The sequence below is a fragment of the Candoia aspera genome, chromosome 2 (assembly GCF_035149785.1).
Source record: "Candoia aspera isolate rCanAsp1 chromosome 2, rCanAsp1.hap2, whole genome shotgun sequence".
In the NCBI taxonomy this organism is placed as follows: domain Eukaryota; kingdom Metazoa; phylum Chordata; class Lepidosauria; order Squamata; family Boidae; genus Candoia; species Candoia aspera.
Genome location: NC_086154.1, coordinates 124,244,141 through 124,366,036, shown reverse-complemented (window position 1 = coordinate 124,366,036; position 121,896 = coordinate 124,244,141). Strand labels below are relative to the sequence as shown.

Below are 121,896 nucleotides of genomic sequence, written 5' to 3'. Positions count from 1 at the left end.
CAGACAAATTGGAAATAACAGTCTTTAGGAGGGACTATTGGATCTATAGCAAATCTTCCTGTCTGGGAGGCTAGCTCTGTTACTTAGAAAAGATGACTTGTGGGTGGAAATGGATTGCATCCCCTGAACCTTTCTCTACAAGCGGAAGAAAAGAATAATTTTTACAGTACTGTATGGGAAAAAAAAATCTGTGCCCTCTACTTGGAGCAAGATTTAGGAAGCTGCCTGTAGGGATATAAAATTAAATCTTGGAAGAGTTATATACTATTTAAATTCTAGAGCTTTTTATGCTCTGGCTCAAATAACCCCTACAGAATCTTGAACAATTTTGGCTTAGAGGAGGATTGACTCCAGGTGCCATGAGGCGTGATATATTTTGCCTGATTACTCCCACAGAAGATACACCTTTGTGAGTACTGGAAATAAGGGCCTCCTGAAATGTTCAAAAGAATTGTAAGGAACTTGCATCCAGTTTGGTAATTTTTCACTATTTCAACCCCACTAAACTATGTGTTATACTCCTGGATATGCATCCCTACCCCCCCCCCCAGCCCCCCAAATATCAAAACAGATTTTTGATATGGGATAAGTTTATTTCAGAAAACAAAGCAAGCCCACTGTAGTAACCCACATAATCTGATTACAAAGTGCAGTGAATTCACTTGTGCTGGACCTGGATAATTGTTTACATATTTGTGCATTTAGTATTTTGACTTACTGCACGGGGGGAAAAAGAGCTGTGAATAAGACATGCAGATTTAAGGGGAAGGCAGATGCTTTCATTGTGATGAGAAGAATAGTACACAAAATGGAATGGTCCCAGAGTTGAGGTAACAAAATAGTTGTCCAAATAATATGGATGTGTCCATATATTAAATGCTAGATTTTAAATATGTTTCAGGCAAGGTGCTTGTAAAAAAACTTCAGTCAGCTTCATTTAGAGATGGCAAATCATGAGAAATTTTGTACGCAGTAACCTAACACAACATACAAAAAAGGTTTTAAAAACATGTAAAGCATAGTACACTATCAAAGAGTGAACTCCATAGCTCACCTGCTTTCTTTGTAAACTAACATCCTTTCAACATAAGTAGTTGGCAATACTGAGTATCAAGATACTCATTGCTTATGTAGTGTTCAGAAGAGTTAGATTCAGAATATGTGTTCAGTCCATACAGAAAAGGAACAGCAAGGCAGTGTTCTCTTGGCCATTCTCACTCATAGTGCTTTGTAGTTGTCAGGAACACCAAGCCAGCCTAGAAGATGCTTCAGCTATGTTGACAAAAATGAGCTGTAATCAGGATTTGCACCTCCTTAAATGGTTAAACAAGAGGATCCACTACACAGTTGGGAACAAAAACAGAACTGTGGACATTTGGTTGGTGAAGGTGAATGGCTCCTTCCATGCAATCATTTCTAATGAGTACATGCATGGTATTGGGCATTTCCATGTGTAGTCATCTCTGATAACATTAATCACAATTACTGTGATTGTAGTACACTAACTAGAAGGCTTACTGTAGTTTGGTCTCATGGCTTTGTCTAATTTGTTTCTTTTCTAAAGAATCACAAGATCCCTTAACAAGAGCAATTCTGTATGTTTGCATGTTTTATATGGCTACTCATTTCCAAGAAACTCAATTTCATATGAAAAAAATAAGTTACTATGTATATTCTACATGAAGTGATTCACAATATCACCTATACATCCAATGTACATTCTTAGCTCCAGAAAAGATTTCAAAATTGCTTGACACAAGCTATTGGGATTGCAGGAGTGAAAAACATGCCACTTCCATTTATATCTCCAGCTGCTTGAGAGGAGAAAGTCTTCCAGTCAGACACATTTGTTCCTTACTGAAAACAGGTTTCACATGGCTGGATGAGACAAACCATCAGTGTTCAGGGTCAGTCCTGAATTACTGCACCTCCATAAAGAACTCCATTTGGATCAAAGCTGTTGGATCAATTGCTGCTAGTTGGAATTTTTTCTAGTTTACTGCAGAATAGTGCACATTAACTACTAGGTTTAAAGCCTAGCAGAAATGGAACTAATGCTCTAAGTCAATAGAGAGCAATAACTGGAGCAATTATTGGCATAAGCAATCTTATTTTTAAAAAATAAAACATGGCACAAGGACAAAAATCGGCTAGACAGTTTCATTTGAAAGAACATGAACATGACATTGTTAATACTGTAAACTGCAGTCTTCACACGTCATGGCTGCTTGCAGTTTCTATATCAGGATCTTTCAAAGGGCACAAAGATGAGCGAGGGTCCATGGCTGAGTGCATTAGAGGAATATAAACATCGTCCATGTTTGGCATGACAAAAATTTTCTGCAAGGCATAACAATGAGTTAGAATACAATTCGAAGGTACAGTCAAGTGAACTCAAATACACTGACCTCATATTTTGGATTTTCTCATCAGGCCAAGTGGAATCCTTAACAGGTTTATTTGAATCAAGCGATGTCATGGGTCACTAGTAAACTATCTACTTTAAGCATAGATTTGGAACAGTCATGGTATTAAAGCAATTTTGCTTTTCAGGGGTTACAAAATCTTACATTCCACTACATTTCAGCAAACTTCACTGATAACGTTTTTAAAAACAGTTGACTCCTATCTGCTGTAGCCCCTTGTCCCCATCATCCCAAATTTTTAAAGGCAATGGCTAGAAATTTGAACAGATATTTCTGTATAATATTTCAGTAAATTCATGATGAACACAACGCTAGAAATACAGTCCATAGAACAGTATGAGCAATAATTTATTCAAATCATTTATTTGTCTCAGGCCAAAATCAGCCTTTCTTTATGAGATTATCCACAATAATATTCCTTCAAATTCTTTGGTATCACTTGAAGGAAACTAAAATCAGGCACTATCTCCCTACTTTAAAAATCTGGGCATGCGAGGTATTTTTTAGTGTGGATATGGCACACTTCAGGTCCAAAGTCAAGTGTTTCAGGGTACCAGTGGGCTCACTTGGTGCTTCCTTAAATCAAGTGCATCTTTTTCTGGGATTATGTAGTGCCTGTTGAGCCCAGAAAAAGATACAGCTTCTCAGAGGAAGCACTAACAGGTGTACAGTGTGTCCCTACACCTATTTTGAAGTACCTCTATGGCTTTGGATCCAAAATGCAGTATGTACCTATGTGTAGTATCAAAATAAGAACCTGAAATTCCCAGAAGTAATGATTGGCGTTAAAACCAATGTCCAGCCAATCAGTGTGTATGGGTGCTTTTTCATCTTAGATAGATGCTACCATCAGCAAGCTTATGGATGGGCTAGCTAATGACATACATACATACATACATACATACATTTATTTATTTATTTATCCACCCACCCACCCACCCACCCACATTAATATTATAAATAACTCAAGGTGGCAAACATACCTCATACTCCTTCCTCCTCCTATTTTCCCCACAAAAGCAACCCTGTGACTCTCCTCTTATTTATTTATTTATTTATTTATTTATTATCCCACCTTTATTAATATTATAAATAACTCAAGGTGGCAAACATACCTCATACTCCTTCCTCCTCCTATTTTCCCCACAAAAGCAACCCTGTGACTCTCCTCTTTTCCCCACAACAGCAACCCTGTGAGGTGAGTTGGGCTGAGAGAGAGTGACTGGCCCAAGGTCACCCAGCCAGCTTTCATGCCTAAGGCCGGACTAGAACTCTCAGACTCCTGGTTGCTAGCCCAGCACCTTAACCACTAGACCAAACTGACATTCTTTTAACACAGTTAATGTTAATGATATTTGAACTACCTGAAATTCTTGTTCCAGTTTCTTCTCTATCCACTCAGTCACGTGAACCAAAGTCACTTCTCTTTCACCAAGCTTTGGCCGAGCTTTTAGCTCCAAAAAAGGTGGTCTTCGGAAACCGTACCTGGAGATAAAGAAAATAATGAAGGTTTGTTTCTATCCCAGATTTGTATCCCATATTCTCTCCAAGGCCTATGGGAGAATATATAATCCATGTTCAGCTGAGACGTGTTTATCCTAAGCCATCCTGGGATATTCATGGATGAACAGAAATTTTAATTTCTGTCTTCTTAAACCAAATCCAGCAATGCAACCACTACACAATGCTCCCCAAACCCATTCATGCTGGCTATGGATTCTGGGACTTGTAGTCCCAGATATCTGAAGGATTCTAGGTCAGGGAAGGCTACAGTACCTCATATAGCCTAATCTTGGGCATTTACTTTTTCAAAGACATGCATCTTCAAGGATTTTGTTGGAGGAGGATTGGAGGCGCTAAACCAGGCCTGCACAATGCGTAGAGGGGAAAGGGTCACATTGATAAATTAAAAATAATCATGGGCCGCAAGGGAATACCTGGCGCCCAGTCAGCTATTTGGCAGCTAGCAGAGTGGCAGCGGAACTGAAGCTGGGGCAGCGGTGAGGCTTGGGGGTGCTTAGCAATGCATCTTTTGGAGCAACAGTGAATGTGTTACTTTTAAAAAAACGCCAGAGCACAAGGTTGCTTGGCAGGCCACATGCAGCCTGCAGGCCGTATACCGTGCAGGACCGAACTAAACTATGTTAAACTAAACAAAATATTTATTCCAAGTGAGTACATATTTCAACATAAAAAAATAGTCTCATTTTTCCCTCCAGTTCAAGAGTATAGTTTTGTTTCTTCTATGTGCCCTGTAAACAAATGTGCCCAGGTTCACAATGTCATTTTGAGATCAGATACTTATTAACAATTAGTATAATTGCTGAATTCTAGTACTAGTTGCTGAAGAACTTTATGTCTGAAAGATTTTATGTATCTTGACTGAAATTAAGTCCTAATGATATAGCAGTGGGTACCATGTTGTCTCAAGGATGACCACAGTGAGAAATCAAGTCAGCACCTACTTATATTCTTGTCATTAACCCTTTTCCCAATACAATTTAAAATAACTGTATTGTTGGACTGAGACAATGTTTTCTGTACTGAACTACACTGTGCTCCTCCCAGAAGTTAATTTCCTCAGGTTTAATTGAGGATCAAGTTCTTGTGAAATATTTTCACTTGAAGAAAATGGAATCCCATCTTGATTAAGGCAGCCAGTGGTGAAGATGTTGGACTGAGGAGGCCCAAGTTCAAATCCTCATTGAACATGGATCTCCCTGAGTTGTTCTGAGAATAAAATTAGGGGAAACAGCCATGCAAACTGCCTTGAGCCTCCCAGACAAAAAAAGGCAAGATACAAATGTTCAGTGAAACACTCCTGGATAAATGAAAACAGAACTTCAGTCTCAACTTCATTCCATATTTCTTCAAAATAAAAAGGAGCACTGAAATTGTTCTTCTCTTTTGGTAATATTTTCAATTATGAGATAACACTGGCAGAAGCGTCAACATTGACCTTTTAATTAATACCTCTGTAGATCCTCATATAATTCAATATGCTGTTTTACCCAGCAAGCTTCTGTATTATTCTGTATTAAAGGGAGAGGTGGGAAGGGGAAATGAAAGAGCAAGCAGTAATCTTCTTTTTTGACCTGATTTCTGGTGCTGTAGCTTTATTCATGGATGATAAAATTGCTAGGCTTTGTTAGCTTTTCAATTTCTGGAAGTTTACAAAATGCATAATGAGAAATGGAACTGTACATTTTTACAATAGATCTCTTTTTGGATAGAAGAATAATTCAATCACATGAGCAACTTAAAATAACACCCGGTTCTATTATCTTTGCCAGTAACTGTTCATAGGAATTAATGGCAAAATCCCACACATTTCTTCTCAGAATTAACTCGTTTAACCCTGTATAAATGATACATGACAGACTGTTCCTTATGACTCACACATTGGTGCTGCAATTTTCTAAAAAGGATCCTTACTAAGGATCATGTGAATGCTTGTCAAACTCAGAATGATCACACACTGCAGACCAACTTTCACTTTATAAGCATGTTCTCTTGTGTGACTTCAAACTACATTTTTGCTGCAAATTTTTTTATAGTTCATTAGTCAAACGGTGCAGCTTTTTTTCTTTTATGTGTCTGAGAAAAATAGGAAATAGGGGAACTGAAGAATAAAATATGTTTTAGTGACATCCTTTCACAGCACGCATAAAAATAAGAAATGTTTTGATACTTTCATAAATTCAAGTGACACATTATACACGATGGATTCCAAAGTCACAAGTCTTCTGAAATACACTTACCATATACGATCAGTAGGTGGGGGCGGAATGTTAATTGCTAACATCCCTTTACACTCTTGTACCTCAACAGTGAGCAGGAGTGGTGTATTCGAGACTTCCTCAATCTTTTTTTTAATGAATTCTGTCTCAGTTGCCTTCTGGAAATACTTTGACTTGGTAATTTTATCCACAAATCTCATTATTTTACTTGTTCGGTGCCCTACTCCATACCTTTAAGGGAGAAAATAAGAGGAATTCATCTAAGTGAGCGTCAGCTGTCCCTTAAAAAACAACTGTTAATGCTTTGTGGTATTCTGCAGCTGAAAATACAACATGTTAAGGGCATAGAGTGCCAGTCTGCTACTGCAGATTGTGAAGTGTTGTTGTGTAAATGCACAGACAGCAAAGACTTATAGTCCTCATGAAAAAAAATGGAAAGATCCATAGACCTGGCTATGACATCTGCCTGCACTGTAAATCAGAACTAAAATAAAATTCACAAGGAGAGTCAAGCAATAATTACACACACATTAAGGATTTTGGTAAAGAGTTGTTGGCCCCAAAAGTTCACTATTATTCTTGGACAGTCCAACATTTTGGCTAGGATTTCTCCCAAACGTTTGAGAGCTCTGGTCCAGCAGGCTGCTTACCTAACTGTGATGGACCTTGCAACCCCAAACTGCAAATTCAAGGATTTAGCAAGAGGATGTACAAATTAACAAATTCTGGATTTTTCCTTATAGCATTATCGTTCTCAACTTTTTATATTATGGTTTTGCTGCACTTTTATGTTTGATTATTAGTTGGTGTGGATCCCAGTAGATTAGAAATGTGGGATATAAATGTTAGATAAAAGAAAATAAAGATAGACTGTAATTAAAAGAAAAACCTGATTTTTTCTAAAAATAAGTAAGCTGTGCCTTACTTATTTGACAATGCTGCTAAGCATAATCTATATAGCACAAAGGTAAGTATTAGACAGCTTAAGGTCTATTGATTAATTGCTGGATGATCAGCAGTAGATTGGCAAGAACGACAGCCACCTAGTTATTAAACAACAGTAGTAGCAAGTCCTCTCTGCTGAAATGAAAAAAAATTAGGATAATCTGTTCTGCAACAGATAAAGCAGAATGATCTCTCTCTCTCAAGACCTTTAAAAACAGCTACAGCAAAATAATTATTTCTGCAACTTCGATCATCTTACAGTTACTAAATTATTTATAGTTTTGCTAAGAGGCTGCATTGATCTATATGCTAGTCCAAACAAACATTTAGATTTCTGTTATCTAAATGGTTGTTTGGACTAGCATACAGATGTCTTCTGACATTCAGCTAACCAGCAATTCACAAAAACCCATGATAAATTCCTTTCTGCTAAAAGAACTATATTTCATTCAACCCAGATTATTCTCCTTTCTTGGTAGCACTTGAAATATACAAGTTGGACGATTTTAAGTACTTAATTTGTTTACTGTAAAATGATCTTCCATGTAAATAAAAATGCTATCATTATCATAATTTGTTCTTGCACCTATTTCATTCTAAATTTTTAATACAGTAACAGCAGAAAACAGCCATCTGCAAAACCAGACAATAATCTTCATGGATGACTTGTAAATTAATAAATACCAAAGATGGAAAAAACAGGGCTAACTCTTATCCCCATTACTTTTTTTCTACTGATTAGCAAATATAATTAGGATCACCCATTGAGATAAGGCCATTCGGATTACTGTAACAACAAAAAGTACCTAATTATTTCCAGATTATATGGCCTTACCAATTAGCATTTTGAAAACTGAATCACTGAAAGCATTAAAATGATAAATACCATAGACTGGAAGCACTGAAACATTTATAGAGTAAACTTTGAGTTTAAATATTCAATATAGATCAAATTTAATTTGAGACATTGTGTAATGCTTTCAAGGCAAAAGCTGCTTCAGGGCACGTGAAGCAAGCACATAACACATTCCCTCAACTCCCTATACCAAACATGTTGCTATTATTGACTGACTTCCCAGTTTTTGTAAACTATTCTAATGTGAAGCCTCTGGGTGGTCTGTACCAGATTTAAAATACAAAACAAAAACAAAAAGACCTGCAATCAATAGAAATCCCCCAGATGGCCCCCAGAAACCTTCCATCCTGGTGCAAAGCACAGGGACATAATATTGTTTTAGCAGCTTCACAAAGTGTCAGGAGGGAGGGTGCTGCTCAAACCTTCAGAGGGGAGTTCCAAAGTGTGGGGCCACATCCAAGAAGGCCCTGCTGTCTACCCCATGTTCTCCTCACCTCAAATAGAGTAGGACCTCTATGGAGCCTTCTTGTGATGTTTTTATTGGATGGGCAGATTCAACCCTAGCAATCAGCAGTCCCCGATGTCTTTTCCTAGGATGGCACAGCAGCTGTGGAGGACAATTGCGCAATCCCAGGAAAAATGCAATTGCTTTGAGGAGTTGTAGACAGGAGCTATGTGAGCCCTTTTGCATGTTCTGAAGCACCTTTTGCCTTTGATTCCAAGTGCTACACCACCCTACAATGCGATAATATAACCACTAATATAACCATTTTGTGTGGATTTTTTATTGTTACAGAAAGACAGAGAACATAGCTTTGGTGGAATGCACCACTGTTGATAATGCAAGCAGTGGGCAGGGCACAAACTGAACCAGCAGCTGTCTGAAGGCGAAGACTCACCCTTCTGCTCCTGATACTAAACTCTTTTCACCTCCTGTGGCTTCTGGAGCATCATCTTCCTCTGAGGATCCTGCACTAGAAGATTCTTCATCACTGTCTGCAAGGCAATATGCCCTTGGCCTGAAACTGAAAGGAGGGACACATGTCAAGACAGAAGCAGTGCTTCATTAACACTGGTCAGGCCAGCTTTTTCATTCCTTAGGCAATTAGAGACTCTTTCCACCATTCATCTCCGTCTCCCCAGTTTGTTTTTAAGTGCACTGGAGGTCAGACAAAGGGTAGAAATGAAGTTGTACATCATTTTGCTTTCCCTGAACACAATGGTGCCAAACTTCGCTTCAAATGAAAGGAAGCTGGTTTGGGCATCCTACATGCAGTCAAACAAATGTCAAATAAATTAAAGACATATCAGGATGCATCTCTTTCATACCTAACTTCCCAATACAATGGAATACAATGCTGGCAATTATAATATTAAGATGATGAAGGTGAGAAACTTGGCATGTTTTTTCATTTTTTAAACTTAATGGGATATGCTTCTGAGGTCCAGATGAATTGCTATATGAAAAGTCAGAATTGATTTTGTAAGTGCTGCATGCTTCCAGAAGAATATACAGTACATTCCTTCCACTGTCTGTTTCACACATACACCACTAGCCTATTACCCCATACCCACAGCTGAGTCCTAGCTGCCCCCCACTCTAGGCTGCTAACAACACTGAAATTAGAAATATTATAAACAAGGTATTTGGTAAATAAATGCAAAATACAGTTATAGTATTTTAGGTTAACGGGCCTAAAATGATTCAGAACAAAGGAACAGTTTCCATAAGGCTAGAGACTTCTTTGCAGGATTTCTTGAATTTAAAGTTGTCTTTAAAAAGAAACACACAGTTGATTGTATATGATGCCTAGAGCAGATATTTCCTTTTGGACTTCTTTAAAGGGGAGACTTATAGAATGCATACATAATGCTCAGCACCTCTATATTTCATCAGCAGCTTTTCCTGGGAGTGAAATCTATTCATAATCAGTTCTTCAGAGAATGTTCTTTAAACCTTGATTAAGTAAATGGCAAAGTTAGAAAGATGGACAATGCCTTCAGCCAAATTTGATTTGGCAGCAACCACAGGATTCTTCCCAGCTGAGAATGGACTTCTTATTTTCCTTGTGCAAAAGAGAGAAAGTGCTTTTGCAATATCTATGAAACTGCCTATCTATTAGCTGACTACATAATGCACCCCCTAAGTATCTGACAAACTTTTTTTAAAAACAGTAACAACAACACTGCTCTATAAGAATTCAATCACTACAGAGTAAAGATTGTTCAACAGGGGCTGTTAGACTCTTTTTTTTGCCAAGAATCTCTTTTGTCTCCCATAATTCCCCAAATAGTTTTCATTTGGGTTGGATTTGGAACCTTTCTGGAGAAAAGTAGTAAGGAGGACAATTTGGAATAGATAACACTGAAGAATAAGTTTAAGAATCTACCCCCCCCCCTCAAATGATCCCTCCTGAAACAACTTTTCTGTTTTATTTAAAACAGAAAAGTACTGCAGCTTGGTATGTATTGTACATAACATGTATTTAGCCCCTTACACAAGCCCCTGGGAATACATGGATACTTTTAGCTTGTGGAAGGCTTCATGCTTCAGTGTTTTGAACAGAGAATCTCCCTTTCTTTCTCTCTCCACACACACAAACACACATCAATAACAATTTATAATTCTTTATCAAGGTGTAGCACAGATCAAAAGAAAAACAGAATAGTTAGAAAATTCCATCCAGTAAAATTAGTTCAAAGCTTAACCAAATATTTAAAATTAAATCAAATGCAACAACCATATATATTTAAGAAACATCCTCAATACAGCAGAGTGCACCTCCATCCATAATTAATGTAAAACAATTAATAGCCTGATCTTAATGAGAGTAGAGTAAAATAATAAGGCCCTGTATTAGCCCACTCGTCAAATGCAAAGGTCTTTAACCCCCCCTTTAAAAGCTGCCAAGCTTTCACAGAGACAAAGGGAAAGTGGGAACTGATTCCTTAAAGCCCAGAGACTGGAGACTGTGACCCTGGAAGGGGAAATGGGAAGGCAGCCCTGATAAGCACAGGTATTTGGGGAGGTCAGACTGTCGCCAGATCCTACAAATACTCATCAAAGGAAAATTTGCAATCCTCACTGTAAGGAAACTATAACCCTAACCCTAACCATCTGGAAGCCCCAGAGAAACGAGAGACCGAAAGATCGATTTCTCCATAACCTACCATTTCTCCATCACTTCTGTGCCAATCTGATAAGCAAGTTTCACACAAAAATTATATGATCAAAAGCTCATATCCTTCAGTGATGTCCACAGCAAACCACGCTAACATGAAAATGGTAACACAGACATGGTGACCATCACACGAATGCTACCATTAAGTATTTGCATCCTGATGTCTGATTTGTCACAGCACAAGTGTGATGATACAGTCTCACATGTGTTATTATTAGCCTCCCCTGCCTTAGAAATTAGCTCTGAGTTTTGTATCTCACCACAGTTTGACAACTGTTCCTATAACTGCCTGGAAAAACCAATAATCTATTCCAGCCTGTCAAATTTTATTGACTGCTATGAATACTTCTTTCCCACTCTCCAGCTTTACCTGCTGCTCCAGAATGATTTACATGGGAGACGCTAGCAATTTTCAACTAGGGCAGTAACATTCTGTCCATTTTCCAATCCATCCAGAGCACAGCTGTTGGTCATTTTTCAAGGATTCCAAATTTTTCTGTGCACTAGGCTAGATTTAATAGAAAGTAGTAACCACTGCAGATAGTAACTGTAGTTTGGACTTTCAGAAACTGTTTCTGTAGGTTCTTCTGAAACTATGATAATCTTACAGTCTTTGCTATAAGACAGTAGGAAATCTACCATATTCTAACCAATTTATTTTTCCCTTGTCATGTCTATTTGGTTATCTGTGCTATCATCTTGTGTTTTAAGCCAAGGATAAAATGAACACATTAACCTTCAATTCTGTGCTTCAAAGAGCTAGGTTCAAATCCCCATTCAGCCACAGAGATCAGTGGTCGTTCTTTTCCAGCTCCATCTACTTCACAGGGTTATTGTTATCCAGAATATAATTAAAAAAGGATCCCATATACGCTGCTTTGAGCTTCCAAGGAAAAGGCAAGGAATAAATACAATACTGTAAATAAATATCCCTGTTACCTTTTAATTCATTATGATGAGGTCTACAATAGCAAGAAAAAAATACTTCAGAATGTTAAAAGCTTTCTTATATATGTTCAGAATAGCACTGAAAGCTGCATTATTATTTGCACTTTGGCACCCTCAAGATTTAGCACATGATTTTATTTGCAGACTTCAGAAGGCTAGCTCTGAAAGGTCTTTTAAAAAATATTCAAAAGTTAGGAGCATTCATATATATCATTCTTCCCATGGTTCAATCTTTCCTGACTTACTGCTTTACATTGCAAATGGGAATAAGCTAGATATTTAGACACTCTAGACCAGTGTTTCTCAACCTCTGCAAGTTTACGACGTGTGGACTTCAACTCCCAGAATTCTGCAGCCAGCATGCTGGCTGGGGGATTCTGGGAGTTGAAGTCCACACATCTTAAATTGTAGAGGTTGAGAAACACTGCTCTAGACAAACTAGAGCAGCGTTTCTCAACCTTGGTGAGGAACTAGAGTGATGGACCTGCACCTTCTTCAAGCAGTACCCATAGTACTAGAGAAGTACTACTTGTAATGAGTGGTGTTTGCCTCCAAATATAAGGAGTGCATATTCCTCTGTCCCTCATCACCTCCACAGACAGACAGACAGACATTTATTTTATTGTTCAAATTTCTATTACCGCCCATCTCCCCACAAGGAGGGGGACTCAGACATACTTCAGACATTCCAAGAACCATGGAAGGAAAAGGTATCTATTTAAGGCTCCCCTTCCTCTATTACTTCAGGAGGTGTTGCATGATTCCAGCTAGAACTAGAATCTAGCACATGCAAATTTGAAGTGTGGAGATCATATAGCTTTGATCAAGCATTTAAGAAGGCACTATAAGTGCATTAAAGCTAATTATCAAGAAATACTGGTTCCAATGAACTGACCTCTCCACACCCAGACTGTGTAGCAAATACACTGTACAGTAGTTTCAGCAATGGGAAAACTAAAAACCCTTCAGATTCAACCGATTTATTTAAGAAAACCTTCTGAATGTTTCAGCACTAACAGAATCAACACTCTACAAGGAATGGGATGATGTGACACATACCACTCACCAGAAAAAATCCACAGATTGACGAATCCAAATATTATTAAAAAGAAAAGAAAATGAAGGGGAAATAAAAACAAATGTAAGTTAGAGAAGAAACAGTATAGAGAAATTTCTGGCTAATCTCAAGACATTTTATTCGGCCAGCATGAAGTAAACAGAATTAGCTGACTTTTTAAAAAAGTGCATTTTGTTAGGTCACACAGGTATAATCTGGACTATTATTAAAAGTATCATATACACTGATTGTGAAAACATAAATGAAAATATATAGCTGCCAAGATCTTAATTCTTTAAAATGTATATGGAAAGTCAACCTTTTTTGGGCAAAAAATATACACCACTGCAGAGTTATGTGAAAGGTAGATTCAGCCACATGTAGTGTCAACATAGACAGGAGAAGCTAGCCAGCTAAAATATAAGGATATGAAATTAACAGGGAAGGATCAAATAGCAAAGTCATTTAAAAATTAGTCACAATTCATCCATGAATATGACCTGTTTATTTCAGTTTTTATTAAATCACAATGTACGTATGTTTGTTGATTGTTGTATGCTTGCATGTCTTCAGTTATTCAGCCATATGTTGTAGCAATACTGTCCTTCCTAAAAGCTTTGGAACTGTGCCAATAGCAAAATATGTTTTTTCCTCTATTTAATGCAGGGTGTGTGTATGTCTGCTTTACTGCAGTTTGCCCATCCTCCTGCAAAACAAGTAAGTAGGACTTCCAGCATGAAAACAGAAAAAAGCATAACAGGAGAACCAAATCCATAAATTCACATCTGAGAATTTAAAATCACATCCAAACCTTAAGCAAAGGCCAGAACACGAGATGAGGAAGAAATGGGGAGAAGGAAGAAAGCAGAGAAAAATGCTGCCTTGTTGCGTTTTGTAGCTAGCCAAAATTTAAATTGGCCTGAATATATATTGCACTGCCCAATATGCACAGATATTTATATTTCAGAGCCAGTTTGGTGGGATGGTTAAGGCAGAGGTCTTAAACATGTACGGTAGCCCAGGAAACTCTTTTCTACAGCCCACAGTGGCTCAAAAAGGTGCTGCTGGAACCCATACCCAATACTCCTTCCCCCTCCTATTTTCCCACAACAACCACCCTGTGAGGAAAGTTGGGCTGAGAGTGACTGGCCCAAAGTCACCCAACCGGATTTCATGCCTAAGGCGGGACTAGAACTCTCAGCCTCCCGCTTTCTAGTCCAGCACCTTTGCCATGACACCACACTGGCTCTCGGTCTTTCTGCTTTGCCTCATGTGCAGGCACTGCGCTGGCATGTGATGGTTGTGTGGGTTTGCAAAGCGAGCACTGCTGGTGACATTGCCATTTGTTTGTACTAGTTGATCCAGGGTGGGATGCAGAATAACACAACGGTGAGGTGTGGAACAACAGACAGCTCAGAGACTGCAGACATGTGATACAATATTTTGTTTTATAGCAGGCAACACGTTTTTGCCTTTATTAGCATAAAACTGCCATTTTAATTTAATTTTATAATTATAATAATTATAATAATTATTAATTATAAATATAATACATTATTTCAATTTAATAAAATTAATACTTAGTGGACATTCATATTTAATCTTGGTTGCATTTTTGCATGTGTATGAGTGTGCCCACTGAACAGTGCATTCTATGAAATGTGGCCCCCATATTTGAGACCTGGGTTAAGGTCCTGGACTAGTGACTGGGAGATGGTGAGTTCTAGTCCTCCCTTAAGCATGGAAAGGGGCTGGGTGACGTTGGACTAGTCATTCTCTCTCAACCCAATATCTCACAGGGTGATTGTCGCAGGGAAAATAGGAGGGGGGAGCATTATATACACCACACTGAACTGTATGCAATAAAGAATATATTGCATAAACATCTAATAAATATAAAAACATATATTTATATTTTATAACGTTTTTAATTGATATGAATTGTTATTTTAATGTATTGTAAGCCACCCAGAGTCATGTTTGAGATGGGTGGTGGAAAAATGTGCTAAATAAATAAATAATAAATCCAATAAGTATATTTATATAACTGTAAATAATATAAATCTAATATAAATAAATAAAATTAAAAGGTTTGCTTATTTTATCCATTTCATTTATTGCTTATCAGAAGACTGTTGTATGGTACTTCCTTGCTTTGTTCAAGCTCAGCTTGAGGAGAGTAATTACTCAGCTAATTAATATTTGTTCAGTACATTGTTATTAATACTTGGATTAATTGAGCTCTAATGCAACAATACTAATTATGAAGTTGGTATTTATTGTTTGTCCACAGGAAGCCCCAAGGCCGAACAACTAGCACATGCCAGAGGGGTGACTTTGGGCCAATCACTCTCTCTCAACCCAACCCAACCCACCTCACAGGGTTGTTGTGAGGAAAATAGGAGGCCCAAGCATTAGGTATGTTCGCCGCCTTGAGTTATATATTTAAAAAGCAGGATAAAACAACAACAACAACAATATGCAAAAGGCTTATCAACAGATTTTGAGCTTGGGGGCATCCAACTACATACAATAGCTTCCACATAAACTATTACTACATTCATATATCTTTTCTGCTTTTTCTATAAGGGAAAGGAGCAATTGCATTAGTGATTTGTATGTGTGGTAATAGAAGCATTTATAGAAATAATGTGATCTTGGTTTGATATAGAGTAAGGGATTGAATATGGAAATTGCTGTATATTCTTGCTGTTGAAAGTTGGAAGTCACTTTATCTGATATTCAAAAATCTTTCTTCTTGTGTTTTCAACTCTTTTTAGTTTTTTTCTTTTTGTAGGGTTTTTTTTTGTAGTTTTTATCTTCCTTTCGAACTTAATAAAATTCTTATAAAAAAACTATTACTACATTCACTACATTCACTTGGTGAATGTACATTCATTACTACATTCACTTGGTGTTGGAGGAAAATTCTGAGAGTGCCTTGGACTGCAAGAAGATCAAACCAGTCCATCCTCCAGGAAATAAAGCCAGACTGCTCACTTGAGGGAATGATATTAAAGGCAAAACTGAAATACTCTGGCCACATAATGAGAAGACAGGACACCCTGGAGAAGATGCTGATGCTAGGGAGAGTGGAAGGCAAAAGGAAGAGGGGCCGACCAAGGGCAAGATGGATGGATGATATTCTAGAGGTGACGGACTTGTCCCTGGGGGAGCTGGGGGTGTCGACGACCGACAGGAAGCTCTGGTGTGGGCTGGTCCATGAAGTCACGAAGAGTCGGAAGCGACTGAACAAATAAACAACAACATTCACTATAAGGAATTCATTGGGTTCTTTCATGGGTAAAAGTGGAAAGTAGCTCATGCCAATTTCTTTCTGAACAAAAATTTAACTAATAACAATATTCCTTACCCTTCTTTACCAAATTCTCCAGTTTTTAATGCTTCACCCAGAGGTTCTTTCCCAAGTTTGGTCAAATTCATCTTTGTCTCAAGAGTCATCAGAAAAGATCCACTGTAGGATATTTCCAAGTCAATCCAAAGCCCTAGAATTGTTGGGAGAACATCATTTTAAGTATAAGCAACAAATATTGGGAAAAATTTGTCACGGGGTACAAATACACATGTGTAACCAGACTGTTTCCACTTCTTCTTCAGAAGTCAAGGCTATTATTATAAATGTAAACAGCAATTTGATCAGTAAAGGCAAGCTTGATGTGGGGGCTGCATTATATAAGTCAGCAGATTTCAAAATGTTAGCACATTAATTGGTATAGTGCTACACTGATCTTGGAATTAGGTTATGTTTCAAAATCCTAAGAGTTTCTAGAAAATAAGAGAATGCTTCTCAAAAAGAAACTTGCTACAGAGGGTTCACTTTTACTTTTTTTATCTTAAAAAAATCTGATGACCAATTTTTATCCTATGATACGCTATTGTTCAAATCATAAAATTCATAGATTGCTAGCTTCTGACAGTGGAGCCTCCAAAGTGACACAGGCAAAAGAATTTTATGACGCACTCAGACAGTAGCAAAACAGAATGTGAACTCCGCTAAGGCATACATGCACTCAACCTTACATTCATTCGTTCTTGTACTATTGGATATCTGCATTTCAGTGTGGATTAGAGGCAAATCTATTCAGAAGGATGGAAGTGGAATATTTTCTACACTGCACACTGGAGTAGCACTACTTGCATTATATGGAGGATCTTTGCATAAAAAGTAGGCCACCTCAGATTTAAGTCTAATACTATTTTTTTCCCCTTCTACAGCAGAGATGATCAACTTTTTTCCTCTTTGGGCTGCAAGGGAATATGGTTGGTGATGTGATGGGTCAGTGGGGCTGCAATTTTTGGACCATTTAAAGTTACTTTGGTGGCAGTTAAATTAAAAAAATGGTAAAAAGAGTTTAAAAATTAAATCACTGAAAATTGCTATTTTGCCACCTAATTTCAGTAGCATAATCTCTGAAAGCTGTAAACCAAAAGAGATACTCTTGCTACAAAGTGCCCATCCCTGTTCTTAATACTGCACTCAACAGTTCTAGAAGCATCCAAATCTTGGCTTCCAGTTTTCTCCAAAAATGACCCCCCCACACAAGTAAGTATCCTTATGAACCCATCTTAAGTGGAAGTTAAAAAAGCCTGTAAGAAGAAACTAAACTTAGAAGTCAGCTGCAAATGAAAGCTGCCCACACCGCCTTTGAAAATGTTTCAGCATTGCAATCCGGATCCTGTCATCTGCCATTAATTCCATAGGGGGGCATTCATCTATTTGAGACAGACTAGCAATAACCTGCTTGCAACTGCTTGTAATTGTACTGGGCTGATCTGTATGTAATATCCTGCAATTATAAAGGGAAAAGCTTTAGAGAGCATCTGCGAGGCAGAGAGATAAAACAGCCCCATAGCAGACTCAAAACATTGTTCCTATCTCGCTAAAGAAGACAGGAAATGAAAAGGATCAGCATTTCAGAGCATCTGCAGCATATTATTTACAATCAATTGTGAGGAAGCTTGTATTTTTTACAGCAAACAAAACACACAAAACTGCCAAGGGAGGGGACACTTTGAAATGTGATATCCACAGCCAAATTCATCTAGTGGGGATGTGCAAAACTTACCCCTTAATTTCCATGTCATAATTTTGGCTATAAAAAAACACTATGTGGAACATTTCTAATATTCTTGTTTTAAAGAATATCAGACCTGGATGCATGAACACGTTTAGAGGGAAGCCACTGGCATAATGCTTAAGGCAGGGTTTCTCAACTTGGGCCACTTTAAGATGGATGGACTGCAACTCCCAGAATTTCCCAGCAAAGCTGGCTGGGGAATTCTGGAAGTTGTAGTCCACGCACCTTAAAGCGGCTCAGGTTGAGAAACCCTCCCTTAAGGTGTCTGTCTAGGTTCAAATGTACCTTCCAGTCTCTCAGCCCTACCTACTTTTGGCCAATCACCCACTCTCTCCACCAAGCCTATTTCCCCAGGTGGTTATTGCAGGAGTAAAATAAAGAGAAATCCCCAAGTAAGCTCCCACAAAAACCACAGGATATAACTCTAAGAAATAAATAATAAATGGGGCAGGTGTGCTCTAACAAAAACTCAGATGTGTTTGCCCCAAAATACCTCAGACAAAGATTTATCTCAACATCCTAGTAAAGCATACAGTATTAGATTGAAACACAGTGCCTGGCCCAAAGGCATCTGGTCTCCTTCTTCTAAGTCCACATTTTCTCCATTATAGTTAATTGCTTATAATATACCTACCAAAGCATTCCTAAACTGATTATGCTACCGTTTCACAATTAGGATAGCTTCTCAGCTCTAAAGGGCTAAGTAACAAGTAGCCTCTTTTCTTTCATCTAAATGCACATCTAATGGAGACAATAAGCTCTTTAATGATGTTATCATGTGATATTATATTGCTTGCCTCTGAAAATGCTGTCTAAGTTTCATTCTCTTTGGACAACCAATTCATGAGAAATGCATATATTTTTCATTCACTGGAAAGGTACCCAAATTTTTAAAAGGTGGAAAGGAATGGAGTAAAAAAAATAATAATACCCATTCAGCAGTCCTAACCAGTAATTTTTGCCTTCGGTACCAACACTTAAAATCTGCTTTCACTTCATGCCTGTAGTCTACAATGCCACATCTCAATGACAACCTAGTTACAGAGTAGTCACAAATTGCTCTACAAGGGATGGAACATTCCTATCAAGAAGAGTTAATGGGTAAGACTAGTTTCAAGATTAAGAAAAAGGTTAGATATTTGGGAGTAATTTTGTCAACTAGAAATAGTACGTTGTTTGAGAATAACTATGTTAAAATATGGAATGATGTTAGAAAAGATTTGTTAAGATGGAAAAAATTACAACTGTCTTTTATGGGGAGAATTTCTGTGATTAAGATGAATGTTTTGCCTAGCATGTTGTTTCTCTTCCAGACTATACCAATTTTGACAATGGATTTACCATTTAAACATTTCCATTGTAGAAAAAGAAAGCTCTTTATTTGAAGATTGAAGTAAGCATCCCAAGAGAAAGCTGCAACTGTTAAAACTGGTGCACAAATCCTAATTAAAACATTCCCTTCTCAGTGAGCTCATGTTCCCCCTCCCACTCCTGACTCAAGCCGTTACGATGACCTTGGTTCCCAGCACTTTGGCTCCTGTTGGAACCCCCCCACCCCATCTAGCACAAACATTCTTGACACTGTCGAGGCTTCTTGGTCCGACTGGCATTGACAGGAACCAGCAATCAAATGCACTGAGTTCGTTTGATTGTACGATCCTGACAACTTGTGAGAAGGCCAAAAAATTCTGGGACCAAATATATGTCAATATACAAAAGGTTCTTAAATTGGACTTACAAAAAAAACCCAGAACTGTTTCTCTTGGGACTGATGGAGAAACAGCATGAGCAACAACATGGGACTTTGCTTTCACATATGATTTCAGCAGCAAGACTTTCATATGCACAAAGATGGAAAGACCCACAAATCCCTGTAGTGGAGGACTGGATGATTAAACTGATGGAACTGGCCCAAACGGCCAAGTTAACAGCGCTGATAAGAGAAAATACCGTTTCTGGATTTGTTTCTACTTGGCAACCACTTTTAGACTATTTGCTTGTGACAGAAAAAAACGAAGCTTTAATCTTGGGTTTTAATGATTAAAAGGTTTGATTTTACAGAAATAATGTTGCTAAGGTTTTGTTGGTATTGTTTCTCCTTGGACTAAGCTGCAGAGCAGGTATCCATGGTAACAAATCATTTCTTAAGTGTCGGCAAGGTGAACAGGTCAAGCTTAATTGTTCCCAAGTTGGGGTGTGGAAAAGGATGACCAAATAAGCAAAAAGCTTCCTGCATGGTTGGGGAACTTGCCTGGACTTGTGCCAGTGGTTTCTGTTTCTGTTTCAGCTCAGCAGCTCTTCTGCTCAGCACACTTGGGTGTGTGCGTGTACTTGTAAATATGCTCTTTTGTATTTAAGAAGCTTTTGAGCCCTTGAGTTTCCCAGATGAAACTGTTTATGTTCTATGCGTTGTTTGAATACAATTATTTTTATTGAAATGCCTGGTGTCTTCTTTCTGATCTCTCAGGCCAAATGCTTTCTAGCACTCAGCACAAACTCCAACAGGTTTAACTAATGGTAAGAGATTATATTTGTAATTGCATTCATATCTGTATTAGAGAAAGTTGGAACTCACTTTCCTATTCTATCCTCTTCTAACTTTGCACTTTTATAGTTTCTCCTTTTTCTTTAGGTCTATACTCTGTCTTTTCTATATTCTATTTTGTATTTTAACTATGCTTTGAAAAATAATAAAGTTCTTTAAAAAAAGGGATGGAACATTCCTATTGCAGTAAATTGAATGAACCAATTCATAAATATATCACACTATTTTTTCAAAATGAAAAAAGGTATTGCTTTAAAAAACCCACTATCTTGCAATAAGAGCAGATTGAGATCTATTTCTATGGTAGGATGGAAACAAAAGGGGTCATTCAAACTACTGTTTTGCTCTTCTGAGTTCATTAATGTGTCCTCAGGTACTATTTTGATAATTTATTAATACTGTATTAATGTATTAATGTAAAGTAACAGATATGAATACAACCTATTTGATTAATATCCACCATAATAGACTCACAGGTCAAGAACCAGCAAATACATTTTTTCCTGTGATTTCAATTGGTGCAATTGTCAAATTTCTCCTGTAGCTACATATATCCTAATGTAATCAGTGAGTCAGCAAGCTCCAAGTACCAATTCTTTTTAATAATATAATGAACTTCAACAAAGATAACAATTCAAGTAAATGGCACCATGCAACAGGATCCCCCCCCCCCATTTCTTTCAAAATTCAAGGAGGGTTAGGGCCATACCTACCTTGAGGGGGGAGAATTCTATAAAGTGAGGGCTGTTACCAAAACAGGTTGCTGCCTTGTTCACACCTGATGAACCTTGCAAGGAGAGAGGAAGTCTAGCAGGACCCCTCTAAATGATGGGACCTGATAGGCAGGTTTTATTTGGGCAAGGCATTGCCTGAGATAACCCGGTATTCCACTGGGTAGACCTTTACAGGTAACCTAAGCACTTTGAATTGGGCTTGGAAGCCCACTGCTAACCAGTGCAGCACATTTAAATAGGTGCTCCTCTACACTGGTGGTATTATCCCACCAGAAAGCCCCCAGAAGCTTGTGTGTTATTTCCAAAGGCAGCCCCATGCAGAAAAACACATTATAGTAGTCTAAGAGGTATATTATTAGAACTGGAGAAAATTCATTGAGTGCATATTATGGTAGGTTACAGTATGATAGTTTTCTATTATTAATGCATCCTACAACATCAAAATGGAATGCAATACCTTTATAGTCAATGCTAGGCTTATAGGCTTGAAGGATTTTTGGCAGTGCAATTCCCATGTCCAGTTCAGTTAGTGTTAATTCATTCATGAAGTATGGCAACTAGAAGAAGAAAAAAATAGAATAAAGCAGCGTTTTCTGTCTTTTCCCAATATTCATGGTGTTTGAAAGATTGACAATGCCTGCTGCAGACATACATCCAGGGCCACATTAAGATCATGAGAGGCCCCTGGAAGCAATAATCTAGGTTATTAAAATATTCCCTGGACCTTTACTTATCAATAAATTACAGTAAGTATATACATAATAAAGTAGTAACAATATCTTAAATATATTTAATTTTAAGATATTCACATTTTTATTTTATTATTACTTTTCATTTTTTTGAAACTTAAAACACTTCCATAGCACCCCTGTCTCCCCGCAGTTTTGTAGGCCCTGGGCACTGTACCTTTTATGACCGAGGAATAATCCAGGGATTCCCCCATTCCAGTCCCTGGGCAGTGCTCTCCACAGCCATTTTCGTTAGGGCTACAAGAGAGACCAGACACCTGGAGGCACCTGCCCAAATAATGCCTAACCTGCATTTTGCAAAGCGCCATTCAGGCATTATGTGGGGTCATATACGCAGTAGTATACTGGTTTTTGAAAGGCTGCTAGAACTGTTCCTAAACACATGTTCATCAGTCTTTCAAAAGATTGGTAGACCTGTCTGTCAAAAAAAAAAATCCTGGTTGATTTAAACTAGAAGGACATACGTCACTGATTCTCCCTAGTGAGGTAGGTGTGTGTGTGTGTGTGTGTGTCAGCGTTGATTCAGACAAGTGCCTGGACATGTCCCTGCAGTTTTCTTGGCAATATTTTCCAAAGTGTTTTGCCCATGCCTGCTTCCTAGGGCTGAGAGAGTGACTGGCCCAAGGTCAACCAGCCGGCTTTGTGCCTTAGGCGGGACTGGAACTCTTGGTCTCCTGGTTTCTAGCCTGATGCCTTAACCACTACAGCAAACTGGCTCTCTTGTCCCAAATGAGTGCACTACAGGTTTTCTGATGCTTCTGCCAACAAAGGGTTTTCTGTGCTTTCTACCATTTTTTATTTCTTGAGAGGGGTGCTATTTTGCCTACTCCAATACTATTTTGCATATTCCACAGGATACTTCTGGGTTCTGTCTGCCACAGCCACTTGCTGCCAACATTACGATTCCCTTGCAGCACATATCAATTTGGACATACTGAAGCTGGAGTGAAATTAATAAGAACCTCCCTTTCTAGCTCAAGTGACAGGAAGACCATGAATCTGTTTCCAAAAATAGCCCGGTTGACAGATGAATGGGGTGACAGGACTGTCCCAATGTGACATGCAGGCTCCCTCCTGCTTCACCCAGCATACCTTCTCCACTCCATCTGTCAGCTGGTCTATTTCTTGGCACAGATCTACCAGTCTTCTGAATGACCAGTAGAGTTGTGTTCAGAAACACCCTGAGTGACCAGTGACCAGTGTGGAGCATCTCTGGGCCAGTGACAAGTCACCGGGGCAACTTGAAAGATGGCTAAATCCTCTGCATCAAACACTCACCCAGAGGCTGAAGCCCATCCTACTCCACTTTAAGGAGAACAATCAGTCCTGCCAGGTGTAGAATGGGAGGGGGAGCAAACTGAGGGGAATCACCAACTGCTTCCCTTAAATTGTCCTGAAGTGACGCCATAAGGACAGGACTTGCAAGTTTTGCTACTCAGGCAGATTGGAGCTCAGCTGTCAGGGCAATGCATACTTTGCTGCTGGAGGTATGCACATTAACACAGGAGGGGGCAGGAGGAGTCCAAAGTCAAACAAGAAACCCAGAACTGGCTCTGCATGGAGGTAGAGAAATCTCTTTCTCACTCTTCTAAAGGAATGCCATTTAAGTCACTATCAGAACCTGTGATGAAGACATGAAGGGCAGAAGACATACTTTGTTGAATTGGACTAAAGGCCCATGTGTGTGTTTTTTTTCAACAAAAGCCATCTAGAAGTTACTTCTATTTTTAACAAAAACAAAAAGGGGAGGGGGGGCAATACACTTTTACATGTATTCTAAAAATGAATGGCTATACCAAACTTGTGAACAACAGTGCCTCGGCATCCATTTCAAAATCTTCCAAGAGTGCCTCATAATCCCAAATGTGTCCATAAGTCCAAAATGAGTTGCCTGCCCCCATGTTAAGAAAAAATTAAGGATCTGTCAAAGGAAAACTGTTTTATTTTATTTCCAGGTCTTGTGGGAAAAATAGAAGTGGAAGAGAGGAGGAAGGGAGGACACATTTTACTAGATTAATGTACAGTTGAGTAATCATCAGCTAGTTAACAAAGTGCTCATCTTAAGCAATCTTCCTTGCCATGGTGTTGTCAGTATAGACAGTCTCAATGCATTTGGAGGGCATCGGATTGTGGAAGGCTGTTCTTAAGAAATGTACTATAGAAGTGTAGGGTGTCTGTTCTGATTTAGGCTAACGGCTTTCGGGTAGGTGAGTTCTACTTCTCATCGTTATTTTCCACCTCACTTTCCAACTCCACTGTTGTACAACAGAGAACGGATAAGAATGTGAGACTTGATTCTAGCACCATTTACCTAGCTTTTCTGGTGCTCAAGCTTTAAGTAGGTCCTCAGTCTTGCTAGCCACTAATGGATAATTTCTATAGCAACGTTGGACTGGATATAGCAACAAGATCATTACCAAGATGACATGAATAAGAGAGAGGGTGTGTGAATAATTAATTCAACTGACCTAGTGAACTCCACACAGATTTCCAATATCAGAACACTGTTACTTCATGTACATTTGAACAAAATGTTCCAATAGAAAGAACAATAAAAGCTTTGGCTGTGCTTGGAGGGCAAGTTTTTGTGTCCAGAATTGTATGTTTTAATTCACAGATGTATCAACGGCCACCTACGCTGGCTGCAGTTTCTTTTTTAAAGCATGCCAAATGGCCATCCCTACTAAATGTTCCAATGGGAAATTCGTTTCCATGCTAATATAGAATAATTCATGCAGAATGGCATTAGGAACACTGATCACTTATGCTGCCAACTAATTTGGATCTGATGAAAGTAAGACTTAAGTCCATTTCTTTCATTTGTGCAATCAAGACACCTACAGGAATTAACTGAATGGGACGCAGCTGAATCACAGTACTACCTTGGGTCAAACATTTTCATTTAAAACTCATTTAGAGAAACAGAGAAACAAAATCAGTGCTTGGATCATTTATTATTCAAAAGTCTGCAGATTTCATTGGGGCACAAACAACACCTATCAGAATCTCTGACACGTCGCTCCTGAAGATTAATGCTTGGTGTGGAGAAATATTTTGCTTACATGAAAAATCCTGACTGTTCACATGGTATTTAAAGCCCTCTAAAACAAATGAATTGAATATTATCACCAAAATAGTCTAGCCATATATTGAGAACTGAAATGTTTTATAGAAATAATGCTTACTTTAAATCTAACTTGGAGTAAGAGGTTGGTATTGATATTGATCTATGTATATCTTTGCTGTAGAAAGTCGGAAGTCACTCTGTAGTAGTTTTGTTTGTATTTCCACACCTTTTAGTTTTTTCTCTTTTCTTTGTAGGTCTCTTTATTTCATACTTGTTAGTTTTTATTTATACGTTGAAAAAATTTAATAAAGTTCTTTAAAAAGAAAAAAGCCCTCTGAAACAAATGAATTGAATATTATCACCGGAATAGTCTAGACATCCCAAAAACTGTAGTTGGATTGAGAGAAAACAACAGCTGGAGGATGCTAGACATCCTCTATAGGGTTCCATCACAGAGAAGAGATTATTTGAAATCATATTAACATTTTTCTGTGGGAAAGAAAGGATTACTTTCCAAACTATGTTCTGCTAGAGAGGAATCGTACCAGACATTACTAAGAAACTTTGCAGACCTAACAGGGGCATGTAGGCAAAAGAGCAACTCCCTGCTGGAGCAGGAAGGAAATGGATCATTTTGAAAGTCATAAATTATCTTTGTAAATTATCTTCCTGCCAAAGTGCAAGGGTCAGTATGTCAAATGGGTTTACTCTGCTGGACTAGATCAGCAAATTTGCAAGAATCAGACCACGCAACTTCTCCTAGCTTGTCCAGTGTTAGAGGCAAGCTGTTGCAGACCGAAGGACCTCACTGAAGCCGATGCACAAGCACTGAGTTGTGCACAACAGGTAAATGGTTGCTGGAAGAAGAAGTATTGTTCATGATGTAAAAGAAGAGGATAAAACTATGTTTATGTTAGTAAAGAAAATGAATTATTTGGGTTCTAAAGGGAAAAAAATATCAGACCTTCTGGGAGACCATCTCCATGAAGTTTTACCATTCAGTGATTTTGAGTCAAGGCAGAAAAGGGAGCAGGGCCATTCCATCAGATCTGCAAATGTTACCATCTTTTCTCTCAAAATGTTTCTGTACTTGGTTTTTTTTTTCCCCTCCCAATCCTTTTTCCTTTTATGAGATATATTTTAGGTTGTCTGTCTAAGAGCAGGACTGTTATTACTAATCTTTGTAACCTGTTCTAGGAGTTTATTTCAGCTAACAGGCGAAATTAAAAATGGTTCAAATAAGAAAATAAAACAATGATCCCTCAGGAATTAGAAAGACAGAAGTAGAAAACCTCTAGAAGGGTTTAGACTTCCAAAAGTGTCCAGAAACTGCCAAGAGTCTGAGTAACAGTTATGGCAAACATGCTAAGCAATATTATGGCTCAAGAGAAAACAGACTGGTGTAGTCCCAGCCCCGGGTGCAAGATAGCCACCAGACTGAAAATCCACAACATGCTTCTTGTTCAAGAACAGGCTCCCCAAACAGATGGTAGATACTTAGGAAAATATTCATACCTTTATTTTGCTGAGCTTCATCTGTATTTTCTTTGAGACCACATCAGACCAGTATTTCTCTCCCAAGAAATCCCAAAAGATTCTTCCCAGCAGAGCATTTATCCAGGCTTCCTGTTCCTCATCATCACTGTGGGAGGCGGCCAGCAACTGGCAAGAGATTTTTTTTTTAAATACCACTTTTAATAAGTCTCACAATGCTACTGAATATATAACATTAATAGCTAATATTAACATGTTTATTGAAATAATCAATTTTTCTACTTATCAGCAAGTTAGAAATATTTTACATGCATGAGTCTAATATATTGTCCAAAGTAGTCAGCTGTCATGTTTCAGTATGTAAATCATCAGTGCAGGAGGAACAAGACCGGGAGCTAAACAGACTGAAGAATTGGGCCTGAGAAACAGAAGCCAAACAGAGGCCTGTCCCAATTCAGCCCATGAAGACTTTGACACTGATCGAAAATCTATCATCCAGCCCAAGAGATAGCTGCTGCCTTTGGCAGACAGAGATGAGTAGCACCAGATGTGTTTCATTAAAAGCTGGCATTCCTTCCCAGTATAAAAACTTGTATGCAAGAGCAGTCAGAAGTTGGAAAATGTTTTGATCTTGTGTACTTCCATGTCTGGTCTCCAAACAGTGTCCTCCTTCCCAGGACATTCCTTTGCCAGGATCTGACAATGCTTCCTGCTTTGCCCAATGATCACAGCAGCTTTTAGTAAGGAATCTTGTGCCTTCTGAATCTTGGATCAAATTAAGTCTTTTCTTACTGATTGCACTGTGGGTGTTTCTATTCATTTTGAATTGAAGCTGTTAACAGACTTCCTAAAACCTTTGGGTCAGGGCAATATGCCTTATGTGGGAACAAGAGGACATTTTTGCAAATAGTCAAAAGTGAATGAATGGCAGAAGACCACAGCCAGGCCACCTGGAAGTTAGGGGGATGATTTGTGCATTCCCCATCATCCCTGCTAACTTCCCAGTTGCTGACAAAATGAGGGCCATTTTCCAATTGCAACTTATTGACAAAAATAGAACTCAAGATACCTGAGTAGCCTTGGGCCTTATCAATGGGACTACTATGTTTGGCACTTGGTATGAGATGGCAGAAGAGGAGGGCTAGGGTTGCTACCAAAAGGCCACAACTTTGGTGGCAAAGAATAAGCCAAAACAATTGGAGAAGTCCAAACTTGTTGCCTTACTAAGTTAGCAAAATTACAGTGATCACTGGGCTCCCAAGCAGCAAACCTAAGAGCCAGAGACTGAGCAGATAAGATCTTCTACAGGGTTCACAGAGAATGGGAAGAGGCATAAACACAGTTCAATCTCCTCAATTGTAAATAATTTACAAAGAAATGTGGATGGGGTTGCCCAAGGAATCTCAGCTGTCCTCCTCTTTGGTACAAAAACATTTTGTATCCTTATGTCATTTAGTTTAACAATAACACAAATGCCACATTAACTGCCATTTGTTGTTATTTTAACCATATGACCCTCATCCCACCTCAGGGGAACTGTAAAGGCATTCCTTATCTACACCCTTGAGGAGATTACTATTGTAAAGGCATATAGTTTGTAAATCAAATCTTAGGAAGGACATGTGCCTAAGAGAGTTGGTTTGAAATGAATAGAAAAAGCTACAACAGTTAAATCTATTGTGACTGGCCTGTATCCAACAAAGAGAGGAGAAAGGAACAAATTCAGAGGCTCAATTAATACAAGTTACTGAACTAATATTAATTTATGCATAGAAATATGAGATTATTTACACAGACTAAATTATAAAGTCACAAAAGTCTCAATACTGCCTCTGCAAAACAAATAGGGCCTGTTGGGGCTACTGTCTGGGGAAGGAGCTCATGGCAAAGCCCTGTCTGTGAGAGATGAAGTATGTGGACCTCTAGGTGTTAATTTAAATTTAAGTGCAACTATGAATCAGAAGAAGGTGCAATTCTTGTTTATTGTGTGTTTCTATTATTGAAGAAAATTGAGCATTATATTCCTAGAATAAGTGCACAGCAGCCTGGCAGGTCAGTTTGGGTTGCAGACCAAGAAAAGGTGGCTATGAATTCAGGATGGAGACAAAACAACCCTAAGAATGACTGCAGATAGGAACTGCTATAGCAATAGAGAAAGAGGAGGTTGTTAGTGGGAAGGCATGATAGTATCTATGTGCTGCCTTAACACCAAGCTCTCTGCCATCTTTGATAATATTGCTGACATGCTGTTAATAAGTACCAGACCAGTTAACAGAAAGGTATTTGCATCAATAAGCTCTTCCAAGAAGTATATCAACCTTGCTTATTTAACTGGTTGGTAGAAGGAGAATTGTATTAGTCTTTTATGGATGCACACCCTGGTCTTCAAGGGTGTGTATCAGCTGGGGCTTCCAGATAGGGGAAAGGGATGGCGTTAATCTCTAAAAAAGTCATCTGTCTGCTCATGTATCCTGGTCTGCAGGGTATACATTTCCATTGTGCTGGGAAAATGAGACAGGACTGAGATGGGGCTGGTGTACCCTCTACCTCAGTGCTTTGGGCAAACCTGGTATAGGAGAGAAAAGCTTACTCCACTCGCTATGGAAAATACACAAGCATCTACACTGGACATTGCACATGAACAAGGAGCAGAAGGAATCATAAGTCACATTTCATAAACAGTATTCAACACTGCCTCAAGTAAGACAGAAGAGACTATATGGCTTATGAGTGATTTTTATAGAATTAAAGATGGATGGGGCAAATCCAACTCACTGCTCAGTGCAAGAATCCAGAGTAAAACATCCCCACAATGGATTATTCTATTATTCTGAACACATTCAGCAAAAGGGAATTTCAGTTTTTCTGGGTAATTGGTTCCACTGTCAAGCTGCTCTTATTGATAGAACAAGACTTCCTAATATTGTGGCTGCCTTCCTGTAATTGAAATCTATTACTCTACCTCCTGCACTCTGGAATGATAGAGAACAGGTCTTTGTTATCATCTACTGATGTGATTATATCCCACCTTTATTGTGTACAACTTAAGAAAGTGTACACAATGCTTCCTCTTATTATCCCCACAACAACCAGCCCACAAGGTGGGTTATGCTGAGTGTGTGGGACCAGCCCAAAGTCACCCAGCAGGCTTTCATGCCTAGGGGAGGCCTAGAACTCCCAGATTCCCACTATCTAATTCAGCACCTTAACCACTACACAAACTGGCTCTTTATCTTCTGGGTGACATCTTTCAGCTATTTGAAAAATGTGATCACATCTCCCCTATTCCAAACCTGTCTGCTTTCTCAAGGCTAAAAATGCCCAGATCTTTGAATCTTTCTTCATGATTTCTAGTCCCCTTATCATTTTCATTGTTCTGCTCTGAATCTGTTCCAGTTTCCCTATAACATTTTTAAAGTGGGGTCCAGAAACTGGACATAATTCTTAAGTATTGTGACCCAAATAAACTGAAATCATTACCTCCTATGAATTGAGAACTATACTTCTGTTAATCAGCCTAAAATAACTGGTGTTTTAAATAAGCACTTGAGTACACATCTTTTTAGGACAGTTTAAGCCCTAGTTGTTGTTATTCTGTTCCAAAAGAACAGTTTATACAATATTTTTAATATTGCTCTCTAAGATGCAAAGTAGCTCTATTGATGGATAGTCCTAGAAGCGTAAGAACTAAATAAAATACCTACTGTTACAGAGACATTTTAAGCTGCATCAAAGTAGAAGGATGTTGAGAAAGTGAGCATATCATAGAAATGTATCAGCCCCACACTCCTTTGGGAAGAAAAAAGCAACTCCCTGTTGAGTGCAGCAGACACTACAGGGTAATCATAAGACTTCAGTCAAGAGCATTTAAAGAATATACTTCACCTTTTTCACAGCTGTGGGGCTATTTTCAGCACTGTGAATGGGACTAACTACAGGGCTTGGGTGTTCTGGTGGAATGCACCTTGCCATGTACACATTGTAGTCTAAAAGTATTTTCTGTCTCACAAGGTACCCCAGTTCCTTCTGCTTTGGCTGAGCAAGGATTTCTTCTGCACTTCCTTTACTGCTGCTACGGCTGTGAGTAAGAATCCCAGACTGGTTGTTGGATTTACTGTGTGCTGGCAAGACGCCTGAATGCAACAAAAAGGGGAAACAAGGGTTTAAGCATGAACACATAATCAAATATGGAGCATAATAAGAAAATCAGAAGTTTACCATGCTAATACTCAAGCAAAAAGCAGCTATTACAAGACTATCAATATGACAAGGTGGTAAATACACATTATGATTTAATCCAGTGTTTCTCAACCTTAGCTGCTTTAAGATGGCTGGCTGGGGAATTCTGGGAGTTGAAGTCCACATATCTTAAAGTTGCTAAGGTTGAGAAACACTGATTTAATCTATTCATTGTAGAAGTAGATACATTATTATTCCACACCAATCTATTCAAGATTACTGCGTGATCGTTTTGACTTTAATATACTTGTAAACAACTGGAGATGTTACTCTGTAGCCTTGAGCTGCTGCTGAATTCCCAGGGCCCCAGCTAACATGGACAATAGTGAAGTATGTTGGGAAGTATACTGTAGTTCAGTAACATCTGGAAGGCCACAGGTACTCCCCTGCCCTCCATTGGTCTAAGGCAGATGGTAAGTAAACTATCTGGTAGTATGTCTTTTTCAGTACAGTACCTACAGACATTGATCCTTAATTTTAAAAAAATGTTTTGGCAATTGCAAGAAACGATCTGAAAATTGTAACAAAATCATAATAAATAGAACACACAGAATTTTAGAGGAAAAAAGACAGCCAAGGATGTAAAAGACTGTCCCAAATCTGATATGCTGAAGAATTTTACTCTAGAAAAAGAACATGAATTTAAGCAGAGCTATAAATCCAAGAATCATGATTTCCAGCAAATAAATATAAACACACACACAGTACACAAACACACATACAAGTCAGCCTCAGTTCAAATGCTTAACAGGACTGAGTAGGTGGAACCACTTCCAATTATCATTCCCACTTCTGTGAAAGGGTTTATATTCTTTCATAAACTGGGTGAAGAGGAAATATTTCTGAACTACACTGCACAAAAAATAACTTTCAGCTTTTCAGAAGTTTGCTATAAGCTTGGCAACATTTATATATAAACAGTGCAAATTTTTTGCACACAGGTAACTTTAAGGTTGATTTGGAATACTGTAAAGGCAAGGACTTTGTAAATCGTATTTGAACAATTTGCATTGTGTTTAGTGAAGTACGTTTTAGTTGTTTTAAAAAGAATAAAAATGGAGATATTACTGTACCTGCCTAAACATCCTCTGTAATTATCAAGCATGTAATTATTGCCATATTACATGCTCAAATGTTCAATTATGGCCCAATTTCTGGATCCTACCAACTTTAAACAGCTTTTAAATGTTTTGGTGAGCCACAATCTTGAAAAACAATATCCGAGAAACATTGTAAAATAGAGGGTGGGGGACTTGTAGTAGGAGACAAATAAAAAAAATACATTAAACATTAATTGCTGTATGCTATTATCATACTTCAAGATTTGAGAACTGTGGCAGGAAGTCTAATATTCCTATAACTTTAAAATGTATAGAGTCATATCATTCTATATCAACAGCATGCCTTCAACTTTTCTGTTTTTCTAAATATTTTTATAGAGACGCTATACTGACATACATTACAAAATGGCATGATTACTTTTTTAAAGAAAGGAAACCACCGGAACATGCCCAAAGCATTAGTGAGGATGTAGCAGAAGTGGAACATATTTACATATGGGATGGTCTTGTGCAAAAATTCAAAGGTTCCAAAACTGAAATAAATTGAAAATTGAAATTGAAATAGGGAAAATAAGATATTGTATTAGATTCTAGATTAGCTTTATTATCAACATTTAAGGAAGCAAATAAATTACTGCATAAAGAATTGATAATACTGTATTAGTAGCTACTAGACAATTTATAATTTATGAATGGAATACTGGGAATAATCTTTCAATGTCAGTTTACATTCAACAATATTGGCAAATAATCCTAAAGCTGACCAAAAGAAAGGAGGGGGGCAGGGGAGAAAGGCTTGGTATAGCTGAGAATATTTTCAAACAGTTTGGCGTAGCTTTATTGAGCATACACAAGGAGGCATCAAGTTAGATACTCCTAATACACATAATATATGGTTAAATATTTATTAGTTTAAAAAGAACCACTATTCTTGAAGGAACCTGTGTACTATGTTTTTCTGCATTAATTTTTATCAGTACTTTTGAGATATTTGGAAGTTTTATTTTATAAGTAAAGAAGATAATTGAACTACATACTTCGTATTAATAAACTAAAAATTAAGTTCCTTCAAGAAACAACCTTTAAAATAGCAGTTTATGCCTGAAAGGTATGTGTACTATGCCTGGAAATATATTGGAGTCTCATACCATTTTAAATTATTCTGGAAAAAAAAAAGCAAAAGAAGGATTAATTCTAAGTCTCATGTTTACTCAAATCAGTGACTTACATAAGGCTGGATATTAGAATGTAGATAGTTAAAATTTATAGGATGTCTTCAGAAGGAGTTAAATTGCCGTCAGATTTCAGGCTAAGCATATCTTGATCAACACACTGAAGAGCAGAGTTCTTTCTGAATCGTGTAATTCCAATGAATCTTTAATAAGCTGATATTTTGACCTCCTTGCACAAAGTCTCAATAGAATAAGCCAACAAGTTCCTACCTGACTTGTTTCCCCAAATGATGATAGGCTTTTTTTCTTCAGATTTTGATCTGCAAGCTAGAAGGAATCTCCTAAACCATTCCTCTTTCTCTCGACCTGTCCTTCCAAACAGGTAAAGCACTTGGCTCTTCTGGGTACCAGACTTTGCTCCATCCTGAGAGGTTTTCCTGAATTCTTCACTGCTTAGGTTTAACTTTTCTGCAGAAAATTTTTCTTCTGAGGTTTCTTTATCGGTCTGGGCTTTGGCCATGAAGTCATCTTGTCTCCCAAGTTCAATGCAAATTGGGTACTTTTTATTCCAGACTCGTTTTCGAGCCAAACTTTTGGGAACCAAATAAATCTGGAAAACAAGATGTGAAGCAGTTTCACATTTCACCTCATTAGAGAAGGGAATACAGAATAGTATGCATTGCCATAATCAACTACAGAGTCAGGTCAAAACAGCGTTGGCCAAGCTGCCTGCCCAATATACAGCTGTGATAAAATATGGATTAGGAACTGTTGTTCTGAATCAAAGAATATTTGGGCTTCTTTTGTATTTTCTTTGAAAGGTTGGAAAGACCTGGTGCAGGGCAGACCTACATCAGCCCAGCATTTTTTTTTTTGCTACTACACTTCCTTCCCTACAAAAGTCAGGGAAACAAGGCTTAAGGTGTATGGTGGTCTGGACAGTAGCCATAGCAAGCGGTTATGGGCGTCTGTGCATATGTGCGCAGAATAACTGCTACCTGTAATTTCATCCTCAGTCATGAAGCATGCAATCTTACAGAATGAACTGTCCAATGTTTATTTTAAACCATTTTTCTGGGTATACAAATAATTTAAAGATCAAGACAAAAAGGGACAGAGAGGATTTCAGATAGTAATAGAAACTCCAATCATTCTTTGATGGGATTAGAAGCATGGTAAAAAGGCAACCCAATAGACCAAAATATTATCACAGATGTGGGGACTGGCATTAAAAACGGTACCAATAATTCTGGGAATAACACAAAAGGGTATTCAACTAATGAGTTTTGCCCAATAGGATAATTTCCTCCTACCCACCATTCCTCCCTTCCCCTCCTCTTTGTTGATCCACTTTAGTGTAAAAAGCAGAGAAGACAGCAGCAAGAAGATAATATTTTAAGGATTTCTAAAAGTTATAGGACAAATGGGTGGTTTGACCAAGCTGACAGATCTTATAGTTAGCAGCTTTCTGTATCATTCAAATCTACTAGTTCAGATTAAAACAATGTAGAAAAGAAATCAAATCATACAGGTAGTCCTCACTTAATGACCATTCGTTTAGCAACTGCCCGGAGTTACAATGGGGCTGAAAAACTGGCTTATGACCGTTCCTTGCACTTACGACTATCACAGCATCCCCGCAGTCACGTGATTGAGATTTGGGTGCTTGGCAACCATCACACATTTATGATGATTGCAGCGTCCTGCAATCACGTGATCACCATTTTTGACCTTCCCAGCCAGCTTCCGATAAGCAAAATCAATAGGGAACCACATGATTCACTTAAGACCCACCACAAAAATGGTCATAAAATTGGGTCTGGATTCGCTTAATGACCACATTATTTAGTGATCTAAATTCCAGTCCCAATTGTGGTAGTTAAGCAAGGACTACCTCTACTCCATTGTCAGATAGGAATTACTAATTCTGAACTCACCTTACTATCTGTAAGATCATAAATTTTCTGGCTAATGTAGGTAACTTCTGGCTTGGTTTCATTGTAAAGAGCTCTTCTGGAAATATTTTTGTTAGGTTTTGAAAGTCTCAGGATGCTTCCTTCAAGTCTCACAAAGACAGAGTGAGTTAGCGTAGCATGGTAGGTTTCTGGATCATAGTTATACATCTCATTCATCCAGCCCTAGAGAAATTAAAGAAAGGAGGATTTTTTTCATTCTAAGACAAAATTAATGTTGATTGCTAAAATCTTGAATCACTTTAGTCAGTTTGGTGCTTTCCACATGAGTTGAGATTACAACTTTCAAATTTCCCACATAGTAATAATCTTCAAAAATATCTAGAGGATATTTGATTAGTGAAGGCTGACCTAAGCGAATTCCCGACAGAAAAAGTTCAAACTTTCTTTTACCTCTGGAAAAATACATTGCACAATGCTAACTGCATGTGTTACAAGAGTAGCTGATCCCTGTATTGCACAGTAGGTTGAATGCACTTCTTCTATAATACTGGAAGGAGATAGATTTTTAAGTATCAGAACTGGAATGCGACAGACAGGTAAGAATGGCATGGAGTGCTTGCTTGCTTCCTCCTAGCTAGCCAGCCATGAAGCAGCCAGGGTATATAGCCTGATAGCTGCACTGGGAAGGAAGATGCCTCAATACAAGGGATTCCTGGCATCCAGGAACTGTATTTCTTGCACATACCGTTTTCATCTCCTCTGCATATGTCACAGCTTGTGCTTAACATGCTACCCAAACACCTTTGGCTTGTAAGTCCAACTTCACCCATGTTAGAGGTGGGCAGTGCTAGAGAGGCTGCTACAATTCAGCCTCCTAATCCGCTGAATGGCCACATGAGGCCACCCACTGATGCTGTGATGCCACCAGAAGAGATGTAGCTAAACTCAGTGGCTTTGGGATATGGTAGTTAAGAGTGGGAATAAGAGCAGAGATCTTATAAAAGTGAACTATTCTTACCCTTAAGACGACACCAAACCCTAAAAATGAAACAAACTTGCATTGCTGAAATTTTGCAGCACAATGTGAGGGTGCCAGGGGATGGCAGGTGTCATGCGCTGCCTACCTCTGAATAATGCTCAGACACTGGTTCGGTGGATCAGGCTCTGGTTTATTCACAGCGCAGGTACAGCGTTGGGAAAAAAGCTGAGAGTGACAGGAGCGCGCCGGTGCGGGGTTTAAATACCCCGCGCCGGTCAGCGCCCCCTCACTCGCGGTCACGTCACCCCCCTTTGTCCAATACGTTGCCCTGCCGGTGGGTGAGGGGTTGCGAGGCCCCGCTGGCGTTCCGGGATCGCCCATCATCGGGTTTTCTATTCATCCGGTGATTGCTGTCAGCTGGGCGATCTCCGTTGTATTAGCGCTGATGGCTTGGGTGTGCTCCGTGATCCGTTTAGCTATTGTTTATTGGCCGTTAGTCGTTGTGAGTTGATGGCTACTTATCTTGAGCCCCTTCTCCTGTTTCCTTGCTATTGTCATGTGTGCCATTGCGCTGATGACTTCAGCTCAACGGCACTCATGACAGCAGGTGAGCTGTGGGTGGACCATCTCTGCCTTAGGCAATACAGTATGATCCAAAGCTCAGTAGGGTTCTGTTGGTACAAACTGAAATGTACATAAAGGGATTTTCTAAAAACTGAAATACTGTGTAAATAAAGAAATGACAACTAATTACATTAGCATGCTGTTTCTTTGCTACACAAGACTTGGTGCATTTCTATACTTATGTAAAAGAAACAGTCTCTGCATGAATGAAGTAATTCTATACATCTGTATTATGTCACATAACACATAATCAATTTAAAAGGTACAGTATGTACTTTCTGAGAGCAAGAAGAAAAAATGCATAACAGTATGTAATTCTACAGGATATAAGACTAGTCCTGAGGAGTCACGTTTTTCTACATAGAGACACACCTTTTAGACATGCATCTCATTGCCTGTTTTCCATATTCCTACCTATCTTTACATTTAATTAGATAACAGAAAAACCACATGCTGCACTATTGATTTATTATCCTGTTAATGCAGATTTTCTGGATAAAATAAGATTAAGCTCCACTAGTCTAATTGCAGCAAAGGACCTTCGTCCGCTTTAAATGAATGTGTATTTTTCTCCTTCTCCAAGCTAAATACTATCTGGATTTTTCAGGAACATTGGGAAAAGCAGGATATACTTAGCTTGGATGAAAGAAAGACATGAGGACAGCTTTAAAATTCAAATGGCTGTCACCCTGATAGAACAAACTTGCTCTCTAATGCAACAGGAAAGCAATGAAATATTAAGATAACTTATTTGCCAGCAGCACAGAGGTAATGGCTTATCTGCTGCTAGAGATGTCTGTCTGTCTGTCTGTCTGTCTATCTATCTATCAAATTTGTCACCGCCCATCTCCTCCGACCGGAGGGACTCTGGGCAGTTTACAATATAGAATAAATATACAATAAAAATTCAAATAAATATATGATATATAAAGATAATTTGGCAGGGCATTTTTCAAGAGCTGCTATGGCATATTATCCAGTTTTATAGGCCTCCAAAATACTTCCCAGTTCTGATTCTAAAATAAGCATTTTCAGAAATAACTGTTTAATTATATACAAGAAACAATATTACAAACTTCCAAAATACAGTAAAATTAAATTAAAAGGGCAAAAACAAACAAATCAATCTCTGACTCAACAAAGTAAAGTCTGCCATGTTTCCTGTGCTTCTGGTGCTATGCAAAGATACTGCATATCATGGTTTTGTGATGCATGTGGTTTTTCTGTTTTCTAATTAAATGTAAATATAGGTAGGAACATGGAAAACAGGCAATGAGATGCATGTCTAAAAGGTGTCTCTATGTAGAAAAACATGACTCCTCAGAACTAGTCTTATATCCTGCAGTAGAATTACTTACAGGTAGTCCTCGTTTAACAACCATTCATTTAGTGACGTTTCAGATTTACGATAGTGCTGGAAAAAACGAACTTATGACTGGTCCTTACACTTTTGACTATTGTAGTGTCCCCAAAGTCACATGATCACAATTTGAGTGCTTGGCAACTGGTTCGCATTTATGACCGTTGCGGCATCCCAGGTCGTGTGACTGCCATTTTTGACCTTCCTGGCCAGCTTCTGGCAAGCAAAATCAGTGGGCAACCATATGATTTGTTTAATGCCCATGGTGATTCACTTAACTACCACCACAAAAGGTTGTAAGATGGGTTGGATTCACTTAATGACCGCTCCACTTAGCAACCAAAATTCTGGTCCCAATTGTGGTTGTTAAGCAAGGACTATTTATTTTATTTATTTACTTATCCAATTTGTCCCTGCCCATCTCCTCCCATCGGGGGACTCTGGACTACCTGTACTGTTATGCCCCTATACTTTTGTACCTCTTTTTTTTCCTACACTTTTCCCCCTTAGGTGTACCTGTTAACTTCTTAATTTCTTTGCAAACTTTTCCTGAAAAATGAGTGGAGGATATTATCAAAATATTTGAAATAAATAAGTTACCTCAGCCATGGCTGAGACACAGAGAAAAGTGTATCTCCCCTTGGTGAAGTCAGGCTGCAACTAAGCTATTGAGCCTGAAAGGTATTCACCACCACTGTGAATTACACCTGGAAACATATTACTGTAATTATATTATGGGGAAAGAGCCAATATGCAACAGCAGCTTTTTTTCTTTTTACAGTTTTCAAAATGGCTATTTTCTTTATAACAGGAGCCTTTATGACCTCAGATACTAACGATCAGACGATATCGCACAATTAAAACTGAACTGTATCATTTCCCCATCTGCCTCCAGATATGCTTGAGAAGCTACCATGGATGCCCACTTAGCCCCTATCAAATCTGTCACTGGCTCCACTGGGCATGTGCCCAGCACAGATTGAACAATGGAAGTCTGGTCTACCAACATCCAGGCTCCACTGCTTCCTGGATTAAGCTTCTTTCAAGGCTGTAAAACCATTCAGAGATCCATACACAAAACAATGAATCAGTTGTTTTTTCTTTAATGCCACACTTAGTGTTTGAACTGAAAACTTCCCCTACACAGTTGCACTTATCAGTACCACTCTGAATTTCAGAACCAGTTGGTGCTCTTTATAAATGTCAATGTGCCAAACAACTTATTTACACAGATATGGAACAGGACTGCTTGAGCTCTTTTCAATTATGGAGGGCTACTTGCTTGAATAGTCACACTGCAATTCTACTAGACGCAGTTAATCCTATGGATTAAACATAAAGGAACGTCTAAAGTACTAAATCATCAGTGAAGTTGGGCATCTTTTACCGTAATGTAACCTGAGTATATGTTGAGTCAAGTTCAAAAAAAAAAGGGGGGGGGGAATAAATAAATAAAAAGGCAATGGGAGAAAAGATCTGAAATTATGTTTTAATCTACTATATTCCTCTAAACTGGTCTCTTCCATGTGTGTTGGGCTACAGCTCCCAAAATTCCCAGCCAGCAGGACTGCGTACTGCCTAGCAGTAATATGAGAACGATGCGATCCTCTGAATGTGAAGGCCAAACGGTGGTCTAAAGTATGTAGGGACATGAATGCAGCAGCCCTCTGCAATTCCTTCAAACTGCATAATCCCGGGAAAAAGATGTATTCAGTTTAAAGAGTTGCACACAGATACTACATTCATGTCTGCATATCTTGAACCCCTTTTTTTGCCAAGGTGTCCAAAGTGCAGCACAACCCAAGTAAATATACCACCCATATGGAAAGGCTATTCTCCAAGGATACATGAACATATGAATCATACCAAATGACATGTGTAATCCTAATAAACCTGCTCAAGGAAACCAACTTAGAAATATTATGCAAATCCAAGCAGTCAGTGAAGGACATGGATGTGACCAAGGGTTCTCTAGCATGAAATACAACCTGGATTCCAGTTTAAGGCCACATGAGCTATGAGAGAGGCATCTATACTTATTTCCAATTCTATTCCTGCCAAGGCAGAAGGTAGCTGGCAAAATGTTATTTATTTGTTTGTTTGTTTTCTATCCCGCCTTTATTATTTTTATAAATAACTCAAGGTGGCGAACATACCTAACACTCCTTCCTCCTCCTATTTTCCCCACAACAACAACCTTGTGAAGGGAGTTGGGCTGAGTGTGTGTGACTGGCCCAAGGTCACCCAGCCGGCTTTCATGCCTTCAGCAGGACTAGAACTCACAGACTCCTGGTTTCTAGCCTGTTGCCTTCAGAAACAGGAGGAGAGCCCAACCCTCCTCCTGCCATTATTTCAGGCACTGTTCTTCTAGCAGGTCTCTTACTGCAGAAGAAGCAGGCCAGCCTGGTGAGGGGAAGAGAGGCCTCTGTACACTTCAACAACTGCTTCTTCCTATGTTTAAACTGGACAGCCCCTGTAATACAGGACAGTGGAAGACATACAAATGGCACAGAGCTTCTCCCATTACAGTTAGCTTAGCCCTCAGTGACCATTGTAGGGACAGCTCTTGTGGATATGACCAAAGGCTTATCAAATCCAGCAACCTTTTTCCCACAGTAGCCAAGCAGCTGCCTCAGGTCAGTCTGCTTGGAGGCCGGAGACCCTCTCTGCTGCTGGCAAAGGATTTCTGACCAAACTGATCGGGATCTAAAATCTGCCAAAACGGCCTGGCCCCTTCACTACCACTATGCTCACAACCCACAAATCCATAAAAAACCAAGAAAAGTGTTCAACAGTATTCTGAACTTGGTCTTGGGCTTCATGTAAGATTTGATATTATTGGAGTATGTACAGCGGAACTGTTTTCAATCACCCATTGACACAAATAAAGACTTCTGCACTCCCTTTCTCTGATACAGGGGATTCTAAACTATTACTGTTTTATTCCTACTTTTTCTCTTCTCTGTTCTCATCCCTATTCTCTTATCAGCAACCACGTTTCTAATCTGTGCAGCTATCAAGCCAAAATATTTCCCTAGTATTCCTCATGTCATATTTGGTAAACATGTTTTTTTCCCTCTTTCTGTCCTTACTAGAATATTTAGAATTCACAAAATAGTTGCACAGTAGGTGATGGAGGGCGAATTATTGTTGCCCCATCCTATTTTTTGCTTATTTGTGTATCAAGTATTATTTTAAATATTAAATAAAAATTACCAGTGTATCAAATAAGCTTATTAATTCTTAGAACTTTAATTTTCACCTAAACTAATTCTTCTCCTGTGTTTGTAGAGTATTTGCAAAGGTACTGATTTTCTACGGGACAGTAAATCTTGAACGCATTTTGAACTAATTATTCCACAGAGTCAGAAATATCAATTCCCTAAATAGTAGGCCAATTGTACATAAATCAGCTGTACGCCCACAACTCTTCAATTAAGTCATGGTGCCTGTCCTCCAGGATGAGGTTCCCCCTGAGATCCCTGACTGCATTCCAAAGGGCCTTAAAGACATGGCTCTTCCCCCAAGCATTGGGCAAAGGTGGTTGGAACCCCTTGTGGGTGTTTGTCACGTTTGTGTTGTTGTCTGTATTTGTCATCTTATTACTGTTACATGCTTGCCTTGATTGTATATTGTTGTTTGGTTTTTATACTATGAGCTGCCTAGAGTTGATTGGAGTGAAGCGATCCTGTCAAATAAAATAAATAAATAAATGATCCTTTGTATCGGCTCTTGACTGCATGTATGTGAGTTCACATAAACATGGGGAATGCAGGTCTACCAGCAGTATATCTATATACAAAAGCTGATCAGACTAATACCTACATGGTACTTTAACAGTACGATGACAGTACGATAATCTTCAGCCACTAAGGACAACAGCAAAGTTAAGAGAGCAACAGGATATGATACACAGCACATACAGAACCTGAGGGGAATACCTTGTTCTTAATGACAGACCATGGGTCCTTAGAATAACAAATGGTTAAGACACATATAGAGAAAGGAAACGTGAAGTCAAAACATGATTTTACACAAAACATGTTTTCTTTCATAAAGGTTAATAACATTTCACATCCATCAAAGAGAAACACCACCATTTTAGACATTAAGCCTCCTGGGATACTGTTAAGGAGAACACTCTTGTGGACAGAACTTTCTACTTGGCTGCCCCAGCAGATTTGCACCCCAGGCTTACCATAGAGACACGGAAAACTGAACAACACACTACATGGTGCAGTTGCCATACATATTGCATAAACCTCTTAAAAATCGAGTCATGGGCACCACTGGAACAGTTTTTGAGGAGGAGAAAAGATTCTAAGCCTTTTACTAGCATTACCCTTCAGTACACACATTAAATTCATTCCTTTGCTTGCACAAGCCTTCAGCATTTAAGAAGTGTACAGTAGTTATTATAAACCATTTTTCAAACATTCAACCACACTATGTATGTGAGCTATAATTATAGTAAATGAAGAGTGAGTAATGTGTGGCCTTCCAGATGTTTCTTATATTAGATCTTCTAGAACCTGGCGCTGCGGGTTAAACCGCTGAGCTGTCGATCGGAAGGTCGGCGGTTCGAAACCGCGCGGCGGGGTGAGCTCCCGTTGCTCGTCCCAGCTCCTGCTCACCTAGCAGTTCGAAAACATGCAAATGTGAGTAGATTAATAGGTACCGCTTCGGCGGGAAGGTAACGGCGTTCCGTGTCGTCATGCTGGCCACATGACCCGGAAGTGTCTATGACAACGCCGGCTCCATGGCTTAGAAACGGAGATGAGCACCGCCCCCTAGAGTCGGATTCGACTGGACTTTACGTCAAGGGAAACCTTTACCTTTACCTTAGAACCTCTAACTATTGGCCATGCTGGCTGCAGCTGCTGGGAATTGGAGCTCAGCAACCTCTGGAGGTCTGTAAATTGCCCATTCTTCTATAATCTATAATTTTCCTATTAATCTATATCTATCATAACAATAAAAAAGATGTGAGCTTCTACTTTCTACATTAGCTTTATGCCAGTCCCTCAAAAGAGTAATTTTATTGCTCTGGTTCCCACATCTTTACATGAATGATTTGTAACTCCCTTCCTTTTAACCAGCAGTCACCTTTTCTTCTAGATCTAGTCCACGTCAAGTTAGCATCCCATAGAATTTCCCAACATAGATATGACAACTTCTGTGTTGGCAAAATACAGATATGGTAGCAAAATTTTGCCATGTTGTTCCCATGATGTAGTCCCAAGATATGAATGTAAGCCTTTTAAAAAAAAATCCAATATGAGTAAAGGGATCAAGTTTAAATGCTGTGAAAAGCAGTATTGTTCCCAAAATAATCTCTAAAGACTGCTTATATTCCATCTGGCTGCAACTTGGAACATCCAATTATTCAATCAAAATAGTTTAACTCAGAGGTGAAAAGTAGTGATATGTAATTAATTCTGTTTCATCTGAGGTTGCAGAATGAACAGGGGGAAGGACAAGCTAACAAAAAGCCATATTTTTTGTGGGATAGTGAAGAAACAAGACAGTGAGTGCAAAGTCTCAAAACAGGATGGGGTAAATCCATAATTAAAGATTAAAAAAACATTTTGCATAAAGAGATAGATACCTTATTATAAGCATTAATTGTTACCTGGAAAAGGATTTGATTTCTAAGAAAATTGTTTGAAAGCAAAGGTCATGCACAGAGAGCAATTGATTATGAATCTTTGTACTTAAAAAAACATGGGAAAAAGCTAGATCTTCTATATATCCATCTATCATTACTCCAATATATAAGCTACTCCATTTCAGGAGACTGTGTGTGACTTACACACACTATTAATATAAGATTAAAAACAAAAATTAATATAATCAATCAGTCTGATATACCACCATGTGGGAATAGCATGATACTATTTGTATCCAAATTTCTTTTTGAAGATTCATGTTTTTATGGCTCTCCAACAACGTAGTAAGAAGAGGGGGCATCATCAAGAAGGCTCAAGCCAAGAATCCCTGGAGATGACATTCCCTCAAAAATAAGCAATAATAAACAAACACCCAGGTCTGAGGATGTTCCACCTTTAACCTTGGATGGGGTAGCACTTCCACATTCAAGAGTGATATGCAATCTGGGTGTCTTCCAGGACTCACAGCTCCTGCTTGATGAGCAGATAGCAGCTGTGGCTAGGAAGGCCTTTGCTCAACTTTATCTGGTGCATCAGTTACACCCCTTCCTGGATCAGGTGGCCCTTCAGTCACTCACTCACACCCTGGTCACCTTGCTGCTTGACTATTGCAATGTGCTCTATATGGGGCTGTCCTTGAAGACCACAAAGAAGCTTCAGCTGGTCCAGAATGCATGAGCTCAGGCAGTGATGGACATGCCTGAGTATGCCCATGTAACACCTCTGTTCCATGAGCTGCACTAGTCACCAGTTTGCTTCCTTGTGCGATTCAAGGTGCTGGTCGTTACCTATAAAGCCCTATGTGGCATAGGGCCTGGTTACTTGAGATTTTGGATGGCCTTGAAGACCCGGCTCTTTGCCAGGCTTTTGGCTAGGGTGGGTGGAGCCCCTTTTGAGGAATGGATGTGTGTTTGTTATTGCCTGGCTTTCTCATCTTTGCTTCTTCTTTTATTGAGGTCTTGTTTTTATTGTTTTATAGTTTTCATATTTTCTTGTGAACTGCCCAGAGTTGTTGGGAGTTGTGCAGTGTACAAACTGAGTCAAACAAACAAACAAACAAAGTTGAGGGCTGATTAACACATTTAAATCTGTGTTACAACATACACTACAGTAAAGCCGTCATCTGACCACCTCATTAATCTTCCAGATAGCAAACCATAGCATAATAAACATGCAAATTACTCTGAGGGAAAAAAACCTATTAATTAAATTCATCAACGTCTAACAGTTCAAGCAAGAAATCGGCATCCAATCTATGTCTTACTTCAACAGAGAGTTACTTTAATTTCAATATTGTTTGTAATACGTTCATGTTTGAACAATGTCTGCAACGACAGAAGTTTCAAGGCAAAGCAGTGACTTACCTTCAATATCTCCGGTTCCTGAATATCCAGAGTTTCTGTACTAAGCTGGCTGCTCCAAATGGTATATCGCCTGTTATATCTCACATTTGGTGTAAAAAGCCAAATTATGCAGGTAGCAATAATAAATCCAATGGCAATTCCTAAGAAAAGTCCACTGAAGTAACTAGGCAGAGGAAGTATAAGGTAAACATAGATCAGCATGGTGAGAAAGTACAGCGTCTTCATCGGAAGCCTAGCCTGTGGTGCTGGTAGTTCAATTCCACCCTCGCTACTAATTGGTGTAGATGTTTCTTCTTGTACTTCTATCTTTTGCACACTTTCCAATTGTTTGTCAGGCCTATCATCCTCTATTAAGCAGAAGTCCTCAGAATACAACTCACAGAACTCCTCATCTTCCTTACTTGCCAGGGCTGACAGGGAACACCTTTCAAGTACCAGAGAAGCCTTAGAACTGGAATCCTTTGTGCTTAACAACGGGGAGCTTCTAGGTTCAATCTCTTTTGCATGTCCTTCAGCTGCGTGGGTTTTGGTATTCTTATTTACACTGGAATTACTTCCATAAAAGTCTCCTTCTGAATCACATTCTTCTTCCTTTATGCTATAGTTATTATTGCTTTCCAAATGGCCATTCAAGCTGGAGAGACTGGACAGTTCTGAAGCACTTGAAGATAAGGCTTTGGGCCTGTGGCTACCACTCTCATCACTCATTATTTTGCTGAAGAGCTGAAAAGGCTCATAAATCACTTCTGAAAATCGCCTCTTTGTGTTCTCAATTTTGGCTTCCATTTCAGGTACTTTAAAAAAGGAGCGAGTATCTGGGGATGTCAAGGGAGATGAGGGAGCTGTTTTGGAATCACTACCTGTGCTTTGAGGCTGGGTGAACTGTTTGAAGAGGTGCAAGTTCAATTTAGAGTCAGGTGGTTTGAATGACACTGTTTCAGGCTCCTGCTTAGAAGTGTCTGTGGACAGAGACTTCACCAGAGTTTTCATTAACTGTCTGTGTCTTGTGGGTAGAGAGGGCTCTTTTGGTTCAATGTCTGTGGAAAGGGATTTAACTAAACTCATGAAAGGCTTTGAGCTAGTAACAGTTGTTGGCGTGCTAGACAAGGTAAGTGACTTGGAAGGGGAGGGCAACGGAGAAGATGAAAGGCTGGTTCTCAGTTCTGAAGGCAATGCCACACCCAGTGGGCTAGGGGCTTGGCCCAAATCTGAGGAGGGTGATGCAGCCAATGGCACCACACTAAACCCTTGGGACTCCAAGGGTTTCGCAGTTGGCAGAACTGTGGAAGATGCAGCCACAAAAAGCGAGGTAGTGGGAACAAAAGAATTCTGCTCACCATGATCAAAGCATAGGTCTTCCTTAGCTTCAAGTGCAGTTACAATGCTTTGGTCATCTGGTGTCTTCGAAGGAGACTCCTTACACTTTTCTTCTTCCTCCTCCTCCTCCTCCTCCTTCCCAAATGCCGAGAAATGAATGGTGATGGTTTCTCGGGAAACAGATCGCTGAACCTGCACTTTTGGCGCTGGCTGCTTTGAGGACATTTCACTGGTTTTCTCTGCATGGCTAATGTTCAGACTTGTCATTGCAGGTCCCAGAGATACACCAGGGTCTATGAAGAGGAAGCCAAACATAAATTAGATGGAAACTTTTTAATGTTGCACAAGATAATACATGTACAACTATAAGACTAAACCTAGCCAGCTGAAAGTATAAGCCTCTAGCACTCCACATATTCCACCTAATAGGAAAAATAATTATGGATAGCCAAAAAGTGGTCAATGACAAAAGGGACATAAATGGTTGCATTACAAAAGCTGAAGAATATCCTTTGAGCTCATTTGGATCAGTCTAAAGCCTTCTTACTAAAACTGTGAAGAAGATACAAAGAGAAGTGAAAAGAGAAAATGGCTGGCAAATTGACACATCATAACTGTATGGAAAAAAGACATTGAAAATGGATTCTCACAGATGTAAAAGTTAAACAATACAAGCCACAAAGGGTCAAGAAAGCAAGCTATCATGAGAAAAAGCACAGTTCTAAAATATCTTTTAGCTCAAAAAGAATTGTATTTATCAACTTCCCAGGGGGATCTGGATGCTAGACAACAACCCCAAACCAGGACAACCACAACTGGTAGGCAGGACCATATGATCTCTAAGAGTGCAAGTAATGTACAACCCACAATTGCAGTAGCCACTGATGGCTTTTATTACTTTATCTAATTTATTTTAAAAGGTATTCAAGATGGCTGTCATTACTATGTTTATAGTTAAGAAATGCTTAGTTTTAAATTAACAATGGTTTATGTGAACTTATTTTTATTTCTCCTGATCATCTACTATTAGACTTCAATGGATCATTCCAAGCTCTCACTTGTGCGAGTGTGTACATGACAGAATTCTCTCCTTAACCTTTCTCTAAACTATGCCTAATCTAATACACCTCAGAAAATACAGCACTTTTACTATTGTTTGCATTCCTGCAAATTTTACATTTGAAGATATCTTTATAGGTTTTATTAAGAGGAACGAGCGCAAGTGATTAGTCCTAAGTTACTTCAGGGATATGGTGGTGTAGCCCATAAAGATTCTGTGGAGGAATTTCTAATTTGAAATTAATTTAATTCGATTTAGTGATGGTCATATTCCACTGAATTTTCTTTGCCACTAGTGGGACATTAATACCACAATTATTCCCTTCACTGCTAGCAGTCTTAAAACCAGAATGCTGTGCTTTTGGTTTAATCCATAGCGTCCTATGATATGAAAGAACAATAGTACCACAGAGTGAGAATAAAGGCTCTCTGCAATGCTTTTAAAGGGGAAAAGGGGCCTGGCAGAGTTTTCAAACTGCAAAATCAGTAGCAAATAGATGGGGAAATAAGAGGTACAAAAAAGAAAAAGAAAAACCCTGCACCATTGGATAGCAGCTTATTGAGCTAGTCATGCATATTTGATACTTGTGGAAGAAGCCAGGGTCTGACAGGATGCCACAAATGCTTTACCGGCCAGATTTCTAATGGTGCAGGCAAAACCTGCACATTGCAACAGAGGTTGAGAACATACCCTAAGTCAGTCATGCTCAACCTGACATCCTTCTTATGTGTTGTGACTGCATCTCTCATAATTTCCAGCCAACACCTACTGTATTTGAGAATGTATTTGAAGGGTGCCACATTGGGGAGAGCCAACCTAGGTTATATAGTACTGAGAAAGTCTTCCTGTTACTGCCAGGCATGCAGTAGACATAGATCTATATTTTTGTAATAATGTTGACAAATTCTAGTCTCTTCATTGTAGCTCTGAGAATTTGGGCCCTCTTCTAAACAACTAGGAAACATGACAGAATGACATCTTGGGAAAATTAGAATCGAGGAAGAAGACTGAAAGCAAAGATTACTTCAAGACAATAGTTCGTCATATTAGTAAAAAAATAATATTCAGGAGCTGTGGAAGCTGCCAGAATCAAACTGTTAGACTGCATTTATCACAGTTCCTTTATTGTATCAATAATACAAAAAACTCTTTATAGAAGAGCAAGAGGTGCTGTTGATCTATAATAATGGTAACAGTCCTTTTGATACTGGCACTCATACTTCCACTATAACAGCCAGAAATCTGCCCTTTGCCAGAGTAGGACTTCGTATTTTGGCATTCTCCATTATCATATTACAAGTAAATAAATCATAACTTACTAAACCATTTAAGAAGGTATATTGGAGTTAGGTGGACTAGTTAATTAGGTTCCAGTGAATTGGGTTTGACTCCCAGTGACTCTATGGACAAATGTTTAGTAATACCTCACAGCACTTCCATGGGCATTCTAGTAAGCTCTTTGTTCCCATCTAACCACCCAATCCATTTTTCCCCATCTTCCACTTTTCTCAACCTTACAAAGCAGAGTAATTTGTTCTAGTACATCATGCACTTATAGTGTATGTCCAAAACACATGAGTTTTGGCTTGCTGGTCATTGTCACAAGGAACCACAAATCATCCTTTATTTAGCCCAGAACTGGATATTGGTTTTTCCTGAAGTGCTATCTAAGCAACCATCTCCAAATCTGTAATTCAAAGATGTCTATCTTCTTCCTCTCACTCTTTTACAATGTCCTGCTTTCACAGTCACACATTACCACTGTTTTTATCTCTTCTATTTTTTGTCACTGAAATACCCTTATCCATCAAGATTTAGTCATTGTCTTCCTCCCTAGGATTAATCTATTTCTCCAGCACAATGTTGATCTTTGTTTATTCTTGAAGGTGGGGAATAGCTAACTGCCATCTTTGCTTCTGTGTCATCAAAATTAAGTTCACTAAGCTTGTTGGTTGACATTATCTCTGGTTTCTTAACAGTTAACACTAACCTGTCTTTTTCAATTTCCATTTTTACTTTATAATCAACTCTTCTAAATTTTCTTTACTTTTGTCTGACAAAGTGTTAAGTGTCTGCATATCTCAAATTATTAGGTTTTCAACCTCCAATTTTGATTTCATCTGCCATCTTCTTCCACCCTGCCATTCTCACAATAGCTTTGTGTACAAGTTAAACAGCTGGGGGGGACAATATGGACCCTTGTCTCATTTCCTTTCATGTTCTGAAGCACTTTGCTTCTTCAGATTGTTCTTACAAGAACTTCTTTTTGAGATTCCACAGAATAACCAGATGTTCTGGCACATTCATAAGCCTGAATGTTCTAAACATCATAGTCTTCCTTTAGTCAAAGCAAAGATAAACTTTATCTTCTCTTCTCTTCTCTATTATCCATCTTATATTAGCTACTTGATTTTATGTTTTTCTGCCTTTTCTGAAATCTGCCAACTCATTTGGCATTTTTCTTTATTCTGTAGGATTAATGGATATTACCTTAAATAATCAGTATGTGCTGCATACATTTTTTTGCTGAAGCCCAAGTCATTTTACTGTTTGAAATGCTATTTTTTACATTTTTTTTTCCTTTTGGAACCCATAGCAGACAAGTCACACTACCATCTTTCCATCTAGTAAACAAAGGATGTAATTATACTAACTCAATATTAAATAAAGTAGGACAATATCCTGGAGCATAGTATGACTACATCCTGGATATTTGTGAATGGAACACATGTACATAAGGCAAAGGTTAATCTGAAAACACAAGCAGAAGTACAAATGAATCTGAGAGCATAATAATTTTATGCACAGCAATATTTACAACTTTTGTTTGTAATACAGCAACCCTGTTATTTGCTATTGTAAGGAATGTAATTCCACAATATGATCTTGAGCATATAACCACCATTTTCAAAGAGAATATTGCACTGAAGTCTGATTTTCATTGATTAGGGAATCAGAGGAACTGTGGAATAAAATCAAATAAGTTGTCAGGATGAATGTGAAAAGAGATTGCCAAAGAGCAAGAAACAGAAGAAAGCAAATTGGATTTTAGAACAAATGGTGGAAATCGCCAAGAAGAAAAGCCACCCAAAGCCAAGAAAAGACCAAGAAATCTCATGAAGTAACTTAACAAAAAATTTTCAGAGCTGTGAGAAGAGTCAAGAAGCAGTATTATAATGACATCTGTGAAAACGTCAAAGATAGAAAAACAAGGTAAGTTTTCCAAAAGATCTCTGAACTCAGGAGGTGGTTCAGGTATGCTAAAGGATGCCAATGGACAGATAGTAACTGATTCAAAGATGGAAGGAGTATACTGAAATTCTGTACAGTAGGGATACCAACTGCTTAGAAGATATTCCATATTTACAAGAATTTCTAAGTACTAGAAAATAAAGTTAGATAAGCATTCTGCTCATTACCAAGTTAGAAGCTACAGGAATTGATGGTTTATCTAGAGAAATAGGGCAAGTAACAGAAGAAGAAACATTAAAGATTTTAACCAAACTATGCCAGCAAACCCGGAGAACAACACAGTGGCTAACAGATTGGAAGAGATCAGTCTACATACCAATACCAAAGAAACTACACTTAACATAGTGTGCAAACTATCATACAGTATCTTCAATTTCACATGCTAACAAAATAACAATTAGGATCATCCAACACACTGATCTCTGTTGACACTGATTTGATGGCACATAATCAATCAAATTATGTGAAGACCCAGTTCCCTTGACAAGTCTATAATGCTGGAAAGGAGAAGAGGAAGGAGATGATTTGATAGGTGCACCACTGGAAGACCTGAAGTGTAAACTGGGAACAGATCATCCTTGAGAAGGTCTATCTATGTGATCATTAAGACTCAACAGCATGTAAACAATCAGTCAAGCAATGTGCACATTATTTGTTGGAATGGTAACACAAAATAGTTAAAATGTTCATTAAATGTTTATTTTTAATAAAGTTATAATCCTATACAAACATGGGAGTAAACCTCATTGAACACAACAGGGCTTAATTCTGAGTAAATATGCATAGGAAAATAAAACACAATTCTTCTTAATGTTCATCTTCAGTGCTCCCAAACAGCTGAAAAAGTTACTTCCTCAGATGCCACAGATGAGTTCTTCATGTTATATCTCTATGTCAGGGGCGATATGCATAATTTCTCTGATGATGTTAAATGGGTGCCTTTGATAAAACTTTGTGCTATCAATGCTTTGCTTTATTAGACCCAAATATATGCATTTTACTAACGTACTCGTTGTTTCAACCACATCTATACATACTGATTTCATCTTAAATGGGATCCCATTCAGACCAGCTGCTTTTGACTGCACATACAAATATAAATACACCTCTGGCCTAGCCATCAGCAAACAGCAGCCTTTTTCTTTTTCTTACATTCCAGAAGAGAAGTGCAACTATGTGTTTTTCCCTGGAGCATTTACTGGAAAAAAAAATGTTGCTGTGCCTCAGTCCCAGCACACAAGTGTCTTCAATGTGTCCTCCAATCATTCTTCCAGGGATGTAGTTGAGAACAACTGATACTCTTGCACACAGGATGTCATACAGCTTGGGGGAGACAGGCTGCTTGCAAAGCAGTATTTCTGCGTTAAGCAGAACAGAATACCTACACAACATGCAGTTTGCAATCCAAGCAGAAAACCTCACAGCAAATTGTGTATCTTTGCAACTTGGGCCTGACAGTGTCAAAATGCAGCTCCATTGAAAATTGGAGCAGGGAAATCAAATACTGGCTCCTTCTCTTAAAAAAAAAAAAAAAAAGAACGAACCAGGGACACCCTTTCACTGGGTATTCTTTGAGATGGACAGAAGTGAACAATAAGTTTGCCACACTGTTTTCTGAATGAGGAAAAACAAGTACTATTGTAGGAGGTCTAGATTTGTTCAACTGTGCACCCCGAGGAGTAGGCAGGTCATTCATTCTAATGGGTACGGTATATCACCGGGCATGGTTAGAGAACTCTCCCCCTACCAAAAAAGTTCATACCGTGACTCCCAGAATTCCCAGCCAGCATGGTGATAGTTAGGCAGGCTGCGAATTCTGCAGTGGCAGCCCCAAAGTATCCAGAGAGTACTAAGTTGAAAGCTGGGTTAGAGATCCTTATTTACATATAGCACTGATTGTACAAAACCGTCACAAAGAATCCTCTAAGTAACAATTCCCTCATTATAAACCTCTGAAAAAAGACAGTAAAGTTTGGACTTTAGCAGCATCTATGCAGCATGGTCTGTAATTAGACCACAAGTGGCCCTCCAGGCCTTATAAGAGTACTTTCTAGGCATTGAAGATGCTGCTTGGCACAGGGAGGGTGCTGAGCACCATGCAGATGCAGATGCTGGGCCACAGGAAGCACTCCAGGAAGAGGAATAGCCTGGGGGTGGCAGCCTCACAACTGTCCCAGCAGGTTTCCTTGCAACGGTGGGGCTTGGTCAACCAAGCAGTGCCACTCTTTGGAAACCCCCAGTTGTCCTCATCCTCTGACAGGCACTGCTTTGGGGTTCTGTGGACAGGGGCAGTGGGGAGGCAAGGTTTGGCCAGAGAGGATGGACTGGGAGACTGGGGCTGCCCAAGGAAAGGTAGAAGGAAGGGGCTGCTGAGGAGAAGGGCCAAGTCTGGCTGCCCCACTGTGAGGGTCTCTCTGCTAGACAAGGAGTAATGAGCAAGATTTCTCTGCCAGGCAAAGGAATGGAGGATGATCTCTGCCAGGCATGGAGAAAGGAATGGGAAATGAACCCAAAAGAAAGGGAAGGAGAAGAGATGAGGAGGATCTGAGCAGCTCTTCAAAGAACAGATTTTAGGTTTTATCAGACATGATTGGAACAGGATCTACATAAGGGCACTAAGGATCTGGCCAAATTGGAGGTATTCATGTTTAAACAGGATGACACTCTCAATTTCATCTGCTTAAGCCTTGCACCTTTGTGGATTGGTTAGAGCATTTTCCCCCAACCTGGGCACTCACCCTTCCAGATGTGTTTAATTCCCAGAATCTCCCAGCTAGCATAACCATTGCTGGGAATTCTGAGAATCCAAAAATCTGGAAGTTGGGAAACAAGGGCAAGAGACTTGGGAGAAGATGGCAGAATTTGCAGAAATGGCAAAATTGACTTGTTTGATCAGGGATAAAACAATAAGCACTTTTATAAAAGACTAGAAACCTTTCATGGATATTTTGCTGAAAATGGAAAAAAATGAAATGGTGATTTCTGGATTTACTGATTGAAAAAAGGGTTGAATATGGGAACCCTGTAATTTCAACGAGGGAGGAGAGATAATAAGTTTGTTTGTAACTGCTGTAAAGAAGATCAGAATTCGCTTCTTTAATTATCTTTCACTTTTTTCTTTTTCTACTTGTACTGTTTCCTGCACTTTTTCTTTCTAACTTTTCTTTATATGTTTTCATGTTTATCTTTTACTTATGTAAAAACTTTTAATAAAAATTATATTAAAAATATGATTTACTGTCTTAAAAGAAACCATGGTTTATTCACAACTCCTTGATTCAGGTTATCACACTACTGTAGATCTAAAACACACCATTATAGTTTAGTAGAATGTGTGAATCCCATCTTAAATGTTCTCATCATCCAAAAATGTCTGAAACAGCAACAGTAATTCCTAGATGAATAAAAAGGCAGCTGCCACATGCTCAGCTCCAGCAAGATCGACCACAACCAAAATACTGTGCTGCTTAAAGGTCCCAAATGCTGCTCTTATTTATAATGGCTATTAAAATGGGAAGCATAAGCCTGGTAAGTCAAATCAGGACTTTAAAAAATCCTTCACTGTTTGAAAATCCCTCCGATGTTATTTCGGAAAGAAAACCAGCATAAGGGATATTTGTGATGTACAAAGAACTGGTACAGTGGATGCTTTCAGCTGTGATCCCTTTTGAACTGCTTGTAGAATAAAGGCATCAGTGCAGAATAATGCACTTTGTTCTATTCACTATTTTGGTTCGACACCTTAATCCCTTTAGATGTACCAGAGTCAACAATTTTTCATCCCTCAGTCTTATGTCTGACATTTTTTTTACTTTCACACAATATTTTCTCTAGCAGGAAGCTTGCTGTCCTAGGCTTTTCAAATGTATAGTGTTATGTAGTTTTCACAGTTCTTTCAGTCATTAATTACTAATATATGTTGTGTTAATTACCTGAAAATAAATGAGAGTTCCTGTTAATGAATTAAATGGAAAAATATTGATGCATATTGAATTAACAGGCATTAAACAGACAAATTAAAAGGTACAAGTATGGATTTAAATGGCATCTTTTCAAAATCTCACTAATAGAAGTAGCTGAAATTTTACACTTGTTTTCAGCAGAATGCAATTACCTAACATCCTGCATATGCAACTATAGATTTGCACAAAGAAATACTGAATACCTAAATTACAGGTTTTAGAGGACATTTTTGCCATCATACATTTAAATCAAAATAATAATCATTTTTCTATTTTTCAGGAAAAACTAATTTGCTATTTTGCCAGCCCAGTAAAAATAATACCATCCCTCTGTTAACTGAAGAAAAGGTAATCTAAAATATCTTATATGTTTATATAGTGCTAGAAAAAAGTCCTAGCTATCCTCTGGTATTTCTGCTGAAAGTTCAAATACTATTTAAAAAATCCACGATTGTTCAACTTGTGAGGAAGGGGGGGGGGAATCTGCTTACAAGCCACATTTATTTGGATTTTTAAAAATGTAAAATAGAAGTGTAATATTTTATTTAATACTATTTACTCCATCATAACAACAACTCACTGTGAAATGATGCTAACCTTGTTTTAGAATCTGACTCCTCAAAGTTGTATGTTGGGTGTACGTGAAGCAAACATACATTTGGGGGCTACAGATGCTTCAAGAGCAATCATTTCTGTGTTAGAGCACTACCTGTTATGGTCATTTAAAATCCATTATCTTTCCGATTATAAAAATATTAAGTCTCTTCTGTACAACAAATGCTAAAAATCACGTTATTAGTTGTGTACTGTATTATTAGATTTAACAGTATTATTACTATTCAATCTTAACATTAATTAAGTTTTACAATTCATTTAAACCTCATACAAATTGATGCTCATATTGCCTGTGCTACGAGTTTCATTTGGAACCCAGAGAAATAGCTCTGTTTTCTAGTGAGAACGTTACAGATGTTGTCTGCCTTCACATACTTAGAAGTAACTAAAAGGCAATTTATACATGTTTTGATTTGATCTCATCCATTAACACAGAGCTATGAAGTTTTTTCTGAATAATCTCTTTGGGCTGCATCTCACACCGTGGTGAATCAAGTGGTGGCCAGAACCAAAAGTATGTATGTCACCCCCTCATCTCTCTCTGGCAGCTGCTTCTTTTTTTTTTCCATCTGACCGCACAGAAGATTGAATGGACAGTTTACTTTTGAAAGAAGTCTACATTGCTTGCAAAGGGCTTTTAAAATCAGGCTGAGCGCCACACAAATTTATTAATTTATTTGTCAAACTTGTCACCGCCCATCTCCTCCCATCAGAAATTTAAACCGAGGGCTGTATATAATCCTTTGATCTAGGGCCCTAGGCTGCTTTGGCTCCTTCAATCATACAGTCCTTGCTACCAAGCTGTACATCCAGCTGAAACATCTATACAAAAGGAAAAAACGTCAAGCTTCTGTTCACCAAAAATGTGCAACCAATGCCAGAAATTTTTTTTAACATGTTGTTGGATTGGAGATATGCCAAACTATGCTCTTCACTCATCAAAACATATTTAGGTGTGAGCCTATTTTGGCAGTCTCAAAACCTGAAGTGCAAGTAACATTTTAAGCCATCATGATTTGAAGGTGGGTATCTCCAATACATATAAAATGCTTGTGCATGCACTCCAAACCTAGTAAATATACTACAGAACTACTATTTCCTCAGTTTCGTACCTTAACTTTCCTCCTGGTTAAGGCAAGCTGTACAATAGGCAATATCAACTATATATACAATTGTACTATTATGCAATCATCTAACACATTCCGGTTTCTATGCATGATAACAACCCCAGCATTCACCATGCAGCTATGAAAGGAGATAGCAAACTCAAGTGCTTCAAACTGCATCTGTACCACTTATACACTGAGAAAAACTACTCTAAACACCTTATTTTGTTTCCTTTCTTACTAGAGTCAAGTGACATACAGTATCTTAATTCTTATCTTCTATTGAAGCGTTTCACAATGGTTAGGTTCACACGTCACAATATGTCATAATGTAGTTTCTTTTTTGTGATCCCAGACACTATGATCTGTAAACTATGGCTTACAGCTTTGTGTGCTGTGCAAATCCAGCCAATGCTAGCTTATTAAAACATGATTAAAATATGGCTTAATGTAATATAGTAAGATGCTAGATATTCATTTATATTCTGACTTACTACATCCATTTTCCTTCCTTCCCAGACAGTGTCTCCCCCAATGATAAAATTCAAATTGCAAGATCGGGGGAAGAAGCTTCCCCCATCCACACACGTTTGTGCTGATACTGGTATAAGGCCACACTCAGTAAAATACTAACCTAATCATTTTTCATACTAATTTAAACATACCTTTTCCATGTACCCCTATCATCACATGTTTCCAAAGTCTCTCAAGTACCTTACGTATGGCCTATACAATGTCTGCCACAAGTTCCATTCCTCATTTAAAATTCTTCATAATTCTTAATAATTATAAATGTGGGTTTTTATTAGGATTTGGATGTCTTCTGTGTCTTTCTGCTAGCTATCCTCTGAAGTTATTCAGCTACTTTCTTAAATCTACATGAAACTATGCTTATTTATTGACTCCCTGATTCTCCATTCTTTCCTGAAAAGCCAGCTTCCTCTGTCCCAGCTACCACCAAAAAAAAAAAAACGGTCATTCTCAACCTTTAAAGAACTTTATAGTATCAACATTCTTATTTCCTGTTAAAGGAGCATCACTGTCCTGAGTGAGGGCCATGGTGGCCATCACACGATAGTTCACCAAATTAGGAGTGAACCATTTTTTGATGGCCAGAAGCCTCACTTAATCCTTTCTGGGATGTCAGTAGTCTGTTGGAGTGGGGGTGGGGGAGGGCTACTGCAAAATGGATGGAACCCAGGTTTTTTAGCTTTGGGTTTTGCAGGAGAGTTGATTTTTAAAAATAAATTATTGGGCCTATTTCAGAACTTACATTACAGTTTTTTCCAATGTTAAAGAGGAAAAAGCTACTTTCAGCAACTGAGGTCAACAAAGGCTTCAGAGCTTGTAAGAAAGGTGTTGAGAAACCACATGCAGCCCTGTAGGGCCATGCTGCTCAACCCTGACATAAATCAATGCAATATTTCAGCTGGACAAATGTAGACTTGATATTATAAATGGCCTCTTTGAACTCTCACCCCTAATATCCTAGCAGAGATTTCAAGCTTTAGAAGGTGGGGGAGAATATATTTTAAAATTCAAATTTAATCACTCTAGAGAGATCAAAGTGAACTTAATTGGCACTGCAAAGGTCTTTGAGCTCCATCTCCACGACATAGAAACACTGGAAAAAGGTGGAATGATAATATTGTTCAGAGCATGAATATATGCTGAAGATAAATCAAAATGAAGAAAAAGGCAGCACTGGCCATAGTTTGAGACTTATTGCTCGCTCTTATCAATCAGGTCACTGCTATTATAAACACCTGCCCTTTCATCAAAGAAGAGGGTAGTAGCTGGGTTCAAACAATATGCTAATCCCAAACCAAACCAACCACATTATGGCTTAGTGTGTTCTAATTAAACCACAAGAAGCCACAGACTTAACTCAAACTTACCATCCAGTAAAATTGAGAATCACAAACAGAGTAATACTTCATCTTTTAAATGTCCAGTACAAACAAAAAGTATATCCAGAGTTAAATGACAGAATACTCATAAATTTGGTCAACAGTGGCACATATCCATTTAATGCATCTGTTCAATAAACCATCGTTTAGCAAACCACTGCATAGTGTGACATGTGAACCAGATCTATGATTGGATCCTTGTAGTGAATTGGAGGAATCTCATCCCAAGATGTCCAGACCGGTCAATCCAAATAAATGGACAGAGAAATCCAAAGTCTACACAAATCACAGTTTGAGGAACCAATCAGGAGTAGTAAGTTTCCCATTTCAGGTGGGCTTTTAAAAGAAGATGGGATCAGTTCTGTTTCCCTTTTATCTTTTTCAGTGGAGCTCTCCTCTTGGGCTGTTTGGATACCTGGTAAGAAAGAAAGTCCCAACACAGAAATCTGTCTTGCCAATTGAAGAATTATACAGCAAGCTAGTGGCTAACAAGAGTATGATGTGGTATATAATTTGGTTTCTCTTATGGACAATGAGCTGAGGACTTTATGCTGTGTGTGTGTGTTTGTGGGAAATCCTAGGCTGAGCAGGTAGCCAACTGAAATCAATTTCTTCAGCAGCAGTTGTTTATTTCTTCTCCTTTTCCCCCTTTCTCCTATTGTTTCTTTCAATTTCTTTCTAATTCTTTGACCATGAGGTACATAAGGAAGACTTGAGTTCTTAATTAATCCATTATTTTCCTTCTGGGGAAAGGGACTAGATTCAGAAGAGGTCTATCCTCCTATTAAGTTAAGCTACTGCAGGAAGAAGGAGTGCCACTTGCCTTGAGACTTCCTTTTTTTATCAAGAGATTACTTAACCAGGCAAAGAGAGACTTCTCTCTAGAGATTTCTTTGGAGTGGCTGATGGCAGCATTACTGAGTCAGCTCTTCTCAGGATTTGTGAGGAGAATTGTGGATGCAAGATTTAGAGATCTCTTGTGGGAGCTATACCCCATTACATTTCCATTCAAGCTTTCTTCTTCAAAAGCTGATGCGTTGTGGACAGCAACTTAGCCTTCTGTCTACTGAAAAAGTTCATTTGTCACTATGTTTGAAACGAGGGTTATTCTGTGTTTGTGGGAGCCAACTCTTAACAGGAATTGTTGTGCCCAACGACCCACAAAGCCTGAAGCCAGGGTTTGAAAAAAGCACCTCCAAAATAAATCTCCATATCACCTAGATGGGGTCACATGATCTACAAGCCATCACTTTGCAATATAAACACAAAAATATAATTATTTGTTATAAGACTCAGCTGTTAATGCTTGGAAACCAAGCAGTTAAAATACATATGCAAGATTCATGACAAGCAGCACCTTATTTATGTTTATCTATTTTCACAAGACCTAGATCCAAAAAGGTACCTATGTGTAAATTGGGCCAAAATACACATGGAGCTTCATCCTCAAGCCAGATTATTTAAATCACTACCCTATTAGCTCTGGAATCACAGACTTACCTCTCACTGAGTAAAGTGCTTCCCATCCATTCTTGAGTCCATAGAAAACTATCAGCACAAAATCAGTTGTCCCCACTGTTAATCCCTGTTTCAAGTCACTGCCAGCTACCTAGCTTCCCTCCAAGGCAATGAGTGACAAAGCCTAACAGATTTTACATATCTCCTGGCTGCCCTTGGAGGGTGTTGGAATATGGAGGAAAACACTACTTTAATGCTGGTACTGCTAAGGGTGACTCAAGGATGCCTCGTCCATAAGATGAAAGCAACATCTTAGGGGCATGATAGGAAAAAAGGGGCTGTCAGGGCATATTTATGCCATGGTTAGGTGCAATTGGGAAAGGCTCAAGAGTTTTTATCAATAGGTAACCTAATTAAAAGTTGAGTCTTTTATACCCTATGTTTAACACACTGCAAGAATATCTATTAGGATTAATGTGTGTTTATCAAATAGGATGTGATTGACATCCTATTAGAAGAGAGTGGAGCTTTAGTAAAAACTATCATGAGCTGCATATTACTAAAACCTGCTTTTTCGTAATTATAACTTTTTAAAATTGTTCTAAGAGGAGGAAACAAATCTTCAAGAACCACCTTAACCATCTTCTCATATTTCCTGTACTTGTTGAAAAACCAGTTTAATATATCAATTATCTAATGCAGCTTTTTTCAACCTTTGACTCTGGAGGAACCTTTGAAATATTTTTCAGACCTCAGGGAACCCCTGCACATTCAGGCTCAAATATAGGCCAGAAGTTACAAAATCATTATATTCGTTTCATGTGTAGGCCTGCATATATGCATTAACAGTGTTCTTAAACTCAAAATAAAGAATGAAACTTACCTCTTTAATGGGAAGTTGCCAGAATTTGAAATAATTTTTAAAATAAATCATGATCTCCCAGGGAATCCCTAGTGACCTTTCATGGAACCCTGGTTGAGAAATCCTGATCTAATGAATGAGTTTTTGGTTTGCTCTTTATTTATTCACTCACTTAAAGCATATTTACAGTTCTTTAACCAAATTGCACGAATAAATCCGCCTCTATCCTGTGTCTTACAATTTAAAAACATAAAAGAAAAGGTAAGAGGACTGGAAGTGAGAGAGCTGAGTAGAAAAGCAAACTTAGACACAAGTTCTTGATCACAAAATAATTTAGCAGATCACAGAGATGGATCTGAGTGCAGTAGAAAGGCTAGTTTTTATTTATAAGAGGCATGAGCCAGCCTACCACCCACCGTGGTGTGACTAAAGTTAAATACACAATGGTTCGAGTTAATTATACAATATTACTTCTTAATACAATATTATACAATAATACTGTTCCATCTTTCATACAAATTCGACTTAAGGACAGACCTTGGGAATGGAACTCATTCTATAACTCAGACTGCACTTCTTGGTCTTAACTCAAGGTTGCGGTGTCTTTCACTCCTGACACCAAAGCATGATATGCTATAGCATAGCAGCACAAAACTTAGCCCTTATCCTTGGATTTGCCATTTGCCTGAATCTATCTTAAAAACAAAACATAAGACTCCCTGAAAAAATCCACCTATCATTATTCCACTTTAAACAAACTACATTAGAGAGACCTAGTACAAAGGAAATGTAATGAGAACAATGAAAAGCAAGCCTGGTTTCTTTTTCTTTTAAAATAGTCTGCCTTTAACTTACATAACTGGCTTTGATATAGGAAAGTTGGTTCATTCCGCCTGTTACTCATTCTGCAATAACACTTGGCTTATTTTATGCAAAAGGATTTCATGCTAAGATGGCTAGAATCCACAGAAATATGACAATTAGCAACCCCTATTTAATTTGGGAGGTTTCCAAAACAGTCTTTATACTAGTATTTGGAATATTATTGCACGTTCTCACACACACACACACAAAGCTAGGCACAACAGACCCAATGCCTAAGGCCCACAAAAATGTTTTAATTTTTTTAAATCAGAAAGAATACAAAAGAAGTAGAATTTATTTATTTTCATGCCTTTTAATAAAAATCAGGTAACAAATGCATACATTTTAAACATCAAAATGATGATTTTATTTGTAACCTATAGGAGTAGCATGCATATTAACATTTAGTAACTTTGATGATATATAACAGACGTCAAGCAACAACTGATTATTATTACAAAATAATACATACATTGTTTACTAGTCCCTATTTCTCTGTAAAAATATGAAGACATTACTGAAAATCATATGAAATATAATTTTTAATACTGATATTATTATGGAGGGAGAAGCCGATGAAGGCAAAAATGCCTTTAGCCAACAAAAGTCATAATGCGGCCCTGCATCACACAGATAGACATCACATCAAGAGAAAGTCTTCTCTGTGAAAAAAGAAAAATAAAAAGACTACAAAGAAATCTACCTTATCTAATGCTTTTCCGTTGTTACTGGACAATTAGAGAAAACTATCAAGTATTAGCCAACTCTGAACATTTTCCAAAGCCACCAGCACAGTTTCCCACCAGCAGAGTTTCCTAATTTAACTTTTTGTCAGCTATGAAATCCATGCAAATAAATATCAAGAACTCTTTTCAAGCTATCAGCAATTCCTGGATTACATCTTTGTGAATCCAAGTGTTGCATCACCTCCATATTTTAGACACAGAGAGAGGGAGGAATCTTCAAGGGCACAGGACAGATAGAATCTGTTCTCCAACAATGTTATTTACATTGTTGAATTAGGTATCGAGGTGCCCATCTATCCACACCCATTTATTTGGGGACAAAGGCAAGCAATTTACCACTACAAAATAATTATGAATTAAAGATCCATTGCTGATACCTGGAGATCTACCTTTTCTCCAAACATAACGCAAATATTCAGTTCTTGAAAATATTCTCTTCAGATGTTTTGTTTCTCTAATAACATTGTCTACTTTTACATTATACCTGTCCTAAACTTTCATTAACCATTCAGATATTGATGGTATGTATGCTCTCCCTCCCCATTAAACACTTACTATTCCCAAACCTCACAACATGAGATGAACAATTAATGGCTTGAAAAGATATAGACTATTCATATCTTTGACAATGTATGTTCATCATGGTTTGTTTCACTATCCCTGAGCTACCCTGCAGACAAAGAAGCAAACTTTGCTTTGTGTTCTGTGCTTGTTTGTTCTCCCTACACTTCCTCTATTTACTTACTGCTGATAATGGCCCAAGTGTCTTCTCATAGTAGTATGAAGGTGCTTCACCTGTTTGCTTACCATTATAGAGTAAGAGGGTGTGGAAATTCCTTCAGCTCTTTCTGGCAAAACTCAGAACACCTCAAACCAAGGAAAATAAACTATCACAATCCTTCCTTACCCATCTCCTTCTGGAGGAGACAATAAGAGGACTCTTGATTGCACCATTTTTAACTCTTTCTTACCATTATGAATTATAGCAAAAAGTAGAAAAAATGCTTTAGCACCAAAACCTTTTGTAGCAATCACTACAATGTTCTGCTACTCTATTTGGAGAGCACCCTTTGGATTGGTAGTAGGAACCAGAGATATGGCTATGTGCTTTTCACCCCTACCCATCATCATTCTACTGATTTCTCTTATATTTCTTTGTTTTTTGTTTTTTGTTTTTTCTTTTGCGCAAGCTGTGTTTAGCATTGCAGGCTTCATATAGTAAAACATCTCCTTGTTTCTTTGCAAGTAATTTCTGCTGATGGCCGTTTAAGTTACTTTCATTCTATTCATTTCTGTGTTCCTGAGTAACCTTTTGCTAATTCCTAGAGTCAAGAGAACAGACAATTGCTTACTCAGGCAAGGACTGTTGATGTCTTGTTTTAAAGCTATTGGTCTTTTTCCAGCTGAGTGAAAATGTCATTTGCCCATCTTTGAGTTGAAAGACAGATGTTCATGACAGAAAGCCACACTGTCATGAACGTTTTTGTCCCTATTGCTGATCCCTATTCTGCCTCTATTGCCTCTGTTTTAAGTTCCTGCCAATCCAAGGGAGTGGGTGGTGCGAGAACAAGAGGAAAATAACACTTCATTACCAATGCAGCTAAGGACATTTTAAGCCTGGCTTGGTCATGGGCTAGGGACAAGATAAAAGCAAAGTTATAGAGACACAACAGAGAAACGTTGTCAGGACATGTCTCTGCTGTGATTAGGTATAAACAGGGAGAGGCCCTGTGTTTACTTATTTTAAGCACTTATTATTGACAAAGAAACACAAGAACGGCACATTAAATAATGGAGCTGGCAGCTGGAGCCACAACTTCAGACACACAAGTGCCAGGAACTGGTCAGCTTTAATAGAAATGTTTTAGGAAAACACAGGGTTTGCCTGCACTTTACCAGCTGCTGGGAAAAATACACTTGACTGAATGTCTACACTTTGCTGTCACCATCATCAATACACCCACCTCAGTGAGAAAACAAATACACTCTCATGTAATAGGAGGGGGAGGATGAAAATCTTGCAACAGCTGCCTGAAAGAATGCCTGGGCACCAAAAATCTGTGTATTGTGCAGAAAAAGAGAACATTCTTTTCTGCAGGCATTCACCTGGTTTAGTAATGGAGCTGCATTCTGCCCCTGGACAGCTTTTTCCCAGACTAACTGGAAAATTCTAGATGATGTGATTGCAACACATCTGAAGGGCACCCTGTTGGGGATGCTTGCCTCATGCTACCCCTCCCCTTGCACCTCTGTTTTTTCTCAGGGCCCATCCACACATCCATGGCTCAAAACATGTGCTGCTAACCATTCCTCAAGGATATGTCTTCATGATGCTGCGTTTGTCTCATCCTAGCCTATAACATTGTGCTTACATTATCTATGCTGGCCTTTTTCAACCTTTTGACCCTGGAGGAACCCTTGAAATAGTTTTCAGGCCTCGGGAACCCCTGCACATTCAAGCTCAAATATAGGCCAGAAGTTACAAACTTATTATATTTGTTTCATGCGCCGGCCTGTATATATGCGTTAACAGTCTTCTTAAACTAAAAATAAAGAAACTTACCTCTTTAAGTCGCCCGAATTTGAAATAATTTTTTAAATAAATTATAATCTCCCAGGGAACCCCTAGTGACCTCTTGCAGAACCCTAGGGTTCTATGGAACCCTGGTTGAGAAATCCTAGTCTATGCTGAAGGGGTACTTTCGATCTTCTCCCATCTTCTTTTGTGTGTGTAGGATTTCTGGCACTTTAATGGCAACCACAGTGATGATGCATTAAGGGGCTGGGTTTTTCTTCCTCTGTCTGATTACTCTGCTTAGCACTGTCATCTGTAGCCATTTTGGCTTGGATTGCAGAAGAAATCAGACACCTGGTGCCACAGGGGCAAATGCTGCATAATGCCTGACTGGTGTTTTCTGAAGGGCTTGTCAGGTGTCAAGCAGGCTCCGTTTTTTTTTAACCTGAACCAATGCTCTCTTGGTAGACCTATGGTCCTTGGATGTGCACGTGTGCCTATTCCCCCATGCAGGCTGGCTGCGGAAGGCTGCAGGTAACACTTCAGGCTGTTCCAAGCCTCAAGAGGATTTTTAAAAAAAATTAAAATTAAAATGGGACTCTTGTTCTCTTGATCAATCTGAGTGTCCCAATAAGAGAGTGCCTAATTCTCTAGACAGTAAACTCCGTAAGTCATAAGCTGCTTTTTCTTTCCTGCAGGTTCCTGGGAAGGACAAGAAAATAGAAACAGCCTGGATACCTCTCTCTCCTCCCTCGCTCAGTCCATTTTGGATTTAGTGAAACAGCCCACTGTGAAACTGATTACAACTGATTAAGTTTTAAAAATTGTCAAAAAGGTGTCTCTGGCTAAGACCCATCCATCAGATCTCAATTCAGTGGCTTTGCTTGTGCCCACGCACATCCTCCTGACTGAGTGGCAGCCAAGCCAAAAGTGGAGTGCAATACAGCATACACTACAGCTTCCACAATAAAAAGTTTATTCTGATCTTGAGCTAGCGGTGCAGGGGAGGAGATAAAGCCGCTTTCTCTTTACGTACATATGTGGGGGGTGACGCAACAGAGCCCCGGGTTTTTGGTGTGTGTTTGTTTCTAGTGTAGACTTCCACTATTTAGTGCTATTATGGAATAGGATCAAACCTGAGTCCAAAAGGAACCTAACTATCAGCTGAGAGCATTTCAGTCACATTTCTAATCTCTTAGATATATCTGGTGCCACAGTATATTTGGTGTGTATTGCATAATACGCAGAACAGACTATTTATTAACAAAGAATATCAGCTATTAGCTAATAATTGAGCTCCCTTTTAGTGCACCTGAACAACGCTGTTGTGCAAAAACAAAGCAAGTTTTGACAAGTTTTGGCTCCTCAGCCCACTCTATGGGCAGCAACTGTTGGATGTTTCTCCCATCAACTAGTGAGGTACGGAGTGGGAGGGCAAATAAAGCGGAAAATCCACCAGTTGCTTTTTTCCTTAACTTGTCCTGCATTCCAGCTATAAAGGCTTGCTGGCCTCATTACCAAATCAGAATAGACATTAGCTGTCAGAAGAGAACAAATTAGACAGCCAGCTTGGTGTAGTGGTTAAGGCATCAGGCTAGAAACTGGGAAATCTGAGTTCTAGTCCTGCGTTAGGCACAAAGCCAGCTGGGTGACCTTGGGCCAGTCAATCTCTCTCAGCCCTAGGAAGGAGGCCAGGGCAAGCCACTGGAAAAAAACTTACCAAGAAAACTGCAGGGACTTATCCTGGAAGTCACCAGGGGTTAAAAACTTACTTGAAGGCACATACACAGGGAACAAATTACATTTTGTAATTGAAGGAAAACACATTAAAGCAGCTATCTGGATAAGCCCTCGATGTTGTTCTCAAGAAATCAGAACATTATTCTGTTTCATTTATCACCCAAGAGAAAAGTATACATTTCAAAGCTATAAATGTTCCAGCAAGTAAGACTGCAAAGTGAGCAATTCTGTTCAATTTCTTTACTTTTATCAGAACCATTTCTACTTTCCTTATGTGACCATCCCAAACTAGAAATCACTTCTAAATGAAGTTTGCAGTAAGTTACTCTTCAAACTGCAATCAGCTTTCCAATGCCACATCCTCTCAAGCAGCATTAAAGTGCTCCTTTACAAACCTCTCAGACTAGGTTTCAGGACATTAGCAGCTGCACCTAGTCAAGCCCTCATGTCAAACAATAATTATATAAAACCGTTTCAATTCATTATTTCTGAAAAGCAGACACACATTTTCCACTGTAATCCTATCTGAGAGTTGGCATAAACAAGTTAGAAAGCTAGATATGGTAGGGTAAGATCATCAAAATTAGACATTTTAATTTACAAATTAAAGTGTGTTGCTGAGCAGGTGTTGGCAAACTAAAGAAACTGAATGAATTATCTCTACAAAATGCATTCCCATTTTAGGGAAAGGAATATTTCGCAACTCCATTTCATATCAGAAATTTTAATTTGGGAATTGAAATCCAACATATTATGGAAGATATCAGGTTAATGAAGACTGTGTAGTTTAGGACCAAAGTGTCATAATTAATCCCTTTTAAACCATAATTTTTTTGGAGATGATACCACTTTGATGGCTGAAAGTGAAGAGGAACTGAGGAGCCTTATGATGAAGGTGAAAGAAGAAAGTGCAAAAGCTGGCTTGCAGCTAAACCTCAAAAAAACAAAGATTATGGCAACCAGCTTGATTGATAACTGGCAAATAGAGGGAGAAAATGTAGAAGCAGTGAAAGACTTTGTATTCCTAGGTGCAAAGATTACTGCAGATGCTGACTGCAGTCAGGAAATCAGAAGACGCTTAATCCTTGGGAGAAGAGCAATGACAAATCTCGATCAAATAGTTAAGAGCAGAGACATCACACTGACAACAAAGGCCCGCATAGTTAAAGCAATGGTGTTCCCCATAGTAACATATGGCTGCGAGAGCTGGACCATAAGGAAGGCTGAGCAAAGGAAGATCGATGCTTTTGAACTGTGGTGTTGGAGGAAAATTCTGAGAGTGCCTTGGACTGCAAGAAGATCAAACCAGTCCATCCTCCAGGAAATAAAGCCAGACTGCTCACTTGAGGGAATGATATTAAAGGCAAAACTGAAATACTTTGGCCACATAATGAGAAGACAGGACACCCTGGAGAAGATGCTGATGCTAGGGAGAGTGGAAGGCAAAAGGAAGAGGGGCCGACCAAGGGCAAGGTGGATGGATGATATTCTAGAGGTGACGGACTCGTCCCTGGGGGAGCTGGGGGTGTTGACGACCGACAGGAAGCTCTGGCGTGGGCTGGTCCATGAAGTCACGAAGAGTCGGAAGCGACTAAACGAATAAACAACAACAAACCATAATTTGTGTATTTTTAACTTGTCTTTATGTTTTTATCCTCACCATAATCCCTGCATTGGAGGCTGCTCTCAAACTTTGACTGTGCTTCAGGTACCCCTTTGGCTTCTTGATGACTCAGAATGCAGAGCCTATGTAAAGCTTACCTATGGAAACCAGACTCTGTAATTAGCAAAGGCACTATTAGTTGCCTACCAATTTAAGCATTTAGGATTCATTCAACCAGCGACTAGAAGAGCTACAAATTGTAGCTTTTGGGTGCTGTTGGATATTTCAGATTTTATGAAAAGCTAATTAGTTGCTCAAAAATTGAGTTGTGTTGCTAACTTTTTTCAGCCTAGCGTTGAAGGAACAAGATTCAGCATACAAAAATATTGTTCAAGGAAACTCCTCTATGGAAGCAAACTACCCATATATAAGCTTCTGTGGGATCATGACACTGGTGCAATCAGTTGACAAATCAAGTGGAAGTGTAAATATGAGCAGCTGCTCACACAGAACTCCCCCACCCCTGCCCAAAAAGAACTCTACTAATTTATGAACATCTGCAGATAGGATTTGCTGAATGCCTGATGCTTGGAGTGAGCCAAAAACAGTGCAAGAGTGGCATTCCCCTTTTATTTATTTCAACAGCCTTTAAAGAGCAAAAAGATCAGTAAGCACAATAACCTATAATAAATTATACTTAAACTATGGTTAATCATTGCATGTGCAATTCTTGGAACCAGTGGGTTTCACATTCCCTCATGTCATCATGAAGTGATAAGCTTTCACTCTTACACTTTCATTTGCAGCTAAACATCATGCTAAATCAAAACGAACATCATATTTTAGTGCAGTCTATGAATTAGCTACTGTATTATGTCCAAACCTAAACCAAGACAACTATAACTTAGTCAATTTCACCCTTGTTCACAATCCTGGATTTTTCCTACAGCGCTGTTCAACACTGGCTGGGAATTATGAAAGCTGTAGTCCAGCACAGTTGGAAAACATCAAGTTGAGGATAGCTGCATTTAAATAAAGAACAGACCTAAGTTTAGAGCAGATAGTTGAAAACAGAACTGAAATCTTCAGATTTCCTCTTCATGATCATGTGGAAGAAAGATTGAGTATGTGAGTCTGAGATTCATCTGGGCTAATTCACACAGCACTGTCTAAACTGTAGTTTGAATTACTGAATGTCTCAGTGGTACCTCTCCACCTAAAGAATAGGAAGGAGAGATATCCACAACCATTAAACTAAGAAGTAACAAAAATCTGAATGAACAAAGGTGATCTCTGTCTGCCTCCCTCACCAAAACAAAACAAAGAAGCTCCCCCCCAAAAATTGTCTCTTTCAGTGCCATAACTGTAAAAGAAGAATTTCCTGATTGAGATCCAACTCACCTCTGATGACAGGGCTCTCAAGGCAAAGGATTCCTATTATATTAATACCTTGATAGCATTATGAGTGTAGGTAGGCATCACAGCACTTTGAATGTTGAAATCAAAAATCAAGTTTCATATTAAAGACCCTTATTGTTTTAAGATCTGTATTTTGACTTGTATTCAGGACCAGACTCAAACTGTCTACAAACTGGTCCAACATACTATCACCCTGATCCTTTCATGCTGCTCATGGGTAGGAAACATATGGCCCATAGGCCCCTCTCCCAAGAAATTCAGTGGTAAACAACCAAACAGCAATGCAATTTCCCATTCACCTTTGACAAGAAACAAAACAGGAGTGTTAAACTTGGACAATGAAAAAATACTTAGAAAACCTTTTGAAAACATTTTAAAATAAATTCCCTCAGAAAAAAGAGGACCAGAATTCCACCTTATTTATGTCATTGTATTATCACTCTGCCCACTGCAGCTCTCAATCAACACTATACATGCACAAGTGTGACCTCACCACCAGCTACTAAAAAATTGCCACCTCAATCTAGCAGCTATGTTCTTACATTACTTAAATTTCTGGATAGATTACAAACAGTATATCAACTACAAAAGCACTGGAATAATTATACCATAGTTTACCGGAGCATGGAAAAAACACAGCTAGGCTCTCTCTACATTGGTGACAGCACATACAACTCTTCACAAAGTTACAAAGAGTAAGTTCCACAACGAAGAGGTAGGTATATATGCAACCTATTCAACTAACACAGTGAGGTCCTGGAAGACCTACAAATAATTTGTCATGAGAATGAAATAAAACAAAAGTCATACTCAATCCTTCATGACTTCATGGATGCATCCATGCAATTTTCTTGACAATTCTAGAAAAGCGTTTTGCCTCTGCCTTCTTCCAGGATATGTCTTCAATTTCCCAGTATAGTCAACAATCGTAGGATTTTTTAATGATCTCTCACCCAAGCACCTTCAACCCTGCTTAGCTTTTTGAGAACAATCAAGGTTGCCTAGTTACTTGCAGGGCAGTCAGAATAAACGAATGATTCAAACCACAGAAAGCAGTATACTTAATCAACTTGGCTTCACAGGGATGATCAGGACTTTTTTTTAATAGACAGAAATGACAGAGCCTTGCAGAACACTGTTATGAACCCACAAAGGAAATAAGATTCTGCCTTAATCTTTGCCTTTTTGGTAATATATCTTCTACCCTGTGCACAATCTTAACCGATTAACACCGTGCAGAAGAATGCAGTCAAAAGAACAAAATCCATAAAGCTTTATCAAATATTTCAGCTATGTTCTGAAAACATAATATAAGCTCTGAAATATAGAGCAGATCAGAATTCAAAGCCTTACCCAATTTGGAAATTGCTTTCTGTTCACCCTGCCAGGCACAATTTAATAAGCAACCATTAGAAGCAAGGGATTAAAACGTTTTACAGCCCATCACTTTGTCCTGGAATAAAGAGATAGAAATTTGCCCAAACTGCAGAACAATTTTAAAAAATAGCACTCAAGCACATTAAAAAACAACAACAAACCTTAAACATGACCAACCTTCCATTTGAACCCATATAGATATGGATTTATCTTGATATTTTGCTGATGTCCTGTTTATCTTAAGAGAGAAAGACACATGAAGACATTGCAACAGATTATTCCAAGAAAGAAAGCTGCACACAAGTGCTTCCTAGGAATGGAAATAACACTTTAATTATCAGAAAGAAATTATATTCAAACTATAGCTCAAAATTAGTCAGCTGCCTTTAGCACTACGGAGTACTTAGTACATAGATCATGCACCCATCTGCAACTTTGGAGTCATCAGCATTATGCTGCTTTTTTGAAGCCATCACTTATTCTTGATGACATCTCAGTCAAGCAAAATTGAGGACGGACCAACTTGCTCTCTGTCGTAAACTGAAACTAAATCCCAACAAGACGGAGGCACCCCTGGTAACTGGTGTACAACCAGTTTTGAATGAGTTTAGGCTTCATCCCAAACATCATGAACAAAGCTCGGGATCACTTTTGTATCCAGCACTGCCTATACAGACCTCAATAGCTCAGAGTTCCCTCGACCAACTTTGGTTAGTTAACGGTCTTGCTTGGACTAGAACAGCCCAACTCGGTTCATCTCTAAGTTGACTTATTAAGATGAAAGTGGCTGCCAGTGAAACAAGGAAGTCCAATGTGCAGAATTCAGCAACTAAAATTCTGGTTCATGTAATATGAGTTCACCTTTTCAAACTGATCCTGAAAGAATTACAGTTTTACTTATTTGATTCTGAAGCCAATCTGTAATAACACTATTTACTTTTAAAGCCCTAGACAACCTGGAACCTCAGTATCTTAAGTAATGCCCTGTCCCATACTATCTAATCTATAGGTTAAGATTATTTGAGGAGACACTTCTCTACTAATCTTAACACATAGATTAGATAGTATGGGAAAGTATAAAAGACACATTTTTACTTGCCTGGACATTTTGATTGGCTTTTTAAAAAAGATACTGTTTTAGCTGCTGATTGCCAAGTTTATGATGAGTTCATTTCTCCCTCCCCTTTAATAAAATGGGTCTTACTGTATTTTATTGTTGTATTGGCTTTTATCTTTTGTCACTGTTCTTGAATCCACTTTGGTGGATAAATGAAAATACATACCAAAATAATCATTTCTGTCCATTAAAACATATAAATGAATTGCCTTTTCATAAACACTGTGCCAGTTAAGAAGCCCTTATCACAAAATCATGTGTGCAGCTCATAAGTAACTACATTTTTTTATTACTAACGGTGACTAATATTCAATGAAAAATTTCATCCCTGAAAAACAGCAAGAGCTGTCCATAGTAAATATCTACTTTTGTGGAACACCTTAGCCTTTACAAATGTCAAGTCTTTTCAGGTATATCAACCGTAACACCTAGGCCTCACGATGGTCTCTTTCACCAGTTACAATTTTCGGGCAAATACCAGGAGAAGGGCCTTTGCTGTGATGGCACCAACCTAACCCTCCACACACAGGCCTGCAGAATCCAGGAACTATCTACCAGAGGGGAAAAAATGTCTTATGCTTGTACAATTGGCAACTTGCACTGAGGTAGTTGTAAAGAAAGCTGAGATTTAAAAGAAATGTTGCAACTGTTTTGCAAAATGGGAAGATAGATTACAGTGGCAAGAGAGCTGGTAGAATTCTGATTACTTAATTAGATTTTATTCTGGTAAGAGATAATTCTCCATTGTGTTATTATTGTATCATTGTTTATGTTGTTATTCATTATTTTTGTTTCATTGGTTTTTACTCCTGTGTTCACTGTCCAGAGTTGTGATTGTGAGATTGGCAGCTATATCAATCAATATAATAACCAACTAACTAATTAGTTAGTTGGTTATTATATTTTTAATTATTAATTAATTACATAATTAAATTATATAATTTTAATAATTTTATAATTATCCTCTTTTGGGGGAGATGGGCGGTGGCTAAATTTGATCAATCAATCAATAAATAAATAAATATTTCTTGCATTAATTCAGTCTTTACCTATAAATGAAGAGATTGTTACAATTTGGTGAGTTTATCACAATGTTTGCTGTTGGTGCCTGGGTCTAGTGCAAAAATAAACAACCTTTTCTGAAGTCAGAGCAATCAACATATTTAAGTGTGAAAAATCCTGGAGGTGTGGTGGCGGGGAGAGATGTAGTGAAATATGCATTGGGCATCATGCCTGAACTCTTTGGATAACTTGTAGGTGTATGGAAGGCAGCAAAGAGTAAGATTATTGTAACAGTAAGTCAATTACATCAGATATTTTCTCCCTGTACCAACAAAAGAATGAGCAACTGGACCAAGAGAGTCACAAGTCTAGGACAGACTTGGCAGGGAAAAATAAAGCCATAGAAAACTCCCTGGGAGCCAAATAAATACAAGCTTTCATCCAAGATATCTTTGGTCAACAAGAACATTGATGGAAAACCATGTGTCCATTAATGGGAAATCTACAAAGGGTTTACTTTGTATATTTCCACTAAGCTATACCAACAATTAAGTCTAGTCCTGGAATAGCACAGAATATGATTTAGCACAGGCATTTTAAAGAACATATACCCATGATATCTTATAGACAATTGATTCTATGCTTCAGACATTCTATTACACACACACACAGCCTTTCTAGAGGCCAAGATGGGGTAAAATAGTAACACCCCATCTTCTCTGCCTTTATAAATGTTACATCACTATGAGGCTGAGCTGGAAAACAGAATTAAGCCCCAGCAAATATGACTAATTGGAAGGAATGCTAGGAATTGTAGTCCAGCAAAATGTGTGTGCAAATTACCGCAAAACATTTCAATTTTGAAATTGCACTTTCGGGTATTCTAAGCTTCGAAGAAAGGTGCCTGTTCCTAGAGTTTGTTTTGCCCTAGAACAAAACTTTGCTATTTCAAGAAAGATCACCCTGAATGTTCCAGTCATATGAAAATGGACATTTAAGAGTGTTCCAAGTTCAAAATACCTGTTTTCTGAGTTTTATTTTTTGGGTCAAAACAAAACAAAACACTTGAGCTGTTTTTTAATATTGATTCAACAGAACACCACTGACGGAACACCCTTGATTGGTTTTGTCCTAGGTTTCAAACAAAATGTGTTTAACGTGCCATGCATTTTATCTTTAAGTTAACAATATGTCATGAACTACAACTTCCTCACCTCACTTTAAAACAAAGTGCTAGAGCCAACTGGTAGACCATATTGCTGAGTTTTAAAAGTCCCATATTTATTATCTTCCACAAATATGAAGGGAGCATCAAAACCTGCATTACAAGGGAACTGAGTTAAAGTGACAGGAAAAGTACAAACCATGAAAAAGAGAACAACATAAGCTTTCATAGACCTACCACTACTGAAAACTGCTGTTTTTAACAGTCCTTGACTTTATTTTAGGATTTTTTTTTTGGTCCTATTTCTTTAGTGCTCTGATTTCATGTAAACCTTACTGGGAAAGTAAGGTATATATTTCTAAACAATTGTCATAATATATTATCAGATTCGAAAAGAGATTAAAGATGGCGACTGCTATTCAAATGGTATTTGGAAGTGTCACATACAGCTACTTTAAATGTACTCTGCATCCTAGTTGTACAATGCTAACAGATTCATTGAATGTAGCACTTTTGAAATAAGCTCAAGAATTTGTTCAGCTCAAGCACTTTTAATATTTTATATAAGACCTTTATATTCATACAAGATTTTTAATCCATTCCTGATCTGTTTCCTGTAATCTGTATTGTAAATTTTGTATGTTGTACCAATTTATTAAAATGTATTGTACACTACGGTGGCGCTGCGGGTTAAACCGCTGAGCTGCCGATCGGAAGGTCGGCGGTTCGAAACCGCGCGGCGGGGTCAGCTCCCGTTGCTAGTCCCAGCTCCTGCTCACCTAGCAGTTTGAAAACATGCAAATGTGAGTAGATCAATAGGTACTGCTTCGGCGGGAAAGTAACAGCGTTCCGTGTCGTCATGCTGGCCACATGACCCGGAAGTGTCTACGGACGCCGGCTCTAAGGCTTAGAAACGGAGATGAGCACCGCCCCCTAGAGTCGGACACGACTGGACTTTACGTCAAGGGAAACCTTTACCTTTACTATTGTACACTATGGCAATACATTAGTAAATAATATTCTTATATAGTAGTTTTTATACCACAAAAATAGTTCCAAAGGGAGAAGAGAATTGCTTTGTGATTGACACACAAGTCAGTCTACCATTGTCTTACAAATGGTAGGTGCTGCAAGGAGGATAGCACAGGATCCTTGATCCAGAAGAAAAGATCTTTAAGTATTCCAAAAGGCTTGTTATTTTATTTTCATAACGGATTAACTGATAAAATTATATGTTCTGGGTGTACTACTATGAAAAAATCCTGGTTTTCTTGTCCTGGTTATAGCCCCAGCTTCTTGAGCCCTTATCAAAATGTTGGCAGTGAAGCATTCTCTCTGTGTATGTAAGTGTTCCAAGAAGTGGGAATCTGACCTGAACAGAGATTAGTGACATAGGTTTTGTAACTATAACAGAAAGGAAATATATGTACAGGAAAGACATTACAGGGATAGGCAAAAGTACATCCTCTCAGAAGGAAAGCCCAAGAACAGGTGGTCTGTGACTGTGGTCTTTGCCTGGGAGCATAGGAAGAAGGAAGTGATCTCAGGTTTATGAACTTTTCAGCAAAGGACAGGCAAAGTGTTAGGCAAAGAGGGGCACCGAGTAAATCCTCAACTCTTTCTCTACAACCTGCCTCCCACTTGAGATCAGTAGGTCATGTGGTGCTGAAGAGCCAGTAGCTACTGGATTTGCACCTCCAACAAGAATATGTAAATGCTGGGCAAAACTATTCCAACTGTCCCATTCGCTAGTTTTATTGTTATAACTGCAGCAGCATTTTCTCCTCGCGCTCCTCACCCCCCTCCCCACTAATGCCTATTTCCCCTTTCACATGTACCGATCTACCTGACTGAAATTTCACTGCAAAAGGTCAATCACTACACTGCTAATGCTGGGTTCATATTTCACAGTAGGCCATAATGTGACTTTCCTGAGTTTAGATTTGTACATTGTCTGAATCACAAACCACAGTTAAAGAAGCCATGGTTTGTGTATTTGGTTGCTTTAATTATTTTAAAAGGCCAACATTTTTATGAAGAAACTTCAAAAATGAACTGAATTAATGAACTCACTCAACTACCCTAGAACAAGAAGTAGAAATCAGTGCAATCAGGGATGAATGTAAGAGATTTCTTCAGCCTCCACTGAGCCTGGCAACCTCTTAGCAGGTTGGCATGCAGAAGCACTACGGTCAAATGATGCAGGATCATGTCCCATGCAGATTTCAGCAGACCTGAAATTGCTCTCCAAAAATCCAGTCTTTTTGGCTACATAATTTTAGACAGGAAGAAAAAACAAACTTGAAAAAATACTTAGGATTGAATTAATCCAAAATGACACATTTTAAAGACAAATCTGGTCCATGAAAAATCTCAAGCCATCTTTGACAAGTACAGAGCTTTTAATCAAACAAAACTCCCAAAAGGAAAAGTAGATATGCTGGAATTCAAAAAAGTCTAGCCTTTCAAGAAATAGGTTGTATGACTAAAAAAAGGGTCACTAACAAATATTGCTCTATTAATACTGTTTTTAGACTATGCAGCAAAAAATAATAAAGATACTAAAGAATCAGCAGGACAACAATTAGAGGTAAGTCTCTTTGCCAGGTGAACAAGCAGCAGGGAAAATGTCAGGGAGAAGCAGAAGCAACAGGAGGAAGAAGCAACTGATAAAAAGATATATTCACTTCCAGCAACACCCGGTTATCTTGCAGAAAGTTTCTTGGCCCCAGGAAACCACACCTAAGATCTTCATCTCAAATAAATTACCAGAATATGTGAAGATCTGAGTTTGTTTTTATATATATGGACTGAATATTTGGGAAATACCAGACAATGATTTGAAGCCTGGAGATAGCTCCAAAATAGGTATTTGGTCTGAAATAACATCAGGCAAAGGAGGGCAAGCCCTTTTTGTAAAAACACTTCAGAAAGCACATCTATCTGATCTGAGAGAAAAATGGGAAATTTCCTCAAATAAAGCTACTTAATGGGATTATAAAGTGTAAGAAGTTTCTTGACTTAACACTAAAAACATTTCTGGATTATTACAGATCCAAAATGGAAAATGAGATGAAATTCTTACCAAAAGCAACTCAACAGTATGAGTAGGGAAAATCAATGACTGACAGTTTGCTACAGCTGCTATTTCTTTTCTAATTAGCAAGTGGGCTTCTATGAACTATACCAATTAGGTGAGAACAATGCAAACAGTCCTGTATCTAGAGCTGCCTTTGAAGAGTGGAAAATTATCTGAAAAACCATGTGGCAAATACCTAGTTAAGGAATTCAATTATCACAGTACTAAAAAAATAATAACAATCCAAGTCTCTCGATCTGAACAATTCTGTGGACAGCTTATTTCTAGACACATTTAATCTACAGCAAAAATGTTGCTTGCCTAGTTATATTGCTCACAATTCATTGGCTCCCAAGCTAATTGTTCCAAAGCAAGGGTTACCTACTCATTAGGCTCCCTTCAAAAGAGTCCAAAATCTCATGATCACGGATACATAGCAATCTCTCTAGTATCAAATTTAATGTGCCTGGTACTGGAATCAGAAGCCTCACATACAGGACAAATCTCTGAAAACTAAATCTATTGCAAGATCTAGGAAAGTGGTTAAAAATTCTAGCTACCGCTAAATATGAAATGGAAGTCCTATCTATAACAACACAAGGTTCAATTCTTGTGTCTTTTTCACCCATCTATGCAATGTAACTGGTTAAAGACTTCCCGCTTTTGTGTAGAAGAAACAATCACCTCACATCCATTGTTAGGGTAACAGATTAGTCTGGGTTTTGGTGTTTTTTTCTGACCTTTCCAGAGCTAGCTCTCACCCAAGGTTTAGCCAATTATACCTTAATCTGTTCTGGAGGAAACACAGATAATGCTTGACATACTGTTGGATATTGTCAATTTTTGCTCTAGAGTTACAGAAAGACAGACTTTCCTACATATCTAATAGCTTCTTACAAATATAAGGAAAGGCAGTTTGTTTCAGATCCAACTTACTCACTCACTTGTTCATGGCACACTTCTTAAGCGCGTAACACACATAAAATAGCAATTTTTTTACGTTACTGCTTTTCAAGGAAACCCAAAAAATAAACCAATATCCACCCTGAGAGCAACCAGATCAGCCTCAGGGACAAATTATTTTCCTCCCACACATATTGCAGAGTAACATCCATAGCAATTTAAATTTAACATAGTATTGCTTTATGCTCCATTCTCTTCATTTTCACTTCCCTTTTGGCAACTGCTTCTACTCTAGTTGCTGAATCTTTATTCAGGATTCTTTGACTACCGTCAGTCTCGGAAAATTGGACAGCAATGGCTGAGTCTCTTCAATTCACTGTACAATATTTTATCAACTCAGCAAATCAGAATTTAAAAACATGGAAGTCAAGATTCAAAATATCTATTCAGTACAGCATACAGTATATGGAAACCCAAATATACAAACTCCCAAGTTATGGCTTAAATGAAATCATACATATTTGTAGAACTATTAAACATTTGTTTTTAGCCTCATCCTCATCTAGCCAATAGTACAGCTTAATGAACATCTCTTCAAATGTAATCCCAATCAGAGTGTGCAAAATCCTCTCTTCACAGTTTATATGCAGAGGTCTACAAACAGGAGATATATTCTGAAATGCACTCTTTTTGAGATTGCATCTTTTTAAGATAGCCTTTGAATTTCAGTATTTTTTTTTTTGGTTGACCAAAAGCAAGATGGAAAATACCAATAAGTTTAAAGGCTGTGATTTCTATCTGGGAAATCTCAGTCCAGAGAAGAGACAGAAAGAGACAGAAATCTGTCTATCCTCTTCAAATTCATAAGGAAATCACAAGATGTGCTGGAAAGGGCACAGGGAATACAAAGTGCTTCTATTTCCTCATGTAGCGATTGCTCAACACTGTTTTCATAGCAATGAAGTTCCAAATGGATGCACAAGTTGCACTAATGTAGCACTGATGTAGTTAGCTCATTCATGACTCAGCCTGTTATATAGGCCCAGCTGTAGGTTATTTAATAAACAATGGTTACACAGACCATGGCTCAGTGCAATGTGAGAATCCAGACTCTCAGAACTATTCAGTGCTGAACCATTCAAATTCATCATAAAAAAACTTGGCTTAAATATATGAGTGTACACCACGATAATGCAAAGCAAAAGTCCATAGAAATTTAGCCTTAAAAAGATGCCTTGGAGAAAGAGGGGTTGTTATCCCAAACCTAACTTACCAATTGATAAAGGCCATATAAGCTACTGCGAAAGTCATTTCAACTAGTTGCCAAATTTGCCTTAATCTCTACCAGACAGGCAACAGTCACTTAATTTTAGAAGAGCTTGTTTTGCATAATTAATCAACTGGTTAGATGTTAGAATTCACCTTTATGAAACTGTATTCTGTAATTAACATCTATAATTTTCAGGCCATTACTTTTAAATGAGCTAGGTATTAAGGATCTCATGGATGCTTCTCTGGCAGAGTGCAGTCTCTGCCATTTCAAGGTGAGCACTCATTATTTCAGCTTCATCTTTTCTTCCTATCTCGATTTTTTTCAGAAAAAAACATTTCTAAGGTATATCTGAAAACACGGTAAAGGAGCTGGAAATTAAGGATTAATCAAGGGAGGGTTGAAATGGCAATTAGTCTCTTTAGTACACAAGACATCTGAAAGCACACAAATTAGGACATGAAATATTAAAGACACAATCAGATAGGGCTATCAGCAAATGCTTCCTCTGAATTTGCACCGTGAAATGTTCACAAGGACTGTTCTAAGTATATCCATGTTACAATCGTAGCAGTCAAAAGTAATTAAGAAAAATAAACAAGTTTATTTGTAACTCTTATGCTTCTGCTCATTATTATATTTTTGCTTCTTTTTTGGGTAGGTCTGTATCTTCCCTTTCCATCATGAGCTCAAAGTAGCAAAATAGCACTCCTCTCTCCAATCTTAATAGCTACCCGATGAGGTAGGCAGGCCTAAGAAAAAAGGATTAGCCCCAAGCCTCTTACCGGGTTTCCATGGCTGCAGAGCTGAACTCAAGTCTCCCTGGGCCTAGTCTATACCTTAACCTATACGAGTTGCCTAAACATCCCATGAGGTATAGCAATGTGATTTCTGAATTAAGCCAGTGAGAAAGGCTGCCCTACTTAAAAAATAAACCTTCCTACTCATTTTTTCAATCATTTTATTAAGAATTATATTAAGCAGATAAAACTAATACAAGAACCTAATACAAAAATACATAAACTCTCCTATTCAGAAGGAAATTTTCTATAACTGACGTGAATTTCATCCATGATATCTGCTTCCACATTTCTGATTACAAGACATCTTTCACCAATATCATGCTAACAAAATATAACTAGAGGCAGGATTCCTAAAGAAATGTTTTGCTGGAATGCCATAATCAGGAAAGCTACATTTTCACTGAGCAACTGGCAGTTCTGGGAAGAGATATTTTTTTCCCAGTTGGCAAAATGGGAAAAATTTCCCATGTCTGTGTTAGCATGGACATCCCAAGCCAGTTTCCTATCCATAAAACAAAACAAAACCACTGGCTGCACAGGTGAGAAGCCAGCTGTGTCTCCTTCTGGAGAATTACACAACTCAACATTCCACTGGCTCTTACAGAAGACTGAAAGTCTTAACCATGAGCTCTTATGAGTTGGGTGGCAAAGCAAATACTCTATTCTGAACTTCTTTCAGAAAAAGTTTGGGATTTAAATAAGTAAAGAACACTGTCACTGTGTTGAACACAAGAAAAACAAATATAAAACCCAAAGGCAATATGTATTTTGGAATTTTATTTACATATTTGGTTCTTCTTCACTCCAAAATACTAGACAGGATTTCCCACATCATAGTAGTTTAAATATGTTGATAGAATAGATTTGTCTAATCTTTACTTGATTATGTTTTCTTATTTCAATAGTTTTAAATGAGTTCAGCTAAGTATGTTTAATAATCTACTTCAAATTGGAGATGTAAGAGGTAAAGTCATATGCTGAATGTTGTGCTTTTACAGAGAGATAATCTATAATTCTAAGTTCCTTTTGCAAGGGCATTACTTTCAGAGAATTGAAAAACAGGTGACCAGTTACGTAATCCCTTTTGAACTCCTGTTTCTCTTTTAGGAATAATAATAATAATACAGAATAGATTTAGAAATTGTTATTAAATCAACAGCACTCCCAAAGAAAGCCATCAAATCTTCTGTTAAGAGTGGTTCTATCAGATAGGGGACACAGCAGTTAGGTTATTAATTTATTTTTGGCTCACTTTTGGAAAGCACATTGCTAAGTGCTTTGTAGAAATTATTATTCCTCAGTTGATATAAGTCCACCCACTCTTTTCATTGAACTGATTTGTAAGTGTAGCCATGCCCATGTTCATATGTATCATGAAAAGACAAACAAATCTGTACAGTATTCAAAATCTGATAGAAAGGTAATTTTCATGGAGTATCAAGCAATCATTTAAATGAGCAGATTTCATTACAGTCCATTTCAAAAAGCACTCCAAAATCTCAGGCCATTTCCAAAGTATTATTTAAATAGAATAATTCTTTGAATTTGGGTTGTAATTTGTGCAAGCAAGTATACATCCTTATCATTGCACTGTAGTCTTTCTTCTTCAGTTCAATTGTTTCAAAATACATTCCAATAGCAAAAGCTATTAGAAAGCTATATATTCCAAAAGCAAAGGAGAATAAATAGTAATTTAATGCTCAAATTCAATAGTTTAATTATTGTAATTCAGAGATGCTCCCAGTTCAAGAAATGGGAAATAATGCATTTTAGATTCCAAACCAGTCTTCCCCACTTGATGCCTTCAAATAGATTGGATCAGTATGGATCATGATCAATATGACTTTAGAAGATAATACCCAACACCAATGGAGGACAGTGGTCGGGGAAGGCTGGCTTGAACTATTTAGTGAACTACCTTCAGACAGGAGGGACACTTTAGAATTCTTGGTGGGAGGTGTATATGGGGGGATAAAAAGTAAATGTCTTATTTCCTTCTTCCATTCCCGATATATCCCTCATCCAAATAGGTATTGCATGGCACTATGAAGCATTATTTCACAAATATACATTTTTTTATTTTACATTACAGATTTGGGGAACCATAGCACAGGCATCTCTCTTTTTACATTGCTAACCCCCTCCTTTAGCATACCAATACAGGTTTTTAACATTTCTGAGAAACAATGACTGAGGGGATGTCCTGGTAGGATTTAGTGGTCAAGAGGCTGAGCTATTAAGGGTGACTAAGAAGAGTGCTAGGCACTATGTTTCACAGTCCTTTTTGAGACCTAGGCATTTAATAAAAGTCTTGAGGAGTGTGAACAGGAAGAATTTTAAACGATGTATGCTTGCGGTCAGGTAAAGGTCAGTCTTAGCTAAGCTCCGTCTGAGAGACTTAATCTCCTCATTGGTCAGAGAAAAAGCCAGTAATACTGAGGATGGATTGAAAAAAGCAGAGACTACTTGGAAACGCAGAGAGGGAAATTCAAGGCTGAAGGAAAAAGAAGGAAGAAAATACAGAGGAAGACTTGTCATTTTATAAAACCCCAAATGGCTATGAATAAAGCAAAGGAAATAAGAAGAGGCTTTTCTTCTTAGAGCAATAATAGTATAAAAGTAACAAAATTAACAGAGAAAAGATACAGGAATACAAAATCTCCATAACATCAATGTTAGTTTAAATTGTTTTTCAAAAGGGGATACATCAATGAAGGGAAGACCAAACAATAACTATTAGCTAAAATATCTACACTGAGAGTCTATGTCCAATTGCCACACATTAAGGTGGGCAAGTGAGGAGGTTGAGTTTATGCCCTGTTAATAAACTTCCTAATGTTTTGCTACCACCAGAGGCTCAACAGACATAATTTGAATCCAGTTAAAGTAGCACAAATTATTTACCAAAATATGTCTGGCAAATGCTACACTGATAAATTAAACCAGACCAGAAGAAATAGCAGATTGAACTCCCTAGATTTGTTTTCACACACACTTATCCATGGCACCACTATGCCTTGATAACCCCAATTTCCCCCTTGCCCCACAACTTATTTTGTCCATAGCTTATGGGTGAAACAGCCTAAAATCATCATTAGGTGTGCCAGGATAAAAGTGGCTGTTTTTCCCCTTCAGCCAACATTACCCCACACCAGAGCTTCAGGCTGCATAAAATCTATTAACACCCTGCCACCCATTTCCTTGGAGGCAGAATGAGATGATGTGCTGTGAGTGAAATCACAAACGTGTTTTGGAAGTGTTGGAAGGGGCAGACATGATCCCCCTTCTAGTCACTAGCCAGCTTCCATGGCAGCCATGTCTCTCCCTGAGTTTGTCTTCTCTATTAGCCCTTACCTGCCTTTCATATCTGTAACTTTCCCCCTTTCTATTTTTGACCCCACCTTCTCTTCAGACTTCCAATAAGACAAGAGGACAGGAAAGCAGAACTCCACTATTCCGTAGGGGGGGAAAGAGAGGCTTTGTTAGTGCTTTTCCACTGCAGTAATAGTCACCCAGATTTCCTCTATTCCATTTGGGGAAGAAGGAGGAGCGTTTTCCACAATTCCATCTCAATAATATTCTCAAATGTAGCTTTATTGTAGATGCAACAGTCCTGCTTTTCTTCATTGCAGTGACCAGAAATTAATAAGGGATGTTGATTTAGGCTCTCTTCCTTATTTGCCAGTTTCCCTGTATTTGTCTATTTCAGTCACTTTCAACCACTATTTCTTACCCACAAAATGAGAAAATTGTTGCCCAGTGGCTAATTAGTTGGACTTCTCCAGCAACCCAGAATCTAGCTAGTGGAACAATCATGATGTGGTCTGGTTCCCTCTTCCCTGGGCCCATTTCTGCCCTGAGATTTTCCCAAATGTTTATTTCACATAAATTTAATTGGGGAGACGCTGAAATAAGAAAGGGCAGGCATACCAGCCAAGTCCAAATCCTGAAATCCAGCCCAAATCCTGAAATCAGACTCTTCCCATTCCTGTGGCAGAGCCTTGATGGATAGATGATTTGTGCACTGGTTGGGAATATGCTGAAAAGGAATGGCAGCAAACAAGAGGAGAAAACCAATTACCTTGGCACAACTATAGTCAACACCAGTCAGCAGTGGTTCACACAAAACACAACAGAAGCAGGGCTGGGATTGGCAATACAGGCACCAAGTTTTTATGCCTGCATGGTTTTGACTCAAGGATGGAAGGTTAGCATGTATCTCCACTGCAGGGAAACATCCTTAGAATACCAGTGCAATATCACTATAGATCTCAATCCACCCTACAAAATTATACTGAAATCTATACTTTCTGAAGAACAATATATGTTCTGTAGTAAACATGTGTTCCGAGCTATTTAATATGCTATATTTGTGCATCCAATTTGTCATATAGGTCAGGCCAATCGTTTTGCAATCCAGCTTTGAGTTTTTTCCTTGATGCGCAAGAGAGCCTTTCCCCATGCATTTCTGTGTATAAAGTGGCACTTTTTGTAAAGGGCAGAAAAAATTAGAACAAGTGCAGAAACTGTATAACTTAAGCTCTGTAGTACTAAATCCTAAAAGCTATTGCACCCGGTTCTTAAGATGCTGGACAGGTTTTGTGAATAACGCATGATGAACAATTTCTCCTTTTTGACTAGCAAGATATGAAAAGGTGGAAAGCTCAACACAGAGCACACTTAAATGAGAAGCTTGCCTTATATATTCAAATCCAGAATTACTCAGAAACTAAGCACATGATGCACTTTCTACAGAGCTTTGTAACTAAAGCAACTATTAAATAACTCTCTAATGCAGAGACAAAAGGCAGCACCAGGATTTTCCAGCAGGGCATGCTTAAACTAAATGAAACATAGATTCATTAGTAATTGCTATACTGATTAGAAAGAAACTAATGTCAAAATAATTCCTAATTAAATGTGTATACTTTGCCTTGGAATAAGAAAGAATAGAAAACCTCCACAGGTTTCCACCACGAATAAGTAGTTGCATTAAAGGGAGTTAAAAATGGGTGGAATGCCATTTAGCATCTCCATTTTGAAGGCAATTTGAAGTATATGCCCACTACAGTAGATTTTGTAGTCCAGACCCTCATTTCATGGGCAAATGCATGCATACACAGACACAGAGAACTAACTGAGATTGCACCATAGCAACAGCAGCTGCCTGGCTTCTTGGGCAGCACAGCCTAATATAAAGTCAGTAGTTCACTTCAAAATAATTTCAGGCTGGCCAGGAGCTTTCAGCTCAGTTGCCCACAAACTATCATAATTTACTGAGGGCGGGGGCTGGTCATGGTTTATTTGGCCCATGGAAGGTTGCCTTCAAATATACTAAGAATTTTTAAACAGTTTGTTGAACAAGACATAATGGTTGCATTTGTACTTCTTCCTAAACCATAGTCTTTAGTTTAGTGCAATGTGTGATTTGGTAGATCAGTAGCTAATGCCCTGACCATGTAAATCAACTCCTTCCAAGGTCTCCTCAATTCTTTTCAGTCCTCCACTTGGAGCATGGACATAGGAATAATGATGTTAACGTTATTCGAAGGGAATTTTATACAAAAATCTGGCATCAAGAAGAATAATGCTTCTGTCCAAACAAGACCTCAAAGTGCCTTTTACTTCTTGATGGGATTTATCCCCAGGGGTGTTTTTTTCAGCAACTAAGGCTAACATAGGAGAGCCAGTTTGGTATAGTGCTTAAGGCATCAGGCTAGAAACCAGGAGACCATGAGTTCCAGTCCTGCCTTGGACACAAAGCCAGCTGGGTGGCCTTGGGCCTAGTCACTTTCTCTCAGCCCCAGGAAGGAGGCAAGGGCAAACCACCTCTGAAAAACGTTGCCAAGAAAACTGCAGGGACTTGTCCAGGCAGTCTCTGAGATTGAACAGATTAAAAAAAAAAGGTTAACGTAAGAAAATACCAGTGAAGGAATAGTATAAAAAGTACTACTGAGTATAGTTGACACCTCCAAATGCAGCCTTCATTTCTCCAAGTTGTGTAACAGCAATCAGCTGCCTGTACATTCTGATTTATGTATATAAAAAGAGGAGAGACTTTCAATACAGTTTAAGATTACAATGATTAAATTCACACATAGTAAACCATGATTTAAAACATACTGCAGACACAAAATCACAGGAGATCCACAAGGAAGTTAAAGTCAAAGAGATCTGTTTGGCTCCTACCCTGATGATGTCCCAGAAGCCTTTAAAAACCAGGCTGTTCTCCCAGACCTTGGGGTAGGGTGCTTGGGGAGCTGCTGTCAGTTGCGCTTTATGTTATAGAGAGTGGCCAGACACATAGGATTTCTTTTCATTGTTTTTTGGTTTTTAGTGTAAGCTGCCCAGGGTCTTCTGGAGTCGGGTGGCCTCCAAATCTCATAAATAAATATTTCAGATGTTTCCTCCAGGAGTTCTCTGCAGTCCATGACCACCTCAGTGATAAATGAATTTGTGTAACCCATCACAAATAAAACTACAGTTTAAATTGGGATTAAGGTTGAGAAATTAATAAAATATACCACTTAATTTTAATAATCAAACTAATATATAACATAGGGATTCTCAAACCTGCAGTATCCCAATTACTCTCTGGGGCTCATGTAGTGAAAGTTTAATAGCCTATCTTCCTACTCTTCCTATGCAAGGCTGATCAATTTTTGTAAAAAAATGTGAACACTCACCCTCAAGTGCTTATGAGCCCCTGGAGGATCCCAACACAAAAGTTTGAGAAATCCTGCCTTAACCCGTTAGTTCTGTTTCTGGTACTTTCAAGTTTTGTTTTGTTTTGTTTTTAAATCTCTTCAATCATGTCCAATTCTCGGAGACTCCCTGGACAAGTCCCAGCAGTTTTCTTGGCAAGGTTTTTCAGAGGTGGCTTGCCATTGCCTTCTTCCTAGGGCTGAGTGGGTGTGACTGGGCCAAGGTCACCCAGCTAGCTTTGTGCCTAAGGTGGGACAAGAACTCATGGTCTCCTGATTTCTGGCCTGATGCCTGAACCACTACACCAAACTGGCTCTCTATTTCAAGTTAGCCATCTTTTAATCTTCTGAAATGTGTATACTGTACATTATGGAGGCAATGGACTTGATTTTCTGTAAGTTGTGCTTCTTAAAAGATGGTTTCAAGTTAGCCAGTAAACACATTTTGGAAGCCAATTTCCCTGCACAATCATTTATCAAATTTATCTCCAAGTAAAAGAGTACAACACACTTTCAATATATGTCACAGCATGAATCAATGCCACTGACTTCAGATTTGTACATTTCTGGATATTTTCAAGCCATGGTGAGTGGAGCAGGAAAGAGGGAAGGGAGCGCACTCACAAAACCTTTTTCAAACTTCTAGGAAGATGAAACTTTGGTGAAAGTGAAAAATATAATAATGACTTATCAAGTCCCCACTCCCTCAAATTAGAAATAATCCATTCATTCTTAACCAACTAATTAGCATTTAGCACATAAAGTAGCACTGTGAAATAGTAAATAAAGTCTCTCTTAAGCTGTATTTGATTCTTGAAGACTTTATGGGCATGCCCATGCAGTTTTCTATATTGTTTCCATGTTCTGGAATGTTTTTCAACTAGCCAGTCTAGCTTACACCATTGTGATTTCCTGATGTCTCACATTTAGATGTTAACCAGGCCCAGGCCTCCTTAGCTTCTGACCCAACAACGTTGCTGAGGTATTTCCACATGCTGAGATGAAGCACCAATACAGTAACCATAAATACTGTACGAATAACTGTAGCTGTATATTTCTTCATCTTATGCCACATCCCCAGATTTTTTCACTAGTTAGCAAACAGTCAAAAACAACATGAATTGAATATGGAAAGCTTAGAAATGCTGTGTAGATGCTAAGGAGGTATGTTTTATATTCTAAAGTCATACTTTTGAAAAGATGAATATGATTATAGAACAACATTTAATAAAGGACCAAAACTGGTCTCTAATCAGCTGATCAAATCCACACCACTGGTTCAAGACTAGCAACAATAAAAATATAGCAGAAGAGAGGCCCCAACTTTCAAAATGCAATACTAACAATTATAACTGAACAGAGGACAAGCAACTGATACAGCATACTTCTCTTATTTTAGGTAGAGAAGAAGTAGTTGCATGGTTGCATTCTCAGGTTTTTATTTATCTTATGGAAAGTCAGTTACCAAATGATTCCTATCTTACTGTACTTTCATGCATATAAATTATGAATTATGAAATATAAATTGCTTCACTGATCCAGTTTGTACTAGACATATATTCTGTAAAGGGTTAACAAAAAAGAAACAATGAACACGTTTTATTCTTGGCTGTTAAATGAAATTTGTTTTTAAGAAGTGTTTTGATTCAATATTAACAAGAAGTCAATTTCTTAAAGAGTCTATCACACCTTCCTCTCTTTATTTAAACCCAATAAACAGAAAATCGCCTCTAAAAAACTGACTTCTTTAAGATGTACTTCGTGTAGATTAGGATGGGTGGGGAGTATTCTTCATGCGAGTACAAACCTGCAGCAAATTCCCAACATCTCAAAAGATGCCCATGTGAAATCAAACCTCTAAAGCCTTTGATGCAGATTTTATTATCTGCTCAGGTTTATTTTGTCCAGGCAGCAGAATGGCCTGTACCACTTTAGATTGCAAATGTGGAATCCCCTTTCCTTAACGAAAAATATTCCAAGGCAAGTAACCACAGAGAGGGGCCAAGCCAACAATACAGTATTTTTTGCTTTACTTATCAAGAAAGTTTTTAAAGACTGCTTCCCCTACTTCCAATCGAAAGAAGCACAGTTCAGTCTGTAACTCAGGCTTCTACGGGGCCGCAACTGGGGGGGGGGCAAGCGGGACCCGTGCCCCAGGTGCCACACGGGGGGGAGTGCCAAAATGGGCGCTGGGGGGGGCGCCAAAATGGGCGCAGAATCCATGTTTGCCCCAGGTGACACAGACCCTAGTTGCGGGCCTGGGCTTCTAGCACTTCAGTCTAACTTCAGTAATCCTAGCAAAGCTAGGCAACGTTGCTTGCTTCATCATTAAATTATACTTACTTCCTGCTGTGGAGCAATGCTTTCAGGCTTCTGCAGGAGTAAATAATGCTATAGAATGTTTAAAAAAACATGGAAGGAAGGAAAGAATTAAAGAACTCCACTGAAACTACCCAGTCTGAATAAGATCAGAGCATAACACTTTTAAAAAATTAAACCAAAAGGAGACCCTTAATGACTCATATGGACCAGGTCCTCATTTTCTTAAAGTTCACAGTTAAAAGATTGAGACCTAGATGTGTGGGTTTATATTTCACATAAACTTCTGTTCACAACCCATTCAAGAAAGGGCAACCGCATGAAGTCTAAGGACAGAGACCACACACAAGACGGTTGTACTCCAAGACTTCAAGATTACTTATTGAGAATCATCTATTTAAATTGGCACCATCCTAAAACTATAGAAACGTTTCCTGAAAAGTGCATTGCTTCTCAGATATTTGTTCTCCGCTCAGAATTCTCAACTATACAAGAAATCATTGCTGCAGCTTTCTTTCAACCTAGATACCATTTCACCATGTAACAAATTATCTATGGCAAATCTTTTTGGATTTCTAACTCTCATTAGCATTAACTAGCATGGCTAAGGTCAAAGAATTATAGAAGATGTAGCCTCAAATGTATGGATGGCAACAGGTTGCCTATCACTGATCAGCAGTTGTATAAGCACTTCAAGCATGAAGGGGGAGCTAAAGCTATTTTCACAAATAGTCTTTCTCTGAATCCCTCCTATTCCTTTTGACACTGAAAAGAGCTTCATAAAAGCTTGGGGTATCACACAGAGGTCAACTTAACAGAGGAATCAGTGATAAATCACACAGAGAGTTTCCCATTCCTTTAGGCGTACCTGAAGTACAGTTTGTTTGATCCTAAAATGTTCAAATAAGCCTTCTGTATTGTTATATTTGGGATGAGAAACAAGGAGTTGCCTGTCTGCTTCCTAAAGGAGCACTAAGATGACCACATCATGTTAATATTTAGAACACGGCATACAGAATCAACCTTTTATCCTTGAAAGCTTCTTCGGCAAGACCACATTTTGCAGTTCAATATTTTGTGCTGGATCAGCTCAGCCCGTTTCAAAATTACAGCTACAATATTTCACAAGCAAGGAAGATGATTCATCCTTAAAAGATAAATGGGGTAATATGTTCCTATGCAGAGAAACCAAATGCAGGATTAGTTGAGTTTGTAATCTCACGGAGATCCATAAAGTTTCACTAAGCAAGGCTGAGATTGCATCTGTGGAGCAGTATTATTTCATTTGAGAAGACTTCAGGAACGGAACATTTAAAGATCTGAAATAATTACACTTCCTCTCCCACTGTGACCATTTGGTATAAATTATACAGAACATGTAGTCCCATCATGTGTTGGGAGTCAGTACAGACCCCAGAAAGACACACTTCAGAAGGGCTTCCCTGTATACAAAGATCAGTAGAGTGTCAATCATTCATATATTTCTTAAAGTTCACTATGGCTGTCTTAAATGCTCCATGAGCTCCCGAGGGGCCCCATAATCTCCCACAAGTCATTTGACTTAGTACATACAACTTTATTTCATTTGTATGTACATGTACTTACTCATGAGGAAATACCCCAAACTGAGTAAGAAACAAGTCAATTCTACTCCTTTCTCTACACTACTCACTATGGTTGGGAAAAGCCAGCTCCTGTCTTTTTTTTTGCTGAAATTTTATTCAGTACTTTTTAGAGCTGAAACTAAGAGTGACCAGGTAAAGGTTTCCCTTGACATTAAGTCCAGTCGTGTCCGACTCTAGGGGGCGGTGCTCATCTCCGTTTCAAAGCCGAAGAGCCGGCATTTGTCCGAAGACACTTCCGTGGTCATGTGGCCAGCATGACTAAACAGAACGCCATTACCTGCCCGCCAAAGCGGTACCTATTAATCTACTCACATTGGCATGTTTTCAAACTGCTAGGTTGGCAGGAGCTGGGACTAGCAACGGGAGCTCACCCCGTCATGCAGATTCGAACCGCCGACCTTCCGATCAGCAAGCTCGGCAGCTCAGCAGTTTAACCCACAGCGCACAAGAGTGACTACACATCAGATTATTTACATTCCAGTTACAGCATTACATTTCCAGATATAGTCCTAAAGTGGAATTCTTATATTGTGATAACCCAGATGTACCTTCCTGAATCATGATTTTCTGAATACAGACAATAGACTGGGTTCTTACAATATGTTAAGTCAAAACCAAGTAATCACATTATAGCTTAGTGTGATGTACCAGGTACAGAAACCTTACTTAGATCTTATAACATGTTACATTGCTGATGCAAACATTGACTTCTATGGACACTAATGAGCAATCTGCATGCTTTTAGTTAATTTGTATGAAAATGCAATGACATCTGTTCAGGAGGGGAAAACCTATGGCCTTCCAGATGTTGCTGAACTACAACTTCCAAATATTGGAACCAGCACAAGTAATAGTGAGGGGTGTTAGGAATTGTGGCTCTCTAACATTCGGAGAGACACGCTTCCCACTCCTAACAACTGTAAAAGAAAGTGCACCTGAAAAAGCCATAAAGCTTAACATAATTTGGTCCACTTTCTAAAAATAAATCCAGACATATGCAGCACTTCTTTATATTTTTTCTCTTTGATCTGCTCTTCTTTTCTGTGAGAGAAGACTAAAGTGAAATTGTTGGCATTCAAACTTTATACTAATGTTTGGACATGTGGAGGAAGGAAGATAGTAAGACTATTATATCTGCTGCATATCAGACAGAAACACCAGCACATTATTTATCAGCTTTTGAAGAGTCACTTCATCCAAAAACAGATTTTAAAGTTCTCTTGAGAAAAAGAGGCACGCCAAACAGCAAACAGGAACATCTTTCCATTTCAAATGTATCTTGCCCAAACCAAGAAACCGATCATTTACTTGGAAGACGATATCAAGTGATCTTGCTTATTCTCAAATTCTGCATGTGGCGGCTATATTTAAAAGCTGCAGTAAGTTTAATCCTCAGCATGTATCAATAAATTTAAAGAGCAGGAGTCACAACAACACAAGTAGTACAATTAGCATGAGCCACTCAGTTCAGCAGGTGGCTTAGTTCCTCAAGATCTTTTCAGAATCACATCAGTATATTTGAAAGCTACGCCATCACAAAGTTAGTACTGAAGCAGAGACTGCTTCCAACCAGTTCAAACCTCTCCATCGTAACTAGGTAGAAAGCACCAAAACGTTCTACACAGTGGTTCATTTCAACAACACAGCAAAGGCATTCAGCAAGGCCATGAATTTACCACCTGTTCAATCCTAAGGCATATGTGTACTACTTATTACTATGTAAATGACAGGTGCAGGTACAATTTACATATCCTCCCACAATTCAATGCCAAGCTAATAGTAATGCATACGGAAAGATGAGGGTTACAAAATCCTGAATAAAGAACTATTCTGGAGTCAGTAAGAAACAAATATAATATTCAAAAATGAAACAGAACAGTGCCACTAAATTGCAAGAAGCATTGTTAAAGCCACTTTTTGTTGTCATTGTTATGGAGATATGCAAATATTTTGACCTTGGAACAGGGTCAAAATATTTGAATTTTGGATTTTTAAAAGGTTATTCTGACCTCACTGCAAATGTTCCAAAGACAAACAAGGACCATTTCAAGGTCAGCACTTTTGGTAAGGTCAAATAGCTGTTTCAACATTTAGCACACCTTTCATTGTTAGTTAATGAAGTCAATATTGGAGTGAATTGAGGATAAGAGTTAATATTCTGGTTCTGACAAGTCAGAATCAAAATTTAATGTCAAGATCTTTCCCCAACAATGAAAACTCGGCCTTTTGCAAGCTACTTGTTGTGTGGGGGAGGAAAGGAAGGGAGGTCCCTTTGATTGCAAGGCTCTTCTCCCTACTGCAGTAAAAAATGATCATGAAAACCCCAAGAGCTTTTTTCAGTAATGCAGATTTACATTTTCTTCTCTTGAAAAGGGGGTGGGGGTGCTATAAATTAATCTAGGAGGGAGCAGTATATATTTATATTTTCAGCCACAGCAAGCAATACTTTTGATGTGAGGAAGCTAACCAGCACAAATGTAATCAAATTAATGGAAATAATAAGGCTTCTTTTTCAGCCACTACTCCAGTCACACATCTAAAATCATCTGATAGTAAGACAATCTATGTTTTCCACTTAACTGGTCCCACAGGGAACAAAGTTTCTGATGCACATATTTTCATAATATATTGTTTAGCCCTGACAGAGCCATGGCACAAGATGTGCTACACCTGCAAATTGAAAGCAAGTCACTTCCGTTCATACTAAGCTCAGAGTTTTACACAAATATGCACCTGTTGCCAGCTTGACTTCTGCTTTTTTATTCTACTCAGGTTGTGATATTTGCCAAGAAAGTAATCTTACTCTATTATGGAAAGGTGCCCTTCCAGAAATGTTTAGGGTTGAATGGTATCTTGAGCAAAGATCACCCCTTTGTATTTTTGCTCCAAAACAAGCAGCTGATGCCCAGGAAGCACGACATAATCCAGAACTGCTGGCTGTTCTTCCTATGTCGTAAGGCCTTGCTTATTGCAGGGCTGGGCTACAGAAAAATTTTGGACAGGGGCAGCCTGGATGGCTTTGCAGGAAGTGTTCTTGATGGATGGATGTTTGTATGAAAAATGAGTCTGCAAAGGGACACAGAGAAGACTTGCTTTATCTCTCCCCCACATGCACCTTGGCAAAGAAAATTCTATTCTCGTAGGAAAGCAACCCACCCACAAAAGTCACATGGCATGGCATTCGCCTGTAAGTGCTCCCCCTCAACACAGTATTTCTCTCAGCCATAACAGCTACAGGCTTGATCTACACAAAATGCTAAGCTGAAATGTGACCAGCTAGTTTGCAGCTCAATGTGTTGTGTAAATCCAACCAGGCTGGTTAGCTTGGTTCAGTTAACCATGGGTTAATATCTTGAGCCAATACAGCTTTGTATTTTCCTTTATATATTGGATATTGTTGCAAAGATCAAATAATAGGGGAGTCCTTTTGAGAACTCTAAAAGGATAGGATTTTCCTTCAACAACTTGCAATTTAATAAACCAAGATGTACACATAAAACTATGCCATTATTTGTATTTATTTGTTACATTTACATACCGACTTTTCTCCAAATCCTCAAGATAACTTTCAAGGGCATCTTCCTTCATTTTATCTCCACTGTAACTGTTCTATAAAGTAAGTTGAGCTATTGACATCTCCGAGTTTTCACGGCAGAGATTGAACTTCAACCTGAGTTCTCCTAGTTGAAGCCCAACATCTTTACCATGACACAACATATTTCGCCGAAAGATAAACAATTCTTACAAAACACAACAAAGCACACTTTGACTCAGCACAATAAACCAATCTGGCCACCTTTAAAGTTCTTGGAAAGATCTTCCAGTGTCAGATTATTAGAATAGCACTTAGAAGCCAAAGCCCGTTCAATATAAATAATTACACAGGATTTATAAATCATCCTAAGCAATAAAATAGATGTTTACTTTTGGTTGTTGCATAAACCCAGCCACTGAGGTTTATAAATCATAGTTTATGGACCACCATGAATATGCAAACTCAGCCTGTTCTGGCCTCTTCAGTGTATCATGTTCAAATGAACCATGCCTTAGAGCAGACATTCACACACAGTGCGCTTAGCATCTTGGTAATTTTTTCACAGTGCCCCAGGCCAAAATTGTGAATTACCTTGAACTAGTCGTTTGTGTGGTGTCCAACAGATGCTGGGAATCATTGTGTTTCTCTTGAAAATTTAAAATATCCTGCAGCGCTCCTGTGAGTTCACTGAGGCACTCCAGAGCACCACAGTGCAGTTTGGGAACTGCAGCCTTAAAAGTAATGGGTGAATTCAACAACAGAGGTGAACAATTGAAATAAATGGGCCTTAATTATAATTAACTTCCCGTTGCTTCAATAGGCCTACTGTAAGTATAAACAAATCTGAATCCAGCATATACTGGAGTTCTAAGCCACAGTACAATTTGATTTGTTTTGGGGTTAATATACAGTACAGAAATAGGAGAACTTAACCTTTTGGTTTGTGCAAATCTAGCCACTTGTGATATACTAAACCATAGCTCAGTCTCAAACAGGTTCACAAAGCACTCATGCAATTTTCCTAGTTGTGATTCAGTTTGTTTTGCAAACTAAGACACTGGTTTACAAATAATGGATTACAGTTTATAGTTGGATAAACCCAGAAAACTGGTTTATTCAGTAATCCATAATTAGGCAAATCATGACATAGTATATTATGTGAACACAGCCTTAACACTGAACTTATCCCAAAAGAGAGACTTTAGCCACAATGGAGGGATGTTCATGTTCCACCAAAAACAAACCATATCACATGCTGGTTTAGCAGTGTGTAATTGCCAAAACTCCAGTCCTATGCAGAGTAATGCACATTTAAATACAGTGAAATAATTGTTTTAAACATTCCTTAAATGCTTCAGGTGAGAGCCAGTTTGGTGTAGTGGTTAAGGCACCGGGCTAGAAACCAGGACTGGAAATTCTAGTCCTACAGTAGATACAAAACCAGCTGGGCGACCTTGGGCCAGCCACTTTCTCTCAGCCCTAGGGAGGAGGCAATGGCAAACCACTTCTGAAAAACCTTGCCAAGAAAACTGCAGGGACTTGTCCAGGCAGTTGCCAGGAGTCAACACTGACGCTAAGGCACAAAAATAAATAAATAAATGCTTCAGAAGGCTCAGGTTACAAGGCTCAAGCAAATGTTACAAACTGTGCAAATCTAAATCTGATTTCTACAACATCTCTTGTAGAAAGTAGCTGAAAGTAGCTGATATTTGGGGAATTGTTCAAGAGCATACTGTCTTACTGATGTTGTGGAAAGAATTATGAAAATGTTAGTTGTGGTTTATTAACAAGTTCTGAAGATACAGTGCTTCCTGATTGCTTTGCTTGTAAAAGAATTTCAATCTGGATTTGCATATAAAATCAATTATTATAAACTGCCTGCTTGCTATAATCAGAAAGTATCACAATGCTTTATCTGAAAAGTATATTCAAAGAATAACTTGGATAAATAAACTTGCCTGATCTTCTATTTTTTTCTCATGGAAGTTAAACATCTGGCCTAACTCCAGAAAACAAAAATAAAATTTTAAGCAAACATCCAAGAAAAAAAATATCTTGCCTTCTAGCTCCTGTTATCAATTATCCTCCTCCACCAGCACTTCAAACTTGTAGCACCCCACCTTCTTCGGTAGTGTTAACATTTCAGAAAGTCAAATCCTAATCTCATTTAGAAGTCAGACTATCCTTCACGTCTAGCTCAGCTCCTGGTGCCTGCATGGACACACCCATACAGTTTTCTTGACAACGCTGTGGAAGGAGTATGCTACTGCCATCTGACATTTTTAACAGCTTTGGGATCTCCCAGTGGTCTCCTATCTAGGTCCACTGCTGCTTAACTTTTCCACAATCAACGAAAATCAGCTAGGTGCCACCTCTTGTATGACATTTAAGACAGAGTTAATCAGAAAACATTCTACTGCTGACAGAAGTTTCAAAAGCAGTCAGACTGGACAATTGCCTTAGGATCTCCACAATTCCCCACTATCTCCTTTCTGTGGTAGTGTTCACCCTCTGAACACCACTTTGGTAAAAAACAGAACGACCGCTTAGTGACAACCCAGACCAATTTAATACAGCACAAACTGTGCTGTTCTTGTAGCTGAAAGTCCCCACACTATTTGCCTGTAAATTTCAACGACAGCAAAGGCCAATATAAAAATAAAATCCTCCCCTGAGATTCTCACTATGAAAACCACTTTTCTTATCCCTAAAGATGGAGCCAGTTTGCAGGTCCCCTGCTTGGGGAGGGGGGGGGGGGAGATACATGTGGCCACTGATTCAAGTGCCAGTCTGTGCCCCAAGCCTTTCTCCTCCAACCAGCATCTGCTTAATTTCTCATCCTGAGACATTTTTGTTGTTTATTCGTTTAGTCGCTTCCGACTCTTCGTGACTTCATGGACCAGCCCACGCCAGAGCTTCCTGTCGGTCGTCAACACCCCCAGCTCCCTCAGGGACGATTCCGTCACCTCTAGAATATCATCCATCCACCTTGCCCTTGGTCGGCCCCTCTTCCTTTTGCCTTCCACTCTCCCTAGCATCAGCATCTTCTCCAGGGTGTCCTGTCTTCTCATTATGTGGCCAAAGTATTTCAGTTTGGCCTTTAATATCATTCCCTCAAGTGAGCAGTCTGGCTTTATTTCCTGGAGGATGGACTGGTTTGATCTTCTTGCAGTCCAAGGCACTCTCAGAATTTTCCTCCAACACCACAGTTCAAAAGCATCGATCTTCCTTCGCTCAGCCTTCCTTATGGTCCAGCTCTCGCAGCCATATGTTACTACGGGGAACACCATTGCTTTAACTATGCAGACCTTTGTTGTCAGTGTGATGTCTCTGCTCTTAACTATTTTATCGAGATTTGTCATTGCTCTTCTTCCAAGGATTAAGCGTCTTCTGATTTCCTGACTGCAGTCAGCATCTGCAGTAATCTTTGCACCTAGGAATACAAAGTCTTTCACTGCTTCTACATTTTCTCCCTCTATTTGCCAGTTATCAATCAAGCTGGTTGCCATAATCTTTGTTTTTTTGAGGTTTAGCTGCAAACCAGCTTTTGCACTTTCTTCTTTCACCTTCATCATAAGGCTCCTCAGTTCCTCTTCGCTTTCAGCCATCAAAGTGGTATCATCTGCATATCTGAGATTGTTAATGTTTCTTCCAGAGATTTTAACTCCAGCCTTGGATTCCTCAAGGCCAGCTTGTCGCATGATGTGTTCTGCGTACAAGTTGAATAGGTAGGGTGAGAGGATACAGCCCTGCCGTACTCCTTTCCCAATCTTAAACCAGTCCGTTGTTCCGTGGTCTGTTCTTACTGTTGCTACTTGGTCGTTATACAGATTCTTCAGGAGGCAGACAAGATGACTTGGTATCCCCATACCACTAAGAACTTGCCACAATTTGTTATGGTCCACACAGTCAAAGGCTTTAGAATAGTCAATAAAACAGAAATAGATGTTTTTCTGAAACTCCCTGGCTTTTTCCATTATCCAGTGGATATTGGCAATTTGGTCTCTAGTTCCTCTGCCTTTTCTAAACCCAGCTTGTACATCTGGCAATTCTCGCTCCATGAACTGCTGAAGTCTACCTTGCAGGATCTTGAGCATTACCTTACTGGCATGTGAAATGAGTGCCACTGTTCAATAGTTTGAACATTCTTTAGTGTTTCCCTTTTTTGGTATGGGGATATAAGTTGATTTTTTCCAGTCTGATGGCCATTCTTGTGTTTTCCAAATTTGCTGGCATATAGCATGCATTACCTTGACAGCATCATCTTGCAAGATTTTGAACAGTTCAGCTGGGATGCCGTCGTCTCCTGTTGCCTTGTTATTAGCAATGCTTCTTAAGGCCCATTCAACCTCACTCTTCAGGATGTCTGGCTCTAGCTCACTGACCACACCGTCAAAGCTATCCCCGATATTGTTATCCTTCCTATACAGGTCTTCTGTATATTCTTGCCACCTTTTCTTGATCTCTTCTTCTTCTGTTAGGTCCTTGCCATCTTTGTTTTTGATCATACCCATTTTTGCCTGGAATTTACCTCCGATGTTTCTAATTTTCTGGAAGAGGTCTCTTGTCCTTCCTATTCTATTGTCTTCTTCCACTTCCGCGCATTGCTTGTTTAAAAATAATTCCTTATCTCTTCTGGCTAACCTCTGGAATGTTGCATTTAATTGGGCATATCTCCCCCTATCACTGTTGCCTTTTGCTTTCCTTCTTTCTTGGGCTACTTCTAGTGTCTCAGCTGACAGCCATTTTGCCTTCTTCGTTTTCTCTTTCTTTGGGATGTATTTTGTTGCTGCCTCCTGAACAATGCTGCCAACTTCTGTCCAGAGTTCTTCCGGGACCCTATCTACTAAGTCCAGTCCCTTAAATCTATTCTTCACCTCCACTGCATATTCCTTAGGAATATTAGTGAGCTCATATCTAGCTGATCTGTGGGTCTTCCCTAATCTCTTTAGTCTGATCCTAAATTTTGCAAGAAGTAGTTCGTGATCTGAACTACAGTCAGCTCCAGGCCTTGTTTTTACCGACTGTACAGATGTCCGCCACCTTTGGCTGCAAAGGATGTAATCAATCTGATTTCGGTGTTGTCCATCTGGGGAAGTCCATGTATAAAGCCGTCTCTTAGGTTGTTGGAAGAGAGTGTTTGTTATGCAGAGTGAATTGTCTTGGCAAAATTCTATCAGCCTATGTCCTGCTTCATTTTGTTCTCCCAGGCCATACTTACCTGTAATTCGAGGTGTCATTTGACTGCCCACCTTAGCATTCCAGTCTCCTGTGATGAAAATAACATCTCTTTTAGGCGTGTTGTCCAGTAGGTGCTGCAGATCCTCATAGAACTGCTCTACTTCAGCTTCTTCAGCATTTGTGGTTGGGGCGTATATTTGGATCACTGTGATGTTAGATGGCTTGCCCTGAATTCGAATTGAGATCATTCTGTCGTTTTTTGGGTTGTATCCAAGCACTGCTTTAGCCACTTTACTATTAATTATGAAGGCTACTCCATTTCTTCTGTGGTCCTCTTGTCCGCAGTAGTAGATCTGGTGGTCATTTGATGTGAAGTGGCCCATTCCAGTCCATTTCAGTTCACTGACGCCCAGAATGTCTATCTTTAATCTTGACATCTCACCAATAACCACATCCAATTTGCCCTGGCTCATAGATCTTACATTCCAGGTTCCAATGGTGTGTTGATCCTTAGAACATCGGATTCGCCGTTCACCACCAGCACCGTCGGCCGCTAGCCGTCCTTTTGGCTTTGAGCTAGCTGCGTCATCACGTCTGGGGCTAGTTGAGCTCATCCTCTGTTCCTCCCCAGTAGCATTTTGACCATCTTCCGACCTGGGGGTCTCATCTTCCGATGGTATACCGACATATCTCTGGTTGTACTGATCCATTTAGTTTTCACGGCAAGAATACTGGGGTGGGTTGCCATTACCTTCCCCAGGGATCGCATTTAGTCTGACCTCTCTGTCATGACCTTCCCGTCTTGGGTGGCCCTTCACGGTTTAGCTCATGGCATCATTGAGGTGCTCAAGCTCCAGCCCCACGACAAGGTAACGATCCTTTGCTGAAGCCTGAGACATTAGTTTCACCCTAAATTTAAACTGCTGCTATCCATTGTGTTCTAGTATACAACCAACGTTACCTTACTAGGGATGGTAGGGGCTATAGCTGAGCACACCTGGGGAGCACCAGGTTAGGAAAACTGCTTTCCTAGATTTGTTAGTCAGAAAAGACGCTACCAGACTCCTGTTTTTTGCCACCCTAGACTAACACGGTCCTTTTTCTACAAAGCTTTCCCAGAAAAATTCATACCCCGACCTCTCCCCAAGGCTGCTCTGTTTAGAGATTTCCATTTATAAAGGCATCTCCTTACTCAACAACATCACAGCTGAAACCCAAATCTTCAGAGATTTCCTCCTGCGAAAGCTTTCACAACTCAACCTTCCTTACATTGGTTACTTCCCTAACACACGATGCGTGGGGGCAGCTAGGTTATTCCATACTGGGAGGCAGAGGGGCGGGAGCTGGGGAGAGAGAGAGAGAAGAAACACACAGCACGCAACCTTCTTTCTTAAGACTTCAAAAACTCAAGGGGGGAAAAGATAGTGGGGAGAAAAAAGTTCCAGGGCTAAAACAGGGTTGCCGGTAGTGTGTAAGTTTCTCGTAAATGTAAACAACTAGCTGCCTCCTCCCTGCACGGCTTCACGCACTAGCCGAAAGTCGGCTCAAAGTCTTGCCAAACCCCAAGCGTCGCCAGGAAGAGATCGTCTCCAAGACGGAAGGCTCAGACCGGCTTAAAGTCGAGCCATTCCCGAGGTGACGGTGCAGCGTCCGCCTCCTAAGAAGCCGAGGCGCGAACCGCGAGGGAACTGCACTCTTCTCACGCTCAGAGGCACACGCTTCCTCGCCGCCCAGACAAAAGGTCCAGGCGCCGTGAAAGAGGTTGCTCCCGGAAGCGAGTCGCGGCTGTAATGACCGATTCTGCAACTCACCGGAGCCACTTCTCCCCCCAACGCGGCCCCAGCCAATTTCCAACCCCCCGCGGATGCCAACCGGCTGCGCTCACCTAGGCTCTGCCTGCGCCGCCTGCCATGTGGACTCCCCGGAGGCTGGCGGGCTCCCTGCTTCGCGGCAGTATTGCCCCAGCAGCCCTAGGCCCAGGCAGCCTCCGCTGCCTCCGAGGCCGAAGGTCTCCTCCTCCCAGCAGCCCGAGAGAGGAGGGAGGGAGGCGGGCGAGCGGGCGGTTCGAGGAGCCTCAGCCCGGGCTCCTGCTGCCGCTACTGCACCAGGGCGGCTGCAGTTGCCTGTCAAACGCTGGCGGCCACCGCTGGCAGCGTCTGGCTTACCTCACCTGCGGTAACTCATGGCATCGCATGGCACAAGGCTGCCCGGGCGGCGTGGCGGGGCCACCGCTGGTGGCTTCTTCCTCCCAGCCGGTCCCCAGGCTCGCCCTGTCTCGTCACTGCCAGCGCGAGCCAGGCGGCAGCGCGAGGAGACGCGCGACAGGGACTGACAGAAGCTCCGAAGCAGCCCCGCCCGCCGGTGGGCCGGGTCTGCAGGAGAGGCCGCCTCCCCGGTGGAAGGCGCAAGGGAGCTGGGACGAGGAAGAGGGAGCCGGGGCAGCCCGCTGCCTTTCCTCCGGCGAAGGGGGCAATCCCAGCCTGGCCGAGAGCTGTTAGACGCGGAGTCTGTGGAGAAGGTCAGGCATCTAGGCTGAGTTCACGCAGATACCGCTCGCGCATTCACTAACATGCTTTGGAAACTGGAAGGGCAGGGTCGGACAACAGGCCTAGCAAACGATTCACTTTTAGGGTGTGTTTAGTGTGTGTGTGTGTACACAAACACATGCTGCTTTCTGCCCATAGTCGTCAAGGGTGTTTAGCGGGATGGGAGAACAGACGTAAACTCAAAAGGCCTGTTTAGGCATGTGCAGAGTGCAGCAACACCGCTGAGAACTCCCAATCAGAAAGAGGCTAATGAGTTAGTGTTTCTAGCAGCCTTTCTCAACTTTCTGACCCTGGAGGAACCCTTGAAATATTTTTCAGGCCTCGGGGAACCCCTGCACATTCAGGCTCACATATAGGCCAGAAGTTTCAAAATTATTATATTCCTTTCATGTGTAGGCCTGTATATATGCATTAACAGTGTTCTTAAACTAAAAATAAAGAATGAAACTTACCTCTTTAATGTGAAGTTGCCTGAATTTTAAATACTTTTTAAAATAAATCATGATCTTCCAAGGAACCCCTAGTGACCTCTTGTGGAACCCTAGGGTTCCATGGAACCCTGGTTGAAAAACCCTGGTTTATAGTGCCACAACACTTTTTGGTGCTTCAGCCAGAAAATACGGGATTAGAGGGCGGGGCCATGAATTGATGGCCCAACCAAGTTTCCTAACCAGTTTCTTTCCATAGAATGGTCAAGTTCACACATCTCCTTAAATCCTAATATAGATTGTTGGCTTGGAGCTTAATGTGCTGTGTTATTTCAACTGACTTTCGACCATGTGCTTGGCTGGTTAAATTGTGGTTTGGTTTTATGCAGACCTATCCACTCTAGTATGTGACTGAACCCAGATTAGATTTTTATAATGGCTGGTACGTTGTATGAACACTGTCACTGTGGCTCAAGTTTAAATGTGAATTGAGAGTCTTATTAAACAAATCAGTTAAGAATTCTGTGTTCAGGTGATGTAAAATGCCTCTTCTAAGGTTGTACTTAGTAGCATAGTATCAATTTTAATTACAAATAATGTAGGGTGTTTTTTTAAATATCAGCTGTCAAATTAATTGGGATAGTCTTTTTAATTGAATAAATGATTATTTGACTAAACTAGCAAATGATTAAATATTGCAGGTTATTATCTTTATTGCTGTTACTAGCATCATCTAAATGCTTTGTTCTTTCACTTCATGGACACCAAAAGGTAGATCCAGCTGTGAATTTATAATCTATACCAGGGATGTCATTTCTCCTGCTGATGCTAAACTACAACTCCCAGCAGCCCTGCCAAAATGGCCAATGATAAAGGATGCTTGGAGTTGTATTCAGCAACACATGGAAAGGAGCAGTTTCCCTCTTTTGAATATAAAGATTGAAGGAAAGAGAAAAAGAGGTAAATATGAGTGTGTACAATTATAATTACTTGGTATAATAAATACATAAATGAATTTTGAGGATACTACTTCTTTTTAAAAGTCTTTTTAAAATTAATAATAAGAATAATTTCTTCCTATTGAAGTGGAACAGGGTAAGCCTTACCATGAGACTGCAAAGATACCCTATCTTTGCCTTCACCTTAGCTGGAGATATCTGAGATGATCACTAGATGGCAGCAACAAAGCAGCTTTTTTCCTCTGTACCATTGCTGCCATCTAGTGGTTTCCTGGCTATGTGCAATCTAGATATTACTTCAGCTGCTTTAATGCAAGCATCCTGTCACTTTACACTTTCTCCCATACCAACTACGGGCTGATAGGAGAAGCTGATGATGGCAAAAAGGGAACTCATTGTCTGGATTTACATTGTAACTCAGCTATTGGTGTTTAATGTATGGCCTTAACAGAACTGTACTGTTTTTTAAAAAATAAATCATGATTAAAGCTGAGTGTTTTGTGTAACACAGCTTGTTGCCTTCTTCTGAGATGTTTTTGCCTTACCAATTTAACCAAACAGTCTTGGGATTTCTTCATCATCTCCCATTCAAGTACTAACCAGGTCTGACCCTGTTTAGTTTCTTTCTTTTTTCTTTTACTTAAAAAATATTAATAGTTCTGCTTAGTTTCCAAACCCAGAGAGAGTCAGCCAGATGCTACTAAAGAACTATTTGTCAGTGCATCTAGAAGTGAATCAGTGGCTGAGTCTTGAGTCCTGGCTTAGTTAAAAATGGGAGCCCCTTGCTGGACATAAATTGCTGCCTGAAGTTGTATAACATTTAGTTACAGCAGCTACAGAATGACTATATATAACCATTCTGTATATATGATATATGTCTGCTTACCATTTTATTTATATATATATTGTAGCTGCTCTGACTAAGAGGCTTCTACCCACATGGATTAAGCAAATTGCATTATTCCATATGCTGCAGCACTGCTGATGCCAATCTATCAGTTGCCACTGAAGGTACGTACAATCCTCCCTTCCGCTTCCTCTGATTTAAAGATATTCCACATTTGGAGGAGAAAGTAGGGAAAAATGTCTTGTTTCCAACAAAAAATGAAAAGCTATACAGAATTCTGATTGGCTGGATCTTGTGACCATTAGGAAATCACAGCCTCTCACCTCTCCAAGGAAGTAAAGAAAGGATTGACTCTTTCTGGAAAAAAAATGGTAGTATAAATACATAATTGCATAAGCATTTTAGGGACCTCATACTGTATGTTTGTAACTAAATGTCTTTATTTATTATTCAAATTTTGCTACTGCCCATCTTCTCCAAAAGAGGGACTCTGGGCGGTTTACAATAAAATTAAAACTATAATAATAAACAATTAAAATCCTATAAAAATAAAACAATTTACAAATATAAAATACAATATAAGTGTAAAATCCAAGAGGCTGGAAAATTCTAATCAGGTGGGAGGGGCTCTAAGGCACGAGCCAACTCCATGAATGGCTGCCCACCTTCCCGCCCCACACGAGACAGCAGAGCCAGGTTTTCAGGGCCCTCCTGAAGGTTGGAAGTGAAGGGGCCTCCCTCACCTCTGGGGGCAAGATGTTCCAAAGGGCAGGGGCTACCTCAGAGAAGGCCCGCTTCCTGGACCCCAAGAGATGAAGTTCTCTTACAGACGGGGTCCGTAACATGCCCTCTCTGCCTGATCGGGTGGGGCGGGTCGATGTTGTGGGGATGAGACTGTATGGGACAGTCATGGTATTAGAGGTCATCTACTCCACCTTTATGGTCTTGGCAGAGAAGGAAAAATACCTTTAATAGCTGTGTAGAGGAAGTAGAATCTGCAGCTACAAAGAAGCTGGAACTTTAATTCAGCATTTTAGAACATTTGACCACAACATCATAGTGTCTTGTTCTCCAACACAGCATTATGTTGTTTCTACCCATTCAGTTGGGCATGTTACGAGTCCCATCAGCCAAGGAATGTTGGCTGGCAGGGACAAGGAGACATGCCTTCTCTGCTATAACGCATGCCCTCTGGAACATTCTCCCTTCATTGATCAGGATGTCCTGGACCCTGTTGGCCTTTCGTAAGGCCCTGAAGACCTGGCTGTGTGCCCAGGCCTGGGGCCCCAAATCTGTTAAAGGCCCAGTTTCTTGGCTATATTAACATCTATGGCAATATACTTGGCAGCCATACATATTTATTTTGTATTGTTTTAATTGTTTTATGTTCTATGATTGTACACAACCCAGAGTCACTTGTTGAGATGGGCAGCTATAGAAATCAAATAAATAAATGAGCACCAGTGTGCCCAGTAGCACCTTGTTCGAGGCATGCCAGCTGCCTGCCTTGCCTAATGTTTTATTCCTTAAATAGTTCTTTAATTAAAAACAATTAAACGGGAAGAAAGTAAACCCCCTTGACAGATTTTTGTCAATAAAGTCCTGTAATGCCTCAAGCTCCTTCTGAGTCATTGGATAAATTTTGGGCAATTGAGCATTGGGAACCAACTCTGTCGCACAGTCAGTTTTCCAATGGTGGGGTAGCTGATCTTCCATTTCCCCAAAAACGTCTGCAAAGTCTTGGTATCGATCGGGGAAGCCTTCTAAATGTGCCAAGTTAGGGTGCGGCGTGGTGGCCGCAGCCCTTCTAACCCCCGCACGTGCAGCTCTCTCCGCTGTAGGAGCTTGGTAAAACCCATCTTTAAAAGTCACAGTTCTGCGTTCCCAATTTATATATGGGCTTCGATAGGTCAACCAGGGGATCCCCAGAATTACCAAGGGATTGCCAACAGGTGCTACTACGAAGTCTCACGGTGGCTGCCCATTTGCACTGCGACAGTTCCAGTGAAATGGGTTGCCCCCCCCCACCGTTGAACCATCCAACTGTGTGAAGATCAAAGGCTGCTGGAGGGGGAAGCTAGGCAGGTCCAAAGCAGCAACCAGATCAGGGTGAATTGAACACCTGGAACACCCAGAGTCAACCAAAGCCCACACCTCTGTAGTTTTTGTGCGGGAGCCCAATTTCACTTTTACTGCTAAAGTGGGACAGTCAGCACTCACCATAGCATCCTCGCGCCCATCCTCCTCCACCTGCCTGCAGGCGCTCTTCGTGGCAGGTGGCTGGCGTTTCCCGCCGGCTCCTTAGAGTCGTCTTCAGCCTCTCCCCAGAAGTAGAATACTTCCTCAGCGTTGGCTGCGCCCTTGGCTGCTGTCATCTGCCGTGAGGGGGGGGCAATTTGGCCGGCGGCTTGCCAGCTTGATCTCCAGCCTTGGCTTTTGGGCAATCAGCTGCTCGATGCCCTTCCTTTCCGCATCGGAGACACTGACCCCTCGCATAGCGCCGATCTCTCTCCTCATCCCAGGCTCTATAGCCTGGCCGGGCAGCAGTCGCAGCACTTCGGGGTCCCCTCATGGTAGCTGGTGGTTTTTCAGGTCTTCTGGTTTGCATGAAGGTATGCTGAGCGTGCTCAGCCTTGCTTGCCAGACAGATCCATTCGTACAATGACTCTGGGTTGTCCCTACACAACGCCCACCGTAGGACGTCCCGGTTGAGTCCCTCTTTAAACCGTTCTATTAAGGTTGACTGAGACTAGTCGGGGATTTTCCCAGCTAGAGCCTTAAACTCCAGGGCATAATCAGCTACGGACCTTTGGCCCTGGGTAAGATCCTTCAGCGCCTTCTTAGCTCTTGCCTTGGCCAGAGGATCCTCAAAATGCAGCTTTAACGCCCACATGAAGTCCTCGAAATAATCAAGTGCAGGGGAGTCAGCCTCACTTAATTGAACATACCAGTCAGCCGCTCGACCCTTCAACTTGGTGGCAATGGCAGTTATCTTAGCCTCTTCGGAAGGGAAGTATGCTCCAAACTGCCTCATGTAACTTTTAGCATTGGTTAGAAAGAAAGATAACTTGGTTGGATCCCCATCAAACTTGACAGAAAAGTCTCTCACCCCCACTCCTGTTGGAGTGGAATCAGTGGCTGCTTGAGTGGTTGGGCCCCAGGTTACAGTAGTTCTCCTTCTTCAGGGTGGGGACACTGGTGGTCGAGTGCTGCGGGGTGGAGATTCATCCCGGAGCCGTCTCCGGCCCCGCTCTGTCGGCGGTCTGGATGGGAGGATGGGGGATGGTTGCGTGAAGCTGGGATCTCCTCCACGCCTCCCCTGCCCCCCCAGTGACAGAGACAGGTTTCTTAGCATGTACTCCATCGATTCTATTTTGGCCTCCATCACTCTTAGCCTTCCAGGGGTTTGAGATTCCTCCCTCCCTCGCGTGTTAGGCTGTCTCTCTGTTGATACCGTGGTAGATTCTACGTCTGGGGTCAGCGGGAACCGATACTTCCAGGACGCCTGGGACGTCCCTGGCTGGGGTTCTCCCGTTTCATCCCAGGTGATTCTGCAGGCGCTTCGCTGGGTGCTGGTTGCTCTGGTTCTCCCCCCTCGTCAGATTCCTCCACCTCAGGACTGGAACTCGATTCCTCCCGGAAATCTGAAGGTTCTGGGGTGAGGCTCAGTTCTCCGCTCTTGACCGTCGACTCGGGCATCAAGCTAGCCGTCTCCTCAAGTTCCCCGGTCGTGAGCTTGGACTCAGCCATCGTTAACTATTTTCCCTCACAAGAAACTAATCTTGGTAGGAGCTAACGGTACAACTTTGGTGATTCTCAGCTTTATGTAATGGTTGCCTATTCTAAAACACTATCAGACTCATGAGCAGGAATTCAAAGATATCTGATTTATTAAAGAATAATATGCAGGATCACAGAGAAAGCTGAGAAGGATAAAAGCGTGCCAAATGCAAACTAAAAACCCTCGGTGTAAATGAAATCCCTCCCCCCATAGAATCTTCCCAAGTTCACAATCCCAGGTGCTCCTAACGGTTTCTGATGGTCTGTGGGAAAAGTCCTTGAACAGAGAACATAACCCAAACACATTCCATTGTAATGAACACAGATACAGAGCTTGGTGCAAGGTCTCACAGCAGCTCCCTCCCAAACGGAAACATGCGTCAGTGCCATGGCATGTGAAACGTTATGATGTATAAACTACATTGAAACAGTGAACATGACAGTGTGTCTCTACCTAGAAATAATCCTCACTAAGTGCAGTGTTATTCTTCCTAATGAAACCTGTTGGTCCAACACCTGGAAGGCATCAGGTTGCCTAAACCAGCATGTAAAATTGATTGTTTCATTTCTGAAATAGTAATGCTGGGTCATCTAGGGGAATTTACCACCAGGCTCCACTAGAGGGCAGAAATTCAGTCCTGTATATTGATACTGTACAACTGGTACAGAACAACTGGTACATACATTGCTGGTGGGGGAGGTGGATGAGCCGGTGTTTTGAATAAATACAGGTTGGGAGGATGCTGTACTACTTTTTGTTTGACATGACAGAAACTAGAATGATTTGTTGGAATGCTTATTAGTTCAAGTTGATGTCTCTCTCTTTTTAACTTCTTTGAATCCAGGAGATTATTTTCAGTACCCTTAAAACTAATTTCATTTGCTTTCCCTGGAAGCCACTTCCATCCCTCTTGTTGTGTACTCAGGTGAGTGTGCTTTGCCACAGGCATGTTTCTTTCATTCTCTGCTGCTGTGAACCCTTTGTCTTTTCAGTGCAACCATCACTCGAGGCCAAGTCAGTCAGACCACATGGGTCGTCCTCCACAATACTGGAACACACGTGCATCTCCCCAGAAGCAAGCAGCTGGTGGCCTGGAACATGTGGGTGTTTGCTGAATTAATCTCTCTTTTCAATGTTTGAATGAGCCTACCTGTCATTTGTAAGCTGCTGAGATACCAAAAATGTTCTTTTGTGAAGCAGAAATATAGAGGCAACACATCTCTAATTCCTTTTCCTTCATTGTTCTGCCAGTCACTGTTTTTTGGCTCTAAAACCAAGCTTTCTTCCTTTGTCTGTACTTATCAAGCCATCTGCTGCTGTCATTTCTCTTTTCTCTGGGGCCTACTAACTCACCCGGTTCTCCCTTTCCTGCCACACATTCCACTGCAATACCTTCAACTTCTAGTCATAATAGAATATACATAAATGATGCCAGCAGCATTTGTGACTTTCAGTCACGTGTGCACGCTTAGCTGTACCATAGAATGTATAGCTTTATGCTTCCTTTTAAGGAGACAATAAATCTGATGAGAAGGGGAAAAGGGTCAGTTTCCTGCAAGATAATTGATTTGCTTTGGAGAGCTTAATCTAAGCCTAGGCTCAGTCAGTCAAGATTAAGAAACACTTATTTAGATCATGAAAACATCTGGCAATGCCTCAAGGCACTTTGAATGACTGATCCTGAACTGGAAGATGACACAGAAACCATTCCTCTCTTTGTAAGAGCTGATGGGTGCTTTTGCCCTGAAAGGCCAGCCTCTGAAGGACACTTTGGCACAGTCTTGAGAAGCAACAGTAGCTCTGAAGGACACAACAAATACTGTGCTATAAATTCAACTCCGTCCACAGCTTATTGTGCCAGAAACCCTTGACAATGCCATTACATGTCACAGAATCTATCACTGGGGTTTGCTACTGGTATTCTCTTAATAGAAAAGCGAAGGCATGACAAAAAACTAACATCAAAAAGGCTATTCCTTAAGTTATATGTGCTTTTTATGTACTTAATCTCCAATTCTGTGACACCTTTATTTTAAAGTTTATTTTAAAGAATCCTCTTGCTTCATCATAGTTCATCTGATTTAGCTTTCAGACCTGCAAAAGACACTCTGGCTTACACTTTCTACTACTTGTACAATCCCCCCCCCTTTTTTTTTATAAACCACTTTGGCCCATTTTTAATGCACAGGAGTGCAAACTCTGGTCAAACTATACACAGTGTTAATTAATCCTATGATTTGTTCTTGAATCCACCATTTTACTTTTTGCAGTTGTAGGCTCCAGTCTGGGGCCTTAACTCCTTTCAGGCTCTTCCAATTTTACCATTGGGGAGATACACCATCTTGCTCCTATGCAACAGGAAGCTCTGACCCAGGACCCAAAGACATTCAACTAAGTTAGCCTATTGTTTTCAGACCCTGGCACAAAGTTCCAGTCTGGCCCTATGTAAAATCATGAGCCTCATTTGTTGGCATTCCTTTTCGTTATCTGACTTGCTACTCCCCCTAAATTTTACTCCATATTGTGTTCAATGTTTGTCCAACCTTAATACAGTGGTTAAGCCAAGTGATAAAAATGCTGATTGCAGGGAAAATTTCCCTTCTACAGTAAATGGATACCCTTTTAGGCTAGGTGAGCCAGAATTTGTGACTTGCCACGTGGTGCAAATAAGGCCACTGTTCAGCCATGTGCAGGGCAAGCCATCTAATATCTAATTCAGGGCAAGCCATCTAACATCACAGTGATCCAAATATACGCCCCAACCACAGATGCTGAAGAAGCTGAAGTAGAGCAGTTCTGTGAGGATCTGCAGGACCTACTGGACAACACACCTAAAAGAGATGTTATTTTTATCACGGGAGACTGGAATGCTAAGGTGGGCAGTCAAATGACACCTGGAATTACAGGTAAGCATGGCCTGGGAGAACAAAATGCAGCAGGACACAGGCTGATAGAATTTTGCCAAGACAACTCACTCTGCATAACAAACACTCTCTTCCAACAACCTAAGAGACGGCTTTATACATGGACTTCCCCAGATGGACAACACCGAAATCAGATTGACTACATCCTTTGCAGCCAAAGGTGGCGGACATCTATACAGTCGGTAAAAACAAGACCTGGAGCTGACTGTAGTTCAGATCACGAACTTCTTCTTGCACAATTTAGGATCAGACTAAAGAGATTAGGGAAGACCCACAGATCAGCTAGATATGAGCTCACTAATATCCCTAAGGAATATGCAGTGGAGGTGAAGAATAGATTTAAGGGACTGGACTTAGTAGATAGGGTCCGGGAAGAACTATGGACAGAAGTCCGCAACATTGTTCAGGAGGCGGCAACAAAATACATCCCAAAGAAAGAGAAAATCAAGTAGGCAAAATGGCTGTCTGCTGAGGCACTAGAAGTAGCCCAAGAAAGAAGGAAAGCAAAAGGCAACAGCAATAGGGAGAGAGATGCCCAATTAAATGCAAAATTCCAGAAGTTAGCCAGAAGAGATAAGGAATTATTTTTAAACAAACAATGCACGGAAGTGGAAGAAGGCAATAGAATAGGAAGGACAAGAGACCTCTTCCAGAAAATTAGAAACATCGGAGGTAAATTCCAGGCAAAAATGGGTATGATCAAAAACAAAGATGGCAAGGACCTAACAGAAGAAGAAGAGATCAAGAAAAGGTGGCGAGAATATACGGAAGACCTGTATAGGAAGGATAACAATATCGGGGATAGCTTTGACGGTGTGGTCAGTGAGCTAGAGCCAAACATCCTGAAGAGTGAGGTTGAATGGGCCTTAAGAAGCATTGCTAATAACAAGGCAGCAGGAGACAACGGCATTCCAGCTGAACTGTTCAAAATCTTGCAAGATGATGCTGTCAAGGTAATGCATGCTATATGCCAGCAAATTTGGAAAACACAAGAATGGCCACCAGACTGGAAAACATCAACTTATATCCCCATACCAAAAAAGGGGAACATTAAAGAATGTTCAAACTATCGAACAGTGGCACGCATTTCACATGCCAGTAAGGTAATGCTCAAGATCCTGCAAGGTAGACTTCAGCAATTCATGGAGTGAGAATTGCCAGATGTACAAGCTGGGTTTAGAAAAGGCAGAGGAACTAGGGACCAAATTGCCAATATCCACTGGATAATGGAAAAAGCCAGGGAGTTTCAGAAAAACATCTATTTCTGTTTTATTGACTATTCTAAAGCCTTTGACTGTGTGGACCATAACAAATTGTGGCAAGTTCTTAGTGGTATGGGGATACCAAGTCATCTTGTCTGCCTCCTGAAGAATCTGTATAACGACCAAGTAGCAACAGTAAGAACAGACCATGGAACAACGGACTGGTTTAAGATTGGGAAAGGAGTATGGCAGGGCTGTATACTCTCACCATACCTATTCAACTTGTACGCAGAACACATCATGCGACATGCTGGGCTTGAGGAATCCAAGGCTGGAGTTTAAATCGCTGGAAGAAACATTAACAATCTCAGATATGCAGATGATTCCACTTTGATGGCTGAAAGCGAAGAGGAACTGAGGAGCCTTATGATGAAGGTGAAAGAAGAAAGTGCAAAAGCTGGCTTGCAGCTAAACCTCAAAAAAAACAAGATTATGGCAGCCAGCTTGATTGATAACTGGCAAATGGAGAAAATGTAGAAGCAGTGAAAGACTTTATATTTCTAGGTGCGAAGATTACTGCAGATGCTGACTGCAGTCAGGAAATCAGAAGATGCTTAATCCTTGGGAGAAGAGCAATGACAAATCTCGATAAAATAGTTAAGAGCAGAGACATCACACTGATAACAAAGGTCCGCATAGTTAAAGCAATGGTGTTCCCTGTAGTAACATATGGCTGCGAGAGCTGGACCATAAGGAAGGCTGAGAGAAGGAAGATCGATGCTTTTGAACTGTGGTGTTGGAGGAAAATTCTGAGAGTGCCTTGGACTGCAAGAAGATCAAACCAGTCCATCCTCCAGGAAATAAAGCCAGACTGCTCACTTGAGGGAATGATATCAAAGGCAAAACTGAAATACTTTGGCCACATAATGAGAAGACAGGACACCCTGGAGAAGATGCTGATGCTAGGGAGAGTGGAAGGCAAAAGGAAGAGGGGCCGACCAAGGGCAAGATGGATGGATGATATTCTAGAGGTGACAGACTCATCCCTGGGGGAGCTGGGGGTGTTGACGACCGACAGGAAGCTCTGGCGTGGGCTGGTCCATGAAGTCACGAAGAGTTGGAAGCGACTAAATGAATAAACAACAACAAGCAGCCATGTGCTTCAGTGTGGCTTGAAAATAAAACAGAGATGTGGTTTGGTTTGTCTGCCCTTAACAGACTTTTGTATCTATCCAGAGAACCAAGGATTGATAATACCTCATTTTATTTATTAAATTTACACTATTTCCTTCAGAATCACAACATGCATAGCATTGTGGGAGGAGACCCATGTTAGTCTACGGTGGTAATAAATCAGGAATCTGGTAGCACCTTTTCTGACTAACAAATTTTATTCAAATATATAAGTTTTTGTGAGTTGGAACTCACTTCATCAGATGCATAGAGTGGCTAGACTGATGTGGGATTTAAATTGTAGAGTTCTAGATAGGTTAGAATGAAACAGTGACTGGCTTCATCCAGTGAATTTTTGTGGTCAGGTGGAGACAAACCAGGTGACAATTTTTTTTCCTAACATTTATTTGTATAAATTGGTTTATACAAGACATTTGATACTAGGTTACCATTAATTGTGTTGGTATGAGAGTTGAGTAACTTTTTTGTTGCTGTTTCAAGAAAAGTTGACTGAGTCCTCCTTTAGTTCCACTATGCACCCTCCCCGCCCATTTTTTTTTTATGACAATAATGGTGTTGGGAGTGCCAGTATCTTTGACCCTGTTAGGACATGTAAATTTTGTCAGCAGCACCCCAGCTGCTCCTATAAAGGGTTACAGATGAATATGACAGAGAGAAACTGTACTTTCCAGCATTTGTATAAAGATCATTTCAATAATAGATGCATTTTTAAAGCTTTATAATGCAGAACCACACAATAGCCTGTAAGGAATTCAGTTTATGGCATTTGAGTAATGCAGGTTTATCATTTTGATTGTGGATGTATTTAGTTCTTTGTTTTAAAAGGAATGGCCTTCATGTTGATAATCTCTTAGTACCTGTTTCTATCATATAATCAACAATGACTGCATCAAGGGCACCTTATTGTTAGACTAGTTCTAAACATGTTTATTTTAAAATAAAGATCACTGATTGAGGTATAAGCTAGGCAGCTATTGGGATGGTGTTTCTTCTTCTCGTGTTGCAAGTATGAAAAGGGAAAAATTAGCAGAGCCTGGACGGGCACATCTACACAAAGATTCTGTGGAAACACCTCTAGACCTATGGCCATCACCCTGCCTTAGCTGGCTTTGAGGACACCATTTTTTTCTGGTTCTGCTGTGATTTATTTGAAAAGCTGCTTTTTTATGCACAAGGCTGCTGCTCTGCAGAGTTTGTGGACAGTCTGGTTTCCCATTGTTAGGAACTTCATCCTCTGGAAAATGCAGCTTCTTCTCTGCCCCAGAGTTTTAGCATCTTGTTCATTTCAAACATACCTCTCTTTCTCTCCCACTTCAGCTGCTGTAAGTAACGTGCAACCATGGTTACAGAAATTGGGGAAAGCACAAGCCAACGATTCATCTTTTCATGGTCACAGCTCACAGGGCTTGTGAAAAGTGCTAGAGGAAAAGCGTTTTGGTGTGTTCTAGCTCTTCTCTGGTAAAAGTGGCTGGGTGGGTGAGCCCTAAAGCTGCACACCCATGTTTTTTATCATGTCCATGGGCTACACTTTCTGAACAATACTGTAACCCCTCAAATTATAGGCATTTGTTTAGCAGGGCGAGGTAGAGTAATCTTGGCCTAGAGAGAATAGAGAGTTTTGTTTAATGGGAAGGAGTGCTGGGGAACCAGTATTTTAGCTCTTAACAGCTTGTTTTAAAAGTTTTAAAAGCTGCTGCTGCTGAAGTGGAAATTTCTTGGCAGAGACAGACTGCTTGTGAACAGCAAAGAAACCTCTCCAGTTCATCTGATAAAGAGAGGACTTCCGTTGCTGTCAGAAAGAAGACAAATTTAGGGGCAGGTTTTCTTGACTGGATGGGCACTGTGAAATTTGTGGGCTCATGTCTGTTGCATAAAAGGCTGTGTTCTCTATTACAAATATCTAGAGAAAAAGCAAAATAACCATTAGTGCTTACAAGGTTTCTTTTGTAGAGAAAAAGCAAAATAACCATTAGTGCTTACAAGGTTTCTTTTGAAAATTCAGTTCCTATAGTCCCTTGAACCTATAGTGTTACAGCCCCATTCAAAGATAGCCGTATTCCTACTTCAGATCATGGGATTGCCCAGAATACTCCGTTAGCAGAGATGCTGCATTTTGATTCATTTCTAGAACACTCCAGTTGCCACCGCCAACTCAACATTTGCAAATGCAGAGAATGCTGACTGGAAGATGCAACCCAAAAAAGGGCAAACAGATTCCAAGCATACCCACGGTGGCTAGCTTTCTACAGCAGAAAATAAGAGAATTAACTGGAGGAAAAAAAACCCTTATTTAGCATGCCTTGCTGTTTTGTGCTATCAATCACTTGTCCTTCAGAGATGATTCAGGCTGTGAACAAGAAGGGCCAGATGCAAATAGGCTCATTTTCCAGTTACTTGAATTTGCAATTAGAAAAAGGGAAAAAGGTAAGCAATTGTAAAAAAAAAATCTTGCAAATGCTAAACATACTAGCCGTAAAATGCAGAATGAAAGAACCCACATGCTAACTAATATATTTATACAAAAGATTATGGATTAGGTTAACAAAAGTACCTGTGTTACTTTGTGCTGACACAAGGGACAGTCAGTGTGTTGAGGATGTAGCAATTGCTCTCTGAACCTTAAAGACATAAAGCCAACCAAGAAATGCATTGCTACCTAGAGCTTAATTCACAAAATGCTCAACGTATAACAGCAGAAATTAGGAGAACAATGATGCCGTTTAATTTTGACTGCTCTGTCTTAATTGCTCGATCCTGTGATGGGGTATCTGTCCCATAAGGAACCGCTGGGCTATCCTAGAATTAATCTCTCTCAAAATCAGGCAAAACATTTAGTTTCTTCATTGCTTTAATCAATTCCATTTAGTAATGGAGGCTATACCTAAATTGAGTATTTTACTTGGTGCGGACAATTGTACATTTAAAAGAAGAAGAAGAAAGGAGTCTCACGCAGATTTGTTCAACAAATTTGATTCAGCAATGGACTGGCCCTCTTAGATTCAGTTAAAGTTATACATTCAAATAAGTAATTCTTTAATACTCAGGCAATCAGTGCATCTCCCACTTTTGAATATTGTTAAAACAGAACTTGGATATTGACTCAGTATTAAAACTGATTGCCTGTTTTGGAAGGTGGTTGTAGGAAATGCTGAATGATTGTGTTTCCAATAGAAACTGCCTAGAAAGTCTACAAATCTAGTGATTGTGAAATGCAACCTAAACATCTTCATAAACTCCCCCAAAGATTTGCTGATCCTATGGTTGATAGTGGGTTAATTTGGAAGGCAGGTGTGAAAATGAAATAGCATTCAGAAATTTTTGCAACACTATACATTGTGCACACTATGCATTGTGCTAGCAAATTAGCAAACAGATAAGAGAGAAGCCATAATGTAAACATAGCAAGATGCAAATATAGGTTTGAGTATGGGAATGAAATAGATTTCCCAAGCTCGTGACAACTGTGAAAAATTATAAAACCTACTGGTGGAAATTCACTTGGCTAAGTCTCTTATTAAAGACAGATCATCACTGGTACGGTTTTCTAAAGGCTTCACAAAGTATGGGTTTGCATTTCTCAGGGGATTAGCCTTTTAGCTGAACCTGTATTAACCATTCCAAATAGTACAGCAACAGTTGAATGTTGTCTTTCTCATTTAATGTCAGATTTATGCCCACAGAGATTGCCAATGGCTCAAAAATCTAAAGTTGATCTTGTTCTTCCAACTTATAATAAAGACATTACTAAAGCATTGGTTATGTATGAACTTGTTTTGAATTTTGTAGCACCACAGTCCAGATGTTATAACCTACGCAATGCAGCCATCTATGTAGCCAAAAGGCCAACTTTAGCCAGAATAATAATTACAAAGGACCTGGAAGAAGCAGATTAGCTGAACCCATAACAGCCGGGCTTTGGGCCTGAGTATAGGACTTAAGTTTGGTGAGACTTGGATGGAGGGAGCACAGCTATTCTTGTCGTACTGGATCTGCCACCAGACTACAATATGGCAACTACAGCAAGGCCACCTGCAAAGCCTTGCTGGGAGTTGATGGCACTGTGTTGTGGTGGTTCTGCTCCTTCTTCAGCAGGCAGACCCACTTGGTGGTGATCTGACCCTTGGATAGTCCGTTACGGGGTAGCCAGGCTAGGCTCAGTCCTCAACCTGTTTAACATCTGCAGAAAGCTACAGGGAGAGGTAATCTGCTGGTTCAGGATAAGATATCATCAATAATATCCAGCTGTAGATCTCCAATCCAGGCTGAATGAGGGATATGGAAGAAACCCTGATACAGTGTCTGGAGGCTGTGAGGGTCTGGATGCAGAGGAACAGAATGAGTGGCTATTTATTCAGAAGGCTACTGATTCTGGGATTGCACCAACTTTGGCTCTCAACAAGTAATACTCCTCCTGCAATCTGGGAATCTTCCTGGGTACTCAGCTCCTGATGGAAAAGCAGGTGGAGGCCATGCCCAGATCACCTTCTCCCAGCTTTGGCTGGTACACCAATTGCAGCCTTACCTAAAAAGCAGACATTAAAGATGGTCTTATCTTCTTATACCCTTTCATCTTCCATCTGGATTACTGTAATTTGTATTACGCAGGGCTGCCCTTGAAGACCACCCAGAAACTTCAGTGGGTGCAAAATGCAGCAGCCCGTGTAATCACCAGGCAATCTCTCTATTGCCATATAACAGAAGTGTTGTGGGTGCTGCATTGGCTATTGGTATATTTCCAAGTGCAATTCAAGAGGCAGGGTATCACCTATAAACTGCATGTAGCTCAGGGCCTAGGTATCTACAGGAATACCTATCCCAGATAGATTCTGCCCACCCAGTCCAAGTGAATAGAAAATGCCTGCTGAAGATGCACACCTATCAAGAAGTAAGACTGGAGGGCACTCTCTAAAAGTGCTCCATTCCTCTGGAATGACTTGCCCCTCAATGTAGTGATAACTCCCAATCTCATGACCTTCTAGAAACTTGTAAAAGCTTGACTGATTCAGAAGGCCTTTGGACCTTTTTTAGAACTGTAGGTAGTTTAGTACTGTTTTGATTGTTGTTATTATTAGTTAAAATCTGGTTTTATTGTATTCTGTTGTGTCATCTGCACTGGTTGTGCTACCATTGCTCTTTATGCATCCCATAGAGTCCCTGGAGCCTGAAGTAGTCTATATGTTTCATAAATCAATCAATAAAAATTATCCCATGCTTCTCTGCTGTGGTATATTAAAATAGTGTACTTAAATGAGATGGTTGTTATGGTATTTAGGAACTGGAACATCACTACAAACAAGAATCAGTTGTGGGCAAGTGTATTAGGAGCATCTGTTTGCATGGTGCTAGGCCTTCATGTAGAAGATGGTCTGATACCAGATGCTAAAGAACTGCAAAGCTGGTTATGACTGACCAAAAGAAGGACTAGCAGGAGTAAGCTAGGCAAGAGGTTAGGATTAAGTTCTAAATTAGGCAGAGAATAAACTGGGAAGTGTTCAGTGATCACAATACTAGTGTAATGATTGCCTAGTCCAAATACTCAGACTCACAAGAGGTTGCTAAATGAAATCTGATTTATTAAGAAACTTATGACAAGTACAGAGAAAGCTGAGAATGACAGAAAGCGCGCCAAATACAAACTAAAAACCCTCGCTGCAAACGTAACCCCGCCTCCCTACCAGCAGAGCCACCCGTCCCAGGTGCTGGCAACCGTCAGTTCTTCTAGCCTGGGAAAGCAACCTTGAACACAGGAGATAACCCAAATACATTCCGAGCTCACAGCCAAGAGATAAACCTACTCCCAGCAGGAACCGTCCTCCCTGCAAAGATGAAACACGCATCAAGCTAATGACATGCGAAACGTTACGATGTATCAAACACATTGAAACGGTGAACATGACAACTAGGTATGAAACCAAATATGGTTGGGATTTGGGGCTTTTTGCAAAGATGGAGGCCTATTTCAGGCATTCCTCCAACCTGAAGCGCTACATATCAGCTGACCCTTCTTCTCTGATATCCAGCAGTAGATCAAGGGCTTTCACCTAAGCATGGCTAGCTCATTACATTTTGCTGCCTGAGGCAAAAACCAAGATGGTGCCTTCCCCCATTCTGCATAGAGGAACAAACTAGGCTAATGCAGGTAGTCCTCGTTTAGCTGTGATCTTGTTTAGGGACCGCAGTTACAACAGTGATGAAAAAGTAACTTTATGACCAATCCTTGCACTTATGACCTTCTCAGGTCTGTAAAGCAAAGAAAAGCTGAAGTAAGAATGTAAGCACAGTTGTGGTTTCACTTAGCGACCGCATCACTTAATGACCAAGTTGCCAGTCCCAGTTGTGGTTGCTAAATGAGGACTACCTGCAGTTATTTCCATATGCCAAAGGCTAATGCTGTGTATAATGCAAGCCCCCTCATGGGTGAGAATACTACTTCATTTTAATTAGGAAAGCAGACAGCTTGGGCAACAAAAGTGTTAGCTTTCTGGAAGGCTTAAGTTAGGAGCAGCAGTGGGCTTCTGAGCTGTAGTAGGCTTCTGTTCCTCTGAAGCAGCTTTTCCTAACCGGGGCCCTCCACATGTGCACCTCCTTTGCCTTTGGCATTCTGGCTGTTGTAAAGACTCACATGAGATTGCTTGCCCCTTTCTGCCTACCAAGCCGACCGTATATTAGGTAAGCTGACAGTCGTACTGTTATTGCTTCAAGTGTCTGAGTTGTTTATGAGATCATACTTTTGCTCGATACCGTAGTTTTCCCTTTGAAACATTATTTGACAAAGGAAGACTGACTCAGCCAGTCAGTGCTGTACACAACTCTACTCTGAAAAGATGAGAAGGTAACTTCATAATTGTTGCAGGAGCTGGCAGCCATTGGCTGGTTTTGTACATTTTGTGCGGGAGAAGTCTCACTGAGCACACACAGCAGCATTTGCTTTGGAGTAAACATGCACAGGATTATTGTATGCTACGGGCCCCACCGGTGAGGGAATTCCACCTGGCAGGGTCCAGGAGGTGGGCCTTCTCTGCAGTGGCACCCGCCCTCTGGAACATTCTGCCCCGGAGGTGAGGCAGGCCCCTTCGCTCCCGGCCTTCCGGAAGAATTTTTAAGACCTGGTTCTGCCACCTCGCTTGGGGTGGGAGGGGCAATAGTTCTTCCTGGGGGTGGCTGGTACCATAGAGCCTTCCCCAAAGAATAAGATTTTCGCTTGTTGGATTTTGTATCTATTTTATTCCTTATTTATAGCAGTTGTTGATATTGTAATTTATATTTTTTATGGTTTTAATTGCTGATTTTATTGTGAACCCCCCAGAGTCCCCCTTTTTGGGGGAGATGGGCAGTGATATAAATTTGAACAATAAATAAATAAATCCCCAAAAGGCTTCACAAAGTTGGGACCATATTAATACATGTTGGGGGGAAAATAACGATGACCTTTGTCATGTAAGACTGGAGTGCTGACTAATGTTTAGTGGTTATTAGATATGAAATACTATTGTGTAGGCTGTTACTGTACAGTAAAAAAAGGCAGTAATTGTGTAAAGACTGAAATTATATGTTGGTAATGCTGAGTCCAAAAAAAATACCATAATGCGGGAAATGTATAATTAAGAAGAATAGATTACCCGTCTCTTTACAAGGGACATTTAATCAAGTCTGTTTTGCTGTGTTTGATTATACCAATCAGCCCACAACACAAAAACTGGAGTAAGGATCCACATGCAAAGACAATTTTTATAGGAAAAAAAATCCTAACTTTTAATAGCTCCCAACACAACCTGCTTCTGACATGTGTGGGTATAAGAAATTTTCATCCCACAAGGTCTTTGCAATGTGAATATATCAGGCCCTTTTTGAAACATGAGGAGCTGAACACCATGTATACAGATAATCCTTGTTTAGCAAATGCCTTGTTTAGCAACTGTTTGCAGTTATGACTGTGATGAAAAAGTAACTTTGTGACCAATCCTTGCATTTACAACCTTTGCAGGTCTACAAAGCAAAGGAAAGCTGAAGTAACAGCATAAGCGCTGTTGTAGTTTGACTTAGTGACCACTTTGCTTAACCGAGTTGCCACTCCTGATTGTGGTCACTAAATGAGGACTACCTGTATAGGGGATAGGCTGATACCCATCAGTTCCTGAATTTTACAAGGCCCTTGGTCATCTGCAGAGCCTGTGTATGTACAACTTGTAGAGGCAGCCACACAACTCCCAAATAGGCTGAAAGTGCAGACAATTGTCCTTTCAACATGTGCATTGCACATGGCTTCTGCAAAACTGAAAA

The 121,896-nt window shown here is 39.6% G+C and overlaps 1 protein-coding gene across 2 annotated transcripts; it reads right to left on the bottom strand.

Annotated features, from left to right (window-relative positions):
• Nucleotides 1-572: 572 nt before the first annotated feature.
• TEX2 (testis expressed 2) lies at nucleotides 573-102,041 on the bottom strand. Of its 2 annotated transcripts, none has more exons than XM_063293500.1 (12): nucleotides 101,906-102,041; nucleotides 45,227-46,836; nucleotides 35,252-35,452; nucleotides 33,585-33,924; nucleotides 30,728-30,975; nucleotides 26,864-27,010; nucleotides 21,990-22,089; nucleotides 16,528-16,660; nucleotides 8,867-8,992; nucleotides 6,188-6,397; nucleotides 3,791-3,911; nucleotides 573-2,340 (listed from the first exon to the last, which is right to left on the bottom strand). In XM_063293500.1, exons 2-12 carry the CDS (start codon nucleotides 46,808-46,810, stop codon nucleotides 2,212-2,214), a joined length of 3,339 nt encoding a protein of 1,112 aa, XP_063149570.1. In that variant the 5' UTR covers nucleotides 46,811-46,836; nucleotides 101,906-102,041; the 3' UTR covers nucleotides 573-2,211. The 2 variants fall into 2 exon arrangements, with proteins under 2 accessions (XP_063149570.1, XP_063149571.1); XM_063293501.1 differs by lacking the exon at nucleotides 101,906-102,041 and adding an exon at nucleotides 101,621-101,894.
• Between the last annotated feature and the right edge of the window lie 19,855 nt (nucleotides 102,042-121,896).

Coding starts and splice junctions, on each gene's coding strand:
- TEX2 (XM_063293500.1), bottom strand. CDS start 46,810: ATGACAAGTCTGAACATTAGCCATGCAGAGAAAACCAGTGAAATGTCC. Junction 8,993..16,527: donor GGAGAATTTGGTAAAGAAGG/GTAAGGAATATT, acceptor CCCTCCTTTCAG/TTTCAGGCCAAGGGCATATT. Junction 6,398..8,866: donor TTAGTATCAGGAGCAGAAGG/GTGAGTCTTCGC, acceptor TCTCCCTTAAAG/GTATGGAGTAGGGCACCGAA.